General features: G+C 41.0%; 1 protein-coding gene across 3 annotated transcripts; it reads left to right on the top strand.

The window, feature by feature from the left end:
• The first annotated feature begins 28958 nt into the window (after window positions 1-28958).
• On the top strand, window positions 28959-121464 carry LOC126457594 (dehydrogenase/reductase SDR family member 12-like). Of its 3 annotated transcripts, none has more exons than XM_050094031.1 (9): window positions 28959-29113; window positions 29459-29566; window positions 41822-41904; window positions 59866-59999; window positions 69830-69925; window positions 73463-73587; window positions 77628-77763; window positions 81905-82124; window positions 120786-121464. In XM_050094031.1, the coding sequence occupies exons 2-9, from the start codon at window positions 29511-29513 to the stop codon at window positions 120896-120898; spliced, it is 963 nt and encodes a 320-aa protein (XP_049949988.1). In that variant the 5' UTR covers window positions 28959-29113; window positions 29459-29510; the 3' UTR covers window positions 120899-121464. The 3 variants fall into 3 exon arrangements, with proteins under 3 accessions (XP_049949988.1, XP_049949990.1, XP_049949989.1); XM_050094033.1 differs by having other exon boundaries at window positions 29031-29178; XM_050094032.1 differs by lacking the exon at window positions 28959-29113 and adding an exon at window positions 29198-29343.
• The last annotated feature ends 22715 nt before the right edge of the window (window positions 121465-144179 follow it).

Raw genomic sequence — 144179 nt, 5'->3', positions numbered from 1 at the left:
CCATGCGGATAAGATGCCTGTCATCTCGACTGCTAGTGATTCGAGGCCGTTGGGATCCAGCACTGCGTTCCGTATTACCCTCCTGAACCCACCGATTCCATATTCTGCTAACCGTCATTGGATCTCGACCAACACGAGCAGCAATGTCGGGATACCATAAGCGCAATCGCAATAGGCTACAATCCGACCTTTATCAAAGTCGGAAACGTGATGGTACGCATTTCTCCTCCTTATACGAGGCATCACAACAACGTTTCACCAGGCAACGCCGGTCAACTACTGTTTGTGTGTGAGAAATCGGTTGGAAACTTTCCTCATGTCAGCACGTTGTAGGTGTCGCCACCGGCGCCAACCTTGTGTGACTCTGAATAGCTAATCATTTGCATATCACAGCATCTTCTTCCTGTCGGTTAATTTTCGCGTCTGTAGCCCGTCATCTTCGTGGTGTAGCAATTTTAATATCCAGCATTGTAGTATCGACACAGTTGAGAGATATATACCACATAAATTAATAAGTGATGGTACTGATCACCCGTGGTACACAAAACGGGTCAGATCGTTGTTGCAGAAGCAACGAAAAAAGCATTCAAATTTAAAAGAACACAAAATCCCAAAGATTGGCGAAGTTTTACAGTACTTCGAAATACGGAGCGTACGTCAATGCGAGATGCTTTTAATAATTTCCACAACAAAATTCTGTCTCGAAATCTGGCAGAAAACCCAAAGAGATTCTGGTCATACATAAAGCACAACAGTGGCAAGACGCAATCAATACCTTCACTGCGCGATAACAACGGTAAAGTTACTGATGTGAGTGCCACTGAATCAGAGTTATTAAACACGGTTTTCCGAAACTCCTTCACCAAAGAAGACGAAGTAAATATTACTGAATTCAAATCAAGAACAACTGCCAAGATGAGAAACATAGAAGTAGACACCCTCGGAGTAACGAAGCAACTTAAATCACTTAATAAAGGCAAGGCCTCTAGTTCTGATTATATACCAGTCAGGTTCCTCTCAGAGTATGCTGACAAAATATCTCCACTTTTAGCAATTATATACAACCCCTCGCTCACAGAAAGATTCGTACCTAAAGACTGGAAAATTGCTCAAGTCACACCAATACCCAAAAAGGGAAGTAGGGGTAATCCGCTGAATTACAGACCTACGTCACTAACGTCGATTTGCAGTAGGGTTTTGGAACCTATACTGTATTCGAACATTATGAAATACCTCGAAGAAAGCACGTAGTCAGCACGGTTTCAGACAATATCGTTCTTGCGCAACACAACTAGCTCTTTATACTCATGAAGTAATAAGTGCTCTCGACTGGGGATGTCAAATTGATTCCATATTTTTAGATTTTCAGAAGGCTTTTGACACCGTTCCTCACAAGCGTCTTCTAACCAAACTGCGTGCCTACGGAGTATCGCATCAGTTTTGCGATTGGATTCGTGATTTCCTGTCAGGAAGGTCACAGTTCGTAGTAATACACGGAAAGACATCCAGTGAAACAGAAGTAATACCCGGCGTTCCCCAAGGAAGTGTTATAGTCCCTCTATTGTTCCTGATCTATATTAACGACGTAGGAGACAATCTGAGTAGCTGTCTTAGATTGTTTGCAGATGATGCTGTCATTTACCGTCTTGTAAAGTAATCAGATGATCAAAACGACTTGCAAAATGATTTAGATAAGACATCTGTATGGTGCGAAAAGTGGCAATTGACCCTGAATAAGGAAAAGTGTGAAGTTACTCACATGAGTACTAAAAGAAATCAGCTAAATTTCGATTACGCGATAAGGCACACAAATCTGAAGGCTGTAAATTCACCTAATACTTAGGGATTATGATTACAAATAACCTAAATTGGAACGATCACATAGATAATATTGTGGGTAGAGCCAACCAAAGGCCAGTTCTTTAAGCCTCAACTTGCATGCACAGTTCTTAACTCTACCTAGTTTCTAAGTAAATATATCTCCATAAGATCTCAACACTCCTACCAGTTCTGACTTCTGCTGCTTCTTTTACCTTCTCAGTAACAAGTTGATCAAAATCCCTATTAGTTGTATCATCACTTGACAAATTATCATCATCTATATAGTCCTTTTCTACCTCAATGTCCAAACCATATATTTTATTAGCAAATATGTCACCAACTCATAAGCGTAACATACTATAACCGGAAAAATGTGCATCGGTGTTAGAAAAATTTACACTGAACTTTACTCTGTCGAATGTTACATTGTTTTTCAATATCCAATTCCTTCCCTATCAATATTTCCTCATTCAAATCACTGGCCAACCAAACATGTTTGTTCAAAACATGAAATGTGATTAAAGCTTGTTTGTTTACAACTTTATTAAACCTACCTGTAGCATTACAGGAAATTCATTGTACTTAGAGATCAGCTTAGCTCCATCCTCTTATTTACCTCAGAATGCTGTGTTCTAATGTCCTGGAATCCACACAAAATACCACTAATGTCGATTGGAACAAGTTGACTCTCCTGTGCTTCACCACTGGCCCATTCATGATCAATTACTTCAGCATAAACCATACCATCCAGCTCTTCTAAGTTAAGTACATCACCTTGAGCTTCAACCACTAAATCATTAATGCTGACACCACTCACCTGGGCTTCACACACTTCCACCACTACTGACTAAAGATAAGGTTCCCCCTATTCGTCACAATTAGCTACAAAAGTCTTCTGCTCAGGGTACATTAAATTAACAGTACCGACGTAATCACTGTCAACATCTACCTCTGCCACAGAACATTCAGAGTTAAACAAATTTACTATAACAATTATAACTTCCTAAAACTTACTTTCAAAATTAGTTGCTTTAACACGATAGTCACACACACACTCATCATCATACTCCTCTTGATGTGAATTTGTTATTGTCTGGTCATGAAAGTTATTTCCCTCCTCCACCTAATAGGCACCAAGTGAAGGTATTAAGAGTTTTCTTGGTTCTGGTTACGATGGCTTCTGTTTTGACTATTGCCATTACCTTTCCTATTATTATTATTACTGTTATTATAAGTATTATGGTTCCTTCTGTTACCATTCTGACTATCTCACTAATTGTGTTGAGTAGACACCCCCCCCCCCCCATTATGACTGTTGTTTCTGTTGTAAGGTGAGTTATTAACACTGTCCTCTTTCTCAAAAGCTTTGTCAAGTTTATGAGCAAGATTTTAAAAATTCTCTGATGAATCGTCAGGTTCCCAAACAAGGCCCTAATGAGCTCTCGCTGGTAGACGTGATTAACCTTATCGTTTACCGTTTGAATTTAAAGGGTAGTCGACTCACGTAGTTGACTTAGTTTTGAAAGGGAGTTTCCTACTTGTTCCTGCTTAATCTAAATTTTCCTTTTGATTGTTTTAACAGTGTCATTTAGGTTAACAAGACTCTTTTTAGGTCATTGGTTTGAAAAATAAAGCATTCTTTAAATCATTATTCTCACTTTTAAACTTGTAATCCAAAAGTTGAGATAATCTTCCTAATAAACCTGAGTCCTTTTCATTTGGAGATAATCCTAAGAAATGTGAGGCTTCAGATGACTGTTGCAGGTTTGGTGTGATTGCGGCCGTTGAGTATATGAAACCTCTCCAGTTGTATCAAAAATTTCCGTGTTTGCCATATCTGAAGATAATATTGGGCACAAAACACGAAAGTAAACCTACCTAACCAGATTGTCGTCACACGAAAACTCACAATTATTCTGCCTATCAACAGTCATAAGACAAAAGAAAGTTGGAAGAGTGATAGTCTGACGAGAAGTAATTTAAAATTTAAAAATTGTATTCATACCAAATATGGTCCAACAATGAGTTGCCACACCACACTTTCCGTCTCATCTCAACTCTTGTCCGTTAATCGATTATCACAATTACACTCTGAAATATAGTGCAAATATTAGCACACAGACTTACACTTATCGCAGCTCAGCGACACTATATTAAAATGCCGCTCTTAACTGTGAGAGGAGGGAAGCATTCACTGTTACTGTCCAACTATAGTCAGAATTAGAGAAACTTAATATTCTATTTTTAACCCAGCGTCAGAGGTAATTAAAATGCTTGCCTCCTCTTACATGCAAGGGTGGCATTTTAAATTGCAGGACATATTTCTCACACATAGATGAAGAAATTATTTTATATGAACATGGATCTGGAAACGCTTTGTTTCCATGTTACAACTTATTTTCTCCAACTCATTAACCATGGCAAACACACACGAACAACGCATCAGCATACCATATGCAACTCTTTTTCACAGGATATGTTCCATATGCTCACTGTGAGCATTGATACACGATGTAACCAGGCATCATTGTGAATCTTGGGTGCGCTGATTTTTCCCGTGAGTATTGCATATGGCATCTCAACCTTCCATAATATGGGCACAGAGACTGAACATCTTGAACTGGGGATCCATACACAGGAGCTTTCAAATGCCCCACAAATAAAAGTCCTTTGGGTTTAGGTCCAGAGAGCATAGAGGCCGGGCAGTTGGTCCATCTGTAACCTATCCATCTCTCGCTGGATCTGTTGTTTAGAAACCGACAGACATTAACACTAAACTGAGAAGGCGATCCATCATGTATGAAGTACATGTCTTGTCGCAAGGCTAAAGGCACATCTGCCAACAGATCAGGCAAAACATTCTCTACAAACTACAAGGGGCGTTTGAAAGTACGTGCAAAAATAAAAACTACTTACATGTTTGGGGTGAACTTTTTTATTTTTCGACCTAATCTTCTTTTAGACTTATACACTTCGCCCAATGTTGTTCTAATTTGTTGATCCCTTCCGAATAATAGGAATTGTCGAAGTCTGCAAAACAGTTGCTGCAATGACCTACTCGTTTGAATAAAATCTTTGTCCCACCAGCCATTTCTTCAAATTGGGGAACAAATAGTATTCTGAGGGAGTCAAGTCTGGAGAGTAGGGGGATGCGAAACGAGTTGGAATCCTGTTTCCATTAATTTGGCGACCACAGTTGATGAGGTGTGTGCTGGTGCATTGTTGTGATGGAAAAGGACTTTTTGCGGTCCAGTCGCCGGCGTTTTTCTTGCAGTTCGGTTTTCTAACGGTCCAATAACGATGAATAATATGCACATGTAATAGTTTTACCCTTTTCCAGATAGTCTATGAGGATTATCCCTTCCGAATCTCAAAAGACAGTCGCCATAGCCTCTCTGGCTGAAGGAATGGTCTTCGCCTTTTTGGTGCAGATTATTCCTTGGTAACCCATTCTTTAGATTGTTGTTTGGTCTCAGGAGTATAACAATGTATCCATGTTTCATCCACAATGACGAAACGACGCTTAAAGTCCTGCAGATGATTAGATTAGATTAGATTAGAGATTAGATTAATACTAGTTCCATGGATCATGAATACGATATTTCGTAATGATGTGGAACGAGTCGAATTTTCCAATACATGACATAATTAGGTTAATTTAACAACATACTTAAGTTAATATAACTACTTTTTTTGTTTTTTTTTTATTTTTTTTTATTTTTTTAAATTTTTTTTAATATTTTTTTTCTTAATTTATATCTAAAAATTCCTCTATGGAGTAGAAGGAGTTGTCATTCAGAAATTCTTTTAATTTCTTCTTAAATACTTGTTGGTTATCTGTCAGACTTTTGATACTATTTGGTAAGTGACCAAAGACTTTAGTGCCAGTATAATTCACCCCTTTCTTTGCCAAAGTTAGATTTAATCTTGAATAGTGAAGATCGTCCTTTCTCCTAGTATTGTAGTTGTGCACACTGCTATTACTTTTGAATTGGGTTTGGTTGTTAATAACAAATTTCATAAGAGAGTATATATACTGAGAAGCTACTGTGAATATCCCTAGATCCTTAAATAAATGTCTGCAGGATGATCTTGGGTGGACTCCAGCTATTATTCTGATTACACGCTTCTGTGCAATAAATACTTTATTCCTCAGTGATGAATTACCCCAAAATATGATGCCATATGAAAGCAATGAGTGAAAATATGCGTAGTAAGCTAATTTACTAAGATGTTTATCACCAAAATTTGCAATGACCCTTATTGCATAAGTAGCTGAACTCAAACGTTTCAGCAGATCATCAATGTGTTTCTTCCAATTTAATCTCTCATCAATGGACATACCTAAAAATTTGGAATATTCTACCTTAGCTATATGCTCCTGATTAAGGTCTATATTTATTAATGGCGTCATACCATTCACTGTACGGAACTGTATGTACTGTGTCTTATCAAAATTCAGTGAGAGTCCGTTTACAAGGAGCCACTTAGTAATTTTCTGAAAGACAGTATTGACAATTTCATCAGTTAATTCTTGTTTCTCAGGTGTGATTACTATACTTGTATCATCAGCAAAGAGAACTAACTTTGCCTCTTCATGAATATAGAATGGCAAGTCATTAATATATAATAAGAACAACAAAGGACCCAAGACTGACCCTTGTGGAACCCCATTCTTGATAGTTCCCCAGTTTGAGGAATGTGCTGATCTTTGCATGATACGAGAACTACTTATTTCAACTTTCTGCACTCTTCCAGTTAGGTACGAATTAAACCATTTATGCACTGTCCCACTCATGCCACAATACTTGAGCTTGTCTAGCAGAATTTCATGATTTACACAATCAAAAGCCTTTGAGAGATCACGAAAAATTCCAATGGGAGGTGTTCGGTTATTCAGATCATTCAAAATTTGACTGGTGAAAGCATATATGGCATTTTCTGTTGAAAAACCTTTCTGGAAACCAAACTGACATTTTGTTAGTATTTCATTTTTACAGATATGTGAAGCTACTCTTGAATACATTACTTTCTCAAAAATTTTGGATAAAGCTGTTAGAAGGGAGATTGGACGGTAATTGTTGACATCAGATCTATCCCCCTTTTTATGCAAAGGTATAACAATAGCATATTTCAGTCTATCAGGGAAAATGCCCTGTTCCAGAGAGCTATTATACAGGTGGCTGAGAATCTTACTTATCTGTTGAGAACAAGCTTTTAGTATTTTGCTGGAAATGCCATCAATTCCATGTGAGTTTTTGCTTTTAAGCAAGTTTATTATTTTCCTAATTTCAGAGAGAGAAGTGGGTGAGATTTCAATTGTATCAAATTGCATAGGTATGGCCTCTTCCATTAACAGCCTAGCATCTTCTAATGAACACCTGGATCCTACTATATCCACAACATTTAGAAAATGATTATTAAAAATATTTTCAATTTCTGACTTTTTGTTCGTAAAGTTTTCATTCAATTTGATGGTAATACTGTCTTCCTCTGCTCTTGGTTGACCTGTTTCTCTTTTAATAATATTCCAAATTGCTTTAATTTTATTATCAGAGTTGCTGATTTCAGACATGATACACATACTCCTGGATTTTTTAATAACTTTTGTTAATATAACACAGTAGTTTTTATAATTTTTGATAGTTTCTGGGTCACTACTCTTTCTTGCTGTCAGATACATTTCCCTTTTCCGGTTACAAGATATTTTTATACCCTTAGTAAGCCATGGTTTGTTACAAGGTTTCTTACGAGTATATTTAACTATTTTCTTGGGGAAGCAGTTTTCAAATGCATTTACAAAAATGTCATGAAATAAATTATATTTTAAATTGGCATCAGGTTCACGGTACACCTCATCCCAGTCTAACTGCTGTAGGCTTTCCCTGAAATTTGCAATTGTTAAATCATTGACTGAACGTACTACTTTGGAGGACTGTTTAGTATTGCTGAATGGAGCTATGTCATATATTGTAACCAGCTGTGCACCATGATCAGAAAGACCATTCTCAACAGGCTGAGCATTTATCTGGTTAAACTTATCTTGGTCTATAAAGAAGTTATCTATCAGTGAGCTGCTATCCTTTACCACCCGAGTAGGAAAATCAATAACGGGTGTCAAATTGAAAGAACCAAGTAATACTTCAAGGTCATTTTTCCTATTACCCTCTTTCAGAGAATCTACATTGAAGTCCCCACAAATAATAATTTGCTTCCCCCTGTCTGACAGATAGCACAACAAGGAGTCCAAATTTTTCAGAAATAGATGAAAATTTCCTGATGGGGACCTATATACAGTTACAATTATAAATGTGCCTTTATTTAATTTAAGCTCACAGGCACATGCTTCTATATGTTTCTCTACACAAACCTTTTTTGTTTCTATACTTTTTGCACAATGATAACTTTTGACATATATGGCAACTCCTCCTTTCTCCATATTTTCTCTCATTACATGTGCAGAGAGCTTATAACCACTTACATTTACCTTATCCATATCAGTAACAATGTGATGCTCAGACAGGCATAGTATATCTATTTCATTCTCAGCTTCTAAATCTTCTTATTCTTTAAACTCCCAATATTTTGATGAAATATACTTACATTATTTTTAATTATACTTTTATGAGAACCTTTCCTTATTCTAACATTTGCAGTACTCTCCTGTCTGAGTTTCTCATTGTGCTTAGGCCTAGTTCCTATACCAGTGGTCACATGGTGTTCAGAGAGGCAGATTATGTCAACTGGGTTGGGTGACTTTAATTCATCATTGGAATTACCTAGGACTGAGATACAACTTGGTGGAGATAAAATTTCTGGTGATTGGTGAAAATTTATAATTGATAGCTGTGATTGGTGATCCAATGCGCTAGAATTGTGCTGTTTAATTTCTTTCCTAAACTGAAGATTTGTTTCAATCCTGACCTCTCGTAGAACTTGACATCTTTCTGTCTTACCTATCCTAAAAAAGGTGCTGCTCCAACACCTGTAACCACTGGTATTTTACCATTCATGGCAGTGCCTCCCCCCCTTAAATTTCCTGCTATTACCCCAGCCAGTTTCCCCTTCCCTTTCCTGTTGAGATGTAGGCCGTGCCTGGTATAGTCCCACCTACTGAGATAATCGACAGGAACCACACCAATATGAGCCCCCGCACCCGATCCAAGCAGCCGTTCCAACTCCAAATTAACTCTCCCAACAGAAGAGTTCAAATGAGGCCGGTCATGGCGTCTCAGGACAGATACAAATTCAACATTGGTGTGTCTCGATGCTGACGCAATCTTTACCAGGTCACACTCTATACTGTACCCAGGATCTCTGTCGATGCTGTTCCCTGGCCCTCCCACAATAACCATGGTGTCTTCCCTGGTAAATCCTTTACAGAGTGAACCTAAATCCTCTGTCACCTGATCCAGACTAGCACTTGGATTGAAAAAATTTGTGACCTGGTATTCTGGTCCTAATTCCTCCTGCAGAAGTTGGCCTACACCTCTGGCATGAGAACTGCCTAACAACAAAACTTTCTTCCTTTTCGATGACTTTCCTACATTCTTTTTCAATTTCCTATTGAAAGTTTGTTGTGTCCTGTCTACACCTACCTCTGCTTGAGGCTCATCAGTTTCTAACTGAAGCAACAGGTCAAACTTATTTTTGACATTCACCACAAAACTGTCAGACTTAGTTCTAGGCCTGTTCCTTCTGCTACCTGTTGCCACTTCCCACCTCTCTTTGCTCTTCTCCCTCCTTAACCTGTCCAGATCTTCCCTAGCCTGATCTAGCTCAGCCTGAAGGGCAGCAATTTTCCCCTCCTGTTCCACTATCTTCCTATCTCTGCTGCAAATCCTGCATAACCACTGATGAGCCTGATCCACTTTCCCAACACCCACGCCACTGCAGTCCCCCCAGTGAAAAAAACTACTGCATCCATCACACCAAACCCCAGAACTAACAATTCTACGGCAAGTCAGGCACTTCTCACTCATGGCAAAAATAATACTTTAGCTAGAATAAATCAATTAAATTACCGAAAATCAAAAAAGACGTTACAAGAATTAAGCCTATTCACAAATGTATATAAGCAAGTTTCTGATTTAAAATTCCGCTGTTTTTCTGAGATCTGTATTAAAACAACGAAGGTATACGCTATTTATTATATATTTCACTCGATGGAATGAAAAAAGGACAATTAAACGAGATACTTTAACTTTGATTCTCCAAAAACGTTACGATAATTAGGCCTATAAACAAATGTATATAGGCAAGTTTCTGATATAAAGTTACGCTGTTTTTCTGAAATCTGTATTAAAACAATGAAGTTATACGCTATTTACGGTAGTTTACTTATTTGTTACCGAGAAACTAGTTAAATTACCGTGAAACAAGAAACAAACACGTTTACAAAATTTAAGCCTAAGCGCGACTTCGCGAAGTTACGATCTTTTCGTGTTTTCTGAAAAAATACGCAAAGAAAAGTCAAACCTTTAACGGCAAGACTAAACGATACACTAATGCACGTATTTAATTTGTTGTCGGCGTTAAACTAAATTATATTCCTGTCTAAATCACTTAACTTTCGGGAAATGGTTTCTGGAGTCACTTACTCGGCGGCCATCTTGGAACAGCTTCCTGAACAGCTGCAAACCATCCTTGCAACACTTCACACGATTCCGTTTTTGATCAAGCTTGAGCAATCACAGAACCCATCTTGCAGATAGCTTTCTCATGTCCAAATGTTTATGCAAAATGTAAGGTACCCGTTCATTCGTGATACCCACAGCACTAAACAGTCACCAACAATTCTGGCTGACATAGACAGAAAATTTTTGTTGATGACTGACTGTGGACAACATAGCCAACGCCACTAAGAGCGCACGTTTCCCGTGATTCTAACGTTCTTTTCATGTATGTTTCCAATGATTAATGAGCTGGAGAAAATGGATTGTAACATGGAAACAAACAATGTCTATTCAGAGCCTTTTTCATATAACGTAATTTCTTCATGTACATGTCAACAGTGCACCCTGAAATTTGTGCCATAATTTTTTATTTTGTGCAAGCTACCTCATGGTGTGTGGTAGAGAGTAATCTACATCTGCACCTGTACTCTTTGTACATAGTATGTATGTATACTCTTCATCTATGTATATATGTATACTCTGCATATACAGTTCTTAGGGCAGCAGTTGACAACTGCCTTCAATAGTCTGTCAGTTCAGTTTGTTCAGAATCTCTGGGACACGCTTCCAAGGGTCAAGAAAACATCTGACCGTTCGTGATGTCCTTCTCTGTATATGTTCAGTATCCCCTGTTAGTCCTATTTGATATGGGTCCCACACGCTTGACCAATAACATCGAATGGATTCCACAAGTGATTAGTAGGCAGTATTCTTAGTAGACTGATTGCCTTTCCTCAGTATTCTACCAATAAGCCATAATCTGTCACCTGCTGTACCCACGACTGAGCCCATGTGAGCATTCCACTTCTTATTTCCATAAAGTATTACATCTAGGTATTTATACGAGTTAGGGTTATGAGCAAAACAAAAATGATGTTTAAATGAATACGCCTTCTCTGATTTATTAGGGGGTTTCAGGGGTTGCCAGACACTGAAATCGAATGTTTTTGATGGGCCAGTTTTTTACCTTCCATGGTCTGGACCTGGACCGCTGTCTGCCAGTTTCCCACTACTGGTCTAGGGTGTCATTTATTTTCATGGCAGGACGCCTTTCGTTGTCATCCGCAGCACCATTACAGCACAGTGGTACGTCGAATATATTCTACGCCCTGTTTTTGTTGTCATTCATAGCAAGCCATCCTGGGCTTACATTTGAGCAAGATAATGACTATCTACACACGGCGAGACCTCTATCGATAGTCTTCGTACTTGGAAAACCCTACACCATAAGATCCAACGGTGATGACGAGCAGGTGAGGTCTTCTTGCAAGTCCAAAGTAGCACAAGTCCAAGAAGCTCTGTGACTGCACAATACCTTCAAGGCACCCTACCAGTCCATCGACACACTAAGAAAAGACCATGAGCTCTGCATTGCTTGCATGTATAAAATCTTGGTCATAACAACCACTATGTTAATCAGCGTACTGTCTTTCAATCTGACGATCATCCACAGTATGTAATATCTATACAATTTAAACAAATACATTAAGTGATCATAAGTAAATTTATGATTTCATCTTACAATGTTAACTCTAAATTTAGTGGTAACAATTTGTTTTATTAGTTTGTTCACCATATTCAGAGCTTCAGATAAAGTTAGTCAACAAAATGTCTTTAGACACTTTGGCGCTGGAGTCTTACATTAGTCAAATGACAATATTATGTATATAAAATTATCACTAAATAAAAATATGAATTGACTGGATAATAGGATTGGACATTCATGCTGGCAATAATCAGTTTTGCACCTATGGAGAAATCTTGGCTTAGGGACCCTTTTGATGTTATTCAGTAACGATTTATGACCTTTCCTTATTTGTTTTACAATAATAGAAACTTGTTCATTCCATAGCTCACCTCAAGAGCTTTAAAATGGTGCGTCATAGGCATAAGTCAGATGTCTGCATCATCAATAGCGGATTTTATAAACAGTTATAATATCAAGTGTTAATGACTTTGTTAACACCAGTCTTATAAAAGTGACAATAATTTTAGTGAGTTTATTTCACTATCGTTTTCGTATTCTCAGTGAATGTATCAGGCTTTCATTTTATACATTCAGTCACTTCGCCATCTTACATTCTCAACAGGCAGTCCATTCGAGTTGCCTTGCATTCATGATTTCCATGTCGCTGACTCACTGTTATCTGCCGTCTGGCCCCCGACCTGTGCCAATCCTTGCTATGACTTTCGGCCCTTTGTCCAGAGTCCAGCCTGACTCACTTTGCTCGAACACACTATAGCAACATGGCAGCTACAAATGGATGAACGAAATGCTCAGTATTCATATACCCCATAGTGGACTTGCCACTTGTAATGTCACTGCATGTTCCCACATTTCTCTAGAAAACAAAATCATGTTCCCAGAGGTTTGATTCCACTAGCCTTTCATTTCCTCTGTACATAATTCTTGACAGTGCCTTACAACTGTAACTCATCAAACTGAAAGGTCTGCAATATTCAAATTTGTCAGGGAATTAGTACAGTGTTCTCGAAATCGGAGAGTATTTCAACTGTCTCTTGTAGCTTGCATACCAGCAGGAATTCCTTTGTCATTATAGATTCCGCAAGGATCTCAACAATTCTGAGGGATTATCATCTACGTAGGAGGCCTTACTTTGACTTAGATCTTTCAGTGGCAATATCGTACTTCCCATCTCTTCATCTGCTTCCTCTTCCCTTTCCATGTTATTGTTTCCTATTCGTTTCCTTTGTATGGCCCTTCTATGTATTTCCTCAATCTTTCACCATTGCTTTCTTTGCTTAGTACTTGTTGCCATCTGAGCTCTTGATATTCATGTTGTTACTTTTCTTTTCTCTGTAATTTTCCGGTAGGCCATGTCTATCTTTCTCAGTGTCACACATATCTTTACAGTTTTGCATTTCTCGTCTAGCCAATTCTGCTTTTCAGGTTTGCTCTTCCTGTTGATTCTGTTGTTTTAGACATCTGGATTTCCTTTTATCTGTTTCACCTGCTATGTTTTTATGTTTTCCGTTTCTATCAGTTGATCTCAATATGTCATGTATTATTGAGGGTTTGTACTGGGCCTTGGCCTTTTCCCTGTTTGATGCTCAACTGTCTTCACTATATTGTCTCTCAAAGCTACACCTTCGTTTTCTGCCGCCAAGCGAGGTACACAGTGGCTAGCACACCTCAAGATCAAAACTGGCCATCTAGATTTAGGTTTTTCGTGATTTCCCTAGCTGCCTAATGCAATGCTGGGACTGTTCCTTTCAAAGGGCAAAGCTGCTTTCCTTCCCCTTTCTCCTCTAAATCCAAACTTGTGTTCTTTCTCTAATATCAAATGAACATCAAACACTACTGTTCCTTCCTTTCTTCATTTTTTTCTTCCTTCCTTCCTGCGTTTTCTGTCATGTTCCTTTCAGCGGTTTCAGTCAATAGTTATTAATGATCCACCTGAAATTCTCAACTACCTCTGCTTGTTTCAAGTTATTAGGGTTCTGCCTCCCTAATTTTCTGCAATTTCTTCTTTTTACTGCAGTTCATCCCTAATTAACCTACGTGATGACTCCATTCCATTTCCACCCAACACACAGTCACAGCCTATATACTTCGTTTCATCGTGCTTTTGTTAGGTTACGCTTTTCATGGTTGATAAATCACTGTCACTCGTTGTTCGTTACGTTTTGTTATTTTTTAGACTGAAGCCACGCGAGTTGGGATCACATGACTTGAATTTACGTGACGGACAGTTGTGAATACGCCTTGGTGTAATCATGCCGTGACGCAGTGTTCCGTGATGGACAGAGTAAATTGGCCTTAAAAAGCTACTGAAGAACCTGGAAGCCGGTCTAACGTGCTTTACGATTTGTGGCGAGGCTGAAAGCGGTTTAAATATTTGTGTAAGTGTATAATGAAATTACCCCTATGAACCATGGACTTGTTGTGGAGTGGTGGCTTAAAGGCCGTCCACAGCAAACTATCTATCTGTGCAATTGCCTGCGCACCTCACATCTGCGCAGACAGATCGTTGTGTGTGAAGTGCGCAAGTTGGAGTTCGAAGGTAAGTGAAATTGCTCAGACGTCTGGGTTCAGATAACAAGTCGGAGAGTGTGGCCGGATATCTCTGCAAATCTGATGCTATAACGTGTTTGAGTCAGCTGTTTGCTCAATCAGATGTATAGTCTGTCTGTAAACTGAAGAGCGAGCAGCGCCTTTGGTGGGGGAAGTGGCCTTTCCCGGAAGAACGCTGCCACTGGCCTACAGGGCCACCCAAAATCAGTTGCCCTGTTACCCGTCTAGCGGTGTAGTTCAGCGTGCAGTGATATACTGATATACGTCGTTTCTGTTTGTGGAATCTTTGTTGCCAACGTCAGTCAGTTGACTTTGTGTACTCACTGATATACTTCAGTATCCCGAAGTGATGGATAATCGCCCTGCATTGCAAGAAAATGTGCGGAATACGAAGAAGAGGAGGTATTTGCGGAGTAACGAGCGTTCGATCGTCTCTAACGTTATTACAGCGTGTGTTAAGGAGGCAACACAAAAAGAACTGTTGGTTAACATTAACAGCCCCAATCAAAGGGCTGCAGTTTATGCAAACGTCAGCCTCGCCACTATAGGACGCATAAGGAAGGAACGTGAAAACAAGCCGCATGGTTTACTGGAATCGCCGCGAAGGAAAACTGATAATTTAGGGAGGAAACCCATCGTCATAGACATTTTCTGAGCTTCCATGTTTTATTCCGAACTAAATTTTGCCGTAACCGAAAGAGAGCGTATACAAAAACTTGTCCCAATTGTTACAGGTTTGAAACGATAAGTCAAGATGACTGGAGTGCATACTGCCTCCATGTGGAGAAACTTGAAAGAGAATATTGGGTTAAGGATGGGGTTATGGAAGACGTAATAGACGCTATAGTTATTAATTTAGAAAGTGATGACGACGAGGACGACGACGACGACGACAGTAATGATAGTGACAATGTTGATGATGACCTCTAAAATACGATGTATGTAAACAGGCAATGAATATTTTTTTGAAAAATATGTTGTGTGTTCTTTCAAGCCTGACTCTGCTCATACACTATGAAATTTCTTTTGGTAGAAATGTAGTACATGGTAGTAAAAGATTTTCCAAGATAAATACAGTCAAATGTTGTCCAAAGCAATAAATACCATTATCACTTGTTGTACAAAACCAGGAATAACTTGAGAGCTTCATGGTAAAATCAATTAACGTTTCGCTAGCAGAACGTGATTCAATCACGTAATACATTTAATGCCTAGAGAACAGCAGCATTTGAATATACTCTGTCACTAAAACTCTATCTCGGTTACTATTCACATGATTCTAAGGAATATTGCTTAAAACATGTGTGCAATAGCTAATCTAAACACTACTGAAATTTCTTTCGAGACACGTACACCGATTCTGGACTTCTATGTAAAAAGCTTGACATACAAGGTGCGTTCACATATTAATTTTTATTTTTTGGTAAGAACTTTACTTGTTAATCTACAACAATGTTATCCTATTCAAAATATTCCCCAGTACATGCTATACACTTATGCCAGTGCTTTTTCCAATTCCCAAAACACTTTAGGAATTATTTCCTCGGGATAGTTCATAGGCCTTTTGACTGCATTTTTAATCTCACCCATTCTTGTAAAACTGCTGTCCTTTAAGGCCTGCTTTGAAATGTTTATACCACTTGTGTGTTCTGGGTTTACTCATAAGAGACTCACCAAAAGCAATATTTAACATTCCTAAAAATTTGATACACTTTATTCCATTCTTATAACAAAATTTAGTACAGATTCTCTAATCTATTTTTATACAAAACAAATAATAGTTGATGCTACCAAAACACATATAACTTTTTTGACAACTGAGAGCCGGCCGCGGTGGTCTAGCGGTTCTGGCGCTGCAGTTCGGAACCGCGGGACTGCTACGGTCGCAGGTTCGAATCCTGCCTCGGGCATGGGTGTGTGTGATGTCCTTAGGTTAGTTAGGTTTAAGTGGTTCTAAGTTCTAGGGGACTTATGACCTAAGATGTTGAGTCCCATAGTGCTCAGAGCCATTTGAACCATTTGACAACTGAGAACTGGGTAAATACCCAATATGCAAAACATTGCACAGATACTTTTCAGACATGTTTACGAAGAGAGTGGCAAAAAAAGCAGTGCAAACCGAACTAATACAAAACACGGAATTATAAATTTCTGCTTACTTTTTAAACACTCTTCGTGTTGCAAGAATTGTTAAGTTCCAATGCAGACCCTTTAAAGAAAACTTCTACATTTTAGTAAGAACAAGCCTTAAATTCTACAGGTTGATTGCACTATATCTGGTTCGTCTTACGAATAGAGGAACATACATTCACATGAAGAGGCATTCGGTTCTATGTTTGTAGTAGAATACTGACTTCCGTTCTTATGTTAATATTATTTACTCTATAATGTTTTGTTTCGAAGAAGCTATCGTCTTTTGTTTTCCTTATACTCTTAATGCATTTGTCTAAAAATAAACACAGCCGGGACGTATCTGTACGCGGCGTCGCCACAGATATAAAGCGCGCTCCGCCGCAGGGCCGGTACTACGTTGTGAAACAGCCTGTAGAAGCGCCCTGTGACGTAGCAGGGTAGGCAGAGTGGGGACTCGCTTGCTCGCTCTTCAGTTTACAGACAGACTATATCTCGTCTGTGTGCGTAGTAAATTGTAAAATGCTAGTTACGCGTCGGTACTAGAGAGTTCATCGCCGAATTTATCGAAATGAATAGGTGTCCTACATGTTCGTGGAAAATTAAAAGCAGAGGGAAAAATTCTATGCATACTATTTATCAGAAAGAGCTAGCCATAATTTAATGTGAGTTGTGAAAGTGCAGCTAAAAAAGTACAAGTAGGCCCCAATTGTTCTAAAGGAGAGTGTAGTCAGAATATTGTTAAGCTGATGATGGATGATCTTGGAACAGCGCCTTCAGGGACGTGGTTATTATTACACTCCTTTTAGTTCCTAATATAATATGTGGTTCATAAAAGGACTGCTAAAGCAAGTGGCAGACTTCGGTTTATTGGTAGAATACTGGGGAAGTCAATCAGTCTACAAAGGAGATTGCTTACAAATCATTCGTGCAACTGGTTCCAGAATATTGCTCAAGTCTGTGGGACCCATATCGAACAGGACTAACAGGGAATATTGAACATATATAGAGAAGTGTTAAAATAAATAAATCAGAACTGTGTGTTTCCTCTCCTAAGGTGCGCTTAGTTTTGTGTTGTGTGAAATTCTTTGCTCCTACGGGTCTCTTTTTTTCATGATTTTACCCTGTGAAGTTATTGTTGCTATGTGTCATCTTTTTAGATGTTAAAGGGAGAAGATCACTGTTCCTAAAGGTGTTGTGTTCTTGCTATAAAATTATATCCTAAGTTCACCGCAGCAGGTTATGGACCCAGATTTGAATGCTTTGGGTTGTGAGTTTTATAGTATAGCTATTTTTCTATTTATTAGGATAGTCGTGTTACAAAGATGTTCGTGAGACAAGATTTGTGTAATGGCAGACACAAAGCTACAGTTGAGCGATGACGGTAGTCATAAAAACATTCGCAAATTGAGAAGTGAAGATCAGTGGGAAACATGGAAATGGCAGATTCAGTTTGTTTAAAGGAACATTCTCTTTATTCCATTATAGATGGTAAACTTCAGTGTCCGTTTGTATTGTATGTTATCTGGGGGCCTGGAAATGATGGAGAGGCTCTGCTCCCGCCGCAACCGCAGTGGTCAACCCCATGACGACTACCGCAGTCCACTTCACCCATCCGCCACCCCACACCGAACCACTCTTAAAGGGTTATTGTGCGGTTCGGCGAACCAATCAACCCCCCCCCCCCCCCCCAGGGAACATCTCACACCAAACGAGTGTAGCCCCTATGTTTGCATGGTAGAGTAATGGTGTTGTACCCGTACGTGGAGAACTCGTTTGTGCAGCAATCGCCAACGTAGTTTAGAGGCAGATGGGAAACCGCCTGAAAACCATCCACAGACTGGCCAGCTCACCGGACCTCGACACAAGTCCGCCGATCGGATTCGTGCTGGGGACCAGGCGCTCGTTCCCAGTCCGGAAAACCTTGCATTAGACCGCACGGCCAATTGGGCGGGCCAGTGTCCGTTAGTAGCGAATGGAGACAAACCGTTCGACTATTATCGGCACTGGTAACGGGACAATGCTCAGACAGGTCGTATCATTGGAACGGCGCTTGAAAAGCGCATGTAAGAAAGAAGATTGATGCAAAAGAAATTTGGGACACCCTTACGTCACTATATGAACAATCTTCATTGTAGCAGCTATATAGGTTGTTCGATTGTTTCTTTGAAACACCAAAAGATGGCGTCACGTCTGTAACAACACACCTGTCGCTACTTGCAAACGTTTTCCATGACTTAAGCAATGAACTGAACGAAATTAATCTAAATGCAACTCTGCCCCTTTAGCTGCTCCATCATCGTATTTTCAAAACATTAGGGCCCGAATATCTGTTGTACAGGTCGATCTGGTATCATGTTCCTGGATCTGAGCAGACGACGAAGCTTGTTATTGAGAATTTGCGTTGGATTGAGCATTCGCCAGCTAAACATGCTGCTGAGACTTTCCACGCAAAATGAAAATCAGTTGAGTAACATCAAAAACATAAGAAATTTTAAACCGAGGGTAGTAAGTCAAAGAAGGAAGAAAGTCGTACATCTCTATAATGCAAGAAAGCTGGACATTTTATCGCAAATTGTCGATAGCGCATGGCCGCTGAAGAAGTGAAAGCGACAGCTAACAACAATAATAATTCAAGTTCCAGTTTAAAAGTGAGCAGCAAACCAAGTACATTTCTAGCTACTGGCTTGTTGATTGATGTCAATTTTGGTAGTACAGATTCTCGGATTTCGGACTCTGGCACGACATGTTATATTTCATCAAATAAATAGCATTTCACTACGTTCGAAAAGTTTCCGATTCCACAGTGTGTACAAACAGCTGGAAAAGATGTTATTTCTGCACATAGGACTGGCAGTATTCATACTGAAATATTCATTCTTGCTCTGCTTGAAATTGTCTGGTATATATCTGATATCAGACACCAACTTTTCTCTGTCCGTCAAGCTGCACAATGCAGATATAATGCAATTCATAATAACGCAAGTATTATCTTTCGGTGACATAGTGAAATAGTTGCAACAGAAATTCTAGCTGGTTCAGTAGATATTATGATCATGTGAGTTTGTCCACTGGATTCACAAGTAATGATTAATGTAGCAATTTCAGAAGAACAACATCTATGTTGGCATGAGAGACTCAGTCATCAGAATAAACGTAATGTACAAGATATGCTCTTTCATTTCAGTATATCAGTTAAATGCCCTTATACCACATCGTTTTGTGATGGATGTGTTCTTGACAAATCCCACCGCAGACCGATTAGCCATCGTGGAAATCGCCTACAAACTGTCAGTAAGTTGACTTATACAGACGTTAATGCACCACTGTTTGTTGACTCTATATATGGTTTTAGTTACTGTGTAATTTTTAAAGATGATTATTCTCGTTTTGTTCTGGTATATTTCATGTTGGGTAGATCACGTAACTAATGAGGAGGTACTCAATAGGATTGGGGAGAAGAGAAGTTTGTGGCACAACTTGACTAGAAGAAGGGATCGGTTGGTAGGACATGTTTTGAGGCATCAAGGGATCACAAATTTAGCATTGGAGGGCAGTGTGGAGGGTAAAAATCGTAGAGGGAGACCAAGAGATGAATACACTAAGCAGATTCAGAAGGATGTAGGCTGCAGTAGATACTGGGAGATGAAGAAGCTTGCACAGGATAGAGTAGCATGGAGTGCTGCATCAAACCAGTCTCAGGACTGAAGGCCACAACAAACAACATATTTCATGTGAAATAAATCTGAAGTGGCTGAAAATTTGAAAATATTTTTGAAGGGGTGTAATGCTGTTGGTCATAAGGTAAAAGTATATCGGTCTTACAGTGAAGAGACTTGAACTGCAGCATGGAAGGTGCAGTGTTACAGGGCCTTGGTACTGAATTTAGTCTTACGTGTCCAGACACTCCTGAGCAAATAGTGTTGTTGAACAAGCAAATCGACATGTAGTTGAATTAGCTCGTTCAGTGTTAACATCTAACAAGTTACCTAAATTATTTTTGAGTCATGCATGTGACACAGCCGTTTTGCTACTCAGTCGTAGTAGGAAGTCAAATGTTGAAGGAAAAACACCTTTAGAATTGTGGACTGGCAAAGTGTTTAGCCGTTTCAGCTATCTACACATTTTTGGATCAAAATACTGTGTTTCTTTGTCAAAGAAATTTGGTTCTAAGCTCAATGACAAAGTGATGCCTGGCCATTTCATTTACTATGTGAGCGACAAAGATGGTTACAAAGTGTGAATTCCATCCAAAACATCGTGTGATGAAATCACATAACGTTGATTTTCATGCAGAAAAGATATGTACCACTGAAAATTCGATTGAGTTGGAATTTAGATGCACACCTGAAGAAACGGGAGGGAAAATTGAATCTACTTTTGATCAAATTGAGACTAGTGACCAAGAATATTCGAATGAGTTCCCGAATCGATGTCCAGTTCGTGAAATACGTCCCCCAGGGAAATTTAGTGACTACAAATTAGGACTCCAGCCCCACCATTCTCTAGAAGCAAACGCATTAGTTCGCCTGACAAAGACAATCCTTGACGAGCTTGCACCAACAAACTTCAAGAAACTATGGAAAGTAGTAATTCCAATAAATAGTTTAATGCGATGAGAGAAGAAAGGAAGGCATTTGAGAAAATGATATCTTGGAGTTGGTAGAACTGCCGAAGGAAAAGGTGTTATCAGTGATCAATGGGTGATGATAATGAGGTCCCATACTCCAAGGAGCGTAAGGGACGATGTAGGAGACCCACGTCGCCGACTAGGCAAGGTCCTAGTGGAGGTGGTGTGCCACTGCCTTCCTCTGACAGTAATGGGTAATTTGTATTAAATATAGACTTGATGGATCGATTGACTGTTACCATGCTTGATTGTTCGCCTATGGCATGTTTCAACGTGCCGAACTTGATAATGATGAAATTTTAGTCCAGTTGCTCATTATGGTGTTGTTGTTGTTGTTGTGGTCTTCAGTCCTGAGACTGGTTTGATGCAGCTCTCCATGCTACTCTATCCTGTGCAAGCTTCTTCATCTCCCAGTACCTACTGCAACCTACATCCTTCTGTATCTGTTTAGTGTATTCATCTCTTGGTCTCCCCCTACGATTTTTACCCTCCACGCTGCCCTCCAATACTAAATTGGTGATCCCTTGATGCCTCAGAACATGTCCTACCAACCGATCCCTTCTACTGGTCAAGTTGTGCCACAAGCTTCTCTTCTTCCCAATCCTATTCAGTACTTCCTCATTAGTTATGTGATCTACCCATCTAATCTTCAGCATTCTTCTGTAGCACCACATTTCGAAAGCTTCTATTCTCTTCTTGTCCAAACTATTTACCGTCCATGTTTCACTTCCATACATGGCTACACTCCATACAAATACTTTCAGAAATGACTTCCTGACACTTAAATCTATACTCGAAGTTAACAAATTTCTCTTCTTCAGAAACGCTTTCCTTGCCATTGCCAGTCTACATTTTATATCCTCTCTACTTCGACCATCATCAGTTATTTTGCTCCCCAAATAGCAAAACTCCTTTACTATTTTAAGTGTCTTATTTCCTAATCTAATATTCTCAACATCACCCGACTTAATTCGACTACATTCCATTATACTCGTTTTGCTTTTGCTGATGTTCATCTTATATCCTCCCATCAAGACACTGTCCATTCCGTTCAACTGCTCTTCCAAGTCCTTTGCTGTCTCTGACAGAATTACAATGTCATCGGCGAACCTCAAAGTTTTTATTTCTTCTCCATGGATTTTAATACCTACTCCGAAATTTTCTTTTGTTTCCTTTACTGCTTGCTCAATATACAGATTGAATAACATCGGGGAGAGGCTACAACCCTGTCTCACTCCTTTCCCAACCACTGCTTCCCTTTCATGCCCCTCGACTCTTATAACTGCCATCTGATTTCTGTACAAATTGTAAATAGCCTTTCGCTCCCTGTATTTTATACCTGCCACCTTCAGAATTTGAAAGAGAGTATTCCAGTTAACATTGTCAAAAGCTTTCTCTAAGTCTACAAATGCTAGAAACGTAGGTTTGCCTTTTCTTAATCTTTCTTCTAAGATAAGTCGTAAGGTCAGTATTGCCTCACGTGTTCCAGTATTTCTACGGAATCCAAACTGATCTTCCCCGAGGTCGGCTAATACTAGTTTTTTCATTCGTATGTAAAGAATTCGTTTTAGTATTTTGCAGCTGTGGCTTATTAAACTGATTGTTCGGTAATTTTCACATCTGTCAACACCTGCTTTCTTTGGGATTGGTATTATTATATTCTTCTTGAAGTCTGAGGGTACTTCGCCTGTTTCATACATCTTGCTCACCAGATGGTAGAGTTTTGTCAGGACTGGCTCTCCCAAGACTGTCAGTAGTTCTAATGGAATGTTGTCTACTCCCGGGGCCTTGTTTCGACGCAGGTCTTTCAGTGCTCTGTCAAACTCTTCACGCAGTATCTTATCTCCCATTTCATCTTCATCTACATCCTCTTCTATTTCCATAATATTGTCCTCAAGTACATCGCCCTTGTATAGACGCTCTACATACTCCTTCCACCTTTCTGCCTTCCCTTCTTTGCTTAGAACTGGGTTGCCATCTGAGCTCTTGATATTCATACAAGTGGTTCTCTTCTCTCCAAAGGTCTCTTTAATTTTCCTGTAGGCAGTATCTATCTTACCCCCAGTGAGATAAGCCTCTACATCCTTACATTTGTCCTCTAGCCATCCCTGCTTAGCCATTTTGCACTTCCTGTCCATCTCGTTTTTGAGACGTTTGTATTCCTTTTTGCCTGCTTCATTTACTGCGTTTTTATATTTTCTCCTTTCATCAATTAAATTCAATATTTGTTCCGTTACCCAAGGATTTCTACTAACCCTCGTCTTTTTACCTACTTGATCCTCTGCTGCCTTCACTATTTCATCCCTCAAAGCTACCCATTCTTCTTCTAATGTATTTCTTTCCCCCGTTCCTGTCAATTGTTCCCTTACGCTCTCCCTGAATCTCTGTACAACCTCTGGTTCTTTCAGTTTATCCAGGTCCCATCTCCTTAAATTCCCACCTTTTTGCAGTTTCTTCAGTTTTAATCTACAGGTCATAACCAATACATTGTGGTCAGAGTCCACATCTGCCCCTGGAAATGTCTTACAATTTAAAACCTGGTTCCTAAATCTCTGTCTTACCATTATATAATCTATCTGATACCTTTTAGTATCTCCAGGGTTTTTCCATGTATACAACCTTCTATCATGATTCTTAAACCAAGTGTTAGCTATGATTAAGTTGTGCTCTGTGCAAAATTCTACCATGCGGCTTCCTCTTTCATTTCTTAGCCCCAATCCATATCCACCTACTATGTTTCCTTCTCTCCCTTTTCCTACACTCGAATTCCAGTCACCCATGACTATTAAATTTTCGTCTCCCTTCACTATCTGAATAATTTCTTTTATTTCATCATACATTTCTTCAATTTCTTCGTCATCTGCAGAGCTAGTTGGCATATGAACTTGTACTACTGTAGTAGGTGTGGGCTTCGTATCTATCTTGGCCACAATAATGCGTTCACTATGCTGTTTGTAGTAGCTTACCTGCATTCCTATTTTCCTATTCATTATTAAACCTACTCCTGCATTACCCCTATTTGACTTTGTGTTTATAACCCTGTAGTCATCTGACCAGAAGTCTTGTTCCTCCTGCCACCGAACTTCACTAATTCCCACTATATCTAACTTTAACCTATTCATTTCCCTTTTTAAATTTTCTAACCTACCTGCCCGATTAAGGGATCTGACATTCCACGCTCCGATCCGTAGAACGCCAGTTTTCTTTCTCCTGATAACGACGTCCTCTTGAGTAGTCCCCGCCCGGAGATCCGAATGGGGGACTATTTTACCTCCAGAATATTTTACCCAAGAGGACGCCATCATCATTTAATCATACAGTAAAGCTGCATGCCCTCGGGAAAAATTACGGCCGTAGTTTCCCCTTGCTTTCAGCCGTTCGCAGTACCAGCACAGCAAGGCCGTTTTGGTTATTGTTACAAGGCCAAATCAGTCAATCATCCAGACTGTTGCCCTTGCAACTACTGAAAAGGCTGCTGCCCCTCTTCAGGAACCACATGTTTGTCTGGCCTCTCAACAGATACACCTCCGTTGTGGTTGCACCTACGGTACGGCTATCTGTATCGCTGAGGCACGCAAGCCTCCCCACCAACGGCAAGGTCCATGGTTCATGGGGGGGATTATGGTGTTATTCATGCTGTAATAGCGATTGCAGCAGAAGAAAATTTGTAACTTGGTTTGTCGACGTAATAAAGGCATTTTTGTATGGTGACTTGGATATGGAAATATATAGGGTGATTATAATTAAAGTTACATTTTCAATCCGCTATAGGAATGACAGCACTGGTCAGAATGACATCAAATTGCAATGGAATATTATCAGAGAAGGGAGAAAACGTATGATAAAAGAAAAATAAATAGTTACAAAATGTAGCAATAGATGGCGCTGTAAGCATCAGAATTTAATAGTGGTCGTCGACAAATGACTGATGAATCATACAACAATGCCTGAGGTGTATGTTTGATGTTAAAGAAACTGTACTCCTCAGTGTGCATGGGTGTACAGGTGTGATTCTGTTAGTTACGTAAGCTCATCCACCACACCAAGGTCATATCACGTCAGATGGGAAAAATCTGTTTTTAATTGTCCTGGGGCCAAATATTGCATAAAAAGTATCATTCACATCGGTTTTTAATTGTACTGATGCCAAAAAGCGCATAAAAAATCAAAATCAAATCGGATTATTAATTTCCGTGTGACTGGCAGAAAACATGTTCAGTATGCTGTCCACCGTTTTCTGCAACAAGTTGAAATCGAGAAACAGCATGTTTCGTAACTGATCTAAGTGTTTCAGGGGCCATCTTCAGAATGTGTAGCGCAATGCATGCCTTCAATGCAGCTAAGTTCGGAATCGGAACACTGAACACAACATCTTTCAGATAACTACGAAGCCAGAAGTCACACGGATTAAGATCAGGTGATTGGAATGGCCAGGCTGTGGGGAAATGGCGGCCGATAATTCTAGCCTTTCCGAAATGGCGCTTCAGCTGTTGCTTAGCTGGATTTGCAATGTGCGGAGGAACGCCATCGTGCATAATAATGATCCCATTCACACATCCACGCTGGAATGACATAGTTGCACAAAACACACTCATAGCGCTTACCAGTGACGGTACAGGTAACAGAACCGGAAGCACCTTTTCAGAATGAAGTGATACTGGTTGACATGCTTGTAGATTTTCCGTTGCCAGTATCCGACAATTCTGTGTATTGCATATCCTGTGAGATGGAAGTCCACAGAATCTTCCATGGCCAATCATTGTCCACTTCCAAGCAAGCAGGAAATTCTAAAGCAAAGGTATCTCTTGCTGACAGGTCAACAGAAATCAACACGTGCACATGGGTAATTTTGAATGAATAACAAAGAAGGATGTTTTGTAGGATTTTGCACACCGTGCTCGTGGGTACGTCCAATGTTCGGTCGATTCTCCGTGCACTACACGTTTGCACACCACTACTTGTCTTCTCCTGCATTGTTGTGGCCACTGCTTCCACTGACGTCGAATCAATTCGTTTACTCCCTCTATCTTTTCGAATTTCCGTATCATTTTCTCCAGACCCACGGCAGTCATCGAACCGACGCATCCATGCCCAGAACTTCTACAGAGCGTCGTGTGCACAGTCATCATTCTTGTAATACAACTTTACAAGCGGAGTGCGATCCTGCATTGAGACAGTCATGGCGAACGTCACAGACGCGAAAGGAGGAAAAGCCGTGTACCCGGCGTGTTTATGCCACTTTCAATGGGTCGTGCGCATACAGATGTTTTCATTTACGCATTCTGACATGTATAGTACCATCTATTGGTCAATTCTCACACTGTTTTTTCCTTCTGTCATACATTTTTCACCTTCTCCGATAATATTCTGTTGCAGTTTGACGTCATTCTGACCAGTGGTTCTGAAAGTTTAACTTTAATTATAATCACTCTGTATATCACTCAACCAGAAGGTTTCGATGACTGATCAGATCGTGTTCGTCGCCTCAATAAATCATTGTATGGACTTACGCAGCCACCTCATTGCTGGAATAATAAGTTTCACTCATTCATGAAAAATTGCTTTAGTAGTTCTACAGCAGATACTTGATTTACGTTCAACAAATAAATACAGGAAAATTCGTGATTTCTATTTATGTTGATGATTGACTTATCGCAGGAACAACTCAAAGTGCAGTGAATTTCATTTTTAGATATGTTAAAGTAAAAATTCAAACTAACAGTGGAATCTTTAGATTCATTTTTAGGCATGCAAATAGAACAACAAGAGGCTGGCTTGTCTGTTTCACAACGAGCATAAACAGAGAGGATTCTGCATCGTTTTAACATGGCTCATTCGAAAACATTAATAACTCCCTGTGATAATGAACAGTTAGACAATGAATATAGCAATACTCTTTGACAGCAACGTTTCTTATTGTTTAGCTGTGGGATCAGTAATGTACCTGGCACATTCTGCCTGTCCAGATCTCGCTTATAATGCTTAAAAGTGGCTCAGTCTATGGCTAAACCCACTTCTTTTTACTGGACCGCTGTAAAACGCATTTTCACTTATGTTCACAGTACTTCAGACTTATGTCCCTTCTATACTTCGTCTGTGTTGACTTTGCTGGCAACACTGAAACAAGACGATCAACAAATGGTTATATTTCAATGATTGTCGATACGGCAGTATCGTGAACATCTCAACTGCAGAAATCAGTTCCACTATCCACCACTGATGTGGAGTTCGTTGCTGCCAGTGAAGGGCGCCGGCCTGAGGGACCGTGCGGTTCTAGGCGCTACAGTCTGGAACCGAGCGACCGCCAAGGTCACAGGTTCGAATCCTGCCTCGGGCATGGATGTGTGTGATGTCCTTAGGTTAGTTAGGTTTAATTAGTTCGAAGTTCTAGGCGACTGATGACCTCAGAAGTTAAGTCGCATAGTGCTCAGAGCAATTTTTTTGCAAGTGAAGGAGCCAAGGAATTAGTACGGCTTAACAGACTGCTGTTGGAGATCAGTGGAAGAAGAAACATGCCCCTATTGTTCAGCCATTAAATTATCGAAAAACCCAGAGTTCCACAAATGCTCGAAACACATAGAAATCCGATATTATTTTGTCCGAGAATTCTATGAAAATGGGGTTGTCAATGTGGAATATGTACGTTCTGAAAATCAACTTGGTGTCATGTTACCAAGTCTTTATAATCCATCAAATGTAGAGTAATGTGTACCAAGATAGGACTTAGTAACTAATCTGTTTTGACCTCTTATTTTTTATTTAAAAGTTCTACTGTGGACCACGAATTGATTTCGAGAGAAATGTTAAAGTAAATAAATCAGAAATACGTGTTTCCTGTCCTTTCCTACAGGGGTGCTTGGTTTTGTGTTCTGTCAAATTCTTTGCTCCTGAGAGTATTTTTTTCATGCGTTTACTCTATGAAGTTTTTATTGCTATGTCTCATCTTTTTAGATATTAAAGGAAAAAGATCACTGTTCCTAAAAGTGTTGCGTTGTTGCTATAAAATTGTATGCTAAGTTCACCACAACAAGTGGTCACAGTTTTGTTTAATCCGTCGGAGAGTGTCACAGAGTTACTGAATGAACTGAACTGGAAGACTCTTAAGACAGATAGATGCAAACCATCCCGAGAAAGCCAATTAACCAATTTCAAGAACAGGTTTTAAATGATGACTTAAGGAATATGCTACAACCCCCTATATATAGCTCACATTAGGATCTTGAGGATAAGATTAGAATAGCTGCTGCACGCACAGGGGCATTTAAATGATCATTCTTCTCGCGCTCCATACGCGAATAAAACAGGAAGAAACCCCAATAACTGTTACAATGGGACTCACACTTTGCCATGCACCTCGCGGTGGTTTGCACAGTATATGTGTAGATGTAGATGAAATGAGCTTGGGGGTTACATGATCAGAAAGGGACGACGATGTCAGCCGTCGAAACTTTCTTTCCGGGAATCCTTGACGGTGACATGACGTGATGTGACGTAACGTGTTGTAATGCCGCAATGTGAAATTCATTGTACAATCTTTTGACGTAACTTGAAGACCAGTGTAAATTGCTTTTATTCTTACAATTAATTTTGTTGCACTTTTGACGCGAATGCATTGCTGCCAGTGGAAGCTTGGTTTATATATATTGGCCGTTTGCCTGGCACCAGGTTATTTGCCTGGCACTATATAGTAACCATTGCATTACAAAACTCGGGATTGCGTTGAAGTGTAGCCAACATTGGAGTAAGAAAAACGTGTTATACTGTTATCTGTTACACGGTTTTGACAGCCCGTTGATCGCAGAAAATAAGATAGACATTCTGGTAATCATAATTTGATGTTATGAACTGTAAACAGTGGTCTCTCGTGTGAAGTGTCATTATGATTTGTAAGTTCGTGTGCATTGTGTTCTCCGTGTAGTACAGAGCTGTCAACGATGAAACATAAATTGGATTTCTACGTTATTTGGAATTTTTGTTTGATACTATTTTTTATATGCGTATTTCTATATTTCATGTTCTGGTGAAAGAAATGTTACATGATACAATAGTTTGTAGGTGTCAAGACCCCACGGTTACTTTAGCGTATCATTGTGTTGTTTTATTTGACAGTTACAGATTCATCGACAGTATAATTGTTAACTTTGATACAAATTACACTCTTTTTAGGAGTCTGTTCGTTGGAAATATACGTCCGTGGATTTCCTATTTTGCTGACAGGATGTCATTGTACAGGAACGCTGTGTGGTTTCTGAAAGGATGGCAGGAATACACGAAGTAAGCATAATTTTAAGAAATACGTCATGTACCACACGGAGATCTCCCATTGATACTAATTTTTTGTTCAGCATGTCGTGTCTCACTTTACCTAATTTAGACGTAATGGTTGGAGGCAGTGCAGCTGTAGCTCAAGAGCATGCCACAACATATGTATTTCCAATTTTATCTCCTTTAAAATTTACAGCAATTTTTGGATTTCTGATATGTTCATTTGGTTCAGTGTTGTACCGCTCTTTTCTTTTCACCACTTAGAAATACAGAAACTTGCGATGCCTGCCACGCATCTGCTTTGACCCATGACACGATTGAAATAGTTTAACAGCCCCAGGTGTTATTCAGTGAATGAAGTGGCATATTAAGAAACATTGTAGCAGAATATTGAAACATTATGGGCCCAAAAACATGAAAAATTGCTCTTGTTCTAATGTTAACCCTTAACTCACGGGGTGTGGTCATTCAGACAGCGCGAAAATTTTCGACGAGTTGTGGGGGAATGCTATTATACTCCCCCTACTAGCCTTAAATTGCCAAACCTACCACGTTTTGTCGTCGGTTGAGTTATCGCCTTCTGTATTTATTGTTGACACGTCTTATTGATAGGGATTGGAATCTCCTAGACTGCGCCTTGTGAACTATGTAACTGTTGTCTTCAGTATGGTACCATATAGCTGAAAATTTGTTGGAGCGAATATGTCGTTTTTAACTATCCTGAGCTTGAAATTGTTGGTTGATCTATGGAGGAAGGTGCCAGTGATGTAGATCAAGAAATAAAGGAAAAATACGACAATTTTATGTTAGCCAGTAATCACAGTACTACTGTTGAACAAGAGTATCATTCAGAGAAAGAAGTTGATGAAAGTTGTGATGGAGATTTGTCTCTTTCTTCAATGAAATACTTAAAATGCCTGTTAAATTCGAATGTGTTCTGAGTGGTGATAAAAATGTTGTTTCCAGCAATGAATGTCAATTTGACAGACTTTTTTTTTTACCTATCTGGTGGAATTTTTATGCACAAACTTAAACCCTGGAATTTGGTGTTATTTAGAAATTTATTTGCTACAGAGATTGTATAATTTTAATTTTTCAGAATGTAAAATTCAGTACTCTAACAGTCTATTTATTTGTACTATTTGAACCATGGACCTTGCCATTGGTGGGAAGGCTTCTGTGCCTCAGCGATACAGGTAGGCGTACCGTAGTTGCAACCACAACGGAGGGGGATCTGTTGAGATACCAGACAAACATGAGGTTCCTGAAGAGGGGCTGCGGCCTTTCCAGTAGTTGCAGGGGTAACAGTCTGGATGATTGACTGATCTGGCCTTGTAACATTAAACAAAACAGCCTTGCTGAGAAGGTACTGCGAATGGCTGAAAGCAAGGGGAAACTACAGCCATAATTTTTCCTGAGAGCTTGCAGCTTTACTGTATAGTTAAATGATGATGGCGTCGTCGTGGGTAAAATATTCCGGAGGTAATATAGACCCCCATTCGGATCTCCATGCGGGGACTACTCAGGAGGACGTCGTTATCAGGAGAAACAAAACTGGCATTCTACTGGATCGAAGCGTGGAATGTCCGATCCCTGGGCAGGTAGCTTAGTGGGAATTGGTGAAGTTCGGTGGCAGGAGGAACAGGACTTCTGGTCAGGTGAATACAGGGTTATAAATACAAAAATCAAATAGAAGTAATGCAGGAGTAGATTTAATAATGAATAAAAAAATAGGAGCACAGGTAAGCTACTATGAACAGCATAGTGCATGCGTTATTCTAGCAAAAATAGACAGGAAGCCCACGCCTACCACAGTAGTAAAAGTTTATATGCCAACTTGCTCCTAAGATGACAAAGAGATCGAAGAAATGAATGATAAGATAAAAGAAATTATTCATATAGTGAAGAGAGATGAAAATTTAATAGTCATGAGGGACTGGAATTTGATAGTACGAAAGGAAAGAAAAGGAAAAGTAGTAGGTGAATATGGAATGGGAGTAAGGAATGAAAGAGTGTGCCACCTGTTAGAATTTTGCACGGAGCATAACTTAATCATAGCTAACATTTGATTTAAGAATCATAAAAGAAGGTAGTATATGTTGAAGAGGCCTGGAGACACTGGAAGATTCCAGATAGATTATATAATTGTAAGATGGAGATTTAGCAACCAGGTTTTAAATTGTAAGACATTTCCAGGGTCAGATGTGGGCTCTGACCACAATCTATTGCTTATGAACTGTAGACCAAAACTGAAGAAACTGCAGAAAGGTAGGAATTTAAGGAGATGAGACCTGGATAAACTGAAAGAACCAGAGCTTGTAGAGAGTTTTAGAGAGAGTGTTAGGGAACGATTGACAAGAACAGGGGAAAGAATTACAGTAGAAGGAGTAGCTTTGAGAGATGAAGCAGTGAAGGCAGCAGAAGGTCAAGTGGGTAAAAACACAAGGGCTGTTAGAAATCCTTGGGTAACAGAAGAGATATTGAATTTAATTGTTGAAAGGAGAAAATATAAAAATGCAGTAAATGAAGCAGGCAAGAAGGGATACAAATGTCTCAGAAATGAGATCAACAGGAAGTCCAAAATGGCTAAAGGACAAATATAAGGATGTAGAGGCATATATCACTAACAGTAAGAGAGAGAGTACATACTGGGAAATTAAAGTTACCTTTGGAGAAAAGAGAACCACCTGTATGAAAATCAAGAGCTCAAATGGAAGGAAGGGAAAGCATAAAGGTGGAAACAGTATAAAAGAAGGTCTATACAAGGGAGATGTATATGAGGGCAGTATTATGGAAATGAAAGAGGATGTAGAGGAAGATGAGAATGGAGATATGATAATGCGCAAAGAATTTGACGAAGCGCTGAAAGACTTAGGTCTAAACAAGGCCCTGGGAGTAGACAACGTTCCGTTATAGCTGCTGATAGCCTTGGGAGAGCCAATCATGACTGAAAATAATGAACTATCAGTTTAATAAGTCAGGGTTGAAAAATACTAACATGAATTCTCTATAGACGAATGGAAAAACTGGTAGAAAAGACCTTGGGGAAGATCAGTTTGGATTCCGTTGACATTGGCACACATGAGGCAATACTGACCCTATAACTTACCTTAGGAGATAGATTAAGGAAAGGCAAACATATGTTTCTAGCGTTTGTAGTTTTTGACAATATTGACTGAAAAACCCTTTCAAATTCTGAAGGTGGCAGGGCTGAAATACAGGGATAAAAAGGGTATTTACAATTTGTACAGAAATCAGATGGCAGTTCTAAGAGTTGAGGGGCATGAAAGGGAAGCAGTGGTTGGGAAATGAGTGAGACAGGGATGTAGCATATTCTTGGTGTTATTCAATCTATATATTGAGCAAGCAGTAAAGGAAACAAAAGAAAAATTTGGAGTGGGAATTAAAATACATGGAGAAGAAATAAAAACTTTGAGGTTTGCCAATCACATTGTAATTCTGTCAGAGACAGCAAAGGACCTGGAAGAACAGTTGAATGGAATGACAGCGTCTTGAAAGGAGGATATAAGATGAACACCAACAAAAGCAAAATGGGGGTAATGGAATATAATTGATTTAAATCAGGTGATGCTGAGTGAATTAGATTAGGAAATGAGACACTTAAAGCAGTAGATGAGTTTTGCTATTTTGGGAGCAAAATAACTGATGATGGTTGAAGCTGAGAGGATATAAAATGTAGACTGGCAATGGCAAGGAAAGAGTTTCTGAAGAAGAGAAATTTGTTAAAATTGAATATAGATTTAAGTGCCAGGAAGTCCTTTCTGAAAGTATTTGTATGGAGTGTAGCCATGTATGGAAGTGAAATATGGATGATAACTAGTTTATACAAGAAGAGAATAGAAGCTTTTGGAATGTGGTGCTACAGAAGAATGCTGAAGATCAGATGGGTAAATCACGTAACTAATGAGGAGGTACTCAACAGAATTGGGGAGAAGAGGAATTTGTGACACAACTTGACTGGAAGAAGAGATTCGTTGGTAGGACATGTTCTGAGGCATCAAGGGATCACCAGTTTAGTACTGGAGGGCTGCGTGTAGGGAAAAAATCGTTGAGGGCGACCAAGAGATAAATATACTAAGCAGATTCAGAAAGATGTGGGGTGCAGTAGTTATTTGGAGGCGAAGAAGCTTGCACAGGATAGAGTAGCATGGAGAGCTGCATCAAATCAGTCTCTGGACTAAGACAACAACAACAGCAACATTTAAAAGAACCACACAGAATTATGTGCTTCTGTGTGCTAAATAGTAAAATGCTGCAGGTAAATAATTGTAAAAATAAATGTTATATACAATAAATTAAAAATTTCAAATGATTTTTGCCTTAAATCTCAGCTTAAACATAGGGACCTGAGAGACCTCGTAGTATATATTACAGAAAAGTCCCCTCGCGAGTTAAGTGTTAATAGTGACAAAAAATTAATGCTCAAACATTTGTTGAACAGACAGGAGCAGAAATATAAGATAACACAACAAGAGACAAAATGTCGAATTCTTGCCCTAACTGTTATTTCACAAATTATATTCAGAAATTTTGACGCTTCGTTACAGTTATTGGTATGAAGAAGAATGACGGTAGTTAGTACTAGCAGACTTAAGAAGCATCTTAAATCATTAATACTCAGAAAGGCCTGGCAGGCCTTGTACATTTATCACATACTTGATGAAAAGTAAGTAGCTGTGTTCTTGGCCATAGGTGAGTGTGAGAAAATTCCTTGATCAGAAAAAAATATTGCAGTGGTTGGAAAAAGAGCACAGGTCACACCAGATTATACAACAGGAAATAAAAGTGATCCACGGAACAAATAACCGATATCAGTTATGTGTATGTGTAACAGATGAGCTTAAACCTAATGACATACATAAAGCAGAATAACTTTTTATAGAAATCTACACCAATTCTGCAGTGAAATCACGACAATCTATTAACTCCTCGCTGCTGTCTGCCAAATAGCATAATAAGGAATCCAAATTCCTCATAAACAGTTCAAAATTTCTCAGTGACGATCTATACACAGTTGCAATTAAAAGTGATACATAATATAAGGGAAAGGCAACCTTTCAGCCATATTGGATGGTGTGTGGATTACAGAAACAGTAACACAAAACACTTTCAAGTAATAACTTTTTCTAGCACAAGTATGCACATTCACGCACACAGCCACCCAAACACACATTCCTGCGTAGATATGGGGAGGGGATAGGGAAGGATGCAAGAAAGAAATAGCATGAAAGAGGCAGGTCTCCGGACAGATGACTTTGGTGCCACACTACAATAGAGCATCAATAATCAGGCTTGCCATGCCTGTGGGAGTATGTGTTGTGTTCCTGTGTGGTTGTACCTGTGCTAGAAAAAGAGCCATTGTTCAAAACATAGTGTAAATGCTGTTTCCTGCTAGGTATTTTTGTGCTCTACGCATTGATCTGCTATAGCTGAATTGTTGCCTTTTCAATAATTTATGTATTGGTCCATCCATGAATTTCCATTATTGTTATACAATTAAAAGTGAACTGTTTCTCAGTATTAACTACAAGTGCACATTTCTGTGAGCTTATCACTACAAAATATACTTGTCCAATGTTTTTGAACTTAGAATGTCTTAATATATGTAACAACTCCTCCTTTTCTGGTATTAGTTCTACATGAGTAGCCCGTAGATCATGCTTTAGTGGCTAGCCTTGCTACTCCTGGCTCACAGGATCCCGGGTTCGATTCCCGGTCTCTGCCTGGGGACTGGGTGTTTGTGTTGTCCTCCTCACTTCATCATCATCATCATCATCATCATCATCATCATTCGTGGCAGTGGCTGGATTGGACTGTGTAAAAAAATTTGACTGTGTAACAATTGGGACTTCGTAAGGGCACTGATAACCGCACAATTGAGTGCCCCATAAAACGATCATATCATCTACATGAGTAAGATGCTAGAGTGTAATCTAATTTATCTAACCCTGTGATTACTTAGTTAAACACACAGCCAGTGCAAGAATGTCACTAAAGGGGAAGGGAAAGACATCAACTTAGGCCAACAAAAGACATGGAACATTACAGAGGAAGATGAAGCAAATAGTCAGTTTTGTTTGTTGGATGAGAGAGTGTAGCGGAAATGCTGAAAAAGTTTACTGGTAGAGACTCGAATTTGGACACCCTACACCTCCTGAAAATCTACTTAAAAAAAACTCCAAGAAATGAATATTCCATAAAAATTGTGTGTGTATATACAGGGTGTTACAAAAACGTATGGCCAAACTTTCAGGAAACATTCCTGACACACAAAGAAAGAAAATATGTTATGTGGATATGTGTCCAGAAACTCTGACTTTCCATTTTAGAGCTCATTTTATTACTTCTCTTCAAATCACATTAATCATGCAATGGAAACACACAGCAACATAACGTACCAGCGTGACTTCAAACACTTTGTTACAGGAAATGTTCAAAATGTCCTCCATTAGCGAGAATACATGCATCCACCCTCCGTCGCATGGAATCCCTGATGCGCTGATGCAGCCCTGGAGAACGGCGTATTGTATCACAGCCGTCCACAATACAAGCACGATGAGTCTCTACATTTCGGACCGGGGTTGCGTAGACAAGAGCTTTCAAATGCCCCCATAAATGAAAGTCAAGAGGTTTGAGGTCAGGAGAGTGTGGAGGCCATGGAATTGGTCCGTCTCTACCAATCCATTGGTCACCGAATCTGTTGTTGAGAAGCGTACGAACTCTTTGACTGAAATGTGCAGGAGCTCCATCGTGCATGAACCACATGTTGTGTCGTACTTGTAAAGGCACATGTTCTAGCAGCACAGGTAGAGTATCCCGTATGAAATCATGATAACGTGCTCCATTGAGCGTAGGTGGAAGAACGAAACTAAAATGAGCTCTAACATGGAAATTAATCGTTTCCGGACACATGTCCATATAACACCTTTTCTTTATTTGTGTGTGAGGAATGTTTCCTGGAAGTTTGGCCGTACCTTTTTGTAACACCCTGTATATTCCGTGGATCCAAAAGTGTGTGTGTGTGTGTGTGTGTGTGTGTGTGTGTGTGTGTGTGTGTGTGTATTTTTCACAAAGACCTTGTTGGCTGAAAGCTTTCTGCAACTCCGCATAGCCTCCGTATGGTGAGTAGCAACTATTCTAATTGTAATTAGTGATATACAGTACATAATATTTTCATTTATATCATAATAGTCATAAACAAAGGAACCCATAAAATATTTTGTAGCTGGTGACCTAGACTCGGCTATTTTCAGTATTTTGGAAGACGAATCGTGACCTGCAAGTAGCCTTAAAAAAAGTTCTAGTTCCAACCCTTTTAAAAACCTGCACAAGACCGACTTTTAAATCATTTTCTTGAAAGAAAGACATCAGACTACACTATATTTCTTCCTTTCCCTGAAAGCTGTGAAGGGGTGGTGGTTGTGGGGCGGGGGGGGGGGGGGGGGGGTCATGCATGGCCTTTGAAATGCTTTGGTCAAAATGCTGTTTTTGCAGTTGTTATAGGGTGTTGAAAATGAAGAGTTTTTGCAGAACGCAACATTTGCTCTCAGCCAATTAAGATAAAAGATCATAAATATTAATTCCTGATTATTGCTCAGTTCAAGCCAAAGATAAGTTTGCAGTAAAAGACTATAAAATGGAGATTAATACAAGTGATCAGGAAACTGGTATACATGTAACTGAGTGCCGTCTACTGTATGTTCACAATGGCTACCAGGCATACCAGTGAACTGAAACACCTTTGGAAGGAAGGAAAGCCGAGCATTTCATCTCTTTCATGATACCACAGTTTTTCATTGCCGTGTGAATAGTTAAAACAAAATGGAATCAGGATAAATTATTACTAAAATACGTGATAATAACATCACCAAAATGCAGAAATAACAAGAAAGAAACAAAAGGGAAGAACGTTATTTCAATAAAGTACAGCATAAGGAAAACATATGCTCAGTCAGTAGCTGTTCACGCTACAAAATTTCAAGCAACAGCAGGGATGTTGAAAGGAAGGCTCTCAATTTGGACAAAATTTCATGTAACAGGGAAGCTACCAGCTGAAAACTGAACAGGAGACCACAGCGCTATTAAAGATAAGGAAGTTACACAACCTATAAAGAATTATATCAAAACATTTGGGAGTAGCGCAGTAGTTCTCAACCTGGGGATAATTTCCTCCTGATTGGGTAAAATGAAGTTTTCGGAGGGGTAAAAACACAAGGATTTGGTTCGATCATGAAACAAAATTATTTTAAAAAATATTTTTACTGTTGTCATTATTTCAGAAGACTGTAATACTGGTTACATAAATTACCAATAATTACTCCTGAGATGCGGACCGCTCCACCCTTCTCCACCTTTATCGGGCTTTAGTGCTGTTTCGCTTGTACTATGGTTGTCAAATTAATGGTTTGGCTGCTCCTTCCACACTGCGCCTCCTGGATCTGGTCCACCATTGTGGTATCCATTTGGTCACCGGTGCCTTCCCTACTAGCCCTGTTGATAGTCTCCTGGTTGAAGCTGGAATCCCTCACCCCCCCCTCCCCTCCCCTTTTCTGTGCGGTAGTCCCAGCTTCTGATTTCTTATGCAGTCCATTCCTCTCCCACTCATCCTTCCTATTCTATTCTGTTCCCAAACCAAGGACGTCGCCCACCTGATTCCTGCCCTTGGGCGGGTTTACTGGTTGTGCTCCGCCTTGCGTCTCATTGCCATGATTTTCAGCTTCCTTCTTTGTTCTGTCTCCCTTGTTCCCTCCCAAACAGTGCCCTTGGTTAGTTCCTCGGTCCTGGATTCGGATGAATCTCCACCAACGTCCAAAAGATTCCGTTTCCCCCATGGTGCTACGTTATTTTTTCCGCTGAATTTTATGGGTGTTTCAGGATGCTGTTGTTTTTTAAACTGATGGCTCTAAATCTGATTATCGTGTGGGATATGCCTTCACGTCCTCTGTTGGCATGGAAAATCATCTCCCACCAACTACATGTGGGGTATATGAAGTCTACACGGGTTGTCAGCCGAGTAGCGTCGCCGTCTTGTAGCAACGTTTCGATGGAATGCGTCTCCATCATCTTCAGGCGAAGTATCGGGATATCGTCTGTCGCGGGCTTATATCTCTGCTGGACTGCTCTCCGCTTCCTGCAGCCGGCCAATCACGTGCCGCCCGCGGAATCGCCCGATGCACCTGGATTGGCCGATGCTGGGGGTGCGGGGTTCGAGTCCTGGCGTCCGTCTCTGTCTGCTCCGTCTGCGGCCCTTGGTGGAATGGAACGTCTAAGATCATTTTAAATTAGCTTTTAGAGAGGTTACATGTCACGAAAACTGTTAAGACATTCTTAAGTTTTGCAGAAAGATCAACACTTTGAGCATTAATTGGCAGGAATGGAGTGGCTCAGAAGAAAGATATCATACATTATGTAAGGAGTTAACAATGGAAAATCCAGTATGGAATGTAGCAATGTTATGAAAAGTAACAATACCAGAGAAGGAAAGTTGCTACTCACCATATAGCGGAGATGCTGAGTCGCGATAGGCACAACAAAAAGATTCACACAGTTGTAGCTTTCGGCCATAAAGGCCTTTGTCAGCAGTACACACACATACGCATACGCAGACACACACTCAAACAAACGCAACTTGCACACACATTTGCAGTCTCAGAGAAAATGAAACCACACTGCGAGCAGCAGCACCAGCGCATGATGGGAGTGGTGACTGGGGGGGGGGGGGGGGGGTAAGGTGGAGGCTGGGGCGGGGAGGGGGATGGGTAGTATGGTGGGAGTGGCGGACAGTGAAGTATTGCAGTTTAGACAGAGGGCAGGAGAGAAGGTGCAGATGGGGAGGAGGTAAGTAGCGGAAAGGAGAGAAGCAAAAAGAAATTAAGACTCGGTGTGGTGGTGAAATGAAGGGTGTGTAGTACTGGAATGGGAACAGGGAGGGGGCTGGATGGGTGAGGACAGTGACTAACGAAGGTTGAGGTCAGGAGGGTTGTGGAAATGTAGGATGTATTGCAGGGAAAGTTCCCACCTGCGCAATTCAGAAAAGCTGCTGTTGGTGGGAAGGATCCATATGGCACAGGCTGTGAAGCAATCATTGAGATGAGGGATATCATGTTTGGCAGTGTGTTCAGCAACAGAGTGGTCCTCTTGTTTTATGGCCACAGTTCATCGGTGCCCATTCATATGGACAGACAGCTTGTTGGTTGTCATGCTTACATACAATGCAGCACAGTGCTTGCAGATTAGCTTGTAAATCACATGACTGGTTTCACAGGTTGCCCTGCCTTTGATTGGATTGGTGATGTTAGTGACCGGACTGGAGTAGGTGGTGGTGGTGGTGGTGGTGGTGGTGTGGTGGTGGTGGTGGTGGTGGTGGTGGTGGTTGGAGGATGTATGGGACAGGTGTGACATCTAGGTCTATTACAGATTCATTGATGACATCTTTGCTATCTGGATTGAAGATGAGGACACCTTATTCACATTCCTCCAGAACCACAACTACTTCTCCCCCATTTGCTTCACCTGGTCCTACTCAACCAAACAAGCCACCCTCCCAGATGTTGGTCTCCATCTCAGAGATGGCTACATCAGTACACCTGTCCATATCAAACGTACTAACCACCAGCGATACCTCCACTTCGACAGCTGGCACCCATCCATACAAAGAAGTCCCTTCTGTACAGCCAAGCCACCCGTGGTCGTCACATCTGAAGTGACGAGCAGTTCCTCTCTAAATATACCAAGAGTCTCACTGAAGCCTTCATTGACTGTAATTATCCTCCCATCCTTGTACAAAAACAAATCTCCCGTGCCTTATCTTTCCAGTCTCCCATCACCTCCCAAAGTCCCACAATCTGCCGTTTGTGTGTGTGTGTGTGTGTGTGTGTGTGTGTGTGTGTGTGTGTCTATATATATACTGCTGACAAAGACCTTTATAGCCGAAAGCTACAATTGTGTGAAACTTTTATTGTGCCTATCACGACTCGGCATCTCCGCTATATGGAGAGAGCAACTTTCCTTCTCTGGTATTGTTACATTCCATTCTGGATTTTCCATTGTTTAATATTATGAAAAGGATAGTTGCTACTCACAGTGTAATGGAGATGCTGAGTTGCAGATAGGCACAAAAAAAGACTGTCAGAAAATGAGCTTTCGGCCAACAAGACGTTCATCGGAGATAACACACACATGTACTCACGCAAATGCAGCTCACACACACACGAGCCTCAGCGGCCACAGACTGCGGTCATGTGTGTGAAAATTGCATTTGTGTGTGTGTTCTATTTCCGATGTAGGCTTTGTTAGCCGAAAGCTCATTTTCTGACAAGTCTTTTTGTTGTGCCCATCTGTGACTCAGCATCTTCGCTATATGGTGAGTAGCAACATATTCTTCTCATAGTATGTAAAGAGTTACTATTAAAAAATTTCACAAAAGATTATGATCCCACTTACTATACTACAGTTTCAAAAGTGTACCTCTAGAATTTGGTCTGCTCCCATGAAAAATGAAAATTCTTAACGTTTGTCATAAATGCTTCAGTTTTTTTATCTGTGTAGCTCACTTATCACTTAATATTTTAAGGGACTGATGACATGTGGACTCGACCCTTACTTTTGAGACCACTTTTTTCTGCCATCTCAGTTTTACAGTTGTGTAACTGCATATGTATGTTAATGCTATTTGTGGTAATATTCCCAAGCAGTAATTGTTTTATTAACTGAACTACTAAAAGCAAAATTAATAGTATCTGTTAAGTACTTGATAATAATGAAGCATCATATAGGGGCAAGGTTCTGGAGCTATTGCAATTCATGCCAGTAACAAGAGTATCTATACTTTCCCTGTCCCACGTATTCGGTCATTTGCATCTTTCCTGGATGTCTTCAAAATTCTGCTGCTACAACTTGATAACTCGTAAGATTTTTTGTGTGCCTTTGTTAATATATTTGATAACAAAATAAACATATTCAGCAACTTTTGCTCTTTGTTGAATTGCAAGTGTTTGGAACAAATAAATAAATATTTTAATAAATTTGCATGTGTTCACTCATCAAAGCCTTACAGCATAACATTCTAGGGTAACTCATCACTTAGAAAGTCAGTTTTGATTGCACAGAAGTGAGTAGTCTTAAAAGAAATGGCATGTATAAACTGTGCTTGTTGTTTAATATGGATTCAGTTTGTAGCATGAGATCTGTAAACAGTGGCTAATTTTATCTTTTTTATCATCATTGTACTGTTCTGTTATGCAGAGGGGGATACCAAACAGCGGCACAGAAGTTTACATCACAGGACTTGGATGTTGACTGTTCTGGAAAAGTTTTTATGATAACAGGTATCACTTATTTATTTTGCTTATGTTGTTGCAAGTAACAAATAGTTTTTCACCCTGCTTTGCATTGTAATGTAGAATTTATGTAAATGCCCTTGCAATGTTTGATGAAGACTCAGGGGAAGTGGAAGTAAACACAGCGCCTCTTACAGTTATATGTCCAGAGATACATTTGATTTAATGGAAAAGATGATGGGTGTACATAAATGGTATAGATTACCTTAAAATAGTGTTCTTGTCATATAAATACAAGGTGTACAACTTTGCTTCCACCGTTTTTTTTCCCCCAACATTTGAGGCTTTAATGACATTGGCCACACGTGTATCATTCACAGTATTTTCAATTGCTGGCCACTGCTTTCTCCCATCTTTTGGGCAGTGTACAAATCCCGTGTCGAAAAAATTGTTTATCTTTTGAAGTGATCCAGGAATCAATTGATGCAATTTGTAACCTCTTCATGAGATCGGAAGTGTTGGTCAGCCAGGCCACGCGCTATTGATCTGAACAGTCAGAGGGAGCAATGTCTGGAGAATACGGCAGGTGGGGTAGGACTTCCATTTTAATGTTTCCAAGTATGTTTTGACCTCTTTTGCAATGTGGGGTCAAGTGTTGTCGTGCTGCAAAATCACTTTATCGTGCCTCTCACTGTATTGCGGATGTTTGTCTTTTAATGCTCTGCTCAGATGCATTAATTGCATTTGATAATGAGCACCTGTGATTGTTTCATTTGATTTTAACACCTCATAGTACACGACGCCGAGTTGGTCTCACCAAAAGCAGAGCATGATCTTGGAGCCGGGAATACTCGGTTTGGCTGTAGACGTGGAAGCATAGCCAGGATATCCCCATGATTTTTTGCATTTAGGAATATCATAATGAACCCATTTTTCATTCCCGGTCACAATGCGATGCAGAAATCCCTTCAGTTTTTGCCTGTGAAGCAACTGTTCGTAAAAACACAAACGCCGTTCAACGTCTCTTGGTTTCAGCTCACACGGGACCCAAGTTCCTTCTTTCTGAGTCATGCTCATAGCCTTGAGACATTTTGAAATGGTTTGCTTTGTCACTCCCACTAATCGTGCCAATTCTTGTTTAGTTTGACGCAAGTCGTCACTCAGCAATGTCGCCAATTCTGCATCATCCAAAACATTCTCTCTTCCACCACTATGCTGGTCTGCGACGTTAAAATCACCATTCTTGAAGCGTTGAAACAGCTCATGACACGTTCTTTCACTAACAGTGTCCTTACCATATGTACTTGAGAGAATTTGCTGAAACTCGGCTGCTGTTTTCTTCATATTGAAACAAAACAGCAACACCTACCACAAATGATGAGAATTAGGCTCGTAAACTGACATTTTCAATCAGGAACAACTTTATGATGCAGACACAAATCGACTAATGTTTGAATGAGGTTATGTTGGGAGAGGTCCAAGCTAACTGCCTGACATCTGCGATCTGTTTCTTTTGACTACTACGTACCATTGTCGCACGAATGAAATAGCTGAGGCAACATAAAAGATTTTTTTCCCCCAAAAAATCTTAAACAAGCATTGAGGTGTGAGCGGGAGCATAATCGTGATGCAATTTCCTCGAGTGGTTTTGCGATACAGTCTGGTACTTTCCTTCGGGCTGCTTCACACAAATTGCACATAACTCCCAGATAATATTCCTTTTTGACTGTAGGACTATAAGGCAGGACCTCGTGATGCCCTATCCCATTGTAATTGAAGAAAACAGTGAAAGAATGTTCACAACTGGTAGCACTAGTCGATTTTTTTTCGATCTTCATTCTTCAGGCAGTTTCCATTGGGACAATTGGGCCTTGGTTTGGATGTCATAACCATATACCCATGTTTCATCAACTGACATAACCTCCTTCAGAAGTTATGGATCATTATTGACTTCATTCAGCAGTGGTGCATGCAGTCGGCGCACCTGCTTATGGAAGTCTGTGTCTGGGTTGCCTCTGGTAGCTGCTCCAGGTATTTTAAATGTTGATGTGCACTACACTTGCCGTAGCAGTCCAAATTATGACAGCTGTCAGTGGTAAGTGTTGTCACTGGCAGGTTTTATTGGCTGTTGTAATCTTTTTCATAATACAGAAACAAGGTGTGTCCATGTCTCATGTTTTCAGAAAATGGCCTAGTGTACTTGATTTCTGAAGGAGATTTGTGAGAGATATTAAAATATGAATGGGTGTCACCTTATCATCAACTGTCAACAATAAGTCTGGAAGCAATGCTTCTCCATTGTGGTAAGTGTATGTCAGCACCTGTAGGGAATTTCAGGCATATTGTGAAAAGCTTTGAAGTTTTATCTTTTATTTTTGAGAAACTAAAGTTCAGTGACTCTGACTGGATCATATAGTGATTTTAAAATGATTTTTATATTTCTTGGATGCCTGCAAGAACATTGTAAATAATACTGGTCAGCCAAATTTGGAACTTGGTAGTTGCACTGTCTGATAGAGTTCAGTTAATTCAGTGTGCATCGTAAGTATTTATCTGTGATTAAACAAAAATTGGTGAAGCATATCTACTCGTAAAGAGATCAGAAATTATTCCCCGTCTTCCTTTTCTATGATACACAACTTGATAGTACTTTGCTTTACTACAGAACCTTGCATTGCTAGGGTAATGTTTATGTATCAAGAGTGTTTTGCATAAATACACTATTGCTATTTTTTGGAACTGTATCTTGTTTGCTCTAGTGGGAGCTAGAGCAGGTAAGATTTTAAATTGGTGAATGCTTGCTGCGGACTGATGCATCATTAGTATTAATTATTGCAGCGTAAAATCACTGTGGAATGAGTGGCAAGGAAATGTTTTTGTCATTTCAATGTGGGCCACTTCGGTACGAGCAATTTTCTAAATTATTTGCTGTAGTAAACACCAATGAATTCCTGTGAACTTAATTGATCTGTGATTGTAAATAAGAATCAACCAAGCTCATCAGTCATGATAAATTATGAATTTGCATTCGGTAAACAATGTACAATAATTTGGAGAATATGTGCTTCACACTGACAGTGAAAACCACAAAACCAGTGGGTGACTGTGTGTGTTTTCAGTTGATCGTTTACACCATGCTTCCCTTTGCCACTGTGTGCATCACTGTTTCACAACTGTATGCTTGCGTAAGGATAGCTTCATATTTCATGTAGATGTTTATTCAGATGCACAGCTGTATATGTACATACGTATTTTCTCTTTAACTGTAGGTTGTTTCTGGGACTGAGTAATGTTAGCATCCAGATAATGTGGTAATTTGTTTGGTGGCATAGGATATCAGTTCGTCATTATTTAAGGTTGAATAACAAGTTCACTATTCTTGTTCTACTGATCAATAGAACAGGAACGATGTACTTGTTATTCAGCCCTAAATATGGAATTATTCTACTGAGAAGTACCAGAAAAATCCATAAATAAGTTCATTAGTTATTGATCATATTATTGCGTTAATCAGAGATGTCATTTTTACTCCACACTAATGGAGGATTTTCAGATTCAGTAATCCATTACTTAATTATGTTTTGTTGTTGTCATACTTATGTGCGGTACTTGGAGATACGACTTGTCTATCTTATTGTAAATAGGCTTAATATCCTTAAAGAACTTGCTATCATTTTTTGGGGTAAATCATTCATATCAAGACTGACTAGTTCTACTATACGACTTTGGCAATACAATATTTTGTAGCTTGAAAAATATTGTAATGTCACTTGCTGCCATTTTAAACTTTGTTCAAGCAAGGACACTTTGGCAAATAAGCTTATTAAAATGACAGAATTATCATTTTATTTCTTTTCACTGATCATTTATTTGTATCTTCTACATTCTTACGAATCAAAATTATTATGTTGCTCATTTGCTCAGAGTTCAATCATATGACAAATAAGCTTTCATTATGTGATACACGATGGAACTGCTCGTTGCAAATGTTAAATTAGGACAGTTTATCATGTTGGTGATACATTCCCAAGAAAATATATGAAGTCATGTTTTTCTGATCCCTCCTTGTTCAAAATGAAACGTGCAAAATAAACATTTTATGATAATTTCCCAAATAATAATGGATAAAAATACATGAAACATATTTTATAAAGAAATATTAACATTACATTGCTCAGACAGTAAAGACAGCAGTGTGAACGAAAATACAATGACACTACACATTCCAGTGTTGTTACAGGTATTTATGGCCACCTCAAAGACGGTAGTACACTCATGTTCAGAAGAAAAAACAGAACACCTTGAATGACTAGAGATAGGACATTCATATTCACAGAACACGTACATTAGTATGTTCTGCAGAAATGACAAGCATTTGATGTCAGCCCACGTGTTCAAGGTAAACATCTACATTGTGGTGCGACAGCACGTACCAGTAAAATGTGCCTGTGGCTCTCGTCGTCACCATAAACTGAAGGTAATGGATCAATACAAATTGAGCAGACATGCAGGATGCCTTGTAAATATATGCACGAGCCATACCACAGATCAGTAAGTTTGAAAGACTGCACATTATTGGCATGAGAGAATGTGATGCATCCATCCGGGAAATTGCTGCTTGTATGGGACAAAATGTTCCGGCAGTGCATGCAATGGGTGTGTGCAGAATAGTTCACAGGAGGCCATAGAACACGACAATGGGTCAGGTCACACCACCCTGATCATCCTCTGGTAACCCCCCCTGCGGGTCCGGGGTAAGAATAGGCCCGAGGTATTCCTGCCTGTCGTAAGAGGCGAGTAAAAGGAGTTTCAACCGTTTCGGCCTTCCATATGATGGCCCCCCTTGGGGTTTGACCTCCATTTTTCAAAATTCTACAGAAGTACGAGCCTTTTGGGGAAGGACGCCTTACGTGGTGTACCACTGGTCCTCAGTGCACTAAGACCTTGGCACTCGGCATTGTAACGGCGTTGTCACCATACCCACTATTCCTCAAATTGGGCCTAAACGCCTGATGGGTTGTACAAGTTACGCCCATAGTGCGTCCCCATCTGCACCTACAATCATGATGGACTTTCCATGGCACCCGAAATCCAGCACGGTAGCCAGCCCGTTGTGGTGGGGTCGTCATGTACCCTCTGGGTTGTAGCCCCCTGACAACACAGGGATCGTACTGCCGATACCTGAGCTGCACCCTCCCCATGTCGGCCAAGGAGTAGATGCCCGTCTCCTTGGGGCATCAGGACTCCCGGCAATGGTCATCCTGCTAGGTGGCCCTTGCTGAGGCTGGGTGGCGCCCGTGGGGAGAGCCCCTGGTCGGAGTGGGTGGTATCGGGGCGGACGTTTCACAGATGAAACGTCAACACGTATCAGATCGCTCTGCGGCCAAGTCTTTCAAAAGGAAAGGTACTGTCTCTGGTTCTGGTTCTCCTGCCCTTTCCCCCTTGGCTACTCCCTGGGAGGAGGGACAGGCCCGCCGGCTTGGGGCGAAGTACTTCCCCCGCTATTTGGTCTGTTCTCGAACCGATGGGGGGACGTTCGCCACCTCCAAGCCCATGTTCTTTGTTCAGCACATCGAGGACATCTTCGGGGAAATCGAGGCTCTCGGTAAGATGCGTTCGGGGTCCGTTCTTATAAAGACCACCTCCGCCACACAGTCGGCGGCGCTCCAGGCGTGCGATCGACTAGGGGACATCCCAGTGTCCATTGTCCCGCATCTGGCACTGAATAGGATGCAGGGGGTTATTTTTCATCGGGACCTCCTGCTGCAATCTGATAAGGAGCTCAGAGCCAACCTGGAGCGCCGAGGCTTGAATTTCGTCCGGTGAGTTCAGCGCGGCCCCAAAGACCGTCGCATCGACACCGGGGCCTTTAACCTCACCTTCGAGGGGGACATTCTCCCGGAGAAGGTAAAGGTGATGTGCTACCGGTGCAATGTGCGACCTTACATCCCGCCTCCTATGCGCTGTTTTCGGTGTTTGCGCTTTGGGTACATGTCGTCACGGTGTGAGGCTGAGCCCCTTTGTGGCGAATGTGGACGTCCTCTTCGTGAGGAACATACATGCACCCCACCACCTCGGTGCGTTAATTGTCCTGGCATCCACTCGCCTAGATCCTTAGACTTCCCCGCGTATCAGAAGGAGAAGATGATTCAAGAACTCAAAACTTTGGATCGTCTCTTTTATTCTGAGGCCAGGAAGAAGTATGATCGCCTCCATCCCGTGCCGTTGACCACTTCGTTTGCCTCAGTCGTGTCCACTCCTTCCACGGTATCCTCACCCCTATCCTGTCCCCCCTCCACCTCCTCCCCCCATCTGGGGTCTCTGCCTCCGCCTCCCAAATCCCTCCCTTCCAAATCCTCCACCCCCGTGGCCCCTGCCCCCTCTGCCCCAGGGGCCACCCTTCCTCCTCCTCCCCTCCTGCTGCCTGAGAAGCAATCCTCTTCTCAGGCATCCATCGGGGAAACGTTCCGGACCCCAGCTTCCGAGGTCCGGCGTTCCAAAACGGACCCCGCGCGTGAGGACCTTCTTCGTGTCCAGCCCACCATCCCTGTGCCTCCTCGGACTTCCAAGAAGGCCTCCAAGAAGAAGTCTCTATCCCCCTCTCCACCCCGGCGCGTTTCGCCTGACACTCCATCCGTGAGTTGCTGCTCCCAGCCGTCTTCAGTTTCGCCGGGACGCTCTGCTGCCAGGCGCTCAGCTGGCCTCTTGTCGGCAAATGATGCTGCCCCTCCTACACAACCCGGGACAGCGACCGCAGCTGGCGACGACTCGATGGAACAGGATCCGCCTCCCGCTGGTTGTAGCGTTGTTCCCTCGAAACCTGGCCCTCCGCGGCCGTCGAGGTGACCAGCTCTTCCCCCGTCTCGTTTCCCCTCTTTTTTGACTAGCGATGGCCTTGTTACATTGGAACATAAGAGGTATTCGATGTAGTCGGGAGGAATTACAACTGCTCCTCCGCCTGCACTGTCCGCTCGTCCTTGGTCTCCAGGAAACCAAGTTGCGCCCGACTGACCGTATTGCCTTTACCCACTATACCTCGGAGCGGTATGACCTCACCCCTGTGGTCGGTATCCCAGCTCATGGTGGGGCCATGTTGCCCGTTCGGGACGATGTCTATTACCATCCCATCCCATTGATCACCCCACTCCAAGCAATAGCTGTCCGTATTACTCTTTCTGCTTTTACTTTTTCAGTTTGTACCATCTACACTCCATCGTCATCCGCAGTTAGTCGGGCTGACATGATGTACCTGATTGTTCAGCTTCCTCCGCCGTTTTTATTGTTTGGCGACTTCAATGCCCATCATCCCCTTTGGGGCTCTCCTGCATCCTGTCAAAGAGGCTCCCTCTTGGCAGATGTCTTCAACCATCTCAATCTTGTCTGTCTCAATGCTGGCGCCCCGACTTTCCTCTCGGACTCTACTCATACCTACTCCCACTTGGACCTCTCGATCTGTTCTACCACTCTTGCCCGTTGGTTCGAGTGGTATGTCCTTTCTGACACCTATTCGAGCGACCACTTCCCCTGTGTCGTTCGTCTCCTGCACCACACCCCATCCCCACGTCCTTCGAGCTGGAACATACCGAAAGCTGACTGGGGACTTTACTCCTCACTGCCGACCTTTCCAGATCACGATTTTCTCAGTTGTGACCTCACGGCTGTTATCATCAATGTTGCCGAACGCTCCATTCCTCGTACTACCTCTTCTTCACGTCATGTTTCCGTCCCCTGGTGGAATGAGGCTTGTAGAGACGCTATCCGTGCTCGACGACGTGCTTTACGCACCTTTCGCCGCCATCCTACGTTGGCGAATTGTATTGGATACAAACGACTCTGAGCGCATTGCCGTAGAGTCATCAAAGACAGCAAAAAAGCTTGTTGGGCCTCTTTCACCAGCTCCTTTAACAGTTTTACTCCCTCTTCTGTCGTTTGGGGTAGCCTGCGCCGGCTGTCGGGCATTAAGGCCCACTCCTCGGTACCTGGCCTGACCTCAGGTAATGAGGTCCTTATTGATCCTGTGGCTGTCTCCAACGCCTTTGGCCAGTTTTTCGCGGAGGTTTCAAGCTCTGCCCATTACCACCCTGCCTTCCTTCCCAGGAAAGAGGCAGAAGAGGCTCGGCGACCTTCCTTCCACTCGCTGAATCTGGAAACTTATAATGCCCCCTTTACTATGCGGGAACTCGAACGTGCGCTTGCACTGTCCCGGTCCTCTGCTCCGGGGCCAGATGCCATTCACGTTCAGATGCTGGCACACCTTTCTCCGGCGGGCAAAAGCTTCCTTCTTCGTACCTACAATCGCGTCTGGACCGAAGGTCAGGTCCCCATGCGTTGGCGTGACGCCGTCGATGTTCCTATACCCAAACCCAGGAAGGATAGACACCTTCCTTCTAGTTACCGCCCCATTTCTCTTACAAGCTGTGTCTGTAAGGTGATGGAGTGCATGGTTAATGCTCGGTTAATATGGATTCTTGAATCTCGACGGCTACTTACCAATGTCCAATGCGGCTTTCGTCGCCGCCGCTCCACTGTTGACCACCTTGTGACCTTGTCGACATTCATCATCAACAACTTTTTGCGAAGGCACCAAACGGTAGCCGTGTTCTTCGATTTGGAGAAGGCTTATGATACCTGTTGGAGAGGAGGTATCCTCCGCACTATGCACAGGTGGGGCCTACGCAGTCGCCTGCCCCTTTTTATTGATTCCTTTTTAACGGATCGAAAGTTTAGGGTACGTGTGGGTTCCGTATTGTCCGACGTCTTCCTCCAGGAGAACGGAGTGCCTCAGGGCTCCGTCTTGAGCGTAGCCCTTTTTGCCATCGCGATCAATCCAATTATGGATTGAATTCCACCTAATGTCTCAGGCTCTCTCTTTGTCGATGACTTCACGATCTACTGCAGTGCCCAGAGAACATCCTCCTGGAGCGCTGCCTTCAGCGTTGTCTAGACAGCCTATACTCATGGAGCGTGGCAAATGGCTTCCGGTTCTCTGAAGAGAAGACGGTTTGTATCAACTTTTGGCGATATAAAGCATTCCTTCTGCTATCCTTACATCTCGGTCCCATTGTTCTCCCATTCGTGGAAACAACTAAGTTTCTAGGGCTCACATTGGACAGGAAACTTTGTTGGTCTCCTCATGTCTCTTATTTGGCGGCCTGTTGTGCACGTTCCCTTAATGTCCTCCGAGTTCTTAGTGGTTCATCTTGGGGAGCGGATCGCACTGTCCTGCTTCGCTTGTATCGGTCCATAGTCCGATCAAAGCTGGATTATGGGAGCTTCGTCTACTCGTCTGCTCGGCCATCCCTCTTACGCCGTCTCAACTCCATCCACCATCGGGGGTTACGTCTTGTGACCGGAGCCTTCTACACTAGTCCTGTCGAGAGTCTTTATGCTGAAGCTGCCGAATTACCATTGACCTACCGGCGCGACGTACTGCTGTGTCGGTATGCCTGCCAGCTGTTGTCAATGCCCGACCACCCCTCTTATCAGTCCTTCTTCGCCGATTCTCTCGACCGTCAGTACGGGTTGTATGTGTCTGTCCTGCTGCCCCCCGGAGTCCGCTTCCGTCACCTGCTTCGACAATTGGATTTTGCCCTCCCTACCACCTTCAGAGAGGGTGAGAGCCCGACACCACCGTGGCTCCAGGCTCCGGTTCATATTTATCTCGACCTCAGCTCGCTCCCGAAGGAGGGTACTCCGGCTGCAGTGTATTGCTCACGGTTTGTCGAACATCGTGCTCGACTTGCCGGTCACACCTTTATTTACACCGATGGCTCCAAAACTGACGATGGTGTCGGCTGTGCCTTTGTCGTTGGGGCCGCCACCTTTAAATACCGGCTCCTCGACCAATGTTCCAGCTTTACGGCCGAGCTTTTTGCTCTCCATCAGGCCATTCAGTATGCCCGCCCCCACCGCCATTCATCGTATGTACTCTGCTCTGACTCACTCTGTGCTCTTCAGAGCCTTGGATCTCCCTATCCGGTCCATCCCTTGGTTCAACGGTTCCAGCAGTCCCTCCATTCTTTCACTGATAATGGTTCTCCTGTCAGCTTTCTGTGGGTTCCCGGACATGTAGGAGTGCCTGGGAATGAGGCTGCAGATGCTGCAGCCAAGGCTGCAATCCTCCTGCCTCGGCCAGCCTCCCATTGTGTCCCGTCATCTGACATTCTTGGGGTTGTTTGTAAGAGGCTTGTGTCGTTGTGGTGGGATGCTTGGTCATCCCTCCAAGGAAACAAGCTCCGGGCAGTAAAACCGCTCCCAACTGCTTGGACAACCTCCTCCCGACCATCTCGGCGAGAAGAGGTCCTTCTGACCAGGTTGCGGATTGGGCATTGCCGGTTTAGCCACTGCTACCTGCTCTCCGGTGACCCAGCCCCGCAGTGCCCTTGTGGTCAAGCACTTAACAGTGCGCCATGTTTTATTGTCGTGTCCCCGCTTCAGTCAATCTCGTGTTGTCCTGTCCCTGCCATCTACTTTACCGGATATTTTAGCTGATGACGCTCGAGCAGCTGCTCGTGTTCTGCATTTTATAACTTTGACTGGCTTGTCCAAAGACATCTAACTTTTTTACTTATTTTATCTGCATCATTGTCAGGACTTTCTGGTGTCCCCCCCTCCCCTTGAGCTTTACTAGATTCCATGTGCTCTAACAACTGTGACTGGGCACTAATGACCTCAGTAGTTGAGCGCCCTCAAACCCCACAAAAAAAAAAAACCTCTGATAAGATTGACACATCTGAAGATCACCATCACCATCATCCTCAGCTCTGGCCCAACACTGGAACACGTTGTTCACTATCAGGGGTGACAGTCCATCGCCATTTATTACAGCATTGGTTTTGTGTGCATCAGCCACTTCTGTGCCTGCCTTTGATGAATGTGCAGAAATGTGATACATGGCAGTGATGATTGGAATAATGCCACTGGGGACAGGAGTGGCATCAGATACTGTTTTTGGATAAATACCAGGTCTTTTTGTTTAAAAATGATGGCCATATTTTGGTTCGCTGCAGTCAGGGGGAGGAAGCGGCATCACAGTGACTGCATTCGCACAACATAAAGCACCAACTCGAGGCCTAATGGTGTGGGGTGCTATTGGGTACAAACACAGATCACAGTTGGTTTGTGTCCAGGGCACTGTGACCAGTGTGAGGTATGTGAAAGGCATAATGTGACCTGTAGCCATACCCTTACTGTGCAATATCCCAGACACTATTTTTCAGCAAGACAATGCAAGAACGCATGTTGGTGTTCGAACACATGCCTTCTTGGTGTCACAGGATGTCAGTCTTTTGATCCAGCTCATTAGACTTGTCACCAGTCGGAAATTGTGGCATATGGTGGAACGAAGGGTGCAGTCCCAGCACTGTGACTATGGGTGAACTTGGGATGGCTATACCATAGGATGCCACTCATGCATTATACACGTTGGTGCCATCATGCGAGGAACAAGTTATCACGGCCAATGGCAGACCCTGTGTCTACTAGGCAACAGGACATGTACTAAATCAAGGTGACTGAAATGCTAATCATTTCTGCAGAGCAAACTAATGCACTTGTCCTGTGACTATGGACCTCCTGTCTGTAGGCATTCCAGGAGTTCTGTTCTTTTTATTTTTTTCTGATCATGAGTGTATAATTGAATCCTAAAAACACCACTTAAAATATTTCCATTAATTCATAGTGATGGGATGGAAAAAAATGATTATTATGAATTACTTCTCATTTACAGCTGGCTGATGCCAGTTTGCAGGGTGGTTACTTCTGAATCCACAGTGGTATGTGCAGGAAGCTGTGATATGGAGTCAACAGTACTGTGGTGAGCACAAATTCAAGAATGAATACTCAACAAAAATGGTTCTTATTATTGGGCACTTCTCTTACAGCACTCTGACAAAAATAACCCAGCAGCTGATCACAGTTAATAAGTAGCAAGAGATAGTGTATGCTGAGGCAGAAGAATATTGCCACAGCGCAATGACAGCTAGTGGTTGTGGTGACCTTGCTGACATAAATAGGGTGTCAGCTCCAAGGCACAATGAGGCTAGTCAGCTAGGCTGGTGAGCATAGTCTATGACTCAAGGCAGCTGGCAGGAATGTGCAGACTCTGGGAGTTGAACTCTGAACCCTCAGAGGCTGACTGTAGTGTCAAGCAATGGCACCCTATACCCAGCCTCATTGTGTGGATCCAGTTTGAAGGCTGGAACCATCAGGGATAGCTGATGACTTGTACAGCAATGGCAGAGACTGGCTGTGGTGTCGTGCAAAGGCACACGCTGGTCAGCCTCACGGTGCAGTTCCAGTTTGAAGCCAAGAAATATGTGGGTTAGATGATTGCTTGCAGATCAGTGGCATAGACTGGCTGGATTGTCGGGCAATGGCACCCACCGACCAGTCACAACCAGTGGATGCAGTTAGAAGCATGGAACCATCAGGCCTAGCTGACGGCTTGCAGATCAGTGGCAGAGACTGGGCAGAATGTTTAAAAAATGGCAACCACTGGCCACCTTCACCTTGCAAATCATGTTTAAAGTCCAGAATTATTAGGACTAGCTCACAGCTTGGATCTCAACAGCAGAGATTGACTGGATTGTCAGGCTGTGGCACCTATTGGCCAGCCCCACTTTGCCGATCCTGTTTGATGCCTGGAACCATCTGGCATAGGTGTCAGCTTGCTGACCAGTGGCGGAGACTGGCTAGAGTGTCAGGCAGTGGCACCTGCCATCCAGCCTTACACTGCTGATACAGTCCAAAGACTGGAATCATCAGGGCTAGCTGATGGCTTGCAGATCTGTGGCAAAGAGTAGCTTGAGTGTAAGGCAGTGGCACCCTCTGGCCACTCTCACCTTGCAGATGCAATCTGGAGTCTGGAACCAGAAGGGTAGCTGATGACTCATTATTTAGTGGCTTCGCTCAATTGGTGATACTGCTCAATGAGGCTGCAGTAGCTAGCTGCACATTTGATGGATGACTGGTTTGGAGACTGAGCCAGTCGAATCCCTGGAGCCAGAGGAATGTTGCTACTGGGTGAGCTTGGAGCACTACGGACAGTTGTGTTATTAGAGGAGGTAGTGTCCCATCACATAGCCACCTATAGAAATGCAGTGTTGTGCTACAGATGCTGATGGTGGAACACAGCTTAATTCTGCCCAGCAGCAGAATTAAGCCAGTGACTAGCTCGCATGTCCTTGGCTGGTACTGAAGTCCTGCCTGAAGCTGATGTTGCCACATTTCCTCCCCCTTAGGGAGAATTTGTTTCTCTGAATTCCAAGTTGATGCTGGACTTGTGAACTATTAAAACAGTGTGGTGCAACTGTGTCCAAATCTCCTACACTTTGTCTGCAGTGCTCTCTCTCTCTCTCTCTCTCTCTCTCTCTCTCTCTCTCTCTCTCTCTCTCACTCATGTACACCATTATTTACAAACTGTCTGTTCTTCTTTCCTACACTTGTGGTTACTTTGTAATTAGCTTGAAGTCCTTGTCAGCTGCTTCAGTCTCCTGCCACTGTGCAGAGGTAAGAAGTATTCATTGTATCACACAAACTTTCCAACTCGGGCCACTGGCATTTCTGAGTGGCTTGTCTGGTCGATGAGTAACCTCAATATAAAATTCACTGAATTTTAGCAACCAGCGCTTTAACATGCTTGAATTTTTTTTTAAGATAATAGCTATCTCATTGCTGCATAATCTAGTATGATCTTGAATTTTCCTCCTGTACAAATAACTTATCTATGTTATGCTGGAAATGACTCATTTGTAGAGTTATTCTTTTATGGCGTATTCATCTCTTAGGAGCCATGGGCCCAGATTTTCTGCTTTATCCAATTCCTGACTTAATACACAGCCAAGCCCATGATTACTCACATTGCTTGCCAGCACAATTTGCTTCTCATTATTTGGGGAAATTAATATCATTCTGGTTGTTGGGAACTCTTTCAATTGTCTGAACACATAATTACGCCTCGGAGATCAGTGTAATGTTACTCCTTTCTTCAGTCGATGAGTGAGCAGCCATGCTATTGTCACAGATTTTGTTATAAACTTCCTGTGATAATTTTCCAGGCCCAATAAAGGCTGCACCTCTCTTTCTGTACATAGTACCAGAAAACCTGTACAGCTTTAATTTTCCTGAGGTTCATCTGGACACTCTTGCGACAGTTTTTTGTGCCAAGTATTATACTCCTTCCAGTTTGAAGAGACACTTTTCTAGGTTGGGCTTAGATGTGTTACATGCAACCACTTAAATACTTACCTTAGCTCCAATAATGCTCTTTCATGTTCTTCACAAAGTCACTTATGTCATCTAAATATAACATGCACAATCTAGATTTCAGTCCCCGCAGTATCCCATATAAGAGGTTGTGAAACGTGGCTGGTGTGTTTTTCAGTCCAAACAGCATGTACTGATACTGTGTAAATGTTCTGATGGGACCATGGGTGATCCTCTGTTTCTACTTCTAAATGGTGATAACAACTCTGCAGATCCATGGAAGGTAGAAAAATATCTGAATTGTCCCAAATTCTCCATTATATTCCAAATTGGACAAGCATCTGCAACCATACATTTGTTAAGGTACTGGCAGTCACAACAAAAGTGCTACATATTCATTCCACCTTCACGGTTTTTTGGGATAATTACCACTAGTGCTCCCCAGGGACTGGTACTTTTCTCAAGAATACCATATTGTAGTGGTTGGTTAATGAATTCTTCCATAACAGGTTGCAGGTGATGTGATATAAAAGATACAGTTTACAATACACAGGCAGTTCATTCAGTTGGAGTTCTATGTAGTGTCATTGGGGTTGTTAGCAAAGACCCATCAGGATTAAATAGACCCTCATATTCTAACAGTAACTGCTCCATTGGTACGTTCTCTGCTACTTCCAGGTGTACTGCCTTCTGTAATGCTGCTCAACTGGTAACTTGCATTAGCTTACGGTCCAGATTTGTTCTGTCTAAATCATGTTCCTGCAAGATCTCTAAATTGGGGACAGTTCTATATATCTGGTGCCAAAGATACCTATCCTGAAAGGGACTATCTTCTCACCATCTAACTCCTGTACACATACAAAACTCCTGCATATTAAGCACCATTCCTCATTTTTCTGTAAAGGTTCTACTGCATGCAATACATTTATTGGCAGATTATTTCCTGCATGCACCTACAGTATTTTTTCAGCACCTTGTGGTACTTTGTTGTCCAAATTTATCCTTAGTGGCCATGCATGCAGTGTAAGTGGTTCCCCTTGCTTCAGGTATGAATCTTGTGGCAGTCTGGACTGTTGGCAGTTTCCACCCATATGGAACAATGTCACAGCGAATTGTACCATGCACCGATCTAGATCAGTTTAGCGTGATGTTCAAGGAAAATATCTAACCCTAAGATACCACAGTTACCGTTGCCTGTATGAGGCCAAACTTCCTTACAAAAACAGAAATTTTTTGACTTACCCTAAAAACTCATTACTGTCAAACCCTGTAAATGACGTCATTTCCACCCACTCTACGTAATCTGCATTATATTGGACTCAACCTCTTATTTCCCATGTTATGCGTATTTACCAGGAACACCTGTGAATGTATGTCCAACAAAAAATTACACTTCCTTCCATCCAGTAAGTTGTCATTGTAAGCAGAATTCCACCATCTCACACATTTTGGCTGTGCTTATATTTATTGGGAGCTCCATACGGTGGCTCCAGAGCCACCATTGCCATTTGATGATGTGTTACTTTTCCCACCCCATGTCCACCTATCATGCCCCCTGTTAGGCTTGTCTGCAATCCTGTTCTGGATGACCAGTTTGCCTGCTTTTCTCACAGTATGGTTCACAGCATTCTTGCCGTATGTGAACTGTTGTCCCTGTCTGAACGTTTAAGTTCTGTGGTGAAAATTCCTTTGGATCCCAAACTTGGGCCATTGTGTCCCTCTCTTCTAATGCTGTTGCTGCATTGTCTGCCTGCATTTATATCTTCTGATTCAATAAGGTCTGAACCACCTCTGTTGTGGTAACATCCACCTCTGGTTCATTCATTGCTAAGGCTGTGTTCACAATAAAAAGAAAAATACAACATGAAGGGAATCAAGAGCACAGTCATATTTCCTGCCACTGAACACACCTAATTCTTACATTTGAGTGTTAAGCATGGAGATTGCCTATATTCCCTTGTATGATGTCCATGTTTCTCTTCAAGTTACCAAGACACAGAATACCCAACCCTGTCACTTGCAAAAGGTTCATTTTCACACATGTTGAGATGATGTCCCATATGTTGCTTTTAGGTACTTGCTCTTCTTACATCAATGTGACAGCCATCTGATGCCATTGTTGCAGGATTTCCAGAGTGGTGTGTGCATGACACTGTGAGACAGATTCTCCGGTACTGCAGCAAGTACAGTCACAAACGCTGACTCAACAGTAACGTTGTTCATTATTCTGTAACTCTCATACAGCATAGTAGCCCAGGAGCTAGTCACAGCTAGTTAGCAGCGAGTAATGTAGTATGCTAAGGCAGTGGAATACTGCTGCAGTCCAACAGTGGCTGTGAACGGTGGCACACTTATTGACAAATGTATGGTGTCAAAGGTGTCAGCTCCACAGCAAAGTGTGACTAGTTAGCTAGGCAGACCAGCATTGTCTGCAGCCTGAGGCATCTGGCAGGAATGTGTAGACACCCTAAGTTGAACCCAGAGCCCTCAGGGTCTGGCTGGAGTGTCAGGTGATGGTACCTGATTGCTGGCCTCACCTTTGCAGATCCAGTTGGAGGCCCAGAACGAACCATCTGAGCTAGCTTGTGGCTCATAGACTGGCAGCTTAACTTAATCGGTAACACTGCTTGGTGAGATGGTAGTAACTCAGACATACATTAACTGATGACTGGTGTAAAGATTGCTCCATTTGAATATGTGATGCCAAAGGAATGCTGCTTCTGGTCGAGCTGGGATCATTTATACTTGCCCTGGCCGGGTGTGGTATGACAGGAGTTTGCCGGCTGTGGAAATTCAGCATAGTGCTAGGATTTGCTGCAATCTAGTCTACCACTGATATTGGGACACTGCATAGCTGGATTCCTAAGCCAGTGTCCAGGTGCAGAATTTCATCAGTGGCATGCCCATGGCTGGCTACAAAGGACTGTCTGATGCTGATGCTGCAGGGCCAGGAATTACACAAAGTAAGCAGATTACCAACAACTTAGACACCTTATGGCTAAACTTGAAGAAACATGACTGAGAAATCTGCATGGAGTGTTGGTAGGACACAATAATTCTTGCCAAGGTGATACTAATGTGATAGTGGAAGCTAAACAGGAACATAGGTGGGAGGTGATCCCACATTTTTCACATTTGCCCAGTCTTGCCTCCTCAGCCTTCCATCTTTTTCATTCTCTGTTCAAAAACCTATAAAGGAACTTCACTGACTTTGAAGATGTTTTTAACTTTTCTGTGCACCTTAAATTCCTAACAAGAATATTTTCCCAGGAATCAAACTGAAAAACTGTGCCATTGTTGAGAGAGAACCATCAGTAATAGAGGAGGCATCAGTAATAGAGGAGGATAGAGTACTTGTTTTCTTATGTTGCTTATTTCAAAAGCTTTTATTACAGCAGCAAAATTTAACAAACTTTTGTGTCACCTCATTATGAGTAAATGTGTGGTGCTGATTGTGAAATTGAATATCTGCTAATTACAGTAATGAATAACTGCTTATAGAGCATACAGAAATACCAAGAGGTAAGGAAACAAATTTCAATTACTAACAGCTGAAACTCAACTATTTAATAATATTTCGCAAGAAAGCTGACTGACTGACAAGAATGTGTGAACTTCTGTGAGAACATCACTGACAACCAAAAGCTGAGTTGCATTGATACCTTCATGTTTAATTGTCATTAGAATCAGTTGTCAGTTGTGTCATTTAGACTCACCAGTAGATATAAGTAAACATAAAATCAACAAAATGTTTGCGTATAGTAACTTGGTATCATGATTTTTCTATTTTTCGAATATTTTCAGGAGCCAACAGTGGAATAGGCAAATGTGTGACATTAGAAATAGCAAAAAGAGGTGGAACTGTGCACATGGTTTGCAGAAATTCGGAGAGTGCAGATGCAGTTAAGGATGAGATTGTGAAAACAACTCAAAATGAGGTATGAAAAAAAATTTCTTTCATGGGTACAAAACATGAACGTCATTCCCAAAGTTTTGATAAAGTAGTACAAATTGCTTAGTTTCCAAAAACGTACCTTTAGAGCTTCAAAACAACTACCCTTTGTCTTGTGCTTATGCAGAACCACTTTTAAAGCTCCATCCCCTGAGAATGTTGAACACTTATAGGCATGTATCATTTATAAAAAAAAGAGGAAATTGTGTGGGGAGCAGCTAGATATTTTTCATAAAGTGACTTCGGAGGTTTTTGTATTAAATATTCAGGTGGAATTTGCATTTGTGGATCAAGATTTGGTGTAGTCCAGATTTAGTCACTTCTGTATTATTTTAAGAAGCTTGACAAGTCATACTCTAGTACACCAATTTGTTTACTCTCCTATGTTCTTGAAGTGTGATCAGGGTGATGCGCCATCTTTCAGTGAGGAAAATGTTCACCACACGTTTGTCAATACACTTGCTCTGTTAGTAGAATAAAGGAAAGGCAACCATTGGCCTATAGCTGATGGATGTGTGGCTGGATTGAACTGTTATGGGCTCATTTTGATTCCAGTTGTGTTAAATATTGATTTTGACCTCGCAGAACTGAACATAATGACCATATGTTGATATATCTCCATAAGTTAAGCTTTATATTCTTAGGTTACTTCATATGTTACCAGTTGGCTCCAAACCTTTCTCACATAAAGATTATCATGTAAAATCTTAGAGATGGATTCTAATCAAGCCTAAGAGTATACTGAATGAGCAAGTAGGTGCAGTTGGTATACACATCAGACAGGCACTGAACACATTATGCATTTCTTTCACTTATGCACACCTTACTGGATTGCTGTCCTTGTATGATGTATTAATTTCAGAAATCTCTCCAAGTATTGGCCCTGGCTCAGCTTTGTAATACTTCAAGTTGTACAACAAGTGAAATGCAGTATCTTTCTTTTATCTATATTCAGCAGTAAGAATGCTGAATAATATTACAGAACTGCTTTAGGTGTGTAATCCATACTGTAGCTGAATTAATTAAAAACGGTTACTTATTTGTCAATGAAAATAATCAGTTTTTGAAAACAATATAATTGGATGGATAAAAAAATCTACTCACCAAGCGGCAGCAGGAAAACACACATACAAAAGGTATTGCTTATTTGCTTATGCAAGCTTTTGGAGCCAGTGGCTCTTTCTTCTGGCAAAGGATTGGAGGGGATGAAGAGAGGCGAAGGAAAAGGACTGGTGAAGTTTAGGAAAAGGGGTGGAGTTTTGACCCTGAGCCAGAGTTTTGGGTGACTTTTCGTAAACCTCGCCAGTCCTATTCCTTCGCCCTCTTCCTTCCCCTTCAACCCTTCTGCCAATGACACTGCCAGGAGGAGGACCCTCTGGCTCCGAAAGCTTGTATATGTAATAGCTTTTGTATGTGTGCTTTCCTACTGCCGCTTGGTGAGTATATTTTTTTTTTTTTTTACCTATCTACTACTTATTCAGTTTGATCTGTCATCAATGGAGATGAAAAGATTCGTATGAAAGTTATTGCAGTTGCTTTTTCCATGGATGTTGTCCTGTAGCTTTTTTCTTCAGTGAATCTCTGTAAACTAATGTAATGACCTTGGTATTTATATGTTAATTTACAGTGACTATTTTTTAATAGCTATTTACTCTTAATTAATGTTGACACGTCAGTATGCAATGACAATTCTTTTAACAGCTGTTTACTCTTAATTTACTCAAAATTGCTAATTTCATATTGCCCTGATGAAATCGGTGCATTAGTAAGAGAATGACGTGGATAAATATTTTAGTCAAAAAAGTTTTCTAAACTTACTGCATGTTACATGCTGGTGAACAATTTTAATTATCTGTACTGACATGTTCTGCATGACAATAAAAAGTAGTAATTTCACAAAAAATCAATAGAACTCTCAAATTAAGTATATATGTTTTCATGAGATAAACGTATACTTCTATGGAATGGAAAAATGGAAATGATCTTATGGCATCAGTGACCGGGAGTTCCCAAGTGGAAAGTTTGGCCGCCAGGTGCAAGTCTTATTGAGTGCGACGCCACATTGAGCGACTCGCACGTTGACAGTGGAGATGAAATGATGATCAGGACAGCACAACACCCAGTCCCTGACGGGGGAAAATCTCCCACCCCAGCCGGGAATCGAACCCGGGCTGCCATGCATGGCATTCCAACGCGCTGACCGTTCAGCTATTGAGGTGGGCTGTGGAATGGAGTTTAAACTGCAGTTGAAATAGCTGTATATTGTAATTTCAGCTACAACTGTACAGCATCTCAGCATGACAGTTTGTCACCAGGCAAACCAAACAGCAACTGATTATGAATATAAATCAAAAATAACATTAAATTTCCTTAACAGTTTAATAATAATAATAATAATAATAATAATAATAATAATAATAATGAGTGCATAGTCAGCCAAAGTCAGTCCTCATGTGATCGCAGTCTCGCCCCACATGATCCTATAGTGGCCATATCTGCATGGCATCTACAGTTTACACAGAATGGACGTCATTCAGTGGTAATTCTAATGGTTTCCCATCTTTACTGCTGCAAAAGTTCATTAGTTTGTAAAAATGAAGTTACAAGCCTCGTTTGAGTAATGAGTTGGATTGTCCTGTAGTTCTCTAGTATTGTAAATAAGTGGGGTATAAAAGGGGAAGTATTAGTGTTCAAATGTCAATGGGATGATAACTATAGAGAATATCAATTTAACTTTGCTGTCGTAATCCATTGTACTTGCTTCTTCATGGTGGCTCAATGATCTGAGATTATTCCGTGCTCTTGGGTACAGTAGGATAAAAGGTTTTATATCTTTGCTGCATATCAGTATTTGAACTAAAAGTTGCAGATGCTCCACAGATGTTTATTCCCAATTGTACTTCACAAGTAAGACCAGAAGATGCTACTTCTTACAACAGAACACAACTGAGTCCAGATTACTGACTGACATTAACACGCACCAGAAGTCAACTAAGGCTGATACAAAGTGACCAGCAATACTCAACGTCACATCGCATTTCAAAGGTGCTGCAGTTACATATTGATTTTTGACACCAAAAGATACAGTTTATAAGTCAGTAATATTTCATGACATTTACACTGCAGAAGTTCTTCAAATTGGACTCCGATAGATGTTTAAATAGTAATACTGATAAATTTGAATCATTTCAAAAGATTCTTTCAGAATTAAAATGAACGCAACTGTCCATGTTTTGAAATATTTTCTTTCTAAACATTTTAGTATATTTGTCCGTAAATGAAGTAATTGGCTGTAATTTATTTAATCATAATAAAGAAAACTGAAATGTATATGATTTCTGAAATATGTTTTGTGTATCTGGTTGTAAAAGTGTATTGAGCACTGAATATTTGTACATATTGAGTATTTGTCTGTGTGTCACATGTTATGGTTTGTGTTGAAGATAATGTCATTAACCAGTTCCATTACAACATGAAACATTAGAAAAACTGAGAAATCAGTTTTTCTATACATTAATTGATTTAACAAATCCATATTATTTGTTCTTTGCTGAAGGGGGAGAAATAAGAGTACCATTGACCACATTCTGTGGCAATACTGGCTGTAGCTTACCATTTGCTGTTATTTCCATCTTCATGTCATTTCTTTCCTGTCTTATGTAGTTCAGATGCTAAAGTCAGTCATTCAAGCCACTGATCAACACTCACTCCAGCTTTGAACCCTAAAAGAAGGTAATTTTCTCACATGGAAACATCTCAAATTCAACTTGTGACTGCCCTCCTTGTGGAACATTGCATCGACAAGGAAAATTCATATTAGAAAACTGTAAAATTACACGTAGACAGAACAGTTGGCCGGTACTTAACTTTAGGCAGTGAAATCGTAAGTATTGCCAGTAAAGCATGTAAAGGTATAAGAAACTATTCCTATCTTTCAGATTCAGAAGCAAGGAATAGTTTTTCTGTTTTAAGTGTTTGTCAGCAGTGCTTGGAATTTCATTTCCTGAAGGTACGGTAAGTCTGTGAAGATACGGTAAGTAATGGTCCGCAATTCTGTCTCCTCATAATTTTACACATTGTAAAACATTATCAGTGAAGCCATACCAAAGACAACTACCATTCCCATATTATTATCTGTTGTGAAGCCATTGGACAACTGTCTCTTGAATCAGTATTAAAAATGTTACACACCAATTGTGAAACGTGATATTTTTGCTTTTGACAGTGCCTAACGACATAGGACTTTCAAGGTATGTTGTACTACAGGATGGTATACCATATTTTATATGATTGTCTGTATACATGGTATTGTGATATATTAATCTGTTACCTTGTTTTCTGGCACTTGATAATGGGATATCCTAGTACCAAAATGTGGTAAAAATATCACTCTCAGTAACAAATCTATATTGCTGAAACTTGGACCAAACAAGATGTCACAGTGTTAAGTTAGTAAACATGCATTCAAGAGGAATACTGTTGAAAAACTCATCTTACCTTTCAGATGTATTATTCAGGGTGTATACGACCCAGGAGATCTTAGAAAAACCCGAGAATTTTTTCATCCAGGAGAATACTGGGAAAACCTTGGAATTTTTTAGAATTCTGAATTTTTCATTGTTTTAGTTTTCAGTTAAATTTTTGTTACATTGACTGGTAAGAACCAATACTCTAAACAAAGGATGTTACCGTAATCTTGCTACTACAGAATAATAAGACAGCACTAAAACATGAAAGAGAGAAAAAACCGAAAATAAAACTTAAATTGCAATGGAAATGCGCCATATTCAACAACAAAGCAATGCTCTTAAAAGTGTCTGCCAACAGCAAAATGTGTCATTGGCTTTAGGAAGACTATGCAATGCTTCACAACAACAAATTGCCTCCAACGAGTATGACGTCACATCCGTTTACATTGGATTCATTTGAGCTATTGCGAGTAAGCTCATGTGCATGTGCAGTTGAGTCATGTAATATTAGAACCTTCTCCTGCTTCTGGCTACAGAAGGGTGGCAGTTAGCTGTATGAGCAATAGCAGCAAGCAGCCAGATGTTACCTGGAAAAATGTTAGTGGCATGCCTAAGCTGCCAGATTCACATATGCGCAACAAGCCTGGATCTAGGGGGTGAGGGCAAACTGAGGTATCTGCCCCGGGGCAGCAATTTCAAGGGGGGAGGGGTGTGCAACTTCATATTCTTGAGGGGGAAAAGCTTTGTTTCACAAGGTGTCTAGCATCCAGCGCGCGTTGCTCTATCGATTATTCATATGACTTTGAAAAGCATCCCTCTTGGCTTTTGAACACATTCCAAGTTGATTTCTGAATGAATTTTAAGTTGACTATTGAATGTGTGCATAGTATACGTGATGTCTCTGCCTGCGGAATCTCCGTCGGATCTAGAAATAAATTTTCCTGCAGACAAAAAGGGGATGGGGCTATACGAGCTGAGCGAAATTAAGTCGAACAGTTGAATGCCAATCACTGTTCATGTGGTTGACTGTGTTTGCAAATAATCAGTGTTGTTATAATTGCTAGCGAAATCTGTAGATTCAGACTACCAGAGAGGAAATAAATGTCTAACAGGAATAACAGGCAAGAAATATTTCTTATTATCTTCTCATCCAAGAAAATGATATTTAGAAGAAAATTTTTGGACAGACCACTACATCAGTAAAGGACAGTTGCACAGTCCATGGCTAGCAACCATTTAAGTTCTATTCGGGGAGTAGCATGGAAAATGCGATGTACAAACACGTTATAACACCTAACTGGAGAATAAACATGGGGTAACTAAACTGGTGATTGTGACAGGGTTAGTGAAGTTAACTAATGAATAATTTTTGACACTGGTAGGAATAGTTACAGAATTAGTGATGACAAGATTGTGCATTAGAATGAGGAAGGTGAATAAACAGGGACATTACATAAATTATGGAAGAATATGACGATTCCAAATTTGCATAAAAATTTCATACTACTACTTTTCGATCTCGTGTTTCAGAAGCTGGAGCATATGAATGAAATGTGAAACTGTTTCCTAACATAAAACTTTTAACTTGTAATAGGGCGTAATAGGCATTTGATACTGATACTTTGTGAATTGTATTCTGTTGTGTTATAAAAATGACCATTTGTGCCAAAACAGTCTCATTTATTTGGCGTGTCCTACAATTGCTGCAATATTAGGCAGGTCTATTTCATTTTATCTAGCAGACAGTAACAAAAATACACATAATCCGATCGAGAAATACACCAGTCTTGGGGTCCTGTTTGTGTTAACAGCTTTTTCAGTATTAGACAATGATATTTCGTTTTTTCCTGTTGCAAAACGTTTGACGAACTTTGAAGAGGTAATAGATTCTTTCCCAGAAAGGAAAGCGTGCCATGTAAAGCTGTAGCAATATTAGAGATAGAAAATCCTAGGACTTAAGGATTGAAGGAATGTGCACTGTCTTGCTTGTCTCTTGTCTTTATTGGTTTTACTTATCCTATATTTAATGTTATGCCACTTGCAACAGCGAGTTATTAGCTAATAGGCAATAAAGAGTGCAAATTTTCTGAAGAGTTCTTGTTCTGTCGGTGACAAATAATCCCATCCAGTATTAATTTTTAGTTTTTTAAGAGGAGCATGTCTTATATTGCTTCGAACACGTGTACAGGGCTATTACAAATGATTGAAGCGATTTCATAAATTCACTGTAGCTCCATTCATTGATATATGGTTACGACACACTACAGATACATAGAAAAACTCATAAAGTTTTGTTTGGCTGCAGCCGCACTTCAGGTTTCTGCCGCCAGAGCGCTCGAGAGCGCAGTGAGAAAATGGCGACGAGCTGAGAAAGCGTATGTCGTGCTTGAAATGCACTCACATCAGTCAGTCATAACAGTCCAACGACACTTCAGGGCGAAGTTCAACAAAGATCCACCATCTGCTAACTCCATTCGGCGATGGTATGCACAGTTTAAAGCTTCTGGATGCGTATGTAAGGGGAAATCAACAGGTCGGCCTGCAGTGAGCGAAGAAACGGTTGAACGCGTGCGGGCAAGTTTCACACGTAGCCCGCGGAAGTCGACGAATAAAGCAAGCAGGGAGCTAAACGTACCACAGCCGACGGTTTGGAAAATCTTACGAAAAAGGCTAAAGCAGAAGCATTACCGTTTACAATTGCTACAAGCCATGACACCCGATGACAAAGTCAAACGCTTTGAATTTTCGGCGCGGTGGAGATCATGATCAGCAATTCATGTCATGGCCTCCACGCTCTCCCGACTTAACCCCATGCGATTTCTTTCTGTGGGGTTATGTGAAAGATTCAGTGTTTAAACCTCCTCTACCGAGAAACGTGCCAGAACTGCAAGCTCGCATCAACAATGCTTTCGAACTCATCGATGGGGACATGCTGCACCGAGTGTGGGAGGAACTTGATTATCGGCTTGATGTCTGCCGAATCACTAAAGGGGCACATATCGAACATTTGTGAATGCCTAAAAAAACTTTTTGAGTTTTTGTATGTGTGTGCAAAGCATTGTGAAAATATCTCAAATAATAAAGTTATTGTAGAGCTGTGAAATCGCTTCAATCATTTGTAATAACCCTGTATTTTATGTATCAGTTTCTTCGGAAAGATGTGTGCTACAAAGTGAATATATTTTTGAAAAAACTATATTTTTTTTTTTTTTTTTCGTTTTTGGCATCCTACTTCAAACACTCTAGGGAGGGGGGCGGGGGCGCCACTATCTAGTATTGCCCTAGTTTGGAAATACATACCATAGATCTGGGACTGATGCACAGAGCAGTCTTGAGTTGTAGTGGGGAGATGGGTAGTCTCCACGTCACCTGTATTTAAGTTTACTGATTTTGCTGTTTCCTCTTTGTTTATTACTCTCACATTAAATGAAAACAAAATGGATTTCTGTGGTCTGGAGCTATCAAGTGAATTAAAATACATTCACATAATTACGGAAGGCTAAAATATGTTATTAGTTTCAGATTTTATTTTATTTCTACCTTTCTGACAGTTAAGCATTAATCACCTTGCAGAACAATGAAGTTATTTTTGTTGGTTTGCTAAAGAAATTTGGCTTTTATTAATCTTTTCCACTGAGGCAGTCAATTTATTTGAAACGAAGTCTTTAATTCCATACTATTGGCTAGTTTCAACTGCTTGTTGCATTTCAAGTGCATGTTTTCGTCTTCTAGGATTATGCCATGATAAAGAACCAAACATGAGATAATACAGCACTGGTACTCCAAGAAAATTTAAATCCTAATCTGGACATATGAATGTGCATTTTATGCCGAATTATGCTTTTAGAATGGTTCACAAAATTGCAATGCCCTTGGAGTATTTTCTAATGTCTTGTTTCTTCTATTACATAATGTAAGATCTTTTAGTGTTTTGCATGTACAATCATGGGAGCTTCTTGCATCATTGTAGCTGCACAATCGCAATGACACCTGTTACCTGGCACTCTGGCAGCTGCTGAAATGAACCTATTTCTAACAGGTCATGAGAAAATATTGTGAATGGTTGTTTGAAAAGCTTTACTTTCAAAGTAGATTTCCTTTCATGTAAGATGAACTATGTGCGAGAATGTACAATGAATGTATTAAACCACAGAGCATTTGACTCCCACTTAAAAATCAACTCTTTGAGGATGACCATTTAGAAGAATTTAGAGCCCAGAAGATCAGACATTTATGTTGTCTTTAAAAATTTTACTGGCACTTCTCTTGCAGCTTATTAATCTGAGAGACCAATATTATATGTGAAAGCTTTTCTTTTCTTTTCTTTTCTTTTCTTTTAACAACACTACGTATATTAATTTAAACCATTGACTTTTCCTGTTTGTGTGTTCGTGCTAGTTCACAGTGATGTTTCTATTGGCTAACTTCACCACGTGTCCTATGCTCTTAATGTCTGCAGTCATTGGCTGGCGATATCACGTGACACGTGCTATGACTGGCTTACAAAAGCGCATCGCATCTCGATTTCATTGCTTCGGAAAGTAACATGCAGCGTTTGGTGGAATTCGAATTTATACTTTTGTAATACACGTTGCTGCACATCAAACATCTTTCCAAAACATGTTTTTGTCTCTCCCCACCCCCCCCACCCCCCGAGTTTCGTTTTCTAAAGTGCTGGGAAATTCAACACCATTGTACAAAACCCTAACCATTCACAGGATTGATAAGTTTTACAGTTCCAAGGAAAAGTATACTGTCACTTAACATGGAAAAAGTGTGTTTTCACCTGGGAGAAAGCGTATTTTTATCCGAGAAAAATACGGGAACTTTTTTCCTTGTTCGCACAGACACCCTGATTATTATTCAAATCCCATCAGGAACTTTGCTACTAAGTCCTTTTCCAATCTGAACTTGAAAGGTGGTGGTGGTGGTGGTGGTGGTGGTGGTGGTGGTGGTGATTATAAGTCAGAGTGCAACCATCTTTTTTCTTAAAGCTTCCAGTTTTAAGCTTGTAAGTTGGCACAGTGTCAAAATGTGGCTGGTATAGAAGGCCAGTATCGAACAGGTACTCATCATTATTTGTTGGTCTTTTTGTTGTAACATTCACATCAGAATCTGTATTTTACACGTGTAGTGCCATTTAAATTAATTATAAAATGCAGAAAAATGCTACACTATTGTGTTCTTAAGGTTCTTTTCTTCCATCTGTGCAAAGGTGCAATTTTTTTGCTTCAGTCCTCTTTTTCACATAGAAGTGGATAGTGTGTGTGTGTGTTTTTTTTTTTTTTTTTTTTTTTTTTTTTAGTTAATTGTTAATAAAGCAATGTGTGTATATTCTTTTCTCCAGAACATCCACACTCATAAATTGGATTTATCTCAGCCAAGAAGTGTCTACAAATTTGCGACGAACTTTAAGGAAACTCAAGAGAGACTTGATGTTTTGGTATGTATTTTAAATTAGCAGGAGAGATTGAAACTTTGAAATAAATTGTTCAAACTCACTAAATTAAATTCCAAGCTTTTTCTCTGGGCATTAACAAAAATATAATGTGGGTAATAATGTTTGTTTTTACTAAAAACTATAGTAAAGATAACCAAAAACTGATGGTAGAGTCAACACCAACTGGATGCATAATGTGAAAAAAAGAAAGTGTGTGCATGGAGATGCCATTTTTTAAAAGACTGTGTGATACACATTACTGAATTGGAATGGACTTGATGCCCAGCACGAGCCAAAGGTGTTTTACCAGGTGTTAAGACACTTTCAAGCTACAGAAAAATGGCAGATTATAAAACCAAATTAAAGATTAAATGAAACTATATAGCCCCAGAGACCTTTTCAGGTCTCAAACATCTATGATGTATATATGCATACTGAAGCAACAAATGAAAATTTGTATCAAGACTGGGATTTGAACCTGTGTTTGCTGTTCACTAGGCAGGTGTGCTAACCATACAACAACCATTGAACAGTGGCTTTCCACAAATGCAGAGACTATCCTAGCATACCTCATTCCTCAATCCAAATACCCATTCGCACCCAGGGCCCACTGTTTATTCCCCCTGAACTCAGATAGCATTGCAGAGACACTCCAACTGTATCGAAATAGCACCTCAGCACCGAGTGAAATGGCGGATCCTGCCCGAAACCCAGGCATTGGTGCATTAGCCGAATGAAACTATATGGTTCCAGAGCTTAAGCAAGTCTCAAAACACACATGATGTGTATTTGCAGACTGAAGTAATAAATGAAAAAATGACATGATGTGTATTTGCAGACTGAAGTAATAAATGAAAAATTGTATCAAGCCTGGGATTTGAACCTGAGTTACTTGCTCACTTGGCAGATGTGCTAACCATTATGCCACCTTTACACAGCGGCCTTGCACAACTGCGCGGATACCCTAGCATGCCTCCCTCCTCAATCCAAATTCCCATTCATGCCTGAGTTCACTTGGTATTCGCCCTAAAAACAGTGCTGTTTGAGTTTGGGGGATACCAAGTGGACTGGGGTATTAATGGGAATTTGGAATGGAGGAGGGAGGTGTGCTAGGGTACTAGGTTCAGTTACTGTGCAAAGCCACTATGCCAGGATGGCATTCACGGGAATAAGCATTGGCTTAAGCCTCTCCCTGCACCTTGGATGACCTTCACTCGGCCCTCCCGCCAGGAGGACATCATTTTAACTCAGCTATGTATTGGGCACTGCCTTTTTAGCCATCGTCATTTGCTCAGTGGCGCTGCCCCTCAATTTTAACTGTCCACTACTTCCTGCTGGAATGCCTTTCTTTCTTCTTCTCTTCTCTTCTCTCTCTCTGTCTCTATCTCTCTCTCTTTTTTACGTTCCAGCTTGGATTTACCATCTGATTTATCAGCCGTTTTAGTGAATGATGCGTGGGCTGTCGACTGCCATTTACTTTTTATCTGCCGAAGAAGCAATATGGCGAAGGCCATTTAATTTTTTTCCTCGTGCCTTGTTTAACTGTCTCCTATTCTGTTCATTGGGATTGACACACAATCGTTTTTGTGCCCTAAAACCAAACAAAACAAAACCATGGGCAATTTAATAGATGATTACGTAAACCAGTGCAAAAAAGAGAGAAATAAATCACAAAATGAACTTAGTTGCACAATATTCTTGCTTTCAAACAAATCTCTTTTGTTTGTTTATATAGACGTTATGTTTTGTCCTTTCATGTACATAATATGTTTATTTAACTGTACATCTGCTTGATCTCTCATGTTCTAATAGTCTGTTGGACAATTTAAGGTACTGTATTTACCCGACAATAAGATGATCCTGAATATAAAATGCCCCCCCCCCCCTTTTTTTTTTAAAGAGGTTCCTTTATAAATTTTTATATTTAATGTCTGCTGACCAATCAAATTTACAAACTTCTTTATTGATACAATCTATCTTAAGATCTGTTTAAAAAGGTTAACACTATCTATTGTAAACGCTTGTAGGTTTTTCAAAGATAGATTATGACACTGATATGCAAGTAGGTTTTTGTCAGATATGCCGGCAGTTGCTGAGCTAATGTTGTTCTGCGTCATAACTTAAGCCCCAGCCTCAGCTCATACTTGCTTTGATTTCTGCAATGCAAGCAGTTGAAGGATTCTTCTTCGTCTCCAATGGATTCAATCTGATAATTTTATGAGTGACTGGGAAGCCTTAATTGTGTTCTGGTCACACATGTTGAACATTCTGCTGCTCCAGTTAATTAAACTTTCCCTGATTCGGTCCTTCTTAAAGAGTGGCGTATAGAACTGGCAATATATGATTTATTCTTCATCTGATGCCACTTACGAACATTTTCTTCTGTGACATCAGATTTTTTTTCTGCTGCACAGTTGTTCATGGCCTCTGTGTCTTGAATAACTATTAACTTAAAATTAGTTTCATATTGTCTGTATTTGTAAATTGCAAACTCATACATCCATGTTTCTCAAAGGTCACGTCAGTGGTTAACATCTATTATCAATCACTCAACTTTATTGTTTTAACAACATTAAGCAAACTGGATAACAGCATTTTTTTGCTTTGTTGGCTCCTTAAGTGCTGAATCAGCAGAAATTAGATCATTTTGGGCTAACACTTCACTTCAAGATTTTTGCCAGTTTTGAAGATCGACTATGCTGTTGAGCAGCGGTTGCTTTAGTGCCATTGTAAAACCTTGTGTTTCGTTTATTGTGCCACATTTTGGGTGTTCTGTGTGAACATATTTATACTAAAATTCATTTGTCTCCTGTAGAAATGTGTACTATTGTTGAGTATTTCTAATTTCGTAAAATCACTTCAGTTCCAAATACATTTAGATTTAGACAATTTAAATGTAGTAGATGTTAATAAAAAGCCAGGTACATGGGATGCATTCCCATAGTTGGCAGCATGACAAAATTTGCTGCCTGCTCATCAATACCTTTCCCACATTTTGCTCTACTGGTGCCACTGCACCCCATCTCATCCTTCTGTGATCACCAAATTTGATCTGTGTGTGACCTCAACTCCTAAAGCTTTATCTGAAAATGCAAGACAACTCCTATCTTAAGCTATGACACAGTGTAAAAATTTTGATCTCAGCAACCAAAGCTTACTTGATCTACAGTTGTAAGGTGACCCTGCATTTTTCAAATGACAAATTTGAGGAGAAAACCTTATCTTACTGCCTAATGTAATTAGATTGATTAAAAAGTCTACTCACCAAGCAGCAACAGGAGAACACACACACAAAAAGTTTTGTGTATAGACAATTAAAAAAAAAAAAATACTTATTTTATTATTTTGGATGTGTTCCCCTGCCCCTGCTTTCTGAGTAGATTTTTTTATCCACCCAATTACATTATACTGTCAAAAATGATTATTTTTGTTGTTATCTTACAGTCTGGCAAATACAGTATATGAGTTGACTTGGTTTGTTAAGTTTTATGGGTAGAACTCCTTCACCTTTTCTCTCATACATGTTTTTTTTTATTGTAGATCAACAATGCAGGTTGTATGGTAAATAAAAGGGAAACTGATGAAGATGGCCTTGAAAAAAATTTCGCTACCAATACATTGGGCACACACATTCTTACAAGGGTGTTGCTACCATTGCTTAAAAAGTGAGTATGGTTCATGCTAATTTTCTTTTATGAAATTAAGAGAAATAACAAATATCTTTCAGTATTGGTAGTGAGTTATTCTTAGTTTAGAAAGACTGCTGGTAGTGTCAATAGAACTTTTATGTTTGTGTGAAGCATGTAGTCAGCATAATTCATCTGTTTTAGAATAAAAGCATCAATGATACAGCCTGGCCATGTACAATGTACCGTATACACTGTGCTGATTAAAGTCATGGGATAGTGATATGCACATATTTTGATGGTGGTAGTATTGTGTACACAAAGTATAATAGGGTAGTGCATTGGTAGAGCTGTCATTTGTACTCAGGGCATTCATTTGAAAGGTTTCTGGCGTGATTATGGCCACACAATGGGAATTGAGACTTTGACATGGAATGGTAGTTGGAGCTAGATGCATGGGACAGTCCTTTTCAGAAATCGTTAGGAAATTCAATATTCTGAGATCCACAGTGTCAAGAGTGTGCCAAGAATATCAAATATGAGGCATTACCTCTCACCACGGGCAACGTAGTGGCCAACAGCCTTCCCTTAACAACCGAGCTAAGCATTGTTTGCACAGAGTTGAGAGTCAAGTAACACTACATGAAATTATTCCAGAAATCAATATGGACTGTATGATGAATATATGCATAAGGAAGCCTAGTGGAGTTGGGTGTTAATGGGCATGGCATCCGGCAAGTATCCCATGACTTTTGTCACCTGAGTGTACTTACTTGATAGTTATGTTTTACTTGAAAATTGGAATAGATGATATGAAGTATGTGATACTGCATTTATCCGAGTAATTGACTGCCTCTGATTCCAGCAGGAGTATGAGATTGTTTGATACAAAATTAATTGATCGAAAAGAATTTAAATGTATTGACTGTAGATATCCAGTAATGAAGATGAAAGATGGTGAATAAACATCTCACTACGTGGTTAGTTGTGATTTACGTATGAAAAAGCCACACATTAAATATTCATCAGATAAATCTTTGAATGTTTTTCAGATCTGTGTGGCCTGTACTATATGCCTTCCAAGTAAGAAATTTGGCAGTTACAAAGAGGTGCAATGCTTTTATGACTCATTTTTACTATTATCACACGAATGTCGTTAAAAATCTGACAGAAGCCCAAACAGTTGGTCGTCATTGAGAGTCATGTAAGTTATTGCTAACCCACATTCCCTCTTAATAAGTACCTTGGTTGTGACAGTAACATGCTAAGAATTATTTGAGCTATATAATTTCCCATAGCTTGACAAAGGAAAAAAATAAGGCAGTTAGATGATTAAAGTAAATTTTATTGAAATTGATTTAGGATACTTTTAGTAATCAGAGCCACACAGTCAGTAACAAACTGCCGCCATGATATGTGACATCGGTACGATGAATTTATTTGCAGTATGTAGTAGAAGTATTTCTGTACCTAATTTGTTCCATATGGTTTCCCAGTTGACTTTTCTTGTCATCCAACTTTCAGAACTAAACATAATTTGTTATTTAGTGCTGCCTGTGTGTTTAGGGCAGGTTCACTCCCACACATTCAAACCACATTCAATTGATTCCTTTAAATTATAAATCATTGCTCTGACTTTGCAATTCACTTTTATATCTACCAGTAAGTGCAACAGAATTCCATGATTTAATATTAATATTTTGCAGTTATTGGTTGGTGTTACTGAAGTAGGAGGCAGCATCGAAAATACCCATAAGAAATTGCATATCATACTGTGCTTAAATTATTTCATTAGGTTTGTCTTGCATAATGTGGAGGAAAACAAAGCTTTACACATTCCTACAAAATTAAAAAAAAAAAAAAAATGAATGTGATTGCGTATCATCTGGTGAGCCTTCTATTAATTGGCAGTGAGGACATAAATGAAAATGTAATGGACAAAAATGGAAAATAGCAGCTATGCAGCTGGTTGCTTGGCAGCACATACATACAAATCAGAAAAACACTATCTTGAGGTTTCGATATTTTTTCAGTCTAGGTACATATACACCAACATGATAGTTGCTGCAATTGTTCGAGCAGTTGGCAGTTGGAAGAGGATTGAAGGAACTGTGAGGAAAAAAAGTGTGGGGAAATTCAGGTGGAGGGTATTGTTAAGAGTATATCTCTCACCAGCAGTAGAAGAATGGGGTTTAGTTGTGGTAATAAGCAGGCTGAGGGGCAGAAATGAGAGGGAGGGGATGATGAGGACAAAGAGTGGGAATGGGGCAGTTAGGGATCAGATCTAGTAAAGATTTAGGCAGGAACAGAGGATGTGCTGGAGGAATGGTTCCCACCTGCTTGTTTCAGAGGAGTTGGTACTGTGGGGAAAAGGGGGCAGCAGGAGCATCACATGTATATAAAATTATCTGTTGTTCGCAGCCAGTGGCTAGGGAGTAGAGCGTGCAGTAACCACAGTTTGGCAGTAGTTATTACAGTGTGAATAGGCAGCTAAATATCATACCCACAATAATTGTTGTGTAGTTTGTAAATATGATGTGGCTGCTTTCACGAGTGACCATACCCTTGAGTGGAAATAAATTACCTGTGACTGGACTGTTTTAGGAGGTGGTTAGTACATTTATGGGGCCGGTTTTGCATCTGGAGGAATTATCTGTGGAATGCAGGATAGGAAGCAAGAGTATAAAAGGGGTGAACTTAGAATACTGTGAAGTTCAGGTGGGTGACAGAATACTATTTTCGGAGCTGAAGGTTTCCTTTTGGGTAGGACAGTTTCATTTACCACTATTGATACCATGTCCAGTAGCATCAAGGCTGTAGAGGGTGGGAAATGGGCATACATTGTCCTTATAGGACAAGATCATGAAGATATCAGAGTGAATTGTAACCGAATAAGTTTCTACATGACTCTTTGGAAGGGTGAGGGAGTGTTTGTCACATTAGTCTGAAGAGTATTTCACCCTATGATATCCACATAACTAATGTCAAACAAGTTAATGCGCAGCTGAGAGAATGACTTAGGAGAAGAAAGCTGCTCACAAATGCATTTACCCTCATTTAATTGCATTGTACATTCCTGGGCTTCATTGCAATAGGTTTGGTAAGAATCTGCTAGCACTCCTAATTTCCAGAAAAAAAAATTATCTATGGTCAGAGCAGTATCTACCTACTCCCAGGTATTTCAAATGTCCTTTATTGCAGTAAAGAAATCGGAAAGATAGAATTGCGGAGTATGCACATATAATTGAAACAGAAAATCAAATCAAAAATGCTGCAATATTGACACAGCCGTGTACATAAAAACAACACTTATGTAGCATATTCCAGTAAAATATATGGATCCGTTAAATAAACTTCTAGTATCAGTACAAGAACATGAAAGGAGAAATAGTGAATTATCTGATTAGTTGTGCTAATCGGAACATCACTTCCCCTAAATCACTGCAGGCAAATGCTGGACTGGTTCCTCTGAATAGATGTGGCCATTTCACTATGCGATCTTTCTTCCAACATAATTACAGCTCCTCCTCTAATAAATACATTGTCTATAGGATGCAAAGCTCTTTCTAATATTCCTTCCTTCTTGTTGACACTGTCTCATAATAGTGAATCTGGAAATGTCCAAACTTAAAAATACTGACAATGTGAAAGTCGATACTGATAAAACTTTGTATCATCCAGCAATATGAGTGTTAATATTATTTTGTAGAATTAACCAATGCTGCACACAGTTTTGAAGTTGCAATACAGGTGACTGACTGTCTAGTTCTTTGAAAGCTCTCTCTCTTTATATACCTTATCTCATCACACAAGACACTTACAATCAATTGCAACTGTGTTCACTGTTTTGTTTGCATAGTCCATTCTCATTTGGGTTTATTGATAATTTTCTTTTCATTTGGTGATTTCTTCTTAATGCTGAAGTTTCCCTAAATACAAGTCACGAACTATTTGATTAATTAATTGGAAACTGTATGGTAGTTTTGGTGCACAGTAGATTGATTCTTATTTAACTGAGTTATGTTCATGTGTTTGATATACTTTTCTTATATTTTAATTAATTACTTCACTTGTACAAGGACTGAAAAATCAAGAGTTGTTACTGTGTCTTCTGGAGGCCTGTTGGTACAGAAACTGAACCCTGATGATCTTCAGTTTGAAAAGATGTCACCTTTTGATGGAACTATGGCATATGCACAGAACAAAAGACAACAGGTAATGTAATAAGTTCTGTTTCAAGATAGTCTGCATTCTTCTCCTACATATATAAAGTAGAGTACATTGTTCCTAAATGACTATGTATGCATGTGAATACATTAATGAAATGGAGAAAGACAACACTGTGTACCTTGTACTGTTTAACCCAGGTTTTCATATTTCCATGTTGATGTAGCTTCTCAGTTATAATACTGGGAACCTTAATCATAATTATTTGTACCTCACTGTCTTGCATTGTAGAAGTGATGGGTTTAAGCTGTTGTCCCATCAGCACATATCATAATAATGCCCCAATACGTACTACTAAACATTACAAATGTATTTCATCATCACAGAAGCTTGAAAGTGGGGCAGGCCCTCAAAAAAAATGTCATGTCACACTTCAGACATGGAGTCAGTCTGGCATGAACATTGGGGATGTTAATGTAGAGGGAGTTGGCATCCAGTAACTTGACCAGCTACAGGATGGTAAAGGAATAGGGACTGTGTTATTCCATTGTAGATTTTCCCTTATTTGAAAGCACAGTAATATAACTAAAGGGGTGAAAAAATAAAAACTGAGATTTAATTGTTTCTATTTAATGAGGAATGGCATGAAGATCCATAAACTGTATAAAAAAATATGTAAACAGAACAAAAATGGTCAGTCTAGTATAAGTTTTTTTACATATAGCTTTATCTCTTGTTTTTAGATATATTTTTCCCATGTGGAATGTTTCCCTCTACTATATTCATTTTATCTCTTGTTTGTTTGTTTGGTATTTTTTTCTCTCTTTCGTTCAGAGCTAGAGCAAGAAAGTAAAGGAATGGTGTAAGAACCTCTGATTTAGACGCTAAGGAAGTCAGATGGGTGTGTAGATAAAAAGTTCATCGAAAAGATTTATGTTTAATTAGAGTATAGCAGTACTGCTACACTTTTACTATGTTTGCTGGGCATTGGTAACCAGTTTTTAAGAATCTTACAAAAATGGGAAATTGTACTACTGAGCAGAAACTAATCTGTAGATCTATAGATGCTGTGATCAAACATCACTGGAATGTGTAATGTGTCTTACTACATTACAAGAATTCTGAAATGGTTTGTTTGCCCTAATAAATGACTTATAAAAGACTTCATCAGATTCATTCAAATCAAAATTTCACACTAAATAAATACACAAAAAGGAAGATAAACTATTACTGTCATACTGTAATTTACTTATAATACGATAAGATTGTATCCGCTATTTACTTTAATTCATTTGAGCATTGATAATACTGCCGCTGCCTGTGCCCATTAAGATTGTGTCACCTTTTTCCATTTTATATTGTTCATCTGCAATGAGTAAATAGTTTTCACACAGATGTGTTGCTATAGTATTTATTTGTACAGAATTGTAAAGATGTTTTGAGTAATGAGTAATAAGTATCCAATTAATGCAATTAGCCAGTTAATTCTTTTTCATTTCCCATGATATAATGAGATTTTATTGCACAAGCACTTCTGAAAAATAGCATTAATTTTTGAATAACTGTGATGGTTGTTATATGATTTTGTGCAGAAAGTGAAAGTTTAGGTGATATTAGGGAAAATGAGACTGCAGTGACAGAATATTGTTGTACCACAGTTCAAGTTACATAGTTTGAAACAAAACTGTAACCAAAAAATTTTTGGGCCATATTAGACATGGAAAAAGTGAATAGATAAGAGAGTTGAGGGACTATCTTAAACAGTTTTACATTTGTTAGTATTCATTGTAAGAGCCACAATAGAGTGTAAAAAAAGTCTCTTCAAAATTGGGAACTCTGTGGCCTGAAAAGATGTCAGAATTGTCATGAAGAACTACAGAAACACTTAAGTTGATTGCTATATAGTTAATATTAATAAGATCAATACCAGTAGGACCTGTAGTAACTTCGGTTGACACATTTCAATCCAGCCACCTACTGCACAGCAGAGTGCCATAGGTTGCCACCTTCTCAAGGTGCCTGTTACTTAATTGCACCACATCGTGCATGCAGCAGCTGTTTCGGTATCAGTTGGCACTTCATTACGCAGATACAATACTACTATCACCAGCACTAGCTTGCCTTCACAAGCCACATGACATTATCACATTTCCGTGCTATTCATTTGCCAGACAGCTTTAGAGGAAGCTGTCCAGCCACTCGTTAGTCAATCATCAGGAGTTCACAGCTGCAGTTCACTGGCCAAGAGCTGCCGACGCAAGTGGTCCCACAATCACAATTCCATTCATTGGAGCATAGTACACATTAGTCAAAACCTACACATACAGCATCCAAATCACTGAGTCTTAGAGTGTTTCAACCATGTACTTTACCTGCGTGTGGACATTTCTGGGGTATGTCAATGCTATCCGATTTAGGACAGACAGTGTCCGTACCTCAGTGGCTATGTCAGCATAACAGTGTGGCTTGTATTTTCAAGAAACTGTCATTGGGTTTTTATATCAACCCTTATCAGATCAAGACAATCTTTAGTGTATTACCTCAGAAGCTACTTTCTGTTGTTTAATGAAGTTGTGTTGTTGTTCTGGCTACCTGGCCACATCTATTCGTTGTAGCATGCATCTCGCATGATGGGATGCAGTAGGCTCTAAGGACTGTGTTCGTTGTTCAAATTAGTTTAAACCCCTGGGGAAAAAATATGTCCCTGAGGACTAGGATGAAAGTATCTGTATATAAAATGAAAAAGCGAAACTAGGGCTTTAAACTTTCTTTCATAGTGGAAGTGTTGAAGATCATTAATATAATGTTAATGGTTTATATTTTATGGAACATAGACAATGGTATGAATATAGTTAACCACTGACCACAGAAATGGTGTGTTGTACAAAGCGCGCATTGAGAGAGAGAGAGAGAGAGAGAGAGAGAGAGAGAGAGAGAGAGAGAGAGCGCCTCTCCTCCTTTACCACAACCAAACTAGGATAAGCAGTGACCTCTGCTGGAGTGTGTTGTTGGTAAATGAAAGAGGCATGGGACGGATGTGAGGGAGGAACAGCAGTGCTGTGAGCTAGGAAAAACTGTCACAATTGCAGAACACGAAGGAAAAACACTCACAATTGTGGAACATGAAGGTATATACAAGGGGAGCGACTGGCTCCTATCCAGGAGGCGGGGACCAAGATAGGGGTCCACTGAGAGAGATGTTAAGGAAATAGTACACTGGGTGGGGGGTTGGAGATGGAAGATATAGAGTGAGTGAAATAGGGTAGTGAGCAGTAAATATGATAGTATGAATATAGAAGGGTGAAAACATGACTGGTGCCAAAGGCAGATGACGAGCACACAATAATCAGTACTCCACAGCTCCAACTTTTTTCAATGATAAAATTATCAGAAAACTATAAAAATAATTTCCAGTTAATTACGTCAGGCAGGTGAAGTTGTTCATGATATTAATGAGCATTCTTCTTTGTCTCCTTCGTCTTTTTCTTGTGCCTTTGCCCTGCATCAGCAGAAGATTGAAATGGTTATAAACAGATTTGGTATGATTAATTTAAGGGGTGGATGGGTGCCCTCCTGTTGCCACCCCATCACTTCCCTTGGGGCAGAACATGTGCTCCTCATCTGTGTGCATGTAGTGTTATTGTAGTGAAAGTGGATGAAAGTTGTCTTAATGTTTGTGAATGAGTTACTGAGATGGGACTTGGGTGCCAGCCCAGTATGCACCTAGTGGGATGCAGCGAACTGCCTAAAAACCACGTCCAGGCTGGTGGACACACTGACTCTCATTGTTAATTCACTGGGTGGTTTCAGTTGCGGGCCAGCGTACTTCTCCGCCTTGGAGGCAGCACTTGAACATTCACAGCTGTATGGCCAGGTTTAAGTAAACAGGATTGTGTACATATAATATTGTGTCGTAACTGGCCACACTGACTTTACTTGGGTTTCATGATGCACTTTGTTTTATTTTTTATGAATTAAGTTCCACATCTTGCAATTTTCTATTATGCTCTTTATTACAAGGCCCTAGAATGCAAAATAAATTTGTATTAATTTTAGTGATTTCAGACGTAAACTACATCTTTTAGAGGCTTATAATATTGTTGTACCTAGTTTACATGTCATTGTTTTCAGTGCACTGAAGATGTGTTAAAGGCTCTTGATTCTGACAATAATCTTTATTTATGTAAAGGTTGTGATGACTGAGTACTTTGCCCATGAAAATCCAGAAGTATTTTTTGCAACAATGCATCCAGGATGGGCTGATACACCTGCTGTTCGTTCTTCAATGCCAGATTTTTACAACAAGATGAAAGACCGTTTGCGTACTGCAGAGCAAGGTGCTGACACTGTAGTTTGGTTGGCAATTTCTGAAGCAGCCATTAAACATCCAAGTGGACTATTCTTCCAAGGTACTATGGAAAGGAGGCTATTACTCTATTTTATTCTCTCTTTTTATTGACATTAATGAATGTCAAATATCTTAAAGTTGTAGATACACTCCAATATTTTAAAAACTTTCATATATCTAGGCCACTCTTTCTACTATTTCCAGAATCTCATTATACATTTCAGTATTCCGTCATTTTTGAAGGCTGTAAAATACAACACAAAACTGGTATCCAAACATATGAAAATATATTATATTTCACCATAGCACTTCGTGTGGTGTTCTAGCGTATCAGTCTTGTATCTCGTCAACATTCTCAGTCACGAGACAAGTGTAAACTGCTACTAAGGGACAAATTGGAAACCAAGTGGACTAAACTGCTTGGCAGCACTGGATGCATAGTACATGGTTCATTTGTTTGTTTAGAACCACAGTTTCATTGTTACAGGTTATAAAACAATTTCATCAGTAAACAATTCATGGAAATCGCTTAAGAAAATTTTACAAAAAGATATTTCCTTAAAAAACAATGTGTACCACGTCTTTTTACATGGTCGAAAATAATACAGTGGAAGAGCTCGCTGAGTGATGCTAGCGTACATGAGGCCAACTGTCTGTCAAAGAATTTTTGAAAACTTGCAGCGTATAAATTATTCGTATCAGTAAAAGATCATAAACAACATTTTATAAGAATTCACAAAGTCTAGAAATACCAGTTGCGGCATGTAGCCCTCACTCATGAAGAACCTGTGGCGCCCATGTATTGTTGTTTCCACCAGTGGGAGCAAATGCATAAGGACTATACAGGAAATTAAAACAATGTGAGAAGGTGCAATCTTGGAACCCCATACATCAGTTCCATCAAAAGTATATGGCAACTATTCCAGTTTGCCTTATCTAATTAAAACTGCTTAACTGCCAAACATGAGTTGAACTAGAGCACAACCAAAAATACAATGATGTAAAAGCCACTGCATTATTATTGCTAATGGTACATTAGCAATTATGCTACATTATATAATTTGTTCCCTTTCAGTTACATTACATGTCACAGTTTTTGTCTAGAGATAGAAATAGGTGTAACTAACCATAAGCTGAGTCGGTACATATGACAGTTAATAAAAATTAATAAAATAAGACTATGGTGTTTAGTATGAGGTGGGAAGGGAATAGGTATAGCATTGACTCACTTAAAATAATGTACATAAGATCTTCTATGGTTCTATGACCATAAAATTGTTATCTGTGAATGACAAGCATTATAAAATGTCATGAAGCATTTGAAGAGGGGAGGGGGGGGGGGGGCATGAAGGGGTAAACAAGACTAGTCTTGACATACTGAAAAATAACACGAATGTGTTTTACCTGTAAATAAAACAATGCGAAAGTGTTGTGGAACAGCTATAGCAGCACTTTTGTGGAAAGTTTTCAATGTATGCTATGCAGCATAAAGTAACAACTTACAAATACTCTATTGGCCTATGACCAATATGAGCAAATGATGCTAAATGTGTAGTGAATAACTAAACTTTTAGTTACCTTGTGTAAAAATCAAAACACAAGAGGGAGCCATACAAAGGTGCACAGCCTTGAGTTTAAATACAGAATGGTAGAGCATTTATCACAAAACAAATACTGTGTAGCAGAGAACTGTAGTGTGTCGCCATCTACCGAGGTCCTAGGATGGCAGCAGAACTATAAGTGCTCTTAAATAGACTGAAAAACCAGTTCTTGGTGAAATCTATTTGTTCATTTAGCATTTTTGATGAAAATTTTGCTTTACTCTGAAAAATCTCCAGTTCCTCAAGCACATTTTATAGCAGCACCTTAGTGGCTTTGTGCTGAATTTTAAGATTAGCCTGAATTTTGCCTAATGTGTGGTTGTTTTGTGAAAGATGCCTTTTTATACAGCCTTTATTGCTATCGTGTCTATGCTCTCTAAAATGTCTTTTGAAGGACCTACCAGTCTGTCATGCGTTAAATTTTTCACAATCACTGGACTTAATTCTGTAAACTCCTGTGCCCACATACTTGTCACACCTGTCCTCAATCACCACTAATACTATTCTTTTTGTGATAAATGCTGTACAATTCTGTATTTTACCCCAAGGCTGTATACCTTTGTGTGGCTTCATCATGTATTTTGCTTTTTACACAGTATAAGTAAAAGTTTAATTATTCACTACACATATAGCGTAATTTGCTCATATTTGTTATTGGCCGATAGAGGATACCTAAGTTGTTACTCGGTCCCGGGTTCGATCCCGGCTGGGTATGGACGTTTGTGTTATCATCATCATCATCATCATCATCATCATTCGTGACAGTGGCTAGATTGGACAGTGCAAAAAAAATGAACTGTGTAAAAGAAATTAGGACTGCCGCTGATAACTGCGCAGTTGAGTGCACAAACCAAACAACATTGTCCGCAGTTCAAACCTATAGCGTACGATGGTACCCCTTAGGGAAATAGCAGCAAGGAAAAGGAAAGGACACCAGGTACACTCATTGTATATGCCTGGGGGCCTCATTCAACGTGTTGAAGAAGCTATTTCGGCAGCCATTGAGGGAACAGGGTGCAGCCAACTGCAGATTGTGGTGCACGTTGAAACGAACGGTGCTTGTCGTCTGGGCTCAGAGGTCATTCCAGCGCCTGGCACAGGAGGTTGAGAGGACCAGCCTTGCATGTGGGATTTCAACGGAGCTCACAATTTGCAACATTGTCCCCACAACAGATCGTGGCCTTTGGTTCTGAGTTGAGTGAAAGAACTGAACCAGAGACTTCGAAGGTTTTGTGGCAAGCTAGGCTGTGACTTCCTGGACGTGTGCCATAGGGTTGAGAACTATAGAGTTCACCTAAATAGGTCAAGTGTGCACTACACATCAGAGGCTACTACTCGGGTAGCTGACTGTGTGGGGTGCACACAAGGCTTTGTTTGATTAGGTGACCCTCCATCCAGTCCAGATAACAATAGTGTAATTTAGGAAACCCAGAATTATCAGTGAAAGATTGAAAGAAACGCCTCCCACAGGTGAGGGTATTAAAATCCTAATAGTAAACAGCTGAAGTGCCAGAGTTTGAAGCACTCATGAAAAGCAGTGAAGCTCACATAATACCAGGTACAGAAAGCTGGTTGAAAAGGCAAATGAGAAAAGGAGGTGGTGTATTTGTTGCACTAGACAAGAAACTCAGATCCACCAAAGTAAAAATTGAATCTGCATGTGAGATTGTTTGTCTGAGACTCAGTATCAGGGGTGGGCATAAAATGATACTTCGATCCTTCCATCGCTCACTAGACTCATATTCTGATTCAACCGGAAACATTACAGAAAACTCAGTTCACTTGTACGTAAGTTTCCCAGTCATAAAGTAATCATCAGTGGAGGCTTCACTCATCCAACAATTAATTGGGAAAATTACAGTTTTGTTAGTGGTGGGCATGATAAGATGTCCTGTAAAACTTTGCTAAATGCCTTCTATGAAAACTTCCTCGAACAGATAGTTAGGAACGCCACTCATGATGAAAATATATTGGATATAATGGCAACAGATAGACAGGATGTCTTTGAGGATGTCCACATCGAAACTGCTATCAGTGACCATGACACGATTGAGGCGAATGATTACCAAAATACAAAAAGACAATGAAAACAAGTAGAAAGATCCATATGTTCAGTAAACTAGGTAAAGAATCAGTAGTGTCATAACTCATTGAGAAACTTGAACTTTAAACAGGACATGAGCATTGAGACGAACTCTACCTCAATTTTAAAAGAATAGTTGATCACACACTGGATAGATACGTACACAGTAGAACAGTTGATAATGAGAGGGAATCTCCATAGTATACAGTCACTGTAAATCAACTTCTACAGAAACAGAGATTACTGCATAATAGGTGTAAACGAAGCGCAGTGATGTAGATAGAGAGATGCTGAATGAAACACATTTTGCTGTCAAAAGAGCAATGGGTGATGCCCTCAGTGACTACTGTAGTAGAATATTGTCAAGTGATCTTTTGCAGAGCCCACAGAAATTCTGGTCATATGTAAAGGCTGTTAGTGGCACGAAAGTTAGTGTCCAGCCCCTTGTGGATAAGAAAGGAACTGAAATTGAGGGTAGCAAAGCAAAAGCTGGAATGCTTAAGTCAGTTTTCAGGTGTTCCTTTACAAAGGAAAATGCAAGAGAGTTGCCCCAGTACCAATTTGTAAGTGCTACAACAACAGTCATCCTATAAATGGAACAACAAAATGGGATAGTAATTATCTTAACTTACTTACTTTGCCCTAGGATCGCTCACTACTTTTATACTTTCATGTTGCAAATACATATGATTTCTTCCAACAAAATGAATTAAAGCTAAATACAGTGATTTTTGTTAAGTACATTTGTTTAGTACAGTTGTTGGAAATTAAAACTAATAAATTTTTGTCTTCATTGATATTCATTTCAGTGCACTTTCCCAACAGTACTCACAAAGATTCTAGTTTGCATAGTGTGGCACTGTTATTGTTTCATGTAGAATCAGTAACTAGGTAGTTCACCTTGTTTGTTGCATCTTCATAAGCCCTTGGATTATCTCGTTGTTTCATGTTTTAATGAGTAATACATAAACCTCTGCTATAATGAGATAGCCACTGAGCTGAAAACTCTTCTTACATTAAAAATCTTCCAGTTCTACTAGTGCCAGTCTTATAACTGTATTTACTTTTTGTGGAGCAATACCAATAAATATTTATTTGAAATAGCAAAGATGACAACTGTACAATTAGAAGTACTATTCATGAAATAACATTTTTTGACTGGGCAAAGTTGCATATAACTTACATTTAAGCCATTCACAGAAGACCACTAAAATAAATTTGAGAAAGGAAACAATTCAGTTGATTCTCTTATTACTGCATTTTTGTTAGTTGAACCAGTTATTCCATGGTAAATTGCGATAATCTTGGACTCACTAAGCTTCATATCTGAATCTGTTAAAAATTTTTTGATTCCACCTCTCAGTATACATATGGTCCTCTGGTTCCTATGTTCTACATATAGATCGTGATTTGACTCATTTGCAAGACCCTGTCAACTCCAAATGATTAATATTTGTCCCTACTGATGGAAACCACATCTGCGCTGAGAAAGACCCTCTTTCAAAAAAAGCCATGAACACAAACCTGTACTATGATCATCTCAGTACTCTGTCTGAAGAGCTAGCTAGAAAATCCATTTTTGTAAAGTAATTTGACATCTGCCACTAACTTTTCCCATCTTATTACATATAGGTAAAACTGTAAAGCCATTAAAAAAGAATGTTCTATCCTATACATTATATAGACTATGCTCAGGTTATGAAGGGGAGAGACATTTCTAAATCCCAGATCCTTCAGCATATAAGTTCATTAGCGACTGTTCAAATTTATTTGTTTGTTTTACATAGCCCTGTGTGTAAGAGAATGTAAAACATATTAACTGCAAGTCAGTAATATTATGCAAGGCTACTATAAATGACACAGTCATTTTCAAAGCTGTATATTTTCCAACGTATTACATGTACAGATGAGACTGATGTGTAAATAGAACCGTACTCACCAAGTTTGCATTTTGCACTCTACAAATGTTCTGCGACTGTCCTTCTGTCTCGCAGTACAAAGTGAACTGGTAATAAAGTTATTTAAATATTGTATGTAACAACTTCCTGTCATGGTCATCACAGATGCATTTGTGTATTCTCTGAGCTGTTAAAGTGTCCTCGGTGGGGGGATGTGGTTGGCGTGTTAATGCAGTCTGTAATGTTCCTCTGACGCAAAAAGTAACAAGGCATTGGGACAAGCAACCTAGGTGGTTGTGGCGACTCCTTCCATCGCCCCCACCTGTAGCGGTAGATGGAGGGCTGTGAAGACCAGAAACCAGCCCCCCAACACGCTCGTTGTTCACTTCTGCCAGAGGGAGAGTTTAGACGACCACGCTTTCCGGACATCATGCGCTCCAAATCGTCACTTGAGCTGTCTCTTGTTCCACTCTGATGAGGCACCACCTCCCAGCTGCTCTCTCTACATGACACCACGTGGCTTGCGTCATTGCCCGCCATATTGTGCCGGGTATGCACAAACAGCAGAATTCTTTCCCCACATTCAGTGTCAGTGTTCTGTCGCAGGATCTTACTGCTCTACTGCGTTTTTCTGTGCTGCCTTCTCGAGCTGCGCCCCATCGAGTTGCTTCTATTGAATATAGGCATACAAAGCCTGATGCCGGACTCCTTGTTTGTCCTCCTAGTATGTGCTCTTGGAATATTGTGTGAGGTGTAGTGTAATTATGCACTGAAGTGCAGTGCACATGCTGACCGTTTTGACACCCCCTTTGCACCAAGCACTCCTCTGGAGCAGGTTTCCCCATGCAGCCAGATGACACCGAACGAAGGCTAGACACTCATGGTGCGCCTAGTCAAGAGACTCCAACCCGAGTGAGGCCCCTCCTTGATTAAGAGGTATTAACCTGTTGAATTTTAGTGTAGTTGTTAGCTTTTAGGAATAGTGTTTGAGAACAAGCACGCATGGCTCTTCCTGTGCACCCTGTTGTTTATTGTCATTGTCCTTAATTAGCACACCGCTTAGATATGTATACCCCTTAGGAGTATAGAAGGGAGCTTAAGTCGTCCCTTAACTAGTGACCCCCTCTAAGCCAAAGGGTCGAGTCCTATTGCCGAAACCTGCCCTCTCTAAGTAGCACAAGCCATGTGGTCATGAAATCAGTTCTCACTAGGTTGCAGGATGCATCCCACTCGCTCTCCCTTCTGCCTTCTACACCACTACATGCATGTGTTCCCCCCCCGCCCCCCCACTTCCTCATGGCTGGATGGCACCTGTGAGGAGAGCCCCTGATTGGAGTGGGTGGCATCAGGGAGAATAACTCGCTAGCTACACCATGGGAGGAACATAGGACTTTGCAAAAAGAGAAGAGCCTTATACACCAAGGTATTTAGTATGCAGCAGAACAGATGCTACTCCTTTCTGGTTACAGCGCCTCTATTTTTTGTTGAAAGCTTGGAGGACAAGTTTGGGGAAGTGGCTGTACTGTCCAAGATGAGAAATCGGTCAGTTTTGATTCAGACAGCATCCCCAGCCCAGTCCCAGACATTGCCCATCTGTGACAATCTGGGTGATATTCCAATTTCCGTCACCCCCCATTAGAACCTCAACATGGTCCAGGGGATTTCTTTCCATTGCAACCTTCTCTTGCAGTCCAATGATGAGCTATGTGCCAATTTAGAACGGCAGGCTTTTCGCTTCATCCGACAAAGCTGTAGGGGACCAAAAGACAATAACATTGCCACTGGTGCCTTCATCTCGGCCTATAAGGGTGATACTTTACCTGAAAAGGTCAAGGTGATGGTGTACAGATACGACAAAATCATATGTCCCTCCCCCTATGCGCTCTGCTTTAAATGCTGGAAATTCTGGCATGTTTTGTCAATGCAATTCCAGCTGGATCCGAATACTCCATGTGCACCTCCTTCCACCTGTGTCAGCTGTGGGGAGTGCTACTCCCCTGCTTGCCGGACTGCATGGTACTTCAAAAGGAGCAGAAAGTTACAGAGTAGAAGACCCTGGAGTGGCTGACTTATCTAGAGGATAAACAGAAGTATGAACAGCTGCACCCCATTTGCTTGACATCCTCATATGCTACAGATGTGATGGTAGTCTCTACGTCTGTGCCTCACAGAGTGGGCCCTCAGGGCCGCCTGAATATATCTGCCCTCTTGATGGTTGGAGCACCTTCTGTTGCTCCCAAGAGCACCTACTTTTGGAGTAAAAACTCTCAAAACAATGGGGACATCGGTCCCATCATCCCAGCCGGAGACGCAACAGCCTCCTCAGCTTCCCCCATGTGGAAGAGCTTTGTTGGAAACCTACCTTCCAAGGCCTCTCCCTGTGCAAAAGTGGACACTAGCCAGTGGCTGAAAGAGCTACAAGTTGCTTGTCGAAGAGCTTCGCAGTCTTCCTCAGTGACTGAAGCTACTTGGGAGAGGTCCTCCCAGCAAGCCCCTGAAGAGAAGCAAGAGGGCAAGCAGATGAAGAAAAAGTCTGCTAAGAAACAGGAAACTCCGGTGGCCACAACCCACTACTCCTCACCAGTTCTGCGTCTGAGAACGAGGTGGTGATTTTAGCGTCCCCAACTGACGCCTCAGCCACAGTGGAAATAGATACAAATGCTCAACCAGTGGCAGCAGGTGATCCTGAGGTGTCAACTGCCTCCTTGGTCATTTCATGTCTTCCCAGACTTCGGAAAGAGTCGTCCTGCAGTTTGTCCCCCAACCTGGCTGAGTTATGACAACTTTTAATTGTTATACCTTCCTTTTGTGTTGCTCTTCTGGAAACTTGACTTCCAGCAGTATGGACTCCTGGCCTTCGTGGCTATCATGGGTATTACAAAAATCGTACTGACTGTAACAGAGTGTCAGGTGGAGTCTGTATCTATATCCTTACCTCTGCATATAGTGCACCTGTGTCCCCTTCAAACACATTTAGAAGCTGTGGCTGTGAGGGTGAGGACAACGCAGGAAATTACCATCTGCAACATCTACCTTCCTCCAGATGGTGAAGTACCACACCATGTATTGGCTACACTAATTTCCCAACTCTTTCTGGCCAATTTTAATGCCCTTAATGTTTCATGGGGTGGAACCAAGATTACTAGCCGTGGTAGAGATATCGAGAATCTAGAAATAGTGACCACTTTCCACTCTTCTCCCCCAGCATCATTCACCTGGACACTTGCCCAAAAGGGGTCTTACCGGGACTGACTGGGACACTTTCATCTTCGCTACCACTGTTGAATTTCTGTTGCATAGCAACATCAATGAGGTGAACCAGACCATCACTATTACCATTGTTGCCGCAGCGGGATCAGCAATCCCTTGTTCCTTAGGTTGCCCCCGGCGGAAGACAGTGCTTTGGTGGTCACTGGAAATTGCTGCGGCCATTGGAGACCGTATTCAGGCCCTCCAACGTCGTAAGTAGCACCTGTCCCTGGAGCACCTCATTGCGTTCAAATCACTTTATGCACAGGTCTGTCAACTCATCAAATGATGGAAGGAGGATTGTTGGGAACAATACGCCTCCACCATAGGAACACGAGCCTCTCTTTCCCAAGTTTGCGCCAAGCTCAGATGCATTTACAGGTATCAAACCCCTGCAGGTATACTTCGAATTTGCACAAATGGAGCTGTATATGCCAACCCAGATGTAATCGCATAGCATCTTGTCGAGAATTGTGCTCGCACGTCTGCATCTGAGAATTACTACTCCGCATTTTCTCTCTTAAAATACTGGATGGAATGACAGCAGCTATCTTTTCTCCATGCCACCCTGAGCTGTATAATGTTCCCTTCAGTGAATGAGAATTTCTCAGTGCCCTCACCGATTGTCCTGAGACACAACTCTGGTCCCAGATCGCATCCATTACCAAATGATTAATCTACATCTACATCCATACTCCGCAAGCCACCTGACGGTGTGTGGCGGAGGGTACCTTGAGTACCTCTATCGGTTCTCCCTTCTATTCCAGTCTTGTATTGTTCGTGGAAAGGAGGATTGTCGGTATGCTTCTGTGTGCGCTGTAACCTCTCTGATTTTATCCTCATGGTCTCTTCGTGAGATATAAGTAGGAGGGAGCAATATACTGCTTGACTCCTCGGTGAAGGTATGTTCTCGAAACTTCAACAAAAGCCAGTACCGAGCTACTGAGCATCTCTCCTGCAGAACCTTCCACTGGAGTCTATCATCTCCGTAACGCTTTCACGATTACTAAATGATCCTGTAACGAAGTGCGCTGCTCTCCGTTGGATCTTCTCTATCTCTTCTACCAACCCTATCTGGTACAGAGCCCACACTGTTGAGCACTATTCAAGCAGTGGGCGAACAAGTGTACTATAACTTACTTCCTTTGTTTTCGGATTTCATTTCCTTAGGATTCTTCCAATGAATCTGTCTGGCACCTGCTTTATATGATCATTCCATTTTAAATCACTCCTAATGCGTACCACCAGATAATTTATGGAATTAACTGCTTCCAGTTACTGACCTGCTATATTGTAGCTAAATGATGTGGGATCTTTCTTTCTATGTATTCGCAGCGCATTACACTTGTCTACATTGAGATTCAATTGCCATTCCCTGCGCCATGCATCAATTCGCTGCAGATCCTCCTGCATTTCAGTACAATTTTCCATTGTTATAACCTCTCAATATACCACAGCATCATCCGCAAAAAGCCTCAGTGAACTTCCGATGTTATCCAGAAGGTCATGTATGTATATTGTGAATAACAACGGTCCTGCAACATTCCCCTGTGGCTCACCTGAAATCACTCTTACTTCGGAAGACTTCTCTCCATTGAGAATGACGTGCTGCGTTCTGTTACCCAGGAATTCTTCAATCCAATCACACAATTGGTCTGATAGTCCATATGCTCTTACTTTGTTCATTAAATGACTGTGGGGAGCTGTATCGAATGCCTTGCGGAAGTCAAGAAACATGGCATCTACCTGGGAACCCGTGTTTATGGCCCTCTGAGTCTCATAGACGAATAGCGCAAGCTGGGTTTCACACGATTGTCTTTTTCGAAACCCATGCTGATTCCTACAGAGTAGATTTCTAGTCTCCAGAAAAGTCATTATACTCGAACATAATAAATGTTCCAAAATTCTACAACTGATCGACATTAGAAATATAGGTCTATAGTTCTGCACATCTGTTCGGCGTCTCTTCTTGAAAATGGGGATAACCTGTGCCCTTTTCCAATCCTTTGGAATGCTACGCTCTTCTAGAGACCTACGGTACACTGCTGCAAGAAGGGGAGCAAGTTCCTTCACGTACTCTGGGTAAAATCGAACTGGTATCCCGTCAGGTCCAGCAGCCTTCCCTCTTTTGAGTGATTTTAATTGTTTCACTATCCCTCTGTCGTCTATTTGGATATCTACCATTTTGTCATCCGTCCGACAATCTGGAGAAGGAACTACAGTGCAGTCTTCTTTTGTGAAACAGCTTTGGAAAAAGACATTTAGTATTTCGGACTTTAGTCTGTCATCCTCTTTTTCAGTACCATTTTGGTCACAGAGTGTCTGGACATTTTGTTTTGATCCACCTACCCCTTTGACATAAGACCAAAATTTCTTAGGATTTTCTGCCAAGTCAGTACATAGAACTTTACTTTCGAATTCATCTGTCAGTGGATTATCAGTGCCACCTCCTTATTTTCGACTACATGTGGACCGAAGGCAAATTCCCATCAATTGGCAAGAAAGTATTGGTGTTCCAGTGCTAAAACCTGGTAAGGACATGCTAAATGTGGATAGTTAGCGTCTAACATCCTCACCAACATTCTGTGCAAGCTGCTTGAATGTATAGTGAGCCGGCAGTTATGTTGTCTCCTTGTGTCTCGGGGCCTTCTGGCTCCATCTAAGGGTGGTTTTTGCCAAGGTCACTCGACCACTGACAACTTAGTATAGCTGGAGTCTGCCATCCGAAAGACCTTCTCTCGCCGTCAACACCTTATTGCAGTCCATTTTGACCTGACGGAAGCCTATGATACCACTTGGTAACAAAAGGTCCTAGCTACTCCGGATGAGTGCAGCCTCCATGGCCTGCTCCCAAATTTTACGCAGAACTTTTTGTTGCTCTGCACTTTAAAGAATCCACGTTTTTGCTTCACACAGTTCACACCAGATCCAAGAAAGTGGGGTCCCAAAGGGCACTGTCTGAGTGTCCCACTCTTTTTAATTGCCATTAATGGTCTTGTAACAGCAGTGGAGTCCTATGTATCCCTCTTCTTATACACTGATGATTTTTGTATTTTTTTTCTTCTGGCCTCTTCTTTTGGTGTGGCTCAAAGACAACTGCAGGAAGCCATACAAAAGGCGCAGTCATGGGCCCTCACTCATGGCTTTGTTTTCAGTCACCAAGATCTGAGTTATGCACCTTTATTATCATTGTACAGTCCATGCACACGCGGAACTTTACATCGACAACCGACTGCTTAATGTAGTGGAGACTTGCCGCTTCTTAGGCCTGGTCTTCGATGCCCATTTAACTTGGCTGCCCCATCTTTGTCAGCTAAAGGAAAAATGCTGGCAGCATCTTAATATTCTTCAATGCCAGGGCCTCACTGACTGGAGTGCAGATCGCCCTACAATGCTGTATCTGTACAAAGCCCTTGTGCAATCCCATCTTCGTTATGGGAGTCTGGTGTATGGTTCAGCATTGTCCTCAGCCGAGTGGCTGTTGGATCATCCTATACACCATTGTGGAGTTAGACTTGCAACAGGAGCTTTCTGAATAGACCCAGTGAACAGTGTCCTCGAGGAAGCTGACATTCCTCTATTGCAGATCATGCGACAACAGTTGCTTGCGAATTATACCACTCACATTCGTAGTTCGCCTCAACATCCAAATTACTGTGTCCTTTTCTCTAACACGACAGTCCATCCCCTGCAACAGCGGCCCTGGTCAGGGACACCAATTGCAGTCTGTGCCCAGTCCCTTCTCACTGAACTTGAGTCTTCCCCTATTTCCTCTGGGTCCACTCAAGTTCACCTTCATGGTTCATGCCTCGGCCACAGCTTCATCTGGACATATCGCGTGCCCCAAAAGACTCATTTTTTCCTGAGGCTCTCCACTGGCAATTTTTCTGTTCTCAGCAAGTTCCAGGGCTCAGAAATAGTCTACACCAATGGCTTGATGGTCACACTGGCTTCGCTGGGCATGCTGAACAGTGCTCCTTGCCAGATGGGTGCAGCATTTTCACTGCAGAGCATATAGCCATCTGTCGTGCTCTTGAGCATATCCTCTCCTGCACAACTGAGTCCTTTGTCATCTGCAGTGGATCTTTAAGCAGGCTACAAGTTCTTGACCATTGCTTCCCTCGCCATCCTTTGGTGCTGACTATCCGGGGGTCTCTTTATGCTCTCGAAGACAGTGGATGTTGAATGTCATTCCTTAGGACTCCAGGACATGTCAGGATCCTGGGTAATAAACTTGTTGAATCAATGGCCAAAGACGCTATTGGTAACGCGACCCTAGAGATCGGCACACTGGAGACTGATCTCCAGTCGGTCTTGTGCCGTAAAGGTTTTGGGATATGAGTTACTGAATGGCACACTCACAGTATGCTGAATAAAATACGTACACATTTTGTTGGACTGCACAATTTTAGCCACCCTGAGGTGGACTTTTAACTTTCTCACCACACTGCCTGTGCTGTTAGGCGGCAGTGCCTCAACAGCTGATCTAGTTTTACGTTTTCTTCGAGAGGGAGGTTTTTATCACTAAATTTAAGGGTGGGCATCTGGCCTTATCTCCCAGGTCTTCACCTCCCTCTCTTTAACTCCTCCTTGCTCTTTCTTTGCTGTTTATTTGCCTTAATGTCCGTCTTTTCCAATTTGTGTTACTCAAGCCTTGTGTTTTTCGGCTGGAGATTTCAGTGTGTTGCTGAGTGGCCAGCTCATCCTTTTTTATTTTTGTGATCAGCCAGCCCAGGCCGCCACCTGTATTATTTTAATACCTTCTACCACTTTTTCCTTTTAGTGTACATTTTCCATGTTTGGTTAGCTTCTTTTGTTTTCTCTTTCAGTGTGATTTCCACTTAGTTTTATGCCTTTTTACTTTCCCTGACTCATTTTGCAAATGATTTTAACTCAAGACCTGTTTGCATCAGGAAAAAGGGATTGATAACCCTGTAGTTTGGTCCCTTCACTCCCCAAACCAACGAACCAACCAACCACATGCATCGTGGCTTACTGAACACTCCTTTCTGCATGATCCACACCATTCGTTTCCTGCCTTCCATCTTCTCCACAGTATTGCTCGCCAGCACCACCCTGCATACCGCAATACGCTGCCTGCACCATTAGGTCAAAATGTTGTTCTCACATGTTTCCACACCTACAGTGGTCGCACCCAGTGGTCTCTCTAGCCAGCAGCCCCACATTACCCCTCTTGCTCCAGCACCTACAAGCACTTTGGAGATGTTGCAACTCTGCATGCAACTGTCTGCATTACAGAACCGCTTGACTCAGATGACCAATGGGGTACGGCTCCCAGCACAAACCGACTCTGCAGATCCTCCCCCCCCCCCCAATCGCGCTGCTGCTCTCTTGCCTCCTTCAACCCACGAGACCCACGCTTATGGTTCGCTTCATCAAGGCAGTTTTCACAAGTTGCTCTAATAAGAGAGATGCAATGAAAAGCAGGATGGTTGTTTCGGCCACTTCAGCCCAATCACTGCAGCCTTAGTGCAGGATAAGGAACAGGAGTGGCCCCAACACTGATCCCTGTGGCACTCCCCACTTGACTGTACCCCACTCAGACACCACATCACAGCCATTCTCAACATTGTGAATAATGTCCTTTTGCTGTTTGTTGCTAAAGTAAGAGATGAACCAATTGTGAACCACTCCCCGTATCCCATAATGGTCCAACTTCTGGAGCAATATTTTGTGATCAGCACAATCAAACGCCTTAGTTACATCAAAAAAATATGCCTAGCATTTGAAACCTTTTGTTTTACCTATCCAGTACCTCACAGAGAAAAGGGAATATAGCATTTTCAGTTGTTAAGCAACTTCTAAAGCCGAACTGTACGTTTGATAGATCATCGTGTGATATAAAATGATTAATTAACCTTACATACACAGCCTTTTCAAAACTTTAGCAAACACTGATGGCATAGAAATAGGTAAAAAATTGTCTACATTATCTCTTTCTCACTTTTTATAAAGTGGCTTTACTACTGAGTACTTTTAATCTTTCAAGAAACTGACCATTCCTACAGGAAAAATTTCAAATATGGCTAAATACAGAGCTGACATGTGCAGCACAGTACTTCAGTAGTCTGCTAGGCACTCCATTATAACCATGAAAGTCCTGATCTTCAGTGATTTAATTATTGACTCAATCTCCCCCTTGTCTGTATCACAGAGAAGTATTTCAGACATCAGTCTCGGAAAGGCATTTACCAAGACAATTGTATGAGTCCCTGCAGAAACTAAATGTTATTTAATTCACCAGCAATGCTCAGGAAAAGATTGTTAAATATTGTGCATATATCTGATTTAACATTAACAGAAATATTTTTACTGTGAACTGACTTCATATCATCGACCTTGTGCTGCTGACCAAACACTTCCTTGACAACTGACTATATGGTTTTAATTTTATCCTGTGAATTAGCTATTCTATTTGCAGACCACATACTCTTTGCCTTCCTAATAACATTTTTAAGCACCCTACAGTACTCTTTGTAATGGGCTACTGTAGCTTTATTGTGGCTACTTCTAACATTTCTATATAATTCCCACTTTGTTTTACATGATATCCTTATCCCACTAGTCAGCCACCCAGGCTGCCTGTTACTGATAGTGCCCTGTTTAGAACATTCTAATAGAAACCAACTCTCAAAGTGCATGAGAAATGTGTAAAGGAAAGCATTATATTTGTCATCTATGTTGTCGGCACTATAAACATCCTGCCAATCTTGTTCCTTAACGACGTTTAAAAAACTCAATATTGCTGTTGGATTAGCTTAGCTTTCCTACATTGTTTGTAATTATATGTGACATTTGATTCAGTGCAAAAGCCATTTAGTGTTAAAATTTATGCATCACAGTCTGAAAGGCCATTCACCCTTTTACTAACAGAATACCCATCTGGTAATGAAGAATGAATAAAAATATTGTCTGTGCCTATGCTACTACTCCCCTGCACCCTAGTTGAAAAAAAAACAAGAGTCAGCATGAGAGCATATGAATTTAGGGGATCTAGCAACATCCTTTTTCTTCCACCATCATACACAAAATTTATATTGAAGTCATCACATACAACTAATTTCTGGTACTTCCTAAATCAAGAGCCCTCTCTAGCTTGAGCAGCAATGCTCTGAAGTCAGATTTAGGGGACCTATAAGGAACAACAATTAGAAGTTTAGTTTCACTAAATTCAACTGCCCCTGCACAACATTCAAATACCTGTTCAGTGCAGTTTTGTGATAGGTCTATGGACTCAAGTGGAATATTGTTTTTTATGGACACAGCCACTCCCCCACCCTGCAAGGAGGAACTCCTCGAAAAACAGCCATCTAATCTGTATCTTGGTAAAAGAAGCCTCTGAATTGTTAAATTAAGTGGTACTCCAACATACCAATAATTTCAAAGTCAACATCTATAATCAGCTCACTAACTTTATCTCTAATACCTCTTATATTTTTATGAAATATGCTAATTCCTTCTGTTCTTGGAAACATGACATCCTCTGAAGGTTAGCCCTCGGTTAGAGGGACTTCCTTTTAGTAGGTATACCTATCAGCTGACTTAATCCTAAAAAAAAGGTGCACCTCTTAACACCAACTACTAAAGGAATTTTTCCGTGAGTTATCCCACCACCACCCAATACACTGTCACCTATAAGCTTTGCCAATCTCCCCTTCCCATACCTATTGAGGTGCAGGCCATGCCTAATGAAACCTGATATACTGATAGACCCAACTGGTGCCACTGAAATGTGACCCTCTGCCATAAGTGCCCTCTCCAGCCCCATGTTAACACCCCTGATAGCTGCATTAAGATGAGGCTGATTATGACACTGAAACAGTTGCACGAAATGCACATTAGTGCCACCAATTTGAATAGCTATCTTTACCAGGTCACTACCTACATCATATTTCCCATCCCTATCAAGACTGTTCCCTGCTCCACCCACTATCGCTACCAGATCCTCCTTTGTAAAATTCCTAGATAACTCCCCTATGCTGTCAGTCACCTTAGCCAACCCTACAATAGGCTTCACAATACTGGTGACTTGGTACTCACTCCCCCAACACTTTCTGCAACTGCTGGCCCACACCTTTACTGTGTGAACTACCTAGTAGCAGAACCTTCATGCCCTTGGAGCTGCAACGGGCACGTAATTTGTTATCATCTCAGCAGTGCAACGACATGTGCCCATCCCTGTTGCTGGATCACATTCGAACACTCGCTGAACCTCATCCTCCCTGAAGACCTGCTCCTAAACTGCTTGCTCATGCACCCACCCGCCCCCATACAGGCTGCCATGGCCTCGTATGCCCATTTATTGTTAGGCGATGCAACAGTGTTGGACAATAAACTGTTTGAAATCCTGAACTCCTTGTCTTGTTGCAACTACCGTGGGGAATAATGGCTACAGCCTCATGGCACTGGTCAGCTATTCACTCACTCCACCCGCCCCACCCCAAACACCATGTGCGTGATATCAGTCATGTCAACTGCCACTAATGACCATCTGCCCAGCATGAAGGCTCCAGACCTGTGCTAGATTATGACGTGTCTGACCTCCAAGATGGCAGAACCTACTGTCACTGTCACCTACCTACACATCATGTGCCTGTCAACATGTGCTGAGCACTCTCACACGTGCCCCAGGTGAAAACAGCTACCTCCGCCGGCATAGCTCTAGCCACCACCCTGACAATCACAACCTGTGAACTAGGCACAGCTTGCTGATACCACCAGAGGTTTGATGAGAACGCGACTTAAGTGCAGACCTCCATACTCCTAATCCCCAAACCCGACAGCCACCGTCAGTAGGCGCGCCCTGGTTGCTGTGCCATTTCACAGTGCCTGTTCATACGGGATTTGAATTACGCTAGTCCCCCTGTCACTACCTCATTGACACCTGCTCCAACTTATGCATATTCTCCCACAAACTTCTCCTAAATCCCTCCCCTTCCCTCCCCCTCATCAATGCTAACAATTCGGCCATCATACGTATGGTGTGCATAATCACTCGCTCGATCTAGGCTTCCAGTGCAAACGCCAGTAGACCTTCACAGTCCTGGACATTACCGACCCCCATTGTGGACGCTGAGTTACTCAGTCATTACAGCCTACTGGCTGATGAAGTGAAGTGTAGTGAAGTGCTGTTTAGTTGATGGCACCTTTGGTAAGACTGTCAGCTGCAGCTCTCATCTTGCCACGAGCTTCACTGTGAAACACCTGGCAGTTTCAGGCCCAAATGCTCAACTCCTTGCAGAAGGTCCCCTCCTCATGCAGCCACATAGCATCCCCCGGAATGTTCAGCAGAACACTGTGCATTGTATTGCCACTACCTCTGCCCCCCTCCCCCTCCCCCTGGTTTTCTGCCATGCCCACTCCCTCCTCAACCACAAGTGCAAAATGAATTCACCGGCGCACTTGTCTCTTACAGAGGCCCCCAGGCTTCAGCTCTTTATCTTGCCCTCAAGGACAGCGGTTCCTGGCGCCCCTGGGGTAATTACCGAAACCCAACCCTGCACCTGCAATGACACCATCTCAGGAGCTACTATCTTCAGTAAGATAGATTGCGCTAAAAACTACACACACATCCCAATCACCCCAGAGGACATCGAGAAAACAACCATAATCACTTCTTTTGGCCTGTTTGAGAGTGCATACGTGGCTTTCGGCCCCGCAGTGCCGCATAAACATGGCAGCGATTTTGGACATCATCCTCTGGGCTGCACCGGGGTGTTTCGTCTGCCTAGGTGGTATACTTATCTACTCCAGAGACCCTACTGAGCATCACCAACACTCGTGACATTTTTTCCCTCCTACAGAAAGTTGAAGTGATCCTCAACGTGGCGTGGCAAAATGCATTTTTAAGGTTAGGAGGTAGAATTTCTCGGACACTTAGTCTCTGGTGTCGGCTCCCACCCCATCCACAGACAGTACAGGCAGTAGCGGACTTTCCACAACCTACCACCTTCAAGGGCCTCTGGCATTTCATTGGCATGGCAAATTTATCTGTCGCCATCTTAACCCTTGGATGCACGAGTGTTCAGACTGACATTAACGCATGATGGGGGCCTCAGAAGTCCCCATTGAGATTTCCATAAGTATGATTATTTCTCAGCTTTGTTACATTATTTATTATGAAATCTTACTGTTATAAAACATGTCTGTAGCTAGTTTAACTAGAAAAATATTAAAGAAAAGGTGTGGACAGTAATTTCAATGGAATAAATTTTAATTTAATGAATACTAATTTTATTATTATTGTAAACAATAACTTTTCTTTATATTCAAATAAACTATAAATTGTACATTGGAGAGGTACAATGCAAATCAGTGTGCATAAAGCATTCAATTACAAAACAGAAAAAAAGAAAATGACTAAATTGCATATAACATGGGTGCACCAAAATTGAGATACGCAGCACATTATACAAATAAAGATAAGGCTGCCTGTTACTGAGTTTTACACATTACTGGACACAATCGTCACAAACAAGCACACTGTGTTCATTGCATACATTGTTAGAACATTTTGAACAACACTGAGCAGTTTTCCTTTCCAGTTCATATGGGCAGAAAAAGCATCTTCTTCTGGGCCTTTTTCTTTGGTGGTTGATATGTTTCCTGGCACTTTTTGATGCCACATCTAGCCAGTGCTTGTATGACATTTCTTTGCAAATTTTGAGTTTTGGCTGTGGACTCCATATGTGGACGAATAAGTTGTAGGGCCAAGTCTTTCAAGAAAAGACTCCTTTTATGTGATTTTCCATTGTGATATTCAGGATGTTGTTTTGTGAGTAAATAGAAAGCATTTATAGTTGCTACATCCATTACATTAGCCCATAATACAAACGGCCATCCCCTTGTCTGTCTTGTGCAAGTGTATGTATGTTCCTTTTGATCAAGAGAATCTACACCTGATTTTGTTTTATTCCAAAATAGAATCATTTCTGGTCTCTTCTTTTTATGAGTCTCATCTACTGTGGCGTCGTGATTCATGGAACTTACTAGCACCACACTCTTATTCTTCTGTGGTATGTAGCTCACAATAGACAAATCATCTCTGAATCCAAATGTTGAAGATAAAACCTCTCGTGTCTTACATGGAATTTGTGGTTTGTTGTGGGGAAGAGTGCCAACTGCTGTAATTTTACCTTTCAATAAATCATGAAACAGGGAAACACTGGTAAAGTGGTTGTCCATCGTGTTATTGGTTGAGCTGCAACATTATCTTCACCAGGACGATCTGGAGTTATTCCTGAGTACACTAGCCCATTTATAGCATGTGATGTCATAGAGTTGCAGAGCCAGAATATCTTTATTCCATATTTTCCTGATTTGCTTGGAATAAACTGAATAAATTTAAAATGCCCTCTGAAAGACACTAGCTGTTCATCTGTTGTGCAGCTCTCTCCTGAATGAAACCTTTGCCTGTACTTGCTTATGAATAGTTACACACATTGTGAATAGCTGCCATATTATCATTTTGGCTCCAAGCTTGTTGAGTGTGTGTATCATTGAACCTTACAGCTCTCCTTAAGTCTTCAAACCTGTTTATAGAGGAAGTTGCCATATAAACAGGGTTGCCAGAAGAGTCGCTTATAGGAACGTACCAGCTTCTGTAACTGCCAGCTAGTAGGAGAATTCCAAAAAATGCATCCATTTCCTCGTCTATGACATTATGCCATGTTTGACCTTTAAAGCTGCTGTGTGTCATCCTTCCAGATTTGTGCAATGAACTATTTTATCCACAATATTATTTGTGGTGAAGTAACTCCAGCTATCTTTTGATATTTGTGTGTGACTTTCCCTAACAGGACCTGGAGAAATTTTCATTATATTATGCATAAGCGTTCTGCTTAGGAGGTGGTGTTTTGCTCCACTGAGTCCCATCGCGCACAATAAAAAAGTTTACAGGCCGTTGTGTACTTCCTACATTATTTGAATTTGCTGGCAGCTGTCTCTTATCACACCAGACTTTCGTTGGTAAGCTTACTCTATTTACATTGGAATATTGGTTACTACTTTCTTCAGATTCTGAACTGTTCCACGAAGGTGTATATGCAGGATCAGTTTCATCTTTGGAAGCAATACTGGATTCACATTCATCCAACCATTCAGAAATAATCATTGAAGCATTTGTATCCTCTGCATTTACAGCAGAATTATGTTCTCTCTTTTGAGATGTACTGGATGATTCCATACTGTAAGAAACAAATGTTCCTTGGTTAGAAAGAGTGTCTAAATAATTACTTTGTCAGAGAAAGAGAGAAGAAAGGAAAACAGAGAGAATAACAAACACAATTACTTAAACAAACTATGAGAGCGACTTCTTTCACATCTGAGGTCAACTTCTACAATGAGTAGTAAGTCATTTATTGTTGTTGCTGGATTCTGACCTGTGCAACAATTGCCAGTATAAAAATATGCCAGATACAAACATTCATAAACTGGGAGAAAAGTGCTCGCTAAAGCATTAGATTACATAAGGCCTGAAAGGCCCCCTTCATGCATTATGCGCATAGCATTAAGAAGACGCTGATTTCTTTGCAACATTAAATACAACTTTATTGTGTTTCTTAATCATGAACATATGTTTAAGGATTACGTAACATAAGGTCCAATTATGAGATTTTAATATAATTAAATGGGTGATTAATTCACTCCCGGGCCCGAAAGGCCCCCATCATGCATCCAAGGGTTAAGGATGCTGCTGCCACCCAAGATCCCCTCACTGTAGCACTGCATGGGGATAAAATCAAAGGCAACAAGCTGGTTCCTTGGTCACAGGCCATGATTGAGAGCTTTCAAAAAACAAAATGGGACCTCACCAATGCGGCCCATCCCCACCCTAATGCCCCCCTCACAAGAGTGGCACCCGAGCCAGACAGCTATTGGGGCTGTCCTGCAACAATACGTGGACAACATCTGGCAACTGCTTGCCTTTTTTTCAGCTGAGCTCTCTGCAGCACAACACAGCTGGGGTGCATATGACTGCAAGCTGCTCGCAGTCCAGCCATCTGCTATTTCCAATCTCCAGTCGAGGGATGTGTCTTTAAGATCTCCTGAGACCACTGCCCCCTTAGATAGACAGATAGATAGATTCAGTTTTTGTTCCATAGACCCAAAAAAATGAGATGATTCTCATGGGTGTGGAACATGTCATAAAGTATGTTAAGAAAAAATGAAATATTTGAATATATATTTGCTACCCTGATCATTTGTCAGGAAATTGTCGAAATAGGTGAATACAGTGCAGTAAACTGGAACAGCTAATGTTTACACCATTAACATGCTGTCAGAAGGAAACATTGTTATGCACTATTAATAAATTTATCAAATACAAAATATCTACCGTATTTACTCGAATTTAAGCCGCACTCAAATCTAAGCCGCACCTGAAAAATGAGACTCTAAATCGAGGAAAAAAAATTTTCCCGAATCTAAGCCGCACCTGAAATCTGAGACTCGAACTTCAAGGGGAGAGAAAAGTTTTAGGCCGCACTTCCAAATCGAAACAAAGTTGGTCCATTGTAATATGAGACACAATTTAGGTTGAATGAATGACAATACAGCTGTAGTAGTTTGGTTCGAGTCGTAAGCTTAGAAGTTAAGCTTTACCAGGTAGCCGCTGTTATGCGTCAGGCGCTCAGTCCGTATTTATACGGGTACCCTTCCTTTTTCACGTGCTTTGTCTGGTTTGAATTGATTGCTTATTTTTCTTTGATCTGACAAGTGCAGTTCTCTTTGTTATAGGTGTTTCCGTCACTCAGAGCTGAAAATGCATTACTGTACTGTGTCATGCATTGTTTGTCGCATTCTGAAAATGAGGGTTTACGACCTGTCGCCGCTCGCGGCATGGCTTGCTTTTGTGCACGCTACCGCTGCTTACAATTAAAAAAAACAAAGAGAGGAATCGTCTCATTAGCGAAACAATGGCAAGAGACTGCTATTCGTTGCTACGTACACTGCTGCTTTCTTGGATAATGATCAACAAGAACCAAATAATAGACTGCGTATGATAGAAGATGTTCTGAACGAGAATTTAGCGAAAATTTTTTCAGTTTGAAAATCTTTGCAGACGCCTCTTTAGTACATTACATTATGCACAGAAATTAGTCATCTTAGATTTAAAAATCTAATCAATTGCCGTGCTTCATTTCTGACTGTATCACTATTAGGCATAAGAATAATACGAATATAAACATGACATGGTATGTATATTCTTCCGCGTCTGCTGTTGTCTCACTCTAGTTTCGTAGTTTATTAGGCGGACAGGATTTAAATGAGATAGCAGCAAACATGAAAGAATACATGGCAAAATGTTTATATTCGTATTATTCTTATGGTGAAGAGAATACTGCATGTGATTCACAATTCATAAAAGTTCTTATTAGCAACCATTTCTTCTCACAGTTAGGAAAAAATTCAGAAAGCAGAGCTGGCCATATTGACAAATATCCCAAACAGTCTTGCCAGTCGGATTTTCGTAGTACATTGAAATGCTGCTACGTTCGAAGAGGAACAATACGGAATTTGTATTTACTTCGTGGAGAATGTATGAAAATGCAGTGGTCGAAACTCGGGGCGGAGAAAAAAAAGCTCGTCTTCCACTTTTTTTTTTTTTTTTTTTTTTTTTTTTTTATTTACTGACGCAGAGGTTTTGGTGCTAGTATTTGTCTTCGTGCCTGCGAAGCATGCCTGCATAGCGCTACATATATTCGACGACAGAAGTTAGTTGTGGCGGTACCTACCAACATTTTTCAGAACTTCCGCTTACTTTGCACTCGATTCTAAGCCGCAGGCGGTTTTTTGGATTACAAAAACCGGAAAAAAAGTGCGGCTTAGATTCGAGTAAATACAGTAATCTTGACTGCTGTGACAAAGTGCTGTAAAAACTGAAATCAGACATTTTTACTTAAGCTGGCTTAACAGTCTCTGTGAAGATATCATCTATAGAGGAGAAGGAGTTGTCTATCAAAAATCCTTTCAAACTCTGTTTAAACCGTGCTTTATCTAAAACCAAGTTTTTAATGGTTGCTGGCAGTTTATTGAGAATGTGTGTTCCTGAATATTGGACCCCTTTTTGGACCAAGGTAATAGATTTTCAGTCTTTATGTGGATTGTTTTTATTCCTAGTATTGATACTATGTATTGAGCTATTGGTTGGAAATAGAGATGTATTACTTGCAACAAATTTCATTAAGGAATAAATATACTGAGAAGCTGTGGTTAGAATACAAAGTTCCTTGAACAGGTTTCTACTTGATGATCATGAATTTACACTACTAATGATTCTTATCACATGATTTTGTACCCTAAAAACTTTTGCTCAGTTTGATGAGTTGCCCCAGAATATGATCCCATATGGCATAACAGAATGAAAGTAAGCAAGGTATGCCAGTTTTTTTATATTTATATCTCCTACATCTGACATCATTCTCACTGCAAATACAGACTTGTTTAGGCACATAAGCAATTCTGTGGTATGTCCTTCCCAACTGAATGTGTTATCGAGTTGTAATCCCAGAAATTTAACACTGCCAACCTCTTTGATCTGCAAGTCTTCATATGTTATACACATGCTGGAAGGAAATCTCTTGCAGGTTCTGAACTGCATATATTGGGTCATCTCAAAGTTTAATGGCAGCGAATTAGCTTTAAACCACTTATTTATCTCGGTGAAAATTTGATTAGCAGCTATTTCAAAATCTGCACTTGACTTGCTACTTATTGCAATGTTTGTATCACCTGCAAACAAAACAAACTTAGCATCTGGTTTTTGCAGGAAAGACATAGACCAGATATTACATTGACAGTTTAGGCTACAGGACTACATCACACAATTCACTATCAATGTCCAGCATGTTGCTAGCACTGATTGTTGCAGATTGCCTCCTGGGCCATCACCCAACCCTTAGACTAAAATTCCGTTGCCATGCTCAAGAGGGGGACCAGATCTACCTCACGCGTTGCGGAATGTGGACTCTGCCTTCAACCTCTAGCTAAGATCCATACCTGGTGCCAACCATAAGATGGGGTGTGACGTCCTCATGGATCCTTCACAACATGACAGTTCCAATGATAGCCCTGCCCTGTCCTCTCACCTCCCGTCTGCAAACTGGCATTTGACCTTGTCCATGGCCTTGCACATCCAGGCAACCGCACTTCCACCAACCTCATGAAACAACACTGCGTCTGGCCAGGCATCCAATGTGACTGCAGGAACTGGGCCAGGTCCTACTCTACCGTATCTTCCTTCGTCGTCGGCATTGTCGTTGTTGCCATGAGGCACCGTTATACCAATTGGAAAGGCGCGTCGATCTTAGAGCATGAGATATGGTAACCTTAAGTCATTGACAACACACCTGATTCCAGAATAGCTGCAGTAGTTAGTATCTACGAATTACCCCCTCTTGACCAGGTCCCCAAAACTTAACTCGTAACGAGATCCCTTCGAAGCAAATTATCATAAAGATCGTCTATAAAGGCTTCGTACAACGATAAGAAATGTTACAGTTTATGGAATAATAACAGATACAACCAAACTGTCTTGTTTCTTATGTTTTATTTAACGGAACTTTGTTCACAGTTCTATTTCGCTTTCATCACTCATTCACACTCTGATGTGGAGTATATGCGAGTGCCTGAACCCTAACTCCCAAGTTCCATCGAAACCCTTTGATGAAGAGTTTTGGTTGCTCGACACCACCAGTCAATGATAATGATACAGTATTTTGTAATTGACTCTTCTAGTTTAGCCACCGCCCTCCATGAATGTTTGTTAGGCGTAAGACAATTACACACTTTTCTCTCTGGTCCGCTATTATTAAGGGTCCGCGTAAAAGTTAACGTTTTTCTCCTTTTCATAAATTGGAGCCAACTCTCCGCGATATAACTATAAAAAAGAGAGAGAGAGAGAGAGAGAGAGAGAAAAAAAAAAAAAAAACACGGTCTTAATACCACGTCCCTTGTGAGATGCGTATAGTTTTATCCCGGAATTGACCGCCTTGTAGGTGTACTCAATTTAATGACCACACTTCGTTATCCTCGATTTCATGCAACTAAATGTCCTTTTTTTTACTCTGATCGTATACCGTAGTTATTTAAAACTCGCCCCCTATATTTTCTCACAATGCACAATTGGCACTTCTTTACTTGTTTATTTCTAAGAGTAAACGAAAAATGATGCCGTATCATCGGCTTCGTCGATATAAAGCAAAACACCTCAGTGTGCCCAATTTTACCTCTTCTTATAGGACCTGCTACCTTACTCATTAATTTACTACATATCATTTCCAATAACACTAAACAGGTATATTTCAATTGTATTCAAAAGCATGTTGTTATTATTATTATTATTATGACCAACCAAATCGTAACAAATCGCGTGGCGTGAGTTTTTAACGATAGCTTTACACTCGCCCAGCCTTTATTCATGCAATATTATATATAAATATGCAGACAGGAACGAAAGATTGATCTCTCTAGCGTAACCAATAGAGGCAAATACGCTATTCAAGTTCCGTTACATTTATCTTGACTCATATTGTTACACTACATTCTGTGCCAGGGCACCGAGATCGGATAGCATATTCACTCCCCTGCTGTGCCCCCCCCCCCCTCCCTACACACACACACACACACACACACACACACACACACACACACACACACACACACAAAGCACAAAGCACTGAGCACTGGTTCGTGGATGTTCTCCTCAACATAGTTGGCCCATTACTTTTCTCCATCTGTGGCCCCAATATCCACTATAGCACCAGATACCAACTTGCAGCTAACAGAATGATGGAGCAGTTCCACCATACACTTAAAGCCGCCATAACATGTTATTCTTCTGAATGATCTTCTGCCCTACTACAGGTACTTCTAGGCCTGCGGATCGAACACAGTATTGACCTGAGAACTTTTGCTGCCAAGCGGATATAGGGACGGATACTCATCATTCCTGGCGGTATTTTTGGAAGCAACCCCGCTTCCTCCTTAACACCACCCAAAGCTTTGTGCAGCAGCTCCAGGGCTTATGGCCCAACTGCAACCAACACCTCTGCAATGTAATAGTGAGCCCCATACCTACATTCACCATCGCCTCACAGCTTGCTCACATGTCATGCTTTGGGTGGATATATACCAGCTGCCACTCCACCTTCAGTATTTGGGCCTGCACTTAGTGTTGTAATGTGAGGATAAGACATTCTCTGTTAGTCTAAATGGGTTCACAACAACAGTCTCCATACACAGGTTCAAGCTGCCAGTGTTGTAGAGCCCCCTCCAGCCAACAGGAGCAGCACCATCGAGGTGGAGTTGCCCCTGCCTACAACCACCACCTCCAGTTGCAACACCGACACTACACCCGATAAGGCGCTGGCCAAACATCATCCTGAGCTGGGGACTGGTAAGTGCCACCAGTCCCCCATCACCGTAAGTTCTGGGCATGCTTCAGTGATCACCGCATGGCATGGTGGTGGAGCATTGTGTATCTCAGGGAAAGGGATCTTGGCTTGATCGCCCGGATTGCGGGGACGGGATAAACCTCTATTTTTTTTAAAAAAAAAGAAAAAAAAGAAATAAACCTCAATCTCAAGGTGTGCTGTGCACTTATGGGATGCTTGGCTGTTGAGGTGGAACAGTCATTAATGGGCAATCTCAGGGGAACCTGCTGCACTTCAATTGTATAAGGCTTACTCAGGCATGCAGGGCTCTGTCTGAGTGGACCCTTATTTCCTTAGCTGCATGTGGGACCGAGATGGAACCCTCGAAATCATCATCTTCTCCTCCTAGCGGGAAGGGCGTACCACCTGGGAGTATTCACACCCATTCATCCAAAAGAATGAGAGAGCGTAGTCTTCCTGATAGCAATAATACTTTGGACTGCAGTAACAGGGCTCATGGAGTCATGAATAAAAATGTGTTTCTGGTGATAAAGAGGAAGGAGGGGACATTTGAAAAAGTGTCCCCCTTTTGTATCTATAAAGATTTGGAGGGCCGGAATATTAAAATCTATAAAATTGTTACGTAATGGCTCCTTGTTGGTCGAAACTAACTGATCAAAGCAGAAACTGGGTGACTATGATATCATTGTTGAGATGCACACATTTCTCAACTCCAGTAAATGCGTTGTCACATGCTGAGGTATCGTGGATATGGACATAACAGAACTGAAACAAAAATGGGCATCCCAGGCAATAGTTGATGTGGAGCAACGAACGCGGAGGAATAATGGAGCATCTGAAAAGACTGCCACTTTCATTATCACATTAAATTCTCCGACACTGCCTGAACATATTATGGCAGGGTTCCTTTGACTTAATGTTCGGCCTTACATTCCAAACCCTATGCAGTGCTTTAAATGCCACATTTGGCCATACAACTATGAGTTGTGGAGGTGAAGCGATCTGTGGGAACTGCAGAAAAGCCTGTCATGACACTGGCACTGACTGCCCCTCTTCGGCGATCTGCATCAACTGCTCTGTGAACTACCCAGTCTGGAGCCGAGATTGCCCTGTTTTTGTTAAAGAACGCAAAATACAGGAGATAAAAGTGACCAAGCAGATCGCTATGCTGAATCCAAAAAAGAACATAAGGCAACGAAACCCCGTCTTTGCCACCTCATATTCTACCGTGATTCAGAAACCTATTCCCAAGGCAGACGCTTCGACATAGACGACACGTAGTGTGCCTGTATCCATCACAAGCACCTCTACTTGCACGTTTACATGTCAAGGGAAAAAGAGTAAGGACAAAGCAAGCCAGGCAACTGCACCAGGAAAGACAAACAACAGTTCCGCAGCGAGCATCCAGAAGGTACAAGACAGGCAGAGTGCCTCTCAACGCTCCCTTTACCCCTCATCCTTGAAAGGACAGGGTGCGGGGTAAGGCTCACAACGTTTGGGCCAAAAGCTGTCCCAAGCACTGTTAAACGTCATTCTTTCCCGTCTGACTGATAAGGAGGATATCATGGAGTTTGATGCCTCGGGTCCAGGCAGCCCCTCCACTCCCCCTCACTCTTAAAGTTCTTCACGTCCCTGGTACAAAGGTAGGGGTAAATTAAAACCGCATTGGTGACATGGCTTTCATACTACAGTGGAACATGATTGGGTTCAGCACTCATGTGGAGGGACTGAAACTCCTAGCACAGGCATGTCCCTTGTGCTTCTGTTTACAAGAAATACATTTTAAAGATACAGATGTCCCTGTGCTATAGGGATACAAGCTGTACCACAAGGATGTCCTATCAGGGAAAAGGGCCAAGGGAGGTGTCGCAGTGTTAATCACTGACACGCACCACTCCTCTGTTCTCCCCTTGGCTACTGACCTGCAGGCAGTTGCAGTTCAAATGAACATGTGTTGAAGGATCACTGTTTGCTCACTATATTTATCTCTGAAAGATGCACTAGACTATGAGGCTCTCACGAGTCTTATCACACAACTCCTGCGACCATTCCTCCTCCTGGGAGACTTCAGTGCCCATCATGTCCTGTGGGGCTCATCCAATACTTGCCCTGGGGTCAGGTTTTAGAGGGCCTCATGAGCCGTGCATCCTCAACACAGGTACTCACAAGCATTTCTCTACTGTTACTAGGTTATTCTCAGCTATTGACCTCTCTGTTCTTCCGCCCTCACAGACTCTGTTCAGTAGGAGGTCACTGACTACCTTCATTCCAGTGACCACTACCCAATCTGCCGTCATCTACTAAATGGCTCACCACCTGAAGTTAAGCCCCCAAAATGGATGGTCAACAGGGCTAACTGGACGTGTTTCAGCCAGCTGGCTGTGTTTGAACACTGCGACAGTGTCCAAGGATGGATAGACTACATCACACGAGTGACCCATTGTGCCGCTGACTTCTTCATCCCACAGTCCTCAGATCATCTTAGGAGGTGACCAGTACCATGGTGGACAGATTAGTGCCATTCTGCAATCTGGGAAAGGCGTGCTGCTCTTCGGCATTTTAAATGCTGACCGACAGTGGACAACCTTAGGGCCTTTAGAGTCGTGAGGGCCAAGGCTCGATGCATCATTAGGGAGAGTAAGAAAAGGTCATTGCAAGTGTTCCTGGACTCCATCAATCATTCCACTTCTTCTATAAAAGTATGGGAAGCCATCTGGAGGATTTGTGGTAAACGCAGCCATTTATCGATAGCAGCATTGCTGAAACGGGTGCCTCCAAACACCACCCAGAGACATTGCAAGACACTGGCTGAACATTTTGCACAAACTACTGCCATTGCAAGCCAGGATCCGGCGTTTTGTCACTATCAAATGACTGTAAAGAGGGAAAAGTTGGACTTACGGTCCAACAGGTCTGAGACCTACAACTCCCCTTTCTCCATGTGGGAGCTCAAATCGGCACCGACTGAGATTCGTTGACACTACACCTGTCATGACCAAATGCAGTTTGTCTGCTTCGACATTTGCCAGCGGCATCAAAGGATATTCTCCTCAAATGTTTTTATCTAATATGGCAGACAGATAGCTTCCCCATCTCCTGGAGGGAGGCAATTCTGATCCCTGTTGTCAAACTGGGAAAGGACTACGTATGTACCGGTAGTTATCGGAGTATTGCCTTAACGAGGCAAGACCCTGGAGCGAATGGTGAACCATCGTCTGGTCTGGTTGTTAGAGACCAGGCAACTCCTTAGCTGCTCTCGGTGCGGATTCCAGATTTCAGTCCACTGTTGACAATCTGACCCTCCTAGAGGCAGCTATTCATCAGGCTTTCCTCCGTAAACATCACTGTATCAGCATATTCTTCATATGACACTACTTGTAGACACTGTATTCTCACACAACTGCATCAATGGGGCTTTCGTGGCCACCTTCACATCTTCATACGGTCTTTCCTGTCTCAGCAGTTTTTTAGGACCCAAGTTGGTAACACGCTGTCTGATCGATTTGAGCAGTAGAATGGTGTTCCTCCCTGTACAGTGCTTCTTATTTGTAGACAATTTTGCTGTTTTCTGTTCCTCCTCCAGTGTTGCAACTGTGAGCCGTCAGTTGCAACTTACAGTGCGACAGTTACAGGAGTGGGCTGCAAAGACAGATTTTCAGTTTTCTGCAGATAAGTTTGTGTGTGTGTTCATTTTAATTGTTCTTGTCTTTTTAATTTGCCTGCCTTGAATATGGGGGACACCATCCTACATTTTAGAGATACAGTGCAGTTTATGGGCCTCATGTTTTACTCCAGATTGTCATGGTTACCACACCTACGAGATCCGAAATCCAGAACCCTGAATGCAGTGAACATCATAACGTGTCTTAGCGACAGGTCTTGGGGAGCAGACAGGGCGCGTCTCCTTGAGTTTTATCGGGTATTGTGTGTTCGCAACTGGACTATTGTTGCATGGTTTATGGGCCAGCGAGGGCCTCTTACTTATGTATCATTGACACTGTCCATCGTGAGAGAATCCGGCTGGCCACGGGTGCTTATCGGACCAGTTCCTTATCTAGCATCTGTGCTGAGGCGGGGGGAAATGCCAGTTACCATCTGACGCTAGCTCCTCATGGTGCATCATGCGTGTAAGTTCCTTGCAGCTCCAACTTCGCCCGCACACCATACAGTTACTCACCTCTGGAACACCTTTTTTCCAACCGTCCACAAGCCACGATGTCATTTGGGATCCACCTGCAGTTTTTGCTGGAGTCACTCAGTGTGGGGCCAGTATGACTGCAAATCCAGTGTTTTGAGCGCCTTCTGCCCTGATTACTGGAGAGGCCCAGAGTGATTTTAGATTTGGTGCAGTACAGGAGAGATAGCACTCCTGCTTCTGTTTTTAATGTGATATTCTCTGATATTTTATGTGAGTACCCCAACCATTTAGCTGTTTCCACAGATGGCTTTAAGCACGGGGACACTGTTGGTGTATCAGATCATGTCCTTAAGGTCAGACTCTCTTCCCTCCTAATTGGTTTTAGTGCATGTGAGAGTGCACATGATACAGAGTGACTGTGTGGTCATTCGAATGCATGCGTGTAAAACACTTTTAGTTCATCTCCATATTTGTTTGTTTTTATAAGTGTAAGGGTGCTAATGACTCGCTGTTGGCTGCCCATCAGATCCAAAAAACACACACACACACACACACACACACACACGCCCGCCTGCGCACGCGCCAACACCATTCCCTCCGTTGTTCCCATGCCCGACACACCACTAGCCAATGCCGCCTCTGGTCCACTGCCAACCAACTACATGACTGACACTCCGACCCAGTGCCTGGGACCCTGATGTAGCCACTGCACTACCCTTTTTGCAGCTACCAGCATACGCAGACAGTGCCCCACCCCCCACAGGCACCTGCTACCCCCAACAGAGTGCCACTGCCACCACCTGGACCATTGGAGCAGTGACGCTACTTCACATACTCCCAATGCCGCACACAAGCCATGCCCCTCCTCTCACAGGAAACCACAGCACAATCACAGCAGCAGCAATTTGTGCATGCTCCCCAGCAAGCATCCTCAGTTTCAGACACCCCTCTGTGCTGTCGGCACGATATTTTCCTATCGAGAGGGGGGGGAGTTGTATGGTGACTCTTTCCATTACCTCCATCTGTAGCAGCAGACGACGAGGTGTGCAGACAGGAAACAAGCCCTTCAGCACCCTTGCTGGTCACTTCTGGTGGAGGAAGAGTTTAGATAGCCACGCTTTCCGGACACCACGCACTCTGAAAGATTGCTCAAGCGGTCTCTTGTTCTTCTGTGATGAGGCAACACCTCCCGGTCGTGCTCTTGGCAACTCGCTCCGCAGTGCCACGTGGTTCACATCATCATCTGTCGCATTTCACCGAAGTATGTGTGAACAGCAGAATTCTTACCTCGCATTCAGTGTCAGTGTTGTGTTGTTGTTCATTCAACATGTGGGGTGCCACTACATTTTTCTGACCACCTTCGCAAGCTGCATCCCCTCGAGGTGCTTATATTGATTGCAGGCCTACAAAGCCTGATGCCTGGTTCATCTTTCTGGTATCAGCACATGGAATACTGCATGAAGTGTAGCGTAACTAGAGCAGTGCGCACGAGGAGTACCAGGTGGGTTTATTGCTATTCCATCCTGGCCATTTTGCCACTCCCGTTGGCACCAAGCTTGCTTCTTGATCGGGTTTGCACGCACCCCCAGATGACACCGAACAAAGGCTGTTAGCGATTCGTGGTCCACCTTGTCCAGGGACTCCATCCTGAGCAAGGGCCCTCCTTGGTTTAAAAGTACTAACTCATTGAATTTTGTTGTAGTTGTTAGCTTTTAGGAATAGTATAATTAGCGCACTGCTTAGTTGTGTATGTCCCTTAGAAGTATAGAAGGTAACATAAATCATCCCTTCAGGACCAAGGGAACAGAGCCACATTATCTTCACCACTATGCCCAATCCAATGATACAGTTTTAATTGTTGCACAAGCTGCAGATGGCGCAATTAGAAATTTAACCAATGTCAGTAAATCCTCCACACATTTTGCTGTGGCATTTCATGTTCATGCCTTGCATGGTCAGTTGATATTTGGACTTCATATGAACCTTTCCCTCACTCCATCCACTGTTGCATCTTGCACACTTGGTCAACCGACACTTTCCTGTTTAGAAAAACGAGTGTCCTTAAATTGTTGATAACAGTGCACAGTGCACCATATACATGGTGGTTCTTATCCGTCTTTCCCATCATTTTGTCGAGGCGACTCACCTGGAACTCCAAACTGGTGGGCACAATGCAAACTCGGTGAGTTTACACTTCTATTAACGGACGAACCATATTTGAACATATAATACTTTGAGAAATACAGAATTTTGAAAATGGATGAATCATTTATTATTACTATTACTTGGTGATTCTGTATTGCTTCTTTCATGTAGGTACATTTAAAAATGTGTGTTTTATCATATGGACAGGAAAGCCATTGATTTCCATATAGATATGGCTGTATGTGAAGGAAACATCAGGCATATTAATAAAATTGTGGACAATTTACATGCATTATAGTACAGATGATTATGAAAGACATTTAAAACTCCATGTTCCAGAAAATCTTGGAACATGGAGAAGTGTTTAATAATAAATTACTTTTAATCTGTTTTTAAAAGTGCAGTTTCACAATTCCTGTGTTATGTCTACTGATTGCTTGTTAAAGAGGTGTCGAGGGGGAAATAAACCTTTGGCAAAGCTTTGAAAGAGAGTTGCTCAAATCATACAATTGGTAGAGCACTGCCAACAGTAGGCAGGTATTGTGTTCCCAGTGCCAGTTTAGCAACCAGTTTTAAGATGCGGCAGACTCTCAGATTGGCTATCCCAGAATAATAGCTGTTTTCTCAACTTCGAGCAAGGATTGCAAAAATAAATAATTATGTTGTTGGTTTGTTAGAAATTAGAAACAAAATGTTGTTGTTGTGTTCAGTCCTGAGAATGGTTTGATGCAGCTCTCCATACTGCTCTGTCCTGTACAAGCTTCTTCATCTCCCAGTACCTACTGCAACCTACATCCTTCTGAATCTGCTTAGTGTATTCATCTCTTGGTCTCCCTCTATGATTTTTACCCTCCACGCTGCCCTCCAATACTAAATTGGTGATCCCTTGGATGCCTCAGAACATGTCCTACCAACCGATCCCTTCTTCTAGCCAAGTTGTGCCACAAGCTCCTCTTCTCCCCAATTCTATTCAATACCTCCTCATTAGTTATGTGATCTACCCATTTAATATTCAGCATTCTTCTGTAGCACCACATTTTAAAAGCGTCTATTCTCTTCTTGTCTAAACTATTTATCGTCCATGTTTCACTTCCATACATGGCTACACTCCATACAAATACTTTCAGAAACGACTTCCTGACACTTAAATCAATACTCGATGTTAACAAATTTCTTTTCTTCAGAAATGCTTTCCTTGCCATTGCCAGTCTACATTTTACATCCTCTCTACTTTGACCATCATCAGTTATTTTGCTCCCCAAATAGCAAGACTCCTTTACTACTTTAAGTGTCTCATTTCCTAATCAAATTCCCTCAGCATCACCTGACTTAATTCGACTACATTCCATTATCCTCGTTTTGCTTTTGTTGATGTTCATCCTATATCCTCCTTTCAAGACACTGTCCATTCCTTTCAGCTGCTCTTCAAAGTCCTTTGCTGTCTCTGACAGAATTACAATGTCATCGGCGAACCTCAAAGTTTTTATTTCTTCTCCATGGATTTTAATACCTACTCCAAACTTTTCTTTTGTTTCTTATACAGATTGAATAACATCGGGGAGAGCCTACAACCCTGTCTCACTACCTTCCCAACCACTGCTTCCCTTTCATGTCCTTCGACTCTTACAACTGCCATCTGGTCTCTGTACAAATTGTAAATAGCCTTTCGCTCCCTGTATTTTACCCCTGCCACCTTTAGAATTTGAAAGAGAGTATTCCATTCTACATTGTCAAAGGCTTTCTTTAAGTCTACAAATGCTAGAAACGTAGGTTTGCCTATACTTAATCTTTCTTCCAAGATAAGTAGTAGGGTCAGCATTGCCGCACGTATTCCAATATTTCTACGGGATCCGAACTGATCTTCCCCGAGGTCGGCTTCTACCAGTTTTTCTATTCGTCTGTAAAGAATTCGCGTTAGTATTGTGCAGCTGTGACTTATTAAACTGATAGTTCGGTAATTTTCACATCTGTCAACACCTGCTTTCTTTGGGATTGGAATTATTATATTCTTCTTGAAGTCTGAGGGTGTTTCGCCTGTCTCATACATCTTGCTCACCAGATGGTAGAGTTTTGTCAGGACTGGCTCTCCCAAGGCCGTCAGCAGTTCTAATGGAATGTTGTCTTCTCCTGGGGCCTTGTTTCGACTTGGGTCTTTCAGTGCTATGTCAAACTCTTCAAGCAGTATCATATCTCCCATTTCATCTTCATCTACATCCTGTTCCATTTCCATAATATTGTCCATAAGTGCATCGCCCTTATATAGACCCTCTATATACTCCTTCCACCTTTCTGCTTTCCCTTCTTTGCTTAGAACTGGGTTTCCATCTGAGCTCTTGATATTCATACAAGTGGTTCTCTCTTTTCCAAAGGTCTCTTTAATTTTCCTGTAGGCAGTATCTATCTTACCCCTAGTGAGATAAGCCTCTACATCCTTAAATTTGTCCTCTAGCCATCCCTGCTTAGCCATTTTTCTCTTCTTGTCAATCTCATTTTTTAGACGTTTGTATTCCTTTTTGCTTGTTTCATTTACTGCATTTTTATATTTTCTCCTTTCATCAATTAAATTTAATGTTTCGTCTGTTACCCAAGGATTTCTACAAGCCCTCATCTTTTTACTTACTTGATCCTCTGCTGCCTTCAGTACTTCATCCCTCAAAGCTAACCATTGTTCTTCTACTGTGTTTCTGTCCCCCATTCCTGTCAATTGTTCCCTAATGCTCTTCCTGAAACTCTGTACAACCTCTGGTTTAGTCAGTTTATTCAGGTCTCATCTCCTTAAATTCCCTCCTTTTTGCAGTTTCTCCAGTTTTAATCTACAGTTTATAACCAATAGATTGTGGTCAGAGTCCACATCTGCCCCTGGAAATGTCTTACAATTTAAAACCTGGTTCCTAAGTCTCCGTCTTACCATTATATAATCTATCTGATACCTTCTAGTATCTCCAGGGTTCTTCCACGTATACAACCTTCTTTCATGATTCTTGAACCAAGTGTTAGCTATGATAAAGTTATGCTCTGTGCAAAATTCTACCAGGCGGCTTCCTCTTTCATTTCCTAACCCCAATCCATATTCACCTGCTATGTTTCCTTCTCCCCTTTTCCTTCTCTCGAATTCCAGTCAACCATGACTTAAATTTTCGTCTCCCTTCACTACCTGAATAATTTATTTTATCTCATCATATATTTCATCAATTTCTTCGTCATCTGCAGAGCTAGTTGGCATATGAACTTGTACTACTGTAGTAGGCGTGGGCTTCTTGTCTATCTTGGCCACAATAATGCGTTCACTATGCTGTTTGTAGTAGCTTACCTGCACTCCTATTTTTTTATTCGCTATTAAACCTCCTACTGCATTACCCCTATTTGATGATGTACATTTAACCATACAGTAAAGTAAAGCTGCATGGCCTGGGGAATAATTACGGCTGTAGTTTCCCCTTGCTTTCAGCCGTTCGCAGTACCAGCACAGCAAGGCCGTTTTGGTTAGTGTTACAAGGCCAGATCAGTCAATCATCCAGACTGTTGCCCCTGGAACTACTGAAAAGGCTGCTGCCCCTCTTCAGGAACCACGTTTGTCTGGTCTCTCAACAGATACTCCTCCATTGTGGTTGCACCTACGGTACGGCTGTGTGTGTCGCTGAGGCAGGCAAGCCTCCCCACCAACAGCAAGATCCATGGTTCTAATTCTGAATTGTTGATAGATTTGCCCTTACATGAGACATTTATGGCTATAATAAGTCTACTTGGGATTAAGTTTTATGCACAGTCAAAAGATGAGACAAAAAGTGAATTTCACATAGACTTAGGTGTGTCCTCTGGAATTCAAAGTGGTGTTCTCTATCTAAAATGAGTCTTGAAGAAGTCATTAGGCAGGAATTCAAAATAAATTAAAAGCTTACATCAATAGCCGTGATGTACACAATTTTTATTTTAGTACATATTTTTGTAAATGTGATGCGTATTATAGAATATAATGTAACTGTCACAGTAATAAGTCTTTGAAAGTAGTGGTTACTACGAGGGTGGTTTGAGAAGATCTCAGAATGGAATAGAAAAAAGTACTTACATCACTAAAACTTTTTTATTTTCCAATGTAGTCTCCTTGTAGATTAATGCACTTGGTTCAATGCCATTCCAGTGCTTTGAGCCCATCTCGAAAATGAGTTTCCTCCAGGCCTGCAAAATAGTTGTCAACTCCGGCTATCAGTTCTTTTTTGAAGTGAATCTTCGTCCACTGAGAAAATTTTCAGTTTTGGGAAGAGATGGAAGTCTGATGGAGCCATATCAGTGAATAAGGCGGATGTGGTAACAGTTCGTGTAATTTTGTCATGGTGACGGCACATGTGTGCGGGCACGAATTGTCTTGTCTTAGCACCCGTCTTGCAGATAGTTTTTTCATTTCCAATTCTTCAGTTAAAATGTGATACACCCTTTCAGATGACACCTGGTAAGCACAAGCAATTTCTTGCACTTTCAATTGGCAATCCTCCATGACCATTTTGTGCACTTTTGCAATGATTTCTGGAGTAATGACACATCTTGGCCGACCCCTGCGCGGATCATGTAAGCTCTCCTGACCAAATTTAAATTCGTTTGTCCACTTGGCAACATTTGAATGTGAAGGAGCAGAGTCCCCCGATGTATTCTGGAAATCGGCATGAATGTTCTTTGCTTTCATATCTTTCTTTATGAAGTACTTAATCACTGCCCGAATCTCGATTATTCCCCCCCCCCCCCCCCCCCCCAAATCTTCAATCTTCACAAATCACTACGCAAGAACAACAGAGCCATGTCACTGCCACAACTCTCTTCCAAGAGCACTGACTTAGCATGTGTCTACAGGCAACAGTCCAATGAATATCATGTGAACAACTCGTGCTAGTGCTGACCTCTTGTGGTGATTCCGAGAACTTTTCAGACCCCCTCGTATGTAAGCCAAGTAAGATGTTCACTAACAGCTAATTCCTTGCCAGATAGAGTAATTCAAATGCAAAAATGCAGTCCATCTCTCTCTCTCTCTCTCTCTCTCTCTCTCTCTCTCTCTCTCTTCCCCCCCCCCCCCCCCCCCCCGTGCCTCCCTCCCTCTCCCCTGCCCCTCCACCTCTCCTTCCACCCCTCCCCCCACTACCTGTGCGCGTGTGTGTGCATGCACGTTTTTTTCTGTATATGAAAAGACACTTCAATGATTTCAGATCGAACACCTGTACCAACTCATTTGCCCTTGGCCTGGACAAAGACATCAAAAGAAGAAGAAGAAAAGTTCATGAAGCAGCTTGAGGAATTGCTTGAGAAATTTAGAAGTTAATCAGTATTTGAAAATATGAGATGCTGATTAGCACACATGTGAGTGATACGATGCACTCTTACATGTTTCCTGTGAGAATATCTTAACTTTAAAGAAAGTGTTTAACTGGTTGAGTAACTGAAAGACCTGAATGTTTGTATACACAAAATGTATAAGATTTTGTAAGACAACTAACGGCATTGTTAATAATTTCAACAAGATTTGTGTGTAGGCACAAAATTTTGTATATTCTACTTTTTAAGCGTAACAGTAACACCAGTCCGTTGCCTTGTCACCATGTATTGTGACTTCTAGTTATAGGAAATATTGATCCATGTTTTATTGTGACATGAAACCTGTGAAGAGTATAGCAGTGTTTGTTATTTTATTTTTTATGAAAGAGAGAGCCTAATTTAAGCATTTATTCGCTTGTAAATGTGTCATTTGTTGTTGGAAAAAATCATGTTTTATGTATGCAATATAGTTAATAAATTGAGAACACAGGGCTTTTATTTCATGGCATGCCCTAACTTTGGACTAGTTGTCATAATGCTACCACAAATATAACAACAGTCTCAAAAGTGAAGCATCTGTCTCGAATAATGTCTGCACCTGTCATCTGTTCTATTCCAAAAAAATAATCAATTTTTAAAAATGTTATGTGTTTGGATAGATAAAAAATCTACTCATCAAGCCATGGCAGGAGAACACACATATAAAAGGCATTGAAGTTTGCAAGCTTTTGGAGCCAGTGGCTACTTCTTCCGGCAGAAGGGTTGAAGTGGAAGGAAGAGGGGTGAAGTAAAATGATTGGTTGAGGTTTACGAAAAGGGGTAGAGTTTGGAAAAGTCACCCAGAACCCTGTGTCATGGGAGATTTACCAGATGGGACGAGAGGGAAAGACTGATTGTTGGGGACTGCACCGGACGAGATTTGAAAATGTGAAAGCTTAAAGGTGGAAGATAAGGTAATACACAAAACAGAGAGTACTGCCAAGACATCATGCATGAGTTAAGAAGAGCAAAAACTAAGTTGTACATGTTAGAGGTGGGACAGAGACATCGAAAACTAGACAGGTCAGAAAATGAAACGTAGAAAAGTGAAAGGGAGTCAATAAAGGAATAGTTATTGTGAAGAAATCCTGATACCAAAGAAACTAATATATATTAAGGCCAGGTGGGTGGCAAGAACCAAGGAAATGTTGCAACACCAGTTCTTACCCATGCACAGTTCTCAGAAACTGGTGTCTGGGGGAAGAATTCATATTTCACCTATGGTTAAACAGGTACCTAAGTCACACCTGTTAAACTGTTGCGCATGCACTGCAATGGGATATTGTGTGTTGCCACCATACACCCTCTGCCTATTCCCATTCATCCCTACTGATAACTTGGTGGTAGTCATGCCGATGTAAAAGGCTGAACAGTCTTTACATGACAGTAGGTATATGGTCTGTGTCATTTCTAAGTGGCTCTTCCTTTGATAGTACATGTTTTGCCAGTTACACCGCTGGGTATAGTTGGTGGTAGGAGGGTCCATAGAGCAAGTCATACAGTGGGGACAGTCACAGGACAGTGGGGACAGTCACAGGGGTAGGAGCCATAGAGTAGGGAGATGGGTGCTGTAGGAGCATAGGGTTCGACAAGAATATTACGGCGATCAAGAGGGCAATGGTGGGCAAAATGTCGGACTGAATGGACCTCATTTCAGGCCATGACGTTACGAAGTTATAACCTTGACGAAGTAGCTGATTAATACATTCAAGACCAGGATAATACTTAGTGACAACTGGTGTGCTCCTCAGTTGTCTTTTGGAGGGATCAACAATACCAGGATTGGATGTGATAGCTCCAGAAATCTGCTTTTGCACTATTCTGATAGAGTAATTACATCCAGAGAAGGGTGGTGTATAGCCGTATAGTGTCAGAATCTGCCAAATAAGTTTGCCTTGAATGCCAAGACTGTATGGGAGGGAACGTTTGACATGGAAATGATGGCAGCTGTCAAAAGGTAAGTACTGTTGTTTGTTAGCAGATTTAATGTGAACAAAACTGTGTAACTGACCTTCGGCAGGGATGAGATCAGCGTCAAGGAAAGTAGCGTGGTAGTAGGAAGAGGACCATATGAAATTTAATTGAGAGACTGCAGGAATTTTAACAGGTCAGCCTCACCCTGAGTCCATACAGCAAAAATATCCTCAGTGTATCTAAAGCAAACCAGGGGCTGAAGGCTTATGGATCCCTGGAATGCCACCTTCAAGTGATCCATGGAAGGGGTGATGCAGGAAGGAGCCATCCCGGTTCCCATGACTGTGCCCCTGATCTGTTTGTATGTCTGCCACCTCGAAGGTAAAGTTGTTGTTGGTAAGTATAAAGTTGATTAAGGTGAGCAAGAAGGATGTCATAGGTTTGGAATCAGATGGGTGCTGACGGAGGAAATGTTCAGCAACAGACAGACCATGTACAATGGGGATGTTGATTATAGAGGGAAGTGGCATAAGTAGTGACAAGCAAGGTGTGTGTTGGGAGTGAGCCGGGCACAGTTTCAGACAATCTAGGAAGTGGTTGGTGGCTTTAATATAGCAGGAAAATCTTTGTGATATGGGTTGCGGGTGTTGATCAACTAAGCCCAATATATGTTCAATGGGGGTCATTCCCAAGTGTCTGACAGATGTTGAATGCATCCGCCATAGTTTCTCAAGGAGTCCACAGAAATCCACTTGCCATGCAGCTCAACAGCTCAGCATGTCCCCAGTGTCCATCTGGCATGTGTTGCATTGACGTTTAGACATGGCACCATACAAAATTCAGCTACTGCAAGCTCTTCATGAAGATGACAAACAACGATGTGTGGAGTTCTGCAATTTCATTCTCGGCAAGATGGAGGATGACAGTTTTCTTACAGGCTTAGTGCTTAGTGACGAGGCTACATTCCATTTAAATTGAAAGGTGAACTATCAATGTGAGAACGTGGGGTACGGAACAATTACATGACGTTGTGCAACATGGGAGGGACTCTCCAAAATTTAATGTGTTTTGTGCAGTTTCACGGGAGAACGTGTATGGTCCATTTTTCTTTGCCAAGAACTCTTTTATAGGCAGCACATATCTCAATATGCTGGAGAACTTTCTTTTCCCACAGCTGGAGACTGATTCTAATGACTTCATTTACCAATGGGATGGGGCACCGCCACACTGCCATCTGGAAGTGTGGGAATTTTTAAATCAAAGGATTACTGAATGATGGATTGCTCAAACTGGACCAAAAGATTCAGTCTTACATTACTGGACTCCAAGGTCGCCAAACATGACTGTATGTGATTATTTCTTGTATAAGAGACTTTTGTTTATGTGCCTCCATTACCAGCAACAGTGAATGAACTGAGACATTATGTAACAGCAGCTGTGGAAGCTGTAACTCAGAATATGCTCACTGCAGAGTGGGAACAGTTAGAATACCACATTGACACATGCCGTGTATTTCAGGGAAGGGTATGAAAAAAACTTTCCGAGGTTCCCGTTCACCGAAAAACAAAATTCATTGTATCTGTGTATTAGTTTCAGAGATAGAGACACCAAATTGGATGATTCTTCTTGATATGCCCTGTATTACATCCAGATACAGGGACACCCAGTATTAGATGTTTGGGAGTATCTCCAAGAGACAAGCAGGTTTCCAGAAAGAGATAGTAGGACATTAGTTCTGATTGCGCAAACGTATGTTTTTGAAAGGAATGAATATAATATGTGAAGGGACTCATCATGGAAAGAGAAGAGGGGTTTGGAGTGTTATGGATAGTTAGCGTGGGAAAAAAAAGAAGCAGAGGGTAGAGAAAGACAAAAAACAGAAGAAAAGTTTGGAAAATTTCATACGAAAATTGTGAGAACAGACAAGAGGTAATGAGTGGGCGACAATTTCTCACCAGAAAAGTGCCCAATATGATAAGAAATAGTTATTGCTGGAAAATAAAAAAAAAATTATTGGGAAAGTCATGGAAAACAAACAAATTTTAAAAACTGGGCAAACAGAAAGAGGAAGTCATTGGGGATAATGTAATCTAGTTGGCAGATAAAGTAATGTAGGAGTTGGCAGTAAAGGTCAATCAGAGCAGCTTGGCAAGAAACAAATGCACAAAAAAGTGAAAGAATTACATAGAAGCCAAGTAAGTGGACGGTGGGAATGAAAACAGCTGTCAAATTTGCAAATAAATCTGTGAAAGATGATTGGGAGATGGCCCTACAGTGAAGTGAACTGTAAAAAAATTGTTATATGCAAATTAGTAAATAACAATGGACCTGTCTGTGCACGGAAATCAGTACTAGAAAAGATCTGGGGCAAGATGTTTGTTAACATAGGTGGTACAGAAAAATAAATGAGGGGCTAGCACATAGGGTAGAAAAGAGACAACAGTTTGAAGAAGATAATGACAACAAAGACTGACGACAAGAGTGTTACGTAAGAAGGAATGATGGCCATATGGGCTTACACATCAATGAAAATAATCAATTTTTGAAAATATTATGTAACTGGATAGATAAAGAATTTTACTCACCAAGCAGCAGTTGGAGAACAAACATATAAAAGGTATTAGTTTTCAAGCTTTTGTAGCCAGTAGCTCCTCCTCCTGGCAGAAGGGTAGAAGCAGAAGAAAGAGGACTGGTTAAGTTTAGGAAAAGGTGTAGAGTTCAGAAAAGTCACCCGTATGCTGGGTCAGGGGAGAATTGCTGGACGGGATGAGAAGGAAAGACTTGATTGTTGGAGACTGCACCAGATGAAATTTAAAAGCTTGAAAGTGTAAAGGCAGAAGGCAGGTAAAATCTTTATGACTTTTCAAACCTCTACCTCTATTCCTAAACGTCACCAGTCCTTTTCCTTCACCTCTCTTCCTCCCCGGAACTTCAACCTTTCTTCCAGAAGTAGACATTGGCTCTGGAAGCTTGCAAACTTTTAATACCTTTGATGTGTGTTCTCCCGCCGCCACTTGGTGAGTAGATTTTTTATCTATCCGATTACATTATATTTTCAAAAATTGGTTATTTTCATTGATATGTTAGCCCGTGTGGCCATAATTCATTCTTATGTAACCCTCTTGCCAGTTGTTGTTGCCAACTATCTTCTACCTTATCTGCTAGTCCACTCTATTTTACAGTACCACCTATGTTAACCAGCATCTTGCCCTTACATATTTTCTAGTACTGATGTCCATGCACATAGACGGATCCACATATAACAATTTGTTTGCAGTTCACTACACTGCAGGGCCTTCTCCCTATTATCTTTCTCAGATTTATTTACATATTTGACAGCTGTTTCCATTCCTACCCTCCACTTACTTGGCGTATATGTAATTCTTTCACATTTTTGTGCGTTTGTTTTACGCCAAACCGCTCTGATTGACCTTTGCTGCCATCTCCTACATTACTTTATTTGCCAACTAGATTACATTTTCTCCGATGACTTCCCCTTTCTATTTGCACAGTTTGTAAAAAAAATTCTGTTTACATGACTTTCCCAATGAATTTTTTTTTCTTTTCCTTCCATAATTATTTCGTATCATATCAGCCACTTTTCTGGTGAGAAATTCTCACCCACTCATTACCTCTTGTCAACCCTCGTCTGGTCTCACAATTTTCATATGAATTTTTCCAATCTTTTTCCTTGCTTTTCTTCTGTTTTTCTTTCTCCACCCTCTGCTTCTCTTCTTTGCCACTCCTGCCATCTCTAACACTCCAAACCCTCTTCTCTTTCCATGATGAATCTCTTCACATATTATATCCATTCCTTTCAAAAACATGCCTTTGCACTATCAGAAGTAAGATTGGACTTTCTGTTTCTTGATACCTGCGTGTCCACTGGAGTTACTCCTAAATGTCTGACACTGAAAGTACCTGTTTCTGAATGTAATCCTATTCTACACCAGCCTCTTGTACAGTTTCGAATACAGTAATCTCCATTTACTCAGTTAATCTGTGACCTATATGCCTAATCTGCCAATTTCACTCCACTAGACTTCTCTCCTTCTACACATCCTGCAGTTATCTGCCTCTCATGTTTCCTTGGATGGCATCATCTGCCAAGCTGACTTCAAACTGCAACAACATGCCACACATCTCAGAAAGCTGTCCCACCTTCTCCTAACTACCCCAACAGTGGTATTTCCCTTCTTGTCTCTTTGCCTTTCCCTAAACAGCCACACCACTACTTCTTTCCTACCAACCAACTGAGCTTGACCAACCTTCTTAACATCCCCCAGCCTTCACTTCTGTTTCCCAGGCCAATTATAACTCATGTTCACAAGAACCAGTCACAACAGTACAGTGTTCTCAACCTTTTGTCTAATGCACATTTGCCTCCTGAATTATCTATATTATCAAAGGGTCTAACTTTCAGCCCTAAACTTGCATTTAATTGTGCTGCTTACCTTGTGCACTCTCCCTCCACCACATATACAAGGCTTGCAACTAGCAAAACATATACTATCAAAGGCAGAGCCACCTGTGAAATAACACAACATATACCAACTGTTATGTAAACATTGCTCGGCCTTTAACATCGTCATGACTACCATCAAGTTATCATTTAGGATGAATAAGGATAGGGAGAGGGTGTACATTGGCAACACACAATATCCTGTTGCAGAGCATGCCCTACAACATAAGTTATGATCTGTCACTGACTCTGTTTCACTACACACGCCATCTGGATTTTTTCCCCAAACTCTAGTTTCTCAGAATTATGCAGGTGGGAATTGGTGCTACAACATGTCCTTAGTTGTCACCATACTCCTGGCCTTAATTCATGTTAATTTCGTTGGTCTCAGCATTTCTTCACAGTAGCTATTCCTTTCTTCATTCCCTTTTAGTTTTTTATGTATTTCATTTTCTGACCTTTTTATTTTTTGCAATCCCCCTCCCACCGCTAAAGTGCACTTAGTTTTCACTATTATTAACTGGTGCACAGTGTTTTGGCAGTAATCTCTGTCTTGGGTACTGCAATATCTTCCGCCTTTAAGCTCTCTGGTTCTCAAATCTTGTCTGGTGCAAACCCCAACAATGGCTTTCCTTCTCATCCCGTCTGGTAAATCTCCCCTGACCCGGGGTTTTAGGTGACTTTTCCAAAGTCTACCTCTTTTCTTCCACCCCGCTATCTTTCCCTTCAACCGTTCTGCTGGGAGGAGGATGTGTTGGCTCCAAAAGCTTGCAAACTTTAATACCTTTTATATGTGTTCTCCTGCCACTGTGGGGTAAGTAGAATTTTTATCTATCCAGTTACATTAGGTGTTCTGTTCTGTTCCATAAACAGAATTCATGATGGTGCAAACACCTTGCAGTGAGTAAGTTGAAGTGTTTTAGATTGGCGTGGGCTGCATGGTGGTTTGTTGTACTTCATCTCATGCACCAAACAGCTAAATAAGTTGTCACCTGAACATTCCTATTATATACGATGAATGTTGCTTACTTAGTATTTAGTCACTGTTATGTTTTATTAATCAGCGTCCAGCTAGTCTGTGCCCTGAATCTTTGTGACTCCTACCTGGCTCAGACTTTGCCTCCTTACAAGCTGCAGATAAAGTTGCTGAAAATTTGCTTCTCGTTCTCATTCACTCCACCACACAAATAAGAAGTGAGATGCAATTCACCTTCTTATATTATCTTCAAACTTACAACTCAATACATAATAAATGAGGACAGTTATCAACTTGAATACTGCCTGTCTGTCCACATAAATAACAGATCTGACATTCAACTTCATAATTAACAATTATAATTCATTTATTATCTTTGACATTTTGCTTTCTTAGATTTCATACATCTCCGTCTTCTGTACCACCCACTCCAAGGAACTCATATCTCCTCACAGCTGGTAGGATTGTTTGACTGCTCCCCACTACCATACAGTCACTGGATCGTTAGTTCTGGTATCAGCACCTGAGATTTAAAATACCTCCTAACAGTGGGGTGCCCACCACTTAACTATTTTGGCACGAACATCTTTCCTCTGCCATATGTATTTAAGGATGTGATATAAGGATGTGATATAAGGATGTGATATCTCTCATTCAAGGAATGGGATGTATCACTACATATCCCTCCACATTTAACTTTAATTATTATACAAGTGTTACATACAGAGACACAAAACTTTCGGGTCTTCTTTAAGTTAATAATTAACACATACTTCATAATACCTTTTCACGAAAATCTTTCTTCCTTGGAGAAGGTATATATTATCTATAATTATAAGATCAAATGTCAGAGCACTCCGAGATAACATTGTAGTCCTCGGAAACAGGTAAATTACTGAACTTCAATAATTTTATTTAATCAGTCTGGAGGAAATGCTCCCTTATCCATGGTCTCTACCCTTGTGCAAAATAATAATAATACTCGTAAACATTTTTCAACACTGCCCTTCCAGGCATTAAGTACTCTTTCCTGTAACTTAGTATGCTTGTTAACATGACGTATCTCTCCCCCCATAAAGTAGGTGGAGTCCTCCCTTCCTTGGGTCCATCCAAACGTGGTATAAGTTCCCTTATCTGTGGTAACTTACCCATAAACTCCCATAAAGTACATCACGTAGTTTCTTTACTATTATTTTGAATGCTCCTGTACGTCTACCTTCTCTTTTAGCTATCGTTACATCTGCTACCAGACTCCTGATTTTCTCCAGACAGTTCTCCTGCCTGACTGTTCTTCTTATCGCTACTCTCCTCCAAAACCCTTTTCCTTCTACATGTTGGCTTGTCAAAAAAAAAACTATTTTTGTTCCTAGTATGTTTCCCACATCTGCTTGATATCATGTGATATTGCACACTGTTTGCCTGTGTGTGTGTGTGTGTGTGTGTGTGTGTGATCCTATTAGTAAGTGTTTTATACATTTGCGCACTCTAAAATGGCCATACCCTCTGTGAATAAAATTAATTAAATCGAATTCCACTGTTTGTGGTACACTCAATCTCCATTTTAGCCTAACATTCTTGACTCTCCAAAATAACACATTCCTTAAGTCACATCTTTGTTGTTTTGACTTTTGTCCCGGTTATTCGGTCACTTGGTAATAATTTACTGCTTGTTCCTTTTCAAACTTTAGGTTAAATTTATTATTCTCATGACCCGTACCTTCCTGATTTGGACTTGTACATAATAGGGTAGCCATCTCACTAATACTTTAGCTAAATAAACTTCATTCAGTGTGTTGTCTGAATATTTAGATGGTTTTAAATGCCACTCAGTATATTTTTTAAAACTTCCTGGCAAATTAAAACTGTGTGCTAGATAAAGACTCTGCCATGAAGTTTCATATCAGCACATACTCAACTGCAGAGTAAAAATTTTATTCTGGGAACATCCCTAGGCTGTGGCTAAGCCATGTCTCCGCAATATCGTTTCTGCCAGGAGTGCTAGTTCTGCAAGATCCACAAGAGAGCTGCTGTGAAGTTTGAAAGTTGAAAGGCAGGAGATGAGGTACTGGTGAGATTTGAACTGTGAGGATTGGTTGTAAGTCCTGCTTAGTAGCTGAGATGGTAGAGCACTTGCCCGCAAAAGCCGAGGTCCAGCACACAATTTTAATCGGCTAGAAAGTTTCACGTTAGTGCACACTCCACTGCAGAGTGAAAATTTCATTCTGGAATTCTAAAGTTAATTTTTCTTGCATCACTTGTGACCAGTATTTACATATAAATTTCTCTTGAAAATCATTCCATGAAGAAAATTCTTCTGAGTGATCATTCCTCCACTCAGCAACATCGCTTACTAGATAACTTATTTTCCAAGTATCTTCCCATTTTTGAAGTAAAGATCTTGAAAAAACTCATAAAAAATATTTTGGATGTATGTCTCCAACAGGTTTAAACTTTGGGAAATGCTTTTATAGGTTAATGCTACTGCTTAATTGTAGTTATTCTAATAAATTATTTCTATCTAAAGATTTCCCTCTACACTGACTTTCTATGATTTCTTGTCTCGATTTAGCTAACTCATCCCACAATCATTTAAATTCATTATTTGGATGATTTACTTCACTCCTGGAAAGCTGTACACTTTTAAAGTTTGGCCTGTACATTTTTCCTCCAAACCAATAAACATATCTTGTGAAGAAATGGAATCTCCATTCTCACTCCTTTGCTCTAAAAGTTGTACGACTTTGCACATGTAAGATCTGATCCTTGACAGGTCTACATGTATTTACTGCAAATTCTCACAAACTATCTACATCACTGTGAATGTCCCTTATATGTTCTTGAATTTCGTTACATACAAGGTCGCATTGTTGGAGCGTTTCAGTACAAATTTCATTTATAAAAACATTTAATTCATGATCTAATGTATTCACTAAACACTCCTGCAAATATTCAAGTTTGTCATCAAATCGAGCATATCTGTCATTATAACTGTTAAGTAACTCCTCCTTGGATGTGACTGTATTTCATTATTAATCTCTTTAAATTTTTACAAAATTATTCCTAAATTCATTTCTCCTTAAGTGGTCATCTTTCTTGTGATGACAAGCACAAACAAATATTTTATTTATCATCTCAGCACACTTATTGTCTATATTGATGTTTTTAATTTTAAACTTAATTGTATTCTAGACTTGTCTCATTGTAGCACTCACATCACATACAACATTTTAACCCTTTTGTGGGCAAAATTATTGATCAGCTTTTTTTAATGAATGGAGAGCAGATAGTAGTAAACAGATAGGTATATTTATCATACAGAATATCAAATTTGCTCCAACTGTGAAAGTGAGGTCACACAAGAAGGTGGGAAGTATTCTTCCCACTGCCCTTCCTTGGAGTTAAATGACAAAAACAACTTTTTCAATATATGTCATATTTATTTTATAAATTTACTTCTCTTGTTGCAATGATTGTTCACAATTACGTGCCATGAAATTTTCTGAAACATGGGTCTATGCAAAGTGGTATTTGACAATATGTACAAACACAGTAAGTGCTCTTTTCCGCAGCTTTGATACTACAATGACAGCATGTCCAGTAGGTTTCTCCTAAAATGGGTTAATGCTCCCCTACAGCCACATGACAAAAATCTTCAGGTTCTTTACCCCTTTTTGCCAAAAAGACAGGTTTTTGTCCACGCCTTTTTTGGGATGAGAAGCCAGCGATCAATTGTCTGGCTAGATGGATCCTATATGTGATCTGATCATGCTGTCCACTTTCTCTTTTACTTATTTTCCACAGGATAAAACTGTTCACTGCAGCAATGTCCACCAGGAAATAAAATATTCTGTGCCACCATTTTACAGAATGTCTGCCAATTGCATACCTTTCTTGTAATTGATCAAACTTATCGACACCATCCATTATTATGTTGTATTCTTCCACAACTTCAGGACAAGAAATCTCTGTACTAGTACCATCCTTGTTTTTCCTTTTCACTGTGACTGTTTCTCATGGGTCATGAATTGAGAACAGGAAAGTGACTGGACGGCTATCCATCCATTTTACTGTAGAAATGGCTCCTTTTGTTTCAAACTGGAATTCTCCTCGTTCCAATTTTACGTTTTCCTTCATGAATTTGGGTAAATCAAAAGTATTTACCTTATACTATAGCTTTGAGGAAAAAATCACAAAATGTCACGCAAACAGCGCTGAAAGGCTCCTCTACAGAGAAACACTCAGCTATACAATGCCTCTGAAACATGGGTCTATGCAAAGTGGTGTTGATCAAACTTATCGACACCACCCATTATTATGTTGTATTCTGCCACAACGTCAGGACAAGAAATCTCTGTACTAGTACCATCCTTGTTTTTCCTTTTCACTGTGACTGTTTCTCAAAGGACAGGAAAGTGACTGGACAGTTATCCATCCATTTTACTGTACAGGTACAGCAAAAACGGCGGGAACTCCCGATTAGTAGTAGTACCCAATACTGTTCACTAGGTGGTAGCACTGTACAGAGGTGGAACTGTGAATCCCACGGGACTAGGAGCAAGTTCATTGTAGTGGGAAGCATGTTTCTCACAGCTCACGAAAGGGTTAAACTGGTCGCAAGCACAGCAGACCATTAACTTTATGCTGTGTGCTACCTATGGACTGCACGTCGACTGCTATTTGCTCTTGGCATCGACTGCTATTTGCTTATGCCTGTTGCTGCCAATGTGCTGTGTGTAGACACACAGACAACTGTGTGCTGCCAACAAACTATGTGTAGGCTGCAGTATGCCAATGACTGCACATGCACTGCTATCTTTTGACGACTGCTTGTAGAGTGCGTACTATTGTTGGGTGAATACTGGTTCGTTTCTCCCCAACAAAGTTGTACTTTCTGTTTCACTTAATTTTATTTTTTGTTTCTGATTCAGTTTGACATCTGTATTGTATAGAATGTCTTGTTGTTTTATTCCCACACCCTTGGCAACACGTTTTCTCCTTGGTGCTTTTTTATGAAATTTTCTTGAGAGTTGCCTTTTTCGGTACACTTTGTCTTTTAGCTGCTAAGGTCACGAAGTGAAGGGTTTTAGGGTGGCTTGGGCTGTGTCGTGTTTTGTTATGCTTCGCGTTATGCACCAAACACTTGTCACCTGAACATTCCTTTTATATACAATGAATGTTGTTTGCAGAATATTTGGTTGCCGCTAAGTATTATTAATCAGGGTCCAGCTAGTCTCTGCCCTGAATCCGTGTGCCTTCTTACAGGCTGCAGGTAAAGCTGCTGAAAATTTACTTCTTGTTCTCATTCATACTCCACCACATAAATAAGTGAGATGCATTTCACCTTCTTCTAACTTGCAACCCGATACATAATAACTGAGGACAGTTATCAACTCGTATACTGCCTGTCTGTCTATGTACATAACAGATCTGAGATTTAACTTGATAATTAACAATTTGAAATGAAGTCCCATGCTTGTTGACAGAGCATAGGGGAACGATGCGGGAGACCTGCATCACCATACTGGACAAGATCCTAATGGAGGTGGTTTGCCGTTGCCTTCCTCCGACTGTAATGGGGATGAATGACGATGACGATGACGATGATGATGATGATGATGTCACAACACCACCCAGTCATCTCGGGGCAGGTGAAAATCCCTGACCCCTCTGGGAATCAAACCCAGGACCCCATGCTCAAGAAGTGAGAATTCTACCACGAGTGGCACACAATTACCATACATTTATTATCTTTGGCATTTCACAGAGCTCCTTCTTCTGCTTCTGTGCCACCAACAACAGGTAAGACTGTCTGATTGCTACCCACTTCCATACAGTCACTGGATCGTTAGTTCTGGTATCAGAACCTCCCAACAGTAGGATGCCCCGCCACTTATCGACTGCTCTGGCACAAACATCTTTTCTCTGCCATATGTATTAAGGACTGATACCTCTCATTCAAGGAATGGGATGTGTCACTACCAGGTGTGGAGTCAGTAAAGGGGTTCTGTTGACCACAGTTTATTTATGTCAGTGATACCTCTTTCCTATTTTCTTATGTAAATAACGTACACATTAGGCAAATTGCAAGAGCTTGTATCATGCAGTATATATTACTGTCTGAAAATGAAGCATAACAATGGAAATGGAAATTAAAAAGGTGAACTATCACTGTGAATGACTGCCAGATTTTTCCCACTTACTGGACTTTTGCTGTGTTGATGGGAAAGGAGTACTCATCCATTGTGAGTAGCCTGACATCTCTTGATTAACTTAGTAATATGATGTTACAAAGATCGTATTTGGAACCTGTTTTCTTGGGTAAAATCCTTAAATGTATTGAACTACATCAGTTACAGATGAGTATCAGGAATATTGCCACAAAGTGTCATTTCAAGGCTCAGGAAATGTTCTCTCAAAGCCAGTAAAAGTTTGACCAATCCACAACAGCACTGATATCTGACAACATCCAATGGTGTCTATTATGTGATTGTCAGCAGAAGAAGTATTTGCTGTTATATGACAAACTGTGCGTCAGAGACTTAACAGGGTATGCCAGACATCTGGCAGCACATGCCCCACTTTGGAAATACACAGAGGGTCCTATGTACTGTGGAGCAGAATGTTAATATCTGAACATGAATCAAATGAGTAATTTGCTCCTCTGTTTACAGAATAGTTTAATTTGCTCCTCTGTTTACAGAATAGTTTTTGTCACTTAACCGTCTGGAGAAAATTGTATTTGGTACAATTATAGAAACGTTCGTGGAAGAGACCAGTCTAGTTAGTGGTTGTTGGGAGCCCAGTGGAAGAGGCATCATGTTGGATGTGCGTATGGAAATTAATATCTTTGTTGATAGTTGGAGAAATGTTATAATACCCAAAGGTACATAAGTACATGTGTGATTTTTCAGAACTGCAACTGGATAAGACTTTATCTTGACATGTGATAAAATCGAGCTCCTCTGGTCGATAAATTTCTCGACAAAATATAACATCATCTGGAGCAAGGACACCCAATAGGGCATGTGTGGAATAGACTGAGGGAAAGGGGGAGGAAGGTGAATTACAGAGTGTTAGGTGCCACCAAGGACACTTTCAGACCTCAGCACAACTCGTCCTTAGGAAATGGGATAAATTACCACTAGGACTATTAAACCTTCTCATAGACTGCCGTGTCACTGCCAACCTGTGTGTCAGATAGAGGAGATGTTTTCCCTTATTAGCTGTTTTGTTATAGGGTATTTTTTTAATGATTAACTTTCATTTTAGAACTTCTGTGAATGTTGTGGACACTTCTTTTTCAAAATGTTTCATAATAAATATAGACATTGTTCTGCAACCCTTTTCACATCTTGCGTGGAAAATATGTTCTTAGTTCTTAATTATACTTCACATTTTGGCACTGATATACTTGTAAATAATACAGGGCTACTACAAATGATTCACTTGTTTTGAAAGTTCTGTATTTTCCAATGTATTACGTGAACATATATGACTGATGCATGACTATAACCATAAACTCGCAGTTTGCATTGTACCCATCAGTTGTCATTACAAGTGCAGTGCCTTGACAAAATGATGACACTGCAAGTAAAGAGTTTCTGCACGTTGGAATGTGCGAGATACAACCTTCCATTTATCTGGAAAAGTTATTCACCACAATACTGATGAAATTTTGATGCATGGCGAGATTTGCCAAACGTTGATGTTTTTTGTGTAATGTCACAGACGAAGCTACATGGGCCATTGAAATGCTTAACTCCATTTTCAAAAGTTCCTGTACAAAAGCCTAGGAGTACTGCCTCAGTTTAATTCTTGTATCACTGAACAGATGAGCAAAATAGATATTAGTGTCACTGGCACTGAGAAACAGCTCAAATCATTAAAATTCAACAAAGCTCCAGGCCCAAATGGAATCCCTATCAGATTCTCTACTGAATTTGTGGCCGAGTTAGCCCCTGTTTAAACTATAATCTACTGTAGATCATCAAACAAAAAACCATGCCCATTAGTTGGAAGGAAGCACAGCTTACAGCCTTCTACAAAAAGGGTAGCAGAAGTGATCCACAAAGCTAGTGTCAAATATCCTTGACAGTGTTTTCTTGTACAATCTAAGAACATATTCTGAGCTCAAGTGTAATTAAATATCTTGCACAATATTATCTACTCATGCTAACCAGCAAGGATTGATTGAATTGAAGATTAATCATGTTATCTTGGATGGAGATTCATCAACAGACGTAGAAGCAACTTCGGGTATGCCACAGGATATTGTGTTGGGATCCTTGCTGTTGTAAGTTGTATATTAATAAGTTTGCTGACTTTCTGCAGATGATTGAGTTACCTATAATTTAGTGCTATTTAAAAGATGCACAAATCTTCACTTCATAAAGCAAAAAATTGTAGTATCTTTAGTCACAGTTGGAATCAGTCAACTCATACAAATACCTGTATGTAACAGCTTATATGAAAATGGAATAGAATGATCGCAGAGTCTCAGTTGGTAAAGATGATGGCAGACTGCGATTCATTGGTAGCATACTACAAAGGAGACTGCATACAAACCACTTGTGTGACCAATCATAATCTATTGCTCCAATATGTGAGATTAATACCAAATAGCGCTAACAGGGGTACTGAACAGATACAAGTAAGGGCTGCACAAATGCTCAAAGGTTGTTCAAACAATGGACGTGTGTCACGAAGATGTTGAAAATTGATCTGGTAGATGCTTGAAGACACACACAAAACTAAGCCATGAAAACATACTAGAAAGAGTCTAGAATCAACTTGAAGTGATGACTCTGCGAGTATATTACAACCCCTACATATTAGTACATAGGGATTGCAAAGACAAGATTAGACTAATTACAGCAGTCACAGAGGCATTTAAGTAATCATTCTTCCTGTGATCCACATGTGAATGGAACAGGAGAAAGCCCTAATAATTGGTGCAATGGGATGTGCCCTCTGCTATGCACTTCACAGGGGTTTGGAGTGTATGGATGTAGATGAATATATCCCTTTGGGAGTGTGTGGCAGTGGAAATTTACCATAAGATGCCTTCATGTCACAACAAGCATGTCATGGAGATCCCAACTCCGCATGTCGCTGAAGGGTCCCACTCAGAACATACAACTGGAATTACTACGGAAGATTGTATGTACATGAAAATCTCACAGTTGTAGCATTTAGTTTGTTTCAGTTGTGCTCAGATAACCACATGGCAAACACAACTGTAAATAATTGCATAATTTAACAGTCATGGTTATTTAATCTTGTAGATAATTATTCCCAGTATAAGGAAGAATATAATAACAATGTGTATATTACAATGGAAAATATTTAAAGACCAATTTTTTCAGTTTTGCCACCCAGAACCGCCACAAATAGGCGTGTTTGGATTTGGAAATAATATTTACCTGAGTGAGAAGTATAACACAAATATGAATACAAACCACTCATGTAACTGGACATCAAGCAGTCAGATATTCACTGTGTGTGTGTCTGAGGAAATTTATTATTTTTGTATGTGTTCCATATAAATGGCAAGTTGTTATTCTATTCTTGAATGAAGAGGATCCTTTCTTTCTTCCATCCTTCCCTTCTTTCTGGTGTCCTTTGTCCAGCCAATGGGTCAGGACTGATACAGTTCATCTCTGATTTCAGAGAGAACCAACCATACCCTCATATTGGCTATTGTTACAATGGGTTTGTCACTCCCAAAGGCGTTTTAAAGCTACTGTCAGCTTCTCCATGGGGAGGAACCATCTACCCCTTCCCTGTCTGCCTCTAGTGTAATCATCTAGTCAAGTGGGACATCGTTTTTCATAGTGTTTGTGCATTGTGTACCTGGGATAGAATGTGAGAACCAACCCACAAAATGTTATGCAGTGGTAGTTGTTAACTCTGACGGACAACAATACTGTTTCCCTGTCAACCTGAATTTGTGACAAAGTCCTTCAGAGGGCCTCATGGTGGTACAGGGCTACTATAAATGATTCTTTCATTTCCTAAGAATTGTTGCATTCTCTGAACTGTTCCAGAGTTCTTATCAGTGTGGACACGTAAATAGTCATTAACACACCACCAAAGGAAAAAATCACTTGGTGCTATATCAAACAACGTGGGGGCCAAAGGGAACAGTCACATCATCTTCATGAATTCCACCAATCTATTGACACAGAAGTTCGTCGTTTAGGTAGGACAACATTGATGCTCCAGCAAGCAGGTGCCCTGTCTTGTTGGAAAATTAAATTGTCAGAACCATCAGTCAGTTTTGGAAATAACAACAACTGAAACAATCAAGGTAAGAGGTACCTGTCGATGAAAAATACGAAGTACCAATGTGTCTGCTGAACACCTTGTTGATTTGATATGTGCGATAAACAATCACATCTCCACTATAAAAACTCTCCAGGCCCAAATTATCTTTAAATCACCACAGCGTACAACAGCTGCCATAATCCAACCATTACCATGTATGCCACATCATTCGTAGTAACTGTAAAATTCGTGACACTTCCCATAAATACAGATGAGCCTTGCAAAACAACAATTAATGAGGTAGAAAGGAGATGTGGGCTGGAAGTTCACCTCCAGATAAGTGGTGCAGCTGCAGGAACTGGTTAGAGGTAAATGAGACTATATGAGTAATGTATTTGTGAAGACTGAATCAGCTGTTGTGCAGCTGCGCGAGCAGCAGCATTGGGCAACACAGAGAGCATGCCCTGTTATAGAGGAAGCAGGCACTCATGCCTAACAATTTACAAAGGTGTTGATAATATAGTAGTTGTAGGTTCCCAATCTGTTTTTCAAGGCCTGTGTCCTGAATCTTAAAGTTACCAAGAATTATGTGGCTCAACGTGGTATAGCGTTGCTGCCTCTGGATCACGGGGTCCCGGGTTTGATTCCCGGGCAGGATGGGGATTTTCTCTGCCCAGGGATGGGATGTTTGTGTTGTCCTCATCATTTCATCATCATCATCATCATCATCATCATCATCATCATTCATGACAGTGGCTGGATTGGACTGTGTAAAAAAAATTGTACTGAGTAAAAATTGGGACTTTGCACGGGTGCTGATGACTGTGCAGTTAGTGCCCCACAAACAAATCAAATCATCAACAACAACATGGTAATGGTTGGAATCTGGTGGCTGTAGTACGCTGTGGTGATATTAAAGACAAGTTGGGCCTGGACAGTTTTAATTGTAGAGATGTGATTGCTTATCACACACATCAAATCGACAAAGTGTGCAACAGAGACGTTGCCACTCCCCCCCCCCCCCTCCCCCCTCCCCCCCCCCCCCCCCCCCCCCGACAATGCCTTGGTACTTAGGGTCAGGAATCATCGTAAAATAAATGAGACACTCTGCTGGAGTATGGTTTAAAGGTGATCTTGTATGTAAAAATATTAAAGTTATTGGTGATTTGACTACTATGTATTATTGCAAAATTGAAAAGGAACTTTTGAAAATGGAGTTAAACATTTCTGCATTTGCTTTTCTACTCTCAATTTCAGATCCTGCCTCATCCATGAGTGTCTGAACACTAACTTTGGTGCTACTAACAGCCTTTACATATGGCCAGAATTTCTTTGGTTTTTGTGAAAGGTCTTTCGACAATATCCTGCTACAGTAGTCACGGAAAGCTTCATGCACTGCTCTCTTGACAGCCAAATGCATTTCATTGAACATCTCTTATTGTGAAATACATGAAATGTATTTGCAGTTGTGAATGTGAACAACCATCATTTTCTGGAATAACAACAACAAAAGTTTGTGCCAGACTGGGACTGGAACCTGGATATCCCACTTTACATGGGCGGTCACCTTAAAGACCGTGGCTATCCATGCGTGACTCAAGGCCAGACCCATCTTCCATTTGTCGTCGTATTTGCTGTAGTCGCTGTGTTTCTTTAGAGTGACTGTATACCCTGGAGGGTTCCTCCCATCATGAACTATGCTACTGAGTACCTTTCCATGCAGTGCATGGGCACTATTCTTTTAAACTTGGGCCATAGTTCCTCTACAACCTTCTGACCTGAGCCAAAAGTTTTAAGTTTCTCATTGGGGTGTTACACTACTGCTTATCTTTAAGTGACCGTAGAATTCTTTATGTTTGCTGTAGTTGCCATTTTTACTTTGGTAACCACTACAACTGTCACATGGTGACTGATACCAGCTTCGATGTGGATATCGTTTGTTTGTTTCCATTGGAACTCATACATTTCCACTGTGAGTGGGATTCCAAACAAACTATTCAAGGGAGTTTTCAGAGAAGGCATTTATAGTGCTTCACAGGATGCCTTTCGATGCCCACCACTTACAAAACTATATTTATCCCATGCTCCCCAATCATATTTTAATCTTCAGAAGAGACTTTAATCATCCAACACTTATATTCTAGAGCAGGCTGTTCCAGCTTGTCGTTTCCGTTGTGAGCCGCGGAGCGCTCCCTGCTCCAGGGCTCCGTGTTGCTCGCTGTGACCATTCAAGCGGGCCGGCACGTGGCATGGCTGGCTGAGGCAGGCGGCAAGGCAAGCATTTTGATGTGCCAGCTGTGTCTTACAAGATCGACAACCTCATACTCTTAGCTGCTAAGACATGGTGACAAGCTACACCAGGAAATACAATGTTCAGGAAATAAATAAGAAACAACTGTTTTACAAGAAATTGCATACTAAATTTATTGGGCCTCTGTAGCTTGATATTTTCTTTTCATTACAAGATCGGAAATATCGGGCGTCAAAGTGTTCGCAGCGTTAATGCGGAGGATGGTCTTCATTGTTGCATCCTGAAGAAATGATCGTTCCTCACTTTTTACTCTTTTCATTGCTGAGAAAAGCTGCTCACAACAATATGTAGATCCAAACATGCACACGATCTGAGCGGCATTGTTTTGAAGCTTGGGAAATGTTTTTTGCTGTAATGAATGTTACAATTGTGACAAATCCAACGTGTTGTAGTACGTCTCTTTCAACAAAGTTGAATTTTGCAAATCAATAATCTCCAATTGAAGTGACGATGACAAGTCATCAGGGGAAACTGAAAAAGGGGTGCTGAACACCTTAAGTTCCATTTTCAAACTAGTGAGGTCTCGGAATCATGTTTCAAACGATGTGATGAGCTGCTTTAACTTTGCCGAAAGTAGTACCTTCAGGTAGTTTTAAAGAAGCAAGATGATTGAAGAACATTAAATGTCCATTACTCATCTGCCTCTCAAATAAACATAAATTTTCCATGAACGCTTTGATCTGGTCGTGCATGTCAACGATTAGCTGCCCTTTGCCCTGCAATGATAGATTTAAAGTATTCAGATGCATAGTTATGTCAGCTAGGAACACCAGGTCTGATATCCATTTTATATCTTTCAGACAACGCATTTCTTCCCCTTTCATTTCAAGAGAAAGGGATATTTCCTCACGAATGGCAAAGAAAACATCAAGAACTTTTCCCCGACTCAGCCAATGAACTGTACTGTGGTAAGGTATATCCCCATACTCTGCTTCCATCTCTTTCAGGAATCCTTTGAATTGGCGATGATTCATACTGTGATGCTGCACAAAATTCACACACTTCACGACATCTTTCATTACGCCACCTAGCTCTACTGTTTCAGCACACAGTGCCTCTTGGTGAATAAAACAATGAAGAGTCAAAATGTCTTTCCTGAATTCATCCCTGAGTTTATTTTTTCGAACGAGAAGCAAAACCGTGGTGACGCCCGATCACTTGTGGTGCACCGTCTGTCGCTAAAGAATGGAGCTTATCCCTCAGAAAATTCATATTGTCCACTGATTCACAAACAGCTTCAAAAATGTCACGTCATGTTGTGGTGTGATCGAGTGGTACCACATCCAAGAGTTCTTCAGTTACTTGCAGCTCCATGTTGACACCACGCACAAAGACTGCAAGCTGAGCACAGTCCGATATGTCGGTGCTTTTGTCAAGTGCTAGCGAAAATGCAACAAAGCTCTCCACCTTTTTTCTGAGCTGCGTCTCTAAATCTGCTGCCACATCCAGGATTCGACGAGACATTGTTTGCTTAGACAGGCAAACCCGTTCAATTGCCTGCACCTCCCTTGGAAACAAACATTCTGCAACTGCTACCATGCACGATTTTACGAATGGTCCCACCGAAAACGGCTTGCCACTCGTCACAATGATATGAGCGACCCTGTAGCTTGCTCGAATTGCAGATTCAGTAGTGTTTTCTCTGCTCTCATTCACCTGAAAATTATAAAAGCATTACAGAACACAAACTATGTTGCATGTTTTGATACCCTCCGTATTACGAAACCATTTTTAAACTTACGTCTCCTGGTATGTCGTTCTTAAGCCTGGCTTCCAGTTCTCTGCGTGCAACGCCTTCTACCTGATCGTAGTGCGCTGCATGAAAACGTGTATAATGTCGTTATATATTGAACTTCTTCGCAGAATTAAATACTTTGACATACAAGACACTGCAGATGACCATCCCTCTCAATGAATAGAAAGTTATCCTCCAAAAAAGGTACAGGGTTCCTGCGGCTGGTCATAGCTGTCATTGAACACGGATTATTGCTGCATGCGGCCAGGGGGCAGTGAGTTCGCTTTCCCCCTCCACGCAGGCTCCGAGCTGCCGCAGTGAGTGCTCCAGCTCCCTGGAGCTAGGTTGGAACAGCCTGTCCTAGAGAATTGAGGTTTTCTGTAAAGTTTTTGGTTGCATTAGTAGGGGACTCTGGTGGTCAGTGAAAGCCTCCAGTTACCGTTTTCTTGTGAAAACCATTCTGACACAGTTCAGGAGCAGAGGTGTTGCAATTTCTTGCTGAAAAACAGGTCACCTTCTGGCTACTGTTGATGAACAGACAAATGCTTGTGTTTGGATAGTATGTTACTCTGCTATTCATCAGTGAAAGACAATGGCAGAAGTATGTATCTCTCTCTCACACACACACACACACACACACACACACACACACACAGAGAGAGAGAGAGAGAGAGAGAGAGAGAGAGAGAGAGAGAGAGAGAGAGAGAGAGAGAGCATCCACCTGTCTGAACATTGCCCTGGTGGCAAGAAAGATACATTGTCTCATGTACGATGGACTTGTATCCTGCCATTGGTCTGTCTCGTGAGCCCATGTGAGGATTTACCTCACTTTGAAATCTAATGCTAGTTCCTTGAGTCCTGTGTTGTATGGTGAAGAGATGTGTGTCTTTGTTGGTGACTTATGTACATTTTTTTTCTTGTGCCACAAAGTGGATGACAGAGTGAAGTGACACAGTGGCAAAACACATCCGGCCATTCGATCTTAGGTTGTTTGTCATTACCCAAAATTTCTGGGATGGTACCCTTGAGAAGGACACAGTCAATATCCTTCCTCATCTTCCTTTCCATAATGAGTTTGTTTTGGCTGCTCAAGAGTTGTTTTTGTCCAGCATTTGATTGAGGAGTGATTTGATTCACAGCAGCCGGTCATTGTTACAAACCATGAGAATTGGCAGCAGCCAGACTGTTGGCTCTAGCACTGTTTTTCCCTTAAACAAGGTACTAATGATAAACCTTTAACGTGCTGGCTTAAGAAAAGCCCATTGCCTGAACAACCTCTATAATGGAATGTCTCATATCTGATGAACTGTTACTTGTTTGCTGTACTTACTGCAAATCATGACCATGATTTAGTATTTTGCAGTTTGTTATGTGGTTTTGTTTTAAGTAGTAATTGCATGTGGTCAGATAGTGTAGCATAGCATACCTGTACTTATTTGATATACATCAGAGTAGCATTAGATGTCTTGCATTGTATAATTTCTGTTAATCCTTGCTCTATTGTATATAATCCAGTATAATTGATTTCCTCTTCTCTCAGTTATGCAAGGGTAATCCCAATAGGACTTTCCAGTTTTTTTATAAA

The sequence above is a fragment of the Schistocerca serialis genome, chromosome 2 (assembly GCF_023864345.2).
Source record: "Schistocerca serialis cubense isolate TAMUIC-IGC-003099 chromosome 2, iqSchSeri2.2, whole genome shotgun sequence".
In the NCBI taxonomy this organism is placed as follows: Eukaryota; Metazoa; Arthropoda; class Insecta; order Orthoptera; family Acrididae; genus Schistocerca; species Schistocerca serialis.
Note: the sequence above shows the minus strand (reverse complement) of the source record. Positions and strands in the feature narration are given on the sequence as shown.

What these genes read in the sequence shown, in the direction of transcription:
- LOC126457594 (XM_050094031.1), top strand. Translation starts at nt 29,511, where the DNA reads ATGTCATTGTACAGGAACGCTGTGTGGTTTCTGAAAGGATGGCAGGAA. An exon ending in AAGAGAGACTTGATGTTTTG is followed by an intron (nt 69,926 to 73,462) that starts GTATGTATTTTA and finishes TTTTTATTGTAG; the next exon opens with ATCAACAATGCAGGTTGTAT. An exon ending in TTGCTACCATTGCTTAAAAA is followed by an intron (nt 73,588 to 77,627) that starts GTGAGTATGGTT and finishes CACTTGTACAAG; the next exon opens with GACTGAAAAATCAAGAGTTG.